The sequence below is a fragment of the Trichosurus vulpecula genome, chromosome 2, assembly GCF_011100635.1.
Source record: "Trichosurus vulpecula isolate mTriVul1 chromosome 2, mTriVul1.pri, whole genome shotgun sequence".
In the NCBI taxonomy this organism is placed as follows: Eukaryota; Metazoa; Chordata; class Mammalia; order Diprotodontia; family Phalangeridae; genus Trichosurus; species Trichosurus vulpecula.
The window spans coordinates 300,926,768-301,048,663 of NC_050574.1; the positions used below are offsets into that span (position 1 = coordinate 300,926,768).

A 121,896-nucleotide genomic window follows, 5' to 3' on the forward strand; every position below is an offset into this window, starting at 1 on the left:
ATAAAACTCCCCTGTTTGGCATTTAAAATCCTTCACAATCTGGCTTCAACCTATTGGTCCAGGTTGACTCTTCATTTTTGTTATTCTTGTTCAGTAGATTCAGTCTTGTCCAACCCTTCGTGGCTCCAATTGGGGACGGGAGGAAGGAGGAAGGAATAACCATGAGAAGCAATGTGTTCTAGTGGCAAAAACCCTGGATCTGGAATTGACTTTGGAATTAGGGGATATGGGTCCAAATTCCAGCCCTGCCACTTACTAAGGAGTAAGTAACCTTGGGCAAGCCTCCTGTGAGCTTTCCTTCCCTGGGTCTCAGTTTCTCCTACCTGTAAAATGAGGGGCTGCGGATGACCTAGACACGTCTAAGGTCCTGCCTTGCTATAAAGCCTATTAAAATTGCTCTGGGTAACCAGAAGCTTTTGGGTTTGGGGAGTCCATCCATCCAGCCCCAAATTCAGCTCTTTCCATTCTGTTCCCTCTCCCTTGGCCCTGTGAATATTTATTCAGCTTGTTGGTTTGGTTTTTTTTTTTTTTTACTTCTGTTCAAAAGACAAAGCCTCTTTTACATTCAACAGTAATTTTAGGTTCTTTTCAACAGGAGTTTTTCATCGCCTGTCTCTCTCTCAATTTCCATTTTCCCCAGCCCTTACCCATTACTCAGAAGAAGGGAGCACACAACAATGGCACCCGGAACAACTCCCCATCTTCCCAGCAGGAATCCATTTTCCAATTATTTCTTTATGCCATTTGCTTAATGACCAAATCCACTGCTCTTCCACACTTCTCAGCAAATGGGAACAGACACACTCTGTGGGGAAATGACTTCATCCTGATGCTTTCAATGGGGAAAGGTGGCAGTTGCCTTTATCACAGACCAAGTGTGGTAATAGAAAGAGTGCTGAGTTCAGAGTCGGAGGACCTGGGTTCAAATCCCTGCTCTCCCACTTTTTACCTATGTGAGCTACGACAAGTCACTTAACCAATCTGGGACTCAGTATCCTCATTTGTAAAATGACAGGGTTAGATTATATGGCTTCTGAGAGCCGTCTTGTAGCTCTAATTCTAGAACCCAACTCCTTGGGTTAGAGAGCCTCTCAGAAGTAATTTCATCCATTTCCCTTTCCTTTAGAAGGGACTGTGTAATCATTGTGGAAGCAGATCCCCACATGCTTTACCACAGTAAATAGAACCCTAGGCTTGAAGTCAGGAAGACCTAAGTTCCAATCCAGACTCAGACACTTACTAGCTGTATGACCTTGAGAAAGAAAGAAGAGCTGAGAAAAAGAAGAAGAACTCCCCCACTGGGGCTCCAACTAGAAGTGGACAGTTGGGCAACACAGCTCTTTTCTTTTTTTTTTTCTTTCCCTCTGTCCACATAGGGTATTGATGGCGTTATGGGACCTGGACCCCTAAAAGGAGAAGACCATGTCTCTAGAAACAATCCATTTCCTAAATTTTCCCATGCATTCCAGCAACCCAAGATCATTGGCCCATCAAAGACTACAGGATCAACTGATTAGCTCACTTGACATTCCTTTCACTGTTGCCCTTGGCTATTTGCATATACTGACCATTCCTCCATCTCACCTAGATTTCACTAGACATTTCTTTCATTCAGTCCTACTTGGCCCACCCCAGACCACTTTCACTCCTTCATTCCACCTAGATCATCTAATTAGCCTACTTAATATTCCTTTCACTGTTTCACCTGGCCTACCCCAGACTTTCCTTTTAGGGGTCCAGGTCCCATAACCCCATCAATACCCTATGTGAACAGAGGGAAAGAAAAAAGTAAAGAGCTGTGTTGCCCAACTGGCCAGTTCTAGTTGGATCCCCAATGGGGTATCTCCTCTTTCTTTTTTTCAGCTTTTCTTTCTTTTTCTCAGACTCATACAACTAATAAGTATCTGAGTCTGGACCCAGATGGCTCTGGAGGAAACAGTGAGACTGGTGATCTTGCACAGCCCTCACTCACTTAAATTCAATTCACTTGCATGTCCTGGCATCACCTCCCCTCAAGTCATGGTCCTCTTCGAGAATGAAGCACAAACATCAACCCTGGGCAAGTCACTTAAACTCTTCAGTTTCCTCAACTGTAAATAAACATAATATGATGACTAAAAAAGAGAGTGAGGCTGATGACTTTGAGTAGCTCTGCCTCACTTAAATCCAATTCCAAAGGAAGTCAACACATCACCCTTGTGATGTCATTGGTACTCTTTGAGATAGAAGGACAAACAACAATTGTAAATGGGCAGGATAACAGCACCTACCTCCCAGAGTCACTGTGAGGATCAAATGAGATAATATTTTTAAAGTGCTTAACAGTGCCTGGCACTTAATAGGTGCTTAATAAATGCTTGTTTCCTTCTTTTCTCCTTTCCTTCCTTCCTTTCTTCCTTCCTTCCTTCCTTCCTTCCTTCCTTCCTTCCAGGGCCTAGTAGCCAATCCAGACCTCGGGCAAAGTATTTCACAATTCATCACTTTATTACTTCCTTCCTTCCTTCCTTCCTTCCAGGGCCTAGTAGCCAATCCAGACCTCGGGCAAAGTAGTTCACTAATTCATCACTTTATTGGCTCAAACATTGAATGCTTAGAGCAATTCTGAGCTAAAAGCACCTGACCTAAACTTTCAAAAGTTTCTTTTATGAATACAATCCCTGGCCAAATGGTTAGGCATCTGTGGTTTGGGAAAGCAATAGAAAAGCAACTGTTCTCCAGATGTGGAGTTCACCACTGGTGATAGAAACAAGGAAGGCATGCAAACTTCTGAGAATGAAAGACAGGAGCTTTTAGCTCAGGACTGCTCCAAATGATTGATCCTTTATCTAGCAGACTCAAGGGCCAGTGGTACAATTTTCTCCAGGCCCAGATCGGATGCAAAGATATAAAGCAAAGGTTTTTAAGTTTAGTTTTACGAAGGAAACCAATTAAAATGAAAATATAGATTTTTTGCCCAATCCAAGCTCAGGGACCCCAGGTAAAGAGCCGTTGACAAAGAGGCTCTTAGTTCATAGTGCTAAAAGTAGGTTGAGGAAGAGGAAGGGGCCCTTTGGGGATGGGACGGGAAGGGATAGTCTGCCATCATATATACCTCTTCCCCCCAAAGATCCCCAAACTACTTTTATTTACATCTTCCAGAATCCAATACCACCTCCCCAAAAAGAATTACTTTTGGGGCAGCTAGGTGGCACAGTGAGTACAGCACTGGCCCTGAAGTTAGGAGGACTTGAGTTCAAATCTGGCTTCAGACACTTGACACATTTACTAGCTCTGTGACCTTGGGAGAGTCACTTGCCCTGCCTTCCTCCCTCCAAAGGAAAAAAAAAGAATTATTTTCTGTCTAATCTAGATCCATCATGCTTTAGGTTATAATGTATTTCTCCTCTCCTTTTTAGACTTAAGAATCATTGGATATATCACCACTGTATAAGAACCCTTCAGGAACTTAATGATCCCTGAAACTTCATGTCTCACCCTCCTTAATAAGACCTATAAATAAGGGATATTTTGAGTCATTAAAGGAAAAAAAAGACGTTGAGAAAGTTAGGAATTATATAAGATTAGGAGGTTCTCCTTCAAATCACTCCCCCTCCCCACCACAAATATCACTAGGAATGGTTCCCTGGGGGCTGAACTTCCAGGAACTAGGGACTCAGGATCACAGGATTTAGAAGTAGGAAGGCCCTTTTACAGATATGGAAACTGAGGCCCAGAAACATTAAGTGACTTGGCCCAAATCACACACTGAGATCTGAATCCAGGTCCTCTGACTCTCAACCTGGTGCTCTTTCTTCTGTACCCACACTGCCTACTCAGGGGATGTCATTAGAGATGCAGGTAATGAGGAAGGAAGACGTGGTATTCAATAATCCAACATTACCTCTTCCTCCTGTGTCTGGAAATGGATGGGTAACTCCATGGCATATAAATTCCTAGACTGAGGCCAGAAAGAGGGGCTTAAGGAGATGACACAGGATGCTACGTGTGCAGACAAGTTTTCAACGGTCCTGCCTCACGTCAGCTTTTGGTCTCCTCTTCTCTATTCTGCTCTCCCACATTTGCTCTCTTAGTAAATTAAACTAATCCTGAGCTACGCTAAAGTTCTAAAAGTGTGACCCTCTAGAGCATTTTGTTTTTGTTTGTTTTGTTTTGTTTTCAATTTAATTACAGCTTTTAGAGACTGAAACAACCTCAGAACCTAGTGGAATTTCAGGCACCATAATAGAAAGTAGGGGACATATTCTGGATAAGGGGTGCCCTTCCTAGAACCCCTTGAATCACATAAGGGAGGCAAACACTGCCTCTGCTTAAGCATAATGTGGCCCTGCCAGTTGGCATTGCTTTTAGCTTGGGTAAGCTCTGAGAGCAGACTGAGCCATAGGAAAAATCCACCATGAGGCTTGCGTTCACTGTGGGAACTCTGATATCTCTCATCGGCCCTCTCCACATCCTCAGTCTTGCTGGCCCAAGCAGCCCAGGCACCTGGATGGGAAGAAAAACCTTTTTGGTCCTCAGATTTTTCTTTCTCATTTCTCTTTTCCCCATCTCCCAGTCAAAGCCTACCTGCCTCTTTCTCATGCAGACAAGCCCTGGTATGCAAGTCTCATATGATTTAATCTCCTTTTTCAATTAAATTCCCTCTCCCTTGAGTTTCCTCACCCACCCTGCTTGGTAACTGTCTGCTTTGCTTCCACTCGCTCTAGAGATTTCTTTCCCCTATCAGGTTTCTGTTCTAATGTCTCTCAGTAAAACCAACAGGCCACTCTATACTCCTTAAAGAGCAGGGTAAAGCTTTGGAAGGTGAAGGAGATGATTGATGGGCAGAGCCTCAGTCCAGGGCTCAGCAAACCCTGGTCTCTGGTTCTTCTTCTGCCAATGACAAGCTAAGCAATCTCCAGCAAGTCACAGCTCTATATGGGTGGCGTAGTGATGGCTGATACCTAGCAGTCTGGGAAGATCAGAGTTCAAATCCTGCCTTAGAGATTTGTTAGTCATGTGATCTTGGCCAAGTCACTTAACTTCTCAGAGCCTCATTTTCCTCATCTGTAAAATGGAGATAATAATAGCCCCTCCCTTGAGGATTGTGAGGATCAACTTAGATAGGTAAAGTGCTTTGCAAACCTTAAAGTTCTATGTAAATGCTAGCTATCATTCTTTGTTATGATTATCATCACTGTTATTACGATTAGGCAGGGGCCTAGACTCACTGGGGCGTTTAGAGGTTTTATTGCATTGGAGAATGCTCAGTTTAACATAGTGCTTAGCACATGGTGGTGACACAGTGGATAGAGGGCCAGGCCTGGAGTCAGGAAGACTCATGTTCCTGAGTTCAAATCTAGCCTTGGACGCTTAGTAGCTGGGTGACCCTGGGCAAGTTACTTCACACTGTCTGCCTCAGTTTCCTCATCTGAAAAGTGAGCTGGAGAAGGAATTGGCAAATCGCTTCAGTATCTCTGCCAAGAGAACCCCAAATGGGGTCACGAAGAGTTGAACATGACTGGACAACAGCACACCATATGCCAAGCCCTTTGACAGATACTGGGGATACAAAGCCTTGAGTCGAATTCATTCGAGCAGGACCTGGTGTGTCGGTATTCTGGGGTCTCAAGCACCCCTAAAAACACATGGTTCCCAAACCTCATCAGCAAAACCACTCCAGTGTCTTTGCCAAGAAAACCCCAAATGGGGTCATGAAGAGTCAGACAGGACTGAATAGCAACTAGCTTAACTTAGCTCACTGACTTATTACATCTCCACATTGGTGAAGATGCTTCTCTCTCTCTCTCTCTCTCTCTCTCTCTCTCTCTCTCTCTCTCTCTCTCTCCCTCTCTCTCTCTTTACCTCCACCTCTTGCAATCTCTAGATACCTTCCAGTCTCAGTTCAAAGGCTAAAAGAGGCCTTTTCTGATTCTCCAACTGTCTCACACACACACACACACACACACACAGGCACTCACACGCATGCACACACAGGCATGCATGCACAGTGAAAATATGTTGTATTTAATTTTTGCAGGTTTTTGCTTATTCCTCATTAGAATCTAATCTTCCTGAGGGCAGGGACGATTTTCTTTTTGTCTTTGTGTCTAGGATGCATAGTACATTACACCTAGTAAGTGCTTAATAGGTTTGTCAAATTAAATTGAGTTGAAAGCAGTGGAAAGGGCCCGGGATTTGAAGTCCAAAGAGCTGGATTTCAAGCCCAGCTTGTTACTTGTTACCCATGCAACCTTTATTTTCCCTGATCTTTATTTCTTCATTTGTAAAATAAAAGGGGTTAGACATTATGATCTCTAAGGTTTCTTAGGCAGCTAGGTAATTCAATGGATAGACCACTGGCCTGGATTCAAGAAGATCTGAATTCAAATGTGACCTCAGACATTTATTAGTTGTGTGACCCTGGACAAGTCACTTAACCTATGTTTGCCTTAATCCACTGGAAAAGAAAATGCAAACCACCCTAATATCTTTGCCGAGAAAACCCCATGGGCAGTATGATCCATGAAGTCATGAAGATCACTTGTCCAACCTCCTCATTTCATAAATAAGAAAACTGAGGCCAAGAGGAGAATGACTTGACCAAGATCATACAGATAAGTGAGCAGCAAAAGGAAGACTGAAACCCAAGGATCTCCACTCCTAATTCACTGAGCAATTAAACGTGAAGGAGTCAACATCCCTCCAAGGTGAGGGCAGGATTCAATAGGACAAGGATGGGCAGATTAACCAGGGGGACAAAGTTCCAAAGGTTGAAGGTGAAATTTAGCGTGTCGGGTAAAGAGCAACAACAATCCTCTTACAGGCACCCCCCATCTCAGTATTAAGGCACTGCGCCAAAATGGGCTCTCCTTATTGCTTGTTGGTCACAGTGCCCCCGCGGGTCTCAAATCATAATACTATATTCAGTCTTTCAAAGGACATACTACTATATGTAATCACAATAGCAGGGCAATTCATGGCATTACTTCTTTTTTTTTTTTGCTTCATACAGACCTATGGATTAATCTCTGCAGGCTCTGGTGTGGCTTTAGGACAGAGGTTTAACTACTCCTTGGATAGAAGAAGCATTGGCGAGAGACATCTGGCCAGTGAAGCTAAGAAGATGAATGGAACAGGACCAGATCTAGGATTTCATTGGCTTAAGGAAACTCCCATTAGCACACTCCCTTTTTCAATGCAGATTAGAAATTTTTTTGCAATTTAGTATGTAAGAGTTACCTAGACCACCAAGAGGTTAAGTGATTTGGTGAAAAGTTAACAGTTTTAAACTAAGAATTCCTTCATAGGGTTTGCTGTTAGGAAGGACTCTGAATATCGGCTAGCCCAATATCCTCATTTTACAGATGTGGACAGTGAAGACCAGAGAAGCTGTGATTTTCCCAAGGTCACTCAGAGTTGGGGTGTTATTATCACGTCACTTCAGTTTACTCGGGGAATTAGCCATTGTTTTAGGTCCCATGGTCAGGAGGCTTCCTGGGTTTCTCACTTTTCTCCTGGTTGGTTGGGTGCCATGAAGGGGAAAATTTTTATATATATATATGTATACATATATATATGTATACATGTATGTGTGTATGTGTATTATATAAAAATAAGCACACATACATATATACACACACATAAGCATGAACACACATAGGTGTATATATATATATGTATATATACATACATGTCAGGCTTCCTGTGCCAAAGCTTTCCATTTCTCTAAAGAAGGGGTAAACAAATTCTTTTTAATTTAAAAAAAAAGTCTGAGGTATTTTCTTCCCCTCAAACAAAATGTTACCCTACTGTTCCTGGCACTTGCTTGATGACAACTATCAGAGGCTGAATAGCTTGTAAAATGGTAAGCAGATGTCTTCTTTTCTCTCCCTTTTATGCTTTCTATTCCATTCATAGACACCAAGAAAATACTGGGGTTTCTACAAACTCTGATTTTAGTGAAACTGAAAGTTTCACTCAATTCAATTCCTTAAGTAAAGAAGAGATACAACCTTAGGCAAAGGACTTGTATGGGGGTCAGGTAAAAAAAAATTAGAAAGTCACCAAGGGAGAGCCATGAATTCAAAATCAAAGAATTGGTACTTGATGAAGGAAGCAACCAGGAGATGAGGTTCTTGATCAAGAGGAGATTAATACAATGAAAATATTTGTAATAGCACTGTCTTCTGAATCCTGCTGAGAGACAGGAGGCAGGAGGCTGGCAATCACCCACCATTCTACCTCTCACTGCCATGGCTTTGGACCTGCATAGAGGAGTGAGTGTCAATCACAATGTGTCCCTCAAATGACTCTACGCACAAATTGGGATGTTGAAGATGTGTGGGCAGCATAGTGGGTAGGGAAATGGACTTGGAGTCAGCTGTGTGACCCCAAGCTCTTAGGCTCTTAGCTCTAACTCTATGATATTATGACCCCTTTCTTTCTAGACTCAGGATGTTATTTTCACTCACTCAGCTCCAGTCAAGGTTGTAGATGAACAAATGGTTTAATTAATTAGGTCATTATATAAAGGCACAGTCCACTTTAAAATGATAGACACATGAATGCCAAAGCATCTCATTCTAATCCTTCCCATTTCCCATGCTCCAAGAAACAAACAAATGAACAACCAAATGCCAAAAACCCCAAACCTTCTCTGGCTAGGATGCAGTTGCCCCCTCTTCAGCTTCCTAAATGTAGCATGGGAGCCATTTAGAATCAACCCTGAGGTTTAGCATGTTGCGTTGGACAATAAAAAGGGAATGAGACCCATGGAGTCATTCACAACAGGTGGTCTACATCAGCATTGGGAGGGCATTGCATAAAATGGTCAGGATGATCATGGTCCCAGCTCCTCAGGTAAACAGAATGATGAATGCTCTCTAGGGTCTCTGTCTCCGTTTTGCATCATCTTGTCTCCTGTTCCTATCTGTCCTTGCAGCCCTCCTTCACTGGAAAGGAGCCAGGCTGTGAGGCACCTAGGATGAGAGAGGACTCAGTGTGGCTGTACAGCTGGCCCCCGATGGCATCAGTCAAAGTCTGTAGCCTTTAGCTCCAAGCTCTGCATTCCAGTCCTGTGCCGGATACCAGCCTCCTCCGCCCGCACTAAGCCAAAGAGCAACTGGGCCATATTAAGACATATCAGAATGCTGATTCAATTCGATAAGCATTTATTAAGTACCTACTAGGTGCCAGGCATAGCACTGAGCACTAAGAAAACAAGGAAAAAACCAAAAAGTCCTTACCCTCAAGAGTTCTATATAGATAACTAAATGTAATATATTTTTAAAAGTAAATACAAAGCAATTGGGAGGAGGAAGAATCAACAGTGGGAAAATCAGGGAAGGCCTCTTACAGGAGGAGGTGCATGAGCTGAGCCATGAAGGAAGCCAAGGGTTCCAAGAAAGTGAAGGTGAAGAGGGAGACCACTCTGGCCATCAGGGACAAGCTACTGTGCATGGAAATCAAAGATGAAATGTCCATCATGTAATGAGAACAAGGAGGACAGTTTGGCTGAAGTACAGAGTGTAAGAAAGGGTAACATGCAAGGAGCCTGCAAAGATAAGCTGGAGCCAGGTTGGGAAGGGCTTTAAATGCAGATAAGCAGGGAACAGGCGGGCAGCAAACATTTATTAAGCTCTTATTATGTGCCAAGCACTGTGCTAAGTGTTGGGGATAAAAATACAAGCAGAAAAAAAGATAGTCCCTGCCCTCAAGGAGCTTGCCATCTAAAGGGGGAAAATAATACATAGAAGGGAGCTGAAAATGGGTGGGAAAGGTGAAGTCTAGAGAGAATGGAAGCATAACCAAAGGAGAATTGAAACATGGCCAGGCTGGGCCTGTTCCCAAAATGAAGGTCCCAGAAAGGAATTTACCAATGGGATAAAGGGGATAGCATGGCAGAGGAATTTTCCAGGGTGAGAAGGTCCCAAATGGTAAGGGACATTCCAGTGCGAGAAGTCAGCTGAGTCTTAGCAGTGAAGTTCAGAGAGATTCGGAATCCTAGCTGGGAAAGGAATGCCAATAATCTGTCCTACATACAAAAAAAAACAATTATAGTTGCTTCATTAGGAGGGACTAGAATGTTCCTTTAACATCCTCCCCCAAATAAGAGATTTACAGCCCCTGCAATACATGGAATACACTGGGACATCTGAAATATACTTCACAAAGGATCGTACATTCACATATAACAAAGGTGATTCTCCTAATTCTGAAATTTACTATATAGCTCTGTACATGTGAATGCCATTCAGAAAGAATTGTATGTGGCAAGCAGAAACATGAAAAAACAGAATCAGCAGCACACAAAGCTTTAGATATAGTTGACCAGCAACTTAAGTCTTATGCAATAACAGATGATTGGCATCTCAGGGTTGCATGAAGTAATTAGTTGTCTTGGTCACGTGAAGAAACATAATCCAGGCAATACAGTATTTGCATGTCAAACAAAGCAGAGCAATGCAGTGCAGCAGATGAGGGACCTGGAGTTGAGAAAACATGGGTTCAAGTTCTTCCCCAGACTGCAACTGGCTACGTGACCCTGGACAAATTGTTCTACCTCTCCTATCCTCAGATTCTGCATTTATAAAATGGGGATAACAATCACGCTGTGGGCAGCTCAGTGGCTCACTGGATGGAGCACCAAGCCTGAAGTTAGGAAGACATGAGTTCAAATCTAGCCTCAGACACTTACTAGCTGTGTGACCGTGGGCAAGTCACTTAACCCTGTTTTCCTCAGTTTCCTTATCTGTAAAATGAGCTGGAGAAAGAAATGGCAAACCACTTCAGTATCTCTGTCAAGAAAACTCCAAATGAAGTCATGAAGAATAGGACACAACTGAACAACAAAGGGTGAGAAGTGGGTATATCTCCTTCTTCAATTTTCTCATAGTATTTTGCCTGAATTCCTCTGTACTTATCTGACTCTCCCTTGTATTGTGGTTTTTGTTTTTATTTTTGTGTGTGCACCTCTTTTCCCTCCTCCTTGAAAGAGATTAGTCAGTATGACAAAACTGAGCCAATCAGCAAGATAGAGCCTTTATTTGTAAATTATGCTTACCCTACACTCCCTGGACAAGACAGTAAGAACAGGATGCCTTAGTTGTTCATCTTTTTCATAAAGAAAATTTCCACTATGATCCTTCTTTATAATGTTAGAGTTGGGGCTGGGCACCTGTTATTGGGCTAATGATGCTACTGCATGGAGTTGATAGGTTCCGTGGAGCAGCTATATTATGTTTCTTCATGTGACCAATATAGCTAGTTACCGCATGCAACCCTGAGATGCCATGCTATCATCTGTGTATTGCATAAGACTTAGGATGCTGGTCAATAATATCCAATGCTTTGTATTGTACATGTTATGATAAGTCACATGATAACAGCTTTATTGCTCCTTCTAATAGATCATGCACAAGATAGTAATCTTTTTCAAACAGAGGAATTGTATTGGTTACCCATGTACCTGTTTTGTAGTGTGTCATGTATATTTTCTTTGAAACTGAAACATATTGTGTTATCTGTTGCATTTTTGTAGCATGATGATGATGATACTAATAATAATTTGCATTTATATAGTTATGCAAAATGCTTTATATACATCATTTCCTTTGATCTTCACAACCTTGTGACGCTGTTTGTTGTTTAGTTGTTTTCAGTCATGTCCAGTTCTTTGGTGACCCCATTTGGTGTTTTCTTGGCAGAGATACTGGAATGATTTGCCATTTCTTTCTCCAGCTCATTTTACAGATGAGGAAACTGGGGCAAACAGGGTTAGGTGACTTGCCCAGGGTCACACAGCTAGTAAATGTCTGAGGTGGAATTTGAACTCAGGTCTTCCTGACCCCAGGTCTGATGCTTTATCCACTACGAAACCTAGCTGCTCTAGTTTTCGCCCTACTCCTTCCCTTTTCTGTGGGAAATATTCCCAACTGGCTGGAAGATAGAAGATAAGAAAGAATCACATGAAAAAAACCAGGCTGTAGTGGGGCCTTGGATCCTGGGAATAGAAGTCTACATTCTATTTAATAGTCAAAAGGAAGTCAAGGTTTTGGAGCGAAGTGGTAGGGTGATTAGGGTAGCCTAAATGTCTGTTTCCTGGGGTCTCATCAAAGACTTTTCTTTCACACAGGGATTTGCATTTTGGCAAAAAGCCTTTGACAAGACCCTGAGAAATAGACATTTAAGGCAACTCTGATTTCCTAACTCCTTAACTCAAAAAGCTTCCTGCCCAATGAGCAATGTAAGTCATTGGTAATTGGGACTAAGCCCTGCAAGTTTAAAGGTGCAATGGAAGGGACCCATTAAGCTGCTTTTTCCCCTCACTGACTACTTGCCATCAGTTACAGCAGGAAGGAAGGAAAGAAGGAAGGAAGGAAGGGAGGGAGGGAGGAAAGAGGGAAGGAGGGAGGGAGGAAAGAGAGAAGGAGGGAGGGAGGAAAGAGGGAAGGAGGAAGGGAAGGAGGAAGAAAGGAAAGAAGGAAGAAAGGAAAGAAGGAAGGAAGGAAGGAAGGAAGGAAGGAAGGAAGGAAGGAAGGAAGGAAGGAGGGAAGAAGGAAGGAAGGAAGGAAGGAAGGAAGGAAGGAAGGAAGGAAGGAAGGAAGGAAGGAAGGAGGGAAGGAGGAAGGAAGGAAGGAAGGAAAGAAGGAGGGAGGGAGGGAAGGAGGGAGGGAAGGAAGGAAGGAGTGCCCTCCTAATAAACTGTGCTTCAGAAAGGAAAAATCTTGGCAAAGCAGGGAGCTGCCCAAATCCTTTGCATTTTCTGAGGAAAAAATTAACAATTGTAATATAGGCAGTGAAATGTGAAAATATCTCCCTGTACAACCCCAAGATCCTCCTTATGAGTTCCATCTAAGGAGAAAGAGCTTTGCAGCTGATTCCCAAAGAGAAAGCCTTATATATAGTAAGTGTAGAAAGTACTTGCCTACATAGGATGATTTTACAAATGAAGCTTCTCCTCCCGCAAATAATGCTTCCCCACCTAGGAGTGTGCTGGTGAATGTGTAACAACCTGCTCTCCAAAAAAAATTTCAAAATTGTACAAATGACACACCTTCAAGCTTAATCTATATTATTAACATTTTCCCATCATTTTCTAGTCTAGTAGCATTTGCAATTTCTGAGTTATAAATTCTCACACTGAAAATTTAACAATTGTTTTTCAAAAGCTTGTTGAATTTTGGCCCAGCATATCTCTGTCCCTACTCCACGCCACCTCAGCCAGGTGACTTTAATTTCTCAGTTCATTTCTCTTTTAAAATATAGATCTCTGGGGCAATTCGGTGATACAGTGGATAGAGCACTGGCTGTGGAGTCAGGAGGACCTGAGTTCAAATCCAGCCTCAGATACTTACTGTGTGACCCTGGGCAAGTCACTTAACTCCAATTGCCTCCAAAAAAAAGAAAAAGAAGAAGAAATTTCGTGTGTGTGTGTGTGTGTGTGTGTGTGTGTGTGTGTGTGTGTGTAAATGAATAACCAGTTTAGAGGCAGGACTGTGGGTAGGTAATGTCTGCTACCATTCAGGGTACAACACACAAGAGGGTACGCAACAAGTTGTATTTGAAATATGACTTTCTACAATTGTATGTATTAACAGAGATTTTTCTTTTGTTATGTCCAGTCATATGCACTACGTATAGTAAAAGCTCAAAGGCTCAAGTGGACAGTAACACGCAGGGGGGCCCAATTTTCAAGTATTACCTAAATCACACCAACGCTTTGTTCCTCTCTGCAAACACTTTGGTGTGAATGATGGAGCAGACGGCTAAGTACTAGAGAAAAGGGACTCAGAGCCTGGAGGGAGGCTGAAAAGAGGGAGAAAGGAGGAGGAAAAAAAAAGTCAGTTGGGAGGCAGGGATCACAGAAAACATACTTTGCAAACTTCACAACTTTGCCAAGGGCTGGAGCTGGAAATAGACAAAATGAACATGGCTTGGCCTCCACCCACCCACAATTCCAGGTCACACTAATTTCTCTCCTTCTTGAACCTCCGTAGGACTCTTGGTACCCTAAGATAATGTGTTGTAGAGCTCAAAGAGGTCTTTTGCTCCAACATCCAAATTTGACAAATACAGAAACAGAGGCCCGATGAGATCAAGGGTCTTGTTCAATGGTACACAGACAGACTGAGGAACAGGATAGGGGTGGAGAGGAATTATTTACATTGTAAAATAACACCTTTAATGCAGTTTTTTTTTAATAGAACTTCTTCCAAAGAGCAAAACAGGACTGATAGGGGCATATAGTCAAAAGGCACCATAAAGAGGTAGTTTGGAGTTGTAGATAGAACACTGGGATCTAAATCAGGAAGGGAAGGGAAGAAAAGAGGGAAAACATTTATTAAGTGCCTAGCATGTGCTATCAGCACTATTCTAAACACTAGATGGTTGTAGTACATAGAATACATAGAGCATCAGGCCTAGAGTCAGGAAGATATGAGTTCAAATATGGCCTCAGGTACTTACTACCTGTGTGACCCTGGGCAAGTCACTTAACCCCTATTTGACTCACTTCCTCTTCTGTAAAATGGGGACACAGCAGTGAAGACACACTAGAGAAAGGGTGGGGAACCTGGGACCTCAAGGTCACGTGTGGCCTTCTATGTCCTTGGGTACGGCCTTTGGACTGAGTACAAGTTTTACAGAACAAATCCTTTTATTAAGGGGATTTGTTCTGTGAAGTTCAGATTCAGTCAAAGGGCTGCACTTGAGGACCTAGAGGGCTACATGTGACCTTGAGGATGCAGGTGTCCCACCCCTGGCAAGCCGCTCCAGTATTTTTGCCAAGAAAACTCCACGGACAGAGTAGAACATGACTGAACAACAACCAAAAACCACTTTACAAACATTATCTCATTGGACCCCCACAACATACCTGTGATGTAGGCGATTTCCATTTTGCTGTTGAGGAAACTGAAGCAGACAGAGGTTAAATACCTTGCCCAGGGTCATACAACTAGGTAGTGTCTGAGGCTGGATTGAAACTCAAGTCTTCCTGATTACAGGCCCAGTGCTCTATCCACGATCCTGCTTGGCTGCCTGGGTTCAAATTCAGCCTCTGATACTTATTAACTATGGGACAGTAGGCAAAGTAGTTTTATTGTCGTTCCTCAGTAGGGTCCAACCCTTTGTGACCTCATTTGACGTTTTCTTGGCAAAGACACTGGAGCGGTTTGTCAAGACCAAAGCAGAGGGAGCGCTGGTGCATGATTTTCTATTTCAGATAATTGTGCGCTCAGTGCAGCCTCTGAAGCTGAGATGCAGCAAAGTATGGATCGATTCTCTGCTTCTTGTGCTACTTTTGGCCTAACAATGAACACCAAGAAAACACAGGTGCTCCATCAGCTACCACCACACCACCCATAAGTGGAACCATCGGTTACAGCAAATGGAGAGGTTTTGAATATTGCAAATAAGTGCACTTACCTTGGTAGTGTACTTTCCAGGGATGTACACATTGATAATGATGTTGACACATGCATTGCCAGAGCTAGCTCAGTGTTTGGAAGGCTCCAAAGCAAAGTGTGGGAGAGGAGAGGTATTAGGCTGACTACCAAACTGAAGGTCTGCAGAGCCATTATGCTGATCTCATTGGTTTTTTGTCTGTGAAACCTGGACAGTCTACCAATGCCATCCCAGGAAACTGAATAGCTTCCATCTGAATTGTCTTAGGAAGATTCTAAAGATCACCTGATAAGATACCAGACAGCATAAGATACCAGACGCTAAGGTCCTTTCTCAAACTAAACTGCCAATCATTCGAACTCTACTTCAGAGAGCACAACTCGGATGGGCTGGCCATGTTATTTGAATGCCAAACATACACCTGCCAAAAAGATGACCTTATGGAGCACTTACACAGGGCAAGCACTCATGTGGTGGTCAGAAAAAGTGATACAAGGACACTCTCAAGATCTCTCTTAAGAACTTTGGAATTGATGGTGTGACATGGGAGACATTGGCTCAGGGCCACCCAGCATGACCCGCCCTCATCAGAGGTGCTGTGCTCTATAAGCAAAGCAGAATTGAAGTAGCTCAAAAGAAACACAAGATGTGCGAATTTAGAGAATCCACTCCAAATGACCACATGGACTATCTGTCTCCAACCTGTGGTAGAGCATTCCGAGCTCATATATAACTTGACTCTAACATAATGATGTCATTTTGGTCCTGTTCAAGAACAAAGGACAACAGCCACCATATTGGAATGGTTAGCCATTTTCTCCCCCAGCTCATTTTACATATGAGAAAATTGAAGCCAACAGGGTTGAGTGACTCGCCCAGGGTCACACACCTAATATTTGTCTGAGGCTACCTTTGAACTCAGGAAGATGAATCTTCCTAACTCCAGGCCCAGCATTCTATCAACCTAGATGCCCAGGCAAATCACTACCGTTCTCTGAACCTGAATTTCCTCATTTGTAAAATATGGACAATAATACCTGGAACACCTACATTCCAGTGTTGGTATGAGGCTTAAATGAGGTAATGGATGCATAAAGCTTTGCAAACTTTAGAGTGCTATATAAATGTCAGTCATTATTAAATTTTTAAAGATCTTATTTACATGCAACATTTCAATCGCTCTTCTGTTGTGTACATGGAGGCACACCTATAGTAGGCATCCAACTGAGAACTTGTTTGGTGGGTTGAAAGTGAAAAGAGATTCTTAATTCTTTATTGACAAATTCCAGGTTTCATCTGCCGGGTGCAGGTGGATTAACATCCTGCTCTTAGCAAACTATAACCACTCAGAGAAATTTCCTAAGACAAACAGATGGCTTATTCCCAGTCAGTTGCAAAATTATATTCAAATTAATCTGTAAAAATTTTCATGGCCCAGACCAAATGCTCAAAGGAAAGACTCAGGAAAATTCATAGCTGAAAGATGCTTAACATAGCCTCAGAAATGGAAGAACATCAGATGGTCATCTAGTCTAGGGTATACACCAAGATTCTCTTCTTGAACACATTGACAAGGATCTTCAAGCCTTTCCTTACAGACCCCTGATAGAGGAAACCCATTCCCATGCAAGGTAGACGATTCTGCTTTTGAAGCACATCATTGTTGGAAAGCTTTTTCTTAGATCAGACCTACTCCCGCCTCCATGCAGCTTGATGCTTGTTCCACTCACCAGGGCCAAATGGGACAAGTCTACTTCCTCTTCCAAGAGACAGCGTTTCAAACACATAAAAGAGCTGTCATATCCTATTGAAGTCTTCTTTTTTCCTGACTAAAAATCCTCAATCCTCATATGAAAAGATCTCAAAGTTATTTGCCAGCCTGTTCATCTTCTAAATTATCAATGCCCTTCCTTAGATGTGGTCCCCAGCAGTAAGAACAATACTCCAAGTGTGGTAGGACCAAGGCAAAATATAACAAAAGTATCACCTCCCTAGTCCTGGACACTGTGAAGTCTCTTTTACTATAAGCTAAGATCAAATTAACTACCCAAGTTGTCATAGTACATGGCTGACTCATAGATAACCCCAAATCTCTTTTTGGACATTTCTGCCCAACCATATGCTTTTTTTATTTTTTGTCATTTCAGACAGGCAGATTTATTTAGGCTTTACATAAAAATAAAAACCTGTTAACAATTAGAAGGATTACTCTTTGAGCTATGACCAATGTTCAAATACTAGAATTTAAGTATCATATCCTACTTTGATCTTTTCCATAATAAATATTCCTAGTCCCGTTAACTCTTCCTCATTCAGCATTATCTTTTTTTTATTTTTTTAATTATTAATTAATTAATTAATTTTTAGTTTTCAACATTCACTTTTATAAGATTTTTGAGTTCTAGATTTTTCCCCCTTCCCTCCACTCTTCCTTCCCCCAGCCAGTATGAAGTCTGATATAGGCTATATATGTATGATCATATTAAACATATTTTCACATTAGTCATGTTGTAAAAGAAGAATCGGAACAAAAGAGAAAAACTATGAGAAAGAAAAAACAAAAAAGAGAAAATAGTGTGCTTCAATCTGCATTCAGACTCCGTAGTTCTTTCTCGAGATGTGGATAGTATTTTCCATTGTGAGTCTTTTGGAATTGTCTTAGATCATTGCATTGCTCAGAAGTAGGTCATCACACAATGTTGCTGTTACTGTGTGCATTTTTCTTCTGGTTCTGTTCACTTCACCCAGCATCGGGTCATGTAAATCTTTCCAGATTTTTCTGAAGTCCACCTGCTCATCATTTCTTATGGAACAATAATATTCCATTACATTGCTATACCACAATTGAGTGGGCCATTCCCCAACTGATGGGCATCCCTTCAATTTCCAATTCTGTGCCACCACAATAAGAGCTGCTATAAATAGTTTTGTACATGTGGGTCCTTTTCCCATTTTTATAATCTCTTTGGGATACAGACTTAGTAGCCTACCATATGCTTTTGAAGTTCAATTTTTTAACTCAAGGGTTAAGAGTTTATATTTAAATGTATTACATGTCATCACATTAGAGATGACCTGTTAAGAACACTGCACAGAACCAAGGACATATCCCTGGGCCACTCCACCAAATAGCTCTGTCCAAACTGATATTGAATCATTAAGTCTTGCCATTCAATCAATTCCAAATAGATTACTTACTTACTTACATATCTAACCTACATCTCTCCATCTTGCTCATGAGGATGGTATGAGAAACTTGGCCCAATACCTCACCAAAATCTAATCTAATAAACATTATTAAGTGAGCACTGGGGACACAATTAATAAAAAGAAAGACAGTCCCTGCCCTCAAGAAGCTTATAATCTAAAGGGGAGACAATACACAAAAGGAGGCAGAGTAGCAGGCTGGGGGTGGGGAAACAAGATACTACAGGGTACCCAGTGTGGGGGCATCTTATTCCCTGGAGTTGAAACCACGTAGAGCAGAAGATGCAAACAAAGTAGAATGAGCTGAAAGTCCAGTTTCCAACCTCTCTAATGGAAGGCATTGGGAAGAGTTTAGCACTCTGACCTCCAGCCTCCAATTAAAGAGAAGAGAAGGCTAAGGGAAGTAGTGTCGATCAAGATTTGAGTAAGCAGTATGGTGGTGAGTTTAGAAGTGATGAGCTTATCCTGGGAGGAGCATTGTTCTAAGTAAACTGTATCATTCTCTTTACCAAATACTGGAGGGATCTGTAATTTTGTCAACACATAAACTCTAAGTGCGGAAAACCTCCCCAAGGTAGATCATAACCCATATATGATAAACCCTATAAAGTTTATCAAAGCGGGGCAACGAGGTGGCGCAGTGAGTAGAGCACCGGCCCTGGGGTCAGGAGGACCTGAGTTCAAATCTGGCCTCAGACACTTGACTCACTTACTAGATGTGTGACCTTGGGCAAGTCACTTAACCCCAATTGTCCTGCCTTCCCGCCTCCAAAAAAAATAAAGTTTATCAAAGGTTTGCCTAGAACCACACAGTTATTAAGTGTCAGAGAAGGTCTTCCTGTTTCCAAGCTCAGTACTCTATCCACTATCCCTACACTCCTGCTAGATCAGTATAGTTGTTAGTGTTCATCCTTCATTTTCAAAGAGAACCAGTGACATCTCAGGTGATGTCTTGACTGGTGGGTGAATTATATTTAAGTGAGGTAGAGTTGCACAAAGTCATCAGCCTTATTCTGTCTTCAAGAGTTATCAAGGTCCAGTGGCAAGACAAAAGTCAAGACAACAGGCAATGGCCTGGGATGTGGACATTTTCAATGTCTGACCAACCTCTATGCTCTCCAAAGCACCTGCTTCAGCTGCCTTCATGGCTGTTGGAACAAATAGTTCTCATTCACCCTTTCCACTAGGGAAACCCTTCACATGCTTGGTGTAGACATCCCCCTAACTCACCAATGGATTTAAGGCCCTCAACCTGGTTTGGCCCTTCTGCTACATGTTCACTGGAGAGTGGCTGCTGCAGATGCTACAGCTTCTTGGAGCCACAGGTGAGAGTTGGGTGAAGGTGGACACCAGAGGTGAATGAGCAGCCCAGCAAAGGGCTCAGCGAGCCCTCACACTGGAGGTGCTAGTCTTCCCTGACCACCCCATCCACCAATCAGTATAGTAACCCTGTCCAAAAAAAGAAGCAAGATTAGTCTGGCATGACCTATCCAGGATGAAGACCCACCGGCTCTTTGCAATCACTGCTTCCTTTTCTAAATGTTCTCAGACAATCTCCTTAACCTTCTAATGTTGTGCTAGGAATAAAAGTCAAGCTCATAGAATGATAATCTGTAAAATCTAGTCTTCCTTTAAAAAAAAACCACATTTGCCTTCTCTAGTCCTGCATAACTTCTCTGTGATCTTTCAAAACTCAGTAACCAGTGGCTCAGAAGTCACATCTGCTAGTTTATCCTATAGCTTGAAGGTGTGTAGTTCATCTGGACCTGATGACTAGAGTTCATCAAGGAAGCTAAGTGCTCTCTTGTTATCTATTTATTTAAGGTTTCAATTCTTCAACAATCCATTTTTGTCCTCCTGTTTTATTGTTGTTGCACACACATCCCAGCAATGCTTCTCCTCTATCTTCAATTTTCTTCTATTCTCCAATATCACTTTTTTAAAGTGATTTTTTTTTGGTTATTGTTGACCCTAGCATTCTTTTCCAGACTCAGCTCATTCTGACCCTTAGCTTAGAGACTCCTGACATCAGCCTTTCAGAACCATGGCGAGTTTCTGTAGTCATCTGCCATCCCAGCTCTGCTCCTTGCTACCTCTATAACCTTAGGCCAATTATTCAACCTCTCTTGGCTTCAGTTTTCTCATCTGTAAAATGAGAGAGTTGAACTAGTTCACTTCTAAGGTTTCTTACACCTCTAAATTGTGGGAAATTCTTTATTATATTGTTTGGAAAACATTCATTATTATACTGTTTAAATCTAACTAGAGACTATTTGACCCCAGAATAACACTTTGGCCTCAGTAACTCTCTGGAGTGCCAGAGATGGCGACAAAGAATTTGAGGTCCCCCAGGTCCTAGATCCACCCAAAATATTCTCGTTCTGAGTCCCCACACCCAGGTCTTGTTTTGGGTCCCCTCAAACTTGTGTTTGGGTTCCCTCGTGTTTTGGCTTCACCCAAATTTTATTGAATGTTTACAGTTATTCATATTCATCTCAATCTACTGTGCTTTCAATTTACTCTCTCAGCAAAATCACATAATTATGTATGTGTGGTTCATGCATGAGTATCTTTGTCTAAGTCCTACGTGATGCAAATCTTCCATAGCCTGAACAAGAGGGAGCTAAACCTCCTTTCTGACTTCTACCAAATGACCTAATAAATTTCTTTCTAAAACTATTTCATATTTGGGGGTTTGTTCTCACAAACAACAAAATATAAGATACTTGCCTGCCCTTGTTCCCTTCTTATGACTTTGTATCCCCAGTACCTGGAATGGTACCTATCTCATAGTAAGTTTTTAATAAATACTTGTTGATTGATTGTACATGTGACTTTTAAAAATCTAAAGTGGTTGATATAAAGCCACACTGGTCTTAATTTAAACAGCTTTTCCTTTTCTTCCTTGTTGGGAGTGTTTCTGTTGGTATGTTCCAAGTTTCATCTTGAGATATTCCTACCTATGCTTGGCAGGTTTCCCCAGTAGAAAGTGAAGCCATGGGATCCGACATCTCCTCTCTTTAAGCTCTCAAAAATCTTTTCACCCCAGTTCTAGGAAGTGTGTCAAGCTATGCTGAACTTTCCTCTGCTCTATCAAAAATTCTAGAGAGTTTTCAGAGGAAGAAATTAAAGGCATCTATAGTCATATGAAAAAATGTTCTAAATCACTATTGATTAGAGAAATGCAAATCAAAACAACTCTTAGGTACCACATCTCTCCTGTCAGATTGGCTAACATGACAAAACAGGAAAATGATAAATGCTAGAGAGGATGTGGGAAAATTGGAACACTGTTAGATTGTTGGTGGAGCTGTGAACTGATCCAGCCATTCTGGAGAACAATTTGAAACTTTGCCCAAAGGGCTATAAAAATGTGCATACCCTTTGACCCAGAAATACCACTACTGGTCCCTATCCCAAAGAGATCACATGAGTAGGAAATGGACCCATATGTGCAAAAATATTTATAGCATCTCTTTTTGAGGTGGCAAAGAATTGGAAATCAAGGGGATGCTCATCAATTGGGGAACGGCTGAACAAGTTGTGGTATATGAAGGTAATGGAATACTATTGTGCTATAAGAAATTAGGAGCAGATGGACGTCATAATATCCTGGAAAGACTTACATGATCTGATGGTGAGTGAGGGGAACAGAACCAAGAGAACATTATGCATGATTACAGACACAAAGTTATCTGTGATGACTAGCTTTGATAGACTTGGCTCTTCTCAGCAAAGCAAGATTCTAAGACAGGTCTAAAGGACTCATGATGGAAAAAGCTATCCACATCCAGAGAAAGAATTACAGAGTCTGAATGCAGATTGAGGCAAACTATTTGCTCTCTTTTTTTTTCCTTCTTCTTTTTTGGTTTTGTTTCTTTTTTCTCATAGTTCATTCCATTAGTTATAATTCTGCTTTACAACTTGACTATTGTGTAAATGGGTTTAGTGTGAAGGTATATGTAGAGCCTATATCGGATTGCATGCTGTCTTGGGGGACAAGGGGGAGGAGAGGGAGGAGTAGAAAATTTAGAACTCAAAAATTTGTGGAACTGAGTGTTGTAAACTAAAAATAAAAAAATAAAAAATTCTAGAGAGACAGCACAATACATCCACCTCCAGATAGTTCAGAATCCCCTAGTTCAAATCCTTCCTTATACTTGTGTGAACATGGGTAAATCATAACCTCTCCGAGTCTCAGATAAATCTCTTTAAGTTATAGACTGATTGTGATCTTCATTCATGGAGGGACTTTCCATACTAGGAGATTCCACACTGGTCAAAATTACAAATGTTCAGCATACATCCTCCTCCCACTCCTGCCTCTCATACCCAGATCTAATTCCCATAATTCCTACTTCAGCAACCAGTTCCTCCATAATGGCCCAGAAAAGGAACGAATTGACATGTGCACAATGCAGCGGCGTAGTAGCTCATCCATTCAACCCTTTTTCCAGTGCCCCCTATGAGGCTTTCCATTTGACTCTTTTAATTCACACATCTCACCTCTCTTCTTCCATCCTAGAGCACATAGTCTGTACCACACTTGGGTATTACTCCCAGTTCTGCCACTAATTCTGTGTGACTCAAAGCAAGTTTCCTCCCCTTTCTAGTCTTCAGTTTTATCACCTTGAAATGCACAGCTTAAACTAGATTATTTCTAAAGTCCCTTCTAGCTCTAATATTCTGATTTGATATGAAGCATAGGTAGTCCACCCTCCTCAAATATGAAATCCTGAAGGTATGCATCCATGTTCTAGGCATACTTGAGCCATCATTTATTCAAAACTACAGATCACAGCCCCCATTCTGATGATGCTCTTTTACCTGACCTAACCAAAGAAATATTAACTCAAAGAAAAGCATCTAATTAAACAGATTATCAAAGTAAATAACAAGGAAAATCTTCCCCCATACACAGATTCCTATACTACCTATAGGAAGGCAAACAGCCTTGGGAGAGGAACCTTAGGTAGACTAAACAACTCATACTTGTAGGGCTGGATCCCAGTGAAATATCTTTCTATCTCCAAAACTTCCTTTTTGTTGCTTCCTTGCAGATCTGCTGATGTCATCTATTTAACCTCTTTCTCTGCTTTGCTACTGTTGAGAATAAATCTCAGAATTTTATTTATGACACTACTCTCTGTTGGCTTCTGCTGAGCTTACTCCTGACATTTGCTGGTTCTACTGGTTCTCCACTATTTTATAACTATAAATTGGCCTCATCTCCATAGGATAGTGGTTACAGATCTTTGGTGATTTAGCCTATAACCTTGGGGCTATTTTAGATCTTTTGAGTCAGACCAACAGCCATACCCAGCCAGCATGACTAGATTACCTTAAGTAGAAACTATAGCAATATTTACTCAGACCTGCCTGGTATTTGGGTTAATATAAGTAAATTATTTTAAACTCCTGTCATGTCCCTGATATCTAACATTAGCACCATGTAGATTACCCTGGACCTTTGTTTAGCAAGACTAGAGGGTGAAAAACAAAATTAGGAACCTTTATCCTACAGCTAAATTGCTAGTCTCTATACCTCAGCTTATGAGAATTTTTAAAAATTAATTATATTTTGCCTTTTATTGTCATTTAATTGTTCCATGTTTATCAGGCTTCTTTTTCACTTTATAGATGGTGAGCTCCTTGGAAGCACAGGTTTTGTCTATTACTTCTTCATCTCCCTACAACACTGAGAATAGCACCATAGGGACTCGAGAAATAATAGGTAATTGGTCATTGGTACCATCTTCACAAACAAGTAAAATAGGATCCTAGTTTTAGAGCTGAGAGAGATCTAGAGATCAACTACTACATTTTATAGATTATACAAGGTCAAAAGATCAGGACTGAAACCCAGGTCCTCTGACTCCAAATCCAGCATTTTCCCCGTTTCACAAAGTCACACATTTTGTTGGTTTAAAAAAGGAAAGAAAAGGGAAAGCCCTTCCCTATAAAAATGACTAAATGCAAGAGCTTCTCCTAGACAGGTTCCAAAATAGTATGGTCATTAAGACATATTTGAACATCAAAATACTCCCAGTTAGTTCATCTTGGTTCCATCATCCCTTCATGTTCTTCTACTCCAGAAGGGTGCAGTTGTGGAAACTCCCACCAATTTCAAATGAGGGACCCAGGAGCTGGCCATCTCTTAACATACCAGGCTGCCTCCAAAGCTGGAAAGGTCCACCTCAAGATCACAACTGTACCTCACTGGCCAACTATCAGTTTAAAAATGCTCTTGAATTTAGTCATTTTTACAGGGAAATGGGCTTTTTTCCTTTCCTTTTCTTTTTTTCACCCATCCAAATGTGTGGCTTTGTGTGTTGGATCTGGAGTCAGAGGGCCTTGGCTTAAATCCTGATCCTGTGACCTCGGATGATCTATAAAATGCAGTAAGTGATCTCTAAGGGCCCTCCCTGCTTTAAATATGACCAAAACCTTATCCATGGGAATGAGTATAACTTGGTATAGGGTATACTACTTTACAGAGCACACGCTTTGGAGGGAGCGGTGACTTTCCTTTGTGTGTCATCAGTGTGTGCGTGCGTGTGTGTGTGTGTGTGTGTGTGTGTGTGTGTGTGTGTGTGTGTGTCCTGAGTGTGTGTACCCTGACCGGTCTTTCAGAGGGTAGGTAGCATGTTTCATCAAGAGTCCTAGGAAGCTGACACTTAAAACACTAAAACCCCTGAGCCTTTAGTCAGATTGCTAAACAAGCATTTCACCTTCACCTCAGTTCTGTCCTGTCCAAACAACTCCCTCAAAGTCCATGCTTTCTAGCCTGCCAGGCCAGGACTTGAGTCTATCAGCCCTTCATGGCCTTCCCCTCGAGAAGAGTGTAGTTGCAGAAACTCTCACCAGTCAGTTCCAAACGAGGGACCCAGGAGCCAGCAACCTCTTAGCACACCAGGTCACCTCCAAAGCTACAAAGGTTCACCTTAGGATCACAATTGTACTTGTACTCAAGGAAAGAGATGTGAGAAGACAAGGAAGTCAGAGGCCCCAGACCCAGGCAAAACATGCTCTAGTAGCAATATGTAAGCCTGCCACCACAGTGTCCAGTGGGACAAAGTGACTCTCTCCCCATATTATAGGAAATCCTAAATAGAGACCTCCATAAGACACAATCCAGGGATAAGAAGAAGAGGGTGAGAAGAGAAGCTGTCTCTTCCTTTAAAGTCTACTGAATGGGCAGCTCTTCCTGGCTCGGTGGCCAGTGATCTTTCGACACATGTCCCTCCTCCTGACCTCATCAGATGGACCAAAGAGCTGCTATATAATCCTCAAAGAACAATCCCTACATCACTGAGAACCCATGTTAGCCCCCAAAGGTACTTTAGGATTCTGTGAAACTTGTTTACTCCCATTACAAAAGCAGGGAAAGGGAAAGAAAATCTGAGTTTATCTTATAGGTGCTACCCCCTCCCACTCCCCGGCAGCCCCCTGTAGTTTTGTGGCTCTGGTCTCCCTCTGGAGGCTACAGAAGATTTCGGGGGAAGAAGGAAAGTCAGAGAGCAGGAAAGATAGTAGCAAATACTGTTTAACAATCTGCAAAATGCTAAATGCAAGGCCATCAAATTTTACCCCTTACTTTACAGATGAGGAAACCAGGGGCCAGAGAAGGGTAGTGGCTTGCCTAGGGTCCCAGGTAAGAAAGTTTGCCTTTTTTTATTCTTCCTCCAGAGTTTTTATTGCATAGACTTCAGCCTTGGAAGGATTGAGGGAGAAACAAGCACTGTTAGAAATCCCTCACATATTTTATAGCACTAGATCTTTCTTTCATCTGGTCATCATAATGACCCAGTGAGTCAGGGCAGATATCACTGTCTATATTTGGCAAATCAATCAACAAGTTTCACAAATATAAATATGTGTTTATTGGAAGACAGAAACTGAGAGGCTTAGAAAAGTTAAGTCACCTTGCCCCCAAGGTCAGGGTCACCCAGCTGATTCTTGACAGAACTAGTTAGATTTAAAATTATGTTTCTTGTGTCTCCTAGTCCAATGCTTTTCCCACTATGGCAGGAACTTTGGCTAGTGAATGTTCTTTGCTGAAATAAAGTCATCTGCCTTCATAAGGACCCTTTAGTTCAGAAGAGTCTTATGTGAGCCTGGCTTTCAGGCTGTGAAATTCAAGTTTATGAATGCCATACAATATCTTCAGACTCTTTCTATGTATAAGCATTGTAAGAGGTCACTGTGATGAAGTGGTCCATATCAAGAGGGTTGGTCAGGATGGGCTTCCTGGAGATGGTGAGTTTCCAAGCCAGAAGTCTGAATTGGGAAGCCCTGAGAGACTGCAGCATTTCCCCAGGCTCTACAGACTCCCTCCTATTGCCCACCCCACACACACCCCTCCCTCCAGGGACACTGCACAAAGGACAGCATCTGTGCCAGTTTTGTATTCTGCCTGTATCCCACAACTTGTCTTTCTCTTTTTTTTCTCTCTGAAAGATAAACATCTCCCCCTCTTCCCCCTCATCAGCCTCCTCAGGTCTGCAGCTCGCTATTTGTGTACCTGATGGTGCTATCCACTCTAAAATGCATTACTGCAGGCCCATGGTTAATTTTTCAGCAGCCTCCCACCACATTAATAGTAATGGGGCTCTGGCCCATCCAGTCACAGCCTAAGTGAGTTTAACTCTCCCTCTTTCAACTTCAAGCCCTCTACAGGGATGCTAACAAGTGAAACCTGATTTGGCTTTCCCCACCTGGGACCCAACCTCCTTTATGGTCCAGTCTCTCTCTCTCTCTCTCTCTCTCTCTCTCTCTCTCTCTCTCTCTCTCTCTCTCTCCCTCTCTACCTCTCTCTCTCTCTCTCTCTCTCTCTCTCTCTCTCTTTCTCTCTGTCCCTCTGACTGTCTCTCTGTCTGTCTCTGTGTGTGCATGTATGTCTCTCTCTGTCTCTCTCTCCTAACAATATCATGGGGTTTTTAAATCCCTGGTTCACCTAAGCTATACTGTTTAATTTGTTGATGGGTCTGGGCCCCAAAGAGATGGCATCTTGTTCCACTTTTGGCTCCAATAAAATTCTCTAGCAAATACTGAGCTGAGATGACTTCATGGGATTTTTAGTGGTGGGTTTGGGAGGAGAGTAGCTACTATATCCCCAAAGGAATATCATTTGTAATCCTAGCTCCTTGTTTTGGTTTGTAGGAAAACATCTGATCCAGAGAAGGTAGGAGCCATGAGCCTCTTCCTCCTGAGGCCCTCCGGGTTACAGCTGCTATTTACCCAAGTTTGGAGGAGATTGCTTTGGGCTCTTTCCTACTTCCTTCTGTGAACTACTCTTATCTCTTAGGAATCTTTCCAGCACCTCTAGGCATTTCCTAGTCCTCTTTACCAAGCTATAGTAATACTCCCCTTCAAAATACCTCTAAAAATCACTCCCTGAAAAGAGAGGCCTCTTCTTAATAATCAATAGCACACTACTTGTATCTGAAATATGCAGTGAGGACCAGTAAACGATATTTTTTTAATCTGAGCAACCAACACAGAAAATGACAACTGAATTCGTGCTTTTTCCACAACAATTATCTAATTTGATCCTGAAAGCAACTTTGTGGAATAGATGGTAAAAGTGTGATTATAGCCGTTTTACAAATAAAGAAGTGGATATTCCAATCCTACAGGAGAAGTCAAATGATTTACCCAAGGTCACAGCAAGGACAAAGGCAACATTTGAACCCAAGTCTTTTGACCTCAAATTCTAAGCCTTTTTCATGATGTCATGCTATTTCTTAAATGGACATCACAAAGCTCTTTAGCCTTACTAATAGGAAAGTCCTTTGAGACCTCATTCAGAGCCTATTGATTTTGGGGTCACACACTGTTCTAGAAAGGTTGATTATCTGTTTTCCAAACCCACAACAAATTGAATACAATAACTTAGGAGGAGGAGAGAGAATTTAGAGACAAAATTTATTGACAATAGCAAGAAGAGATGATTGACAACCTTGACAGAGGGGCAGGAGTAAGGTTGGGGGGCGGGGCTGAGTTCGAGGACAGAAAAATAACAAAGCACATCCAAGAATCCAAAAAGCACAGTAGTCTGGGACCACTGAGTATAGATAGAAGTCAATAGTCTCACACACCAGAGTAGACCCAGAGGGTTTCACTGTATTATGGCACAGGCTAATCACTGCTGTTCATAATGATGATCTTTAATCAATCAAAAAAGGTTGGAATTGTTATATTTTATTATTGTTTATTATACTATCACGATATCTTTTGTTTAGGTAGATGTGGAAATTTTTAGAAAGATTTCTCTTAAACATAATTAAAGTGGACCTTAAATGTTTGGTCTTCACTGACTCAGAAAACTCACCTTTCTAGAATGAGATTTATTCACAAGAATTCTAGGTGATCCTAGTTTTTATTAATTGATTCAAAAATATTTATTGTCTAAAATTTGAGAGACAGTATGGCATAGGGGAGTTTAATATGTATAATTCAAGAGACAGCAAGCGCATTAGGGAATTAAGTCTTCCTTCTGATACATACTGGTTATATGACCATAAGCAAGTAGTTAGTGTCTCTAGCAACTGCCCATCTACACCAGAAGAGACAGTGCTTATGTAAACCAGGATGAAATCACAGATCCAGACCCCCAAACCCATCTGCACATATACACACAAAGAGAAAAATACAATGCATTGCGCTAGGCACTGGGAGAATTACTGTACATTATTGTATTTGTATATAAGGGAAGGGGACAGGACCTGTGATTTCAGTGCTATTGGGAATTTCCAGGTGAAGGAAACCCCCCCCTCCCCCATATCATTATACTTCTTCTGCAACTTACAGTCCTAGAGAGCTGCCTTGAATACCTAGAGGTTAAGTGACTTGCCTAGGATCACACACAAGAATGTGTTAGTAAATGTTTAACAACCAGCTTTCAAAAAAAACCCTGCACCAAAAACCATGCTGGCACAACACTCTTTTAAGTTTAATCTGCATTATTAATATTTTCACCATCATGTTCCTAAGTCTAACAACCAACAAAACAATAAATCAAGCCCTGATTTGTAGTGTTTGCCAATTTCCTGGGTGTAAGAGTTCATACTGAAAATTTAACAATAAGCTCTACATTGGAGCTGGTTCCAACACTCCCCCGGTCACTCTACTGTGTTAGAGCTGGGGCTTGAAGCCAGATCCTCTTGGCTTCTAGACCAATTCTGTATAGACACTATAACCATAGACAAAAATGGCTGCATAGATATGGGTGTATTTTCCAATTGTCCTATGGCCTCTACTCACTCTTAAAGGTCATCTCATGTGTGAGTTTGCCTTGTCCCTTCAATGAGATTGTAAGTTTCTCTAGGACTGAAGCCAGTTATTCGCTTTTATTCCTCCTATTTCCCAGAACTCCTGGACAGGGGACAGAGCAGATAATAACTCTGCTGCTGTTGACTACCTACCTACATCCTACAGCCAGACAAAGGTCTGCTGAGGAGTTTGCAGCAGCTGAGAAACCCATGAGCTTCTCCTTGGAAATTCCTCCCAGACCTCCGGGCAGAGGAGAGGTGGGAGGGCAGGAGTGTCCCCACCAGCTGTCTTCCATCCTAAGGTGAGTTCCTTTGCATATCATTTGCATAAATTTACATTCCACTTTCAGGAGACCCTAAAATCCAAATATGTACAACAAGATGAAATTATTTCATTCATGCTGCCTCTCATAACTCCATTCCCAGCATATGTAAAATCAACAGATTTCCCCCAAAAGCAAGACAGATGAGGGGGCAGCACCAGCCCTATATGTAGGCAGAATAGGGGTTCTCCTATGCAGTGTAAAGTCAAGGTGAGCAAACCTGCCATTCTCTAAAATTTTCCACTAGCCTGCTACTAGTACTACTCTCTCCTTTGACTTGGCCTACAGTTCCTCATCTAGTGGTCACCCCTTTGGGTTATACAACAAAAACGGCAGGTCATTTTCTCTAAAAGGTATATTAAGAAGGAAGGAGGGGCAGCTAGGTGCACTGCCCCTGGAGTCAAAAGGGCCTGAGTTCAAATCCAGCCCCGACACTTGACACTTACTAGCTGTGTGACCTTGGGCAAGTCACTTAACCCCAGTTGCCTTGCCTTCCCCCCTCAAAAAAAAAGGAAGGAAATAGGCACCTATCAAGCACCTATTGTGTTTCAGAAATTGTGCTAAGCACTATATAAATCTTATTTGATCCTCACAAACCTGGGAGGTAGGTGCTATTATTATCCCCATCTTACAGCTGAGGAAAATGAGGCAAACAGAGGCTCAGCGCCTCACCCAGGATCACACAGCTAGTAAGAGTCTGAGGCTGGATTCGAACTTGGATCTTCAGCCTAGCACTCTATCCACTGCACCCATTAGCAACCCAATCATGGGAAGTCCCCAAGAGAGATGTCCTCTCCTCCTCTCTCATCAATTAATGTATTTCCAAGAATCAGCTATGTGTCACCGTAGAAGGCAAAGAGAATCCAATCCTAAGACCCTGAGGCACAGGAAGAGACCATTATGATGGATTTGCAGGAGAGGGTGAAACGAAGCTTAGCAGCAAGGTCTGAGTCTGGTCTGACGCTGATCTGAGGGTGGTTTCAGTGCAGTAGGAGGTTTGAGGGCAGATATCTGTGACTGTCGAAAAGAGGCAGTAGCTTGCCTTGAATGGGCTAAAACTGAGCCTGGGGTAGGGCTGATGAAGAGGTGTGGGCAGAATCAGGGATGTAGGGATGCGATGATCTGGAGCCACTAGCCACAGGGAAGGGGAAGATGGAGGAACCACAGTACCATCCCCAGTCCTGCCCCACTGAATGATGCTTGTCAGTCTCCTTGATTCCCCGTGTCTGTCTTATTTGTTCTGCCCTCCCTTTGTCTCACCCCCACTTTCTCTTCATTTGTCTTTGAAGGGTTTTTTGTCTTTTTTTATTTTTGCTTTTATAGAGAGGGGTGAAGAAGCTTCTACTTCATTATTAATGCTGTTGCATTAATAATGTATAAATTATACATTGTACCTTCCACCAGCCTCACCTGAATGAGTGCTGAGGGTTAACAACTTGCTATTTTAAAAATGTTTTGAGGACCTTGTGAGAAAAGTGAACGCATCCCCAGCCCTCCAGTCTGAGGAAAGCTTCTGTCTCTAAAGGGATAAGTGCCCACTTCTCTCTCTGACAAGGTGAGGCAGTCTCCCAAATGGGACTGGATTCCATGAGTTAGATCATAGAATTTAGACATAAGAGATATTAGATCTCACCTAGTCCAACTTACACATGAGAAAATTGAGGCCCCGAAAAACATCCCAGAAAGGATTTTCCAGTTCCAGTACAAGTCCTCAGATTTCCAAATGTGCATTCCAGAGATTGTTGCAAGGAAAAGGAAGTTCCCTGCAAGGGAAAAGGAAGGGGAATGGGATCTTTTAAGTTTGGACACACATTTTTGCAGTTTTCTTCTTATCCTGCTTTGAAAGATGTGTTATATGTTAACTATCCAGGCAAGAGGCAAGACCTTTCCCACAGCTAGCTTTCTCAGGAGGAGCAGAGAGGTGACTTATTTGGTGTGACAAATGTTTCTGATTGTTTAAAATATTTTTATAAATGCCCAGCACCTGATACAATGAGGTTGCATGAAGTAAGTTTTAGGATTTTTTAAAATATGAATAGCATGGGTCCCACTGGAGCAACGAGGTTGCAGAGTGAATAAAGCACCGGGCCTGGAGTCAGGAAGACCTGAGTTCAAATTTGACCTCGGACACTTAATAGGTATGTGACCCTGGGCAAGTCACTTAACTTCTGTTTGCCTCAACTTTCTCATCTTTAAAATGAGAACAATACTAGCACATATCTCGCAGGGTTGTTGTGAGGATAGAATGAGATAATAATTGGAAAGTCCCTGGCACAGTGCCCGCCGCACAGTACACACCATATAAATGCTATCATTGTTGTTGGTGGTGGTGGTGGTGGTGGTGTTGGTGTCATCAGAACCCCTTACTACCTCAGATCCAATGCGAGATGTTTTAGAGAATCATAACTATGCAAATTATAGGTACAATTCCACCACAATATATCATGGACAAGCTAGAAATCACATATCCAATAGTAAAGTATTTAATTAAGACATAAAGGAAGGTATATAACAAGGGAAGATGACCAAACAATAGAACCGTATTCAGAGCCTCTATACACAACCTTTGGAGGCTCTTAAGGGATTATAATCAGATCCCCTCTTTATCTCCATTAATCCCTAGTGAAAGGGGGAAGGGATGGGGTCATTCCTAAAATTATGCCTCCAGTGGTAAAAAGCCTTAATCCCGGCCGCCCACTGAAGCTGAACTTCCAGTTTGCTTTTTGTTGTCTTTACCAAAAACCTCCCATACCTTTCAAACCTCCTAGTTCCCAGAAGGTTCCCCACTGATCAGAATTCCTACCTCAAGATGGAAACACTCAATAACCCAGACACATAACCTAGGATTTACTTCAAAGAACAGTGTTTTCTGTGCTTCAGACATTATACGAGATGTAATTGGGGACAAATGCACATACATATGACGGTATGAAAATATAGTTGGCCTGCATTAATTCAGGTTTCATTAATTTGGAATCGGTGATAATTGAAGAAGAATATATGAAACAAGATTTAATTTAATACTGATTCCTTATTTGTCCTCATGTGTGTTGGTCTTCTCTCATTAACTGCAGTTTAATCTCTTTGAGAGCATGGTCTTCTCCTGTCTCCCCCAAAGGGTCTAGCATGCTGCTGAGCACATAGTAAACACTTGGTGGATCATAATACATTTGTTATTCCAAGATGAAGCTCAATCTGTCACTTCTTCCTCTGCATTCTAATGGGTACTCAGCCTTAGAACTAAGAGTATCTTTATGGCACAGGGATTTGGACATAACTCTTGCTATAGCGTTTGGAACTCAGGGAGAAGAAGGGGGAGGTATTGAGGGTGGTGCTGTGGCCATGTGATTGGAGCCTGATGTGAGATCAACATCCATCATCCCTGTAGGATGCCCTCCTTACCCTGCCCTTTGGTAGACTGCCTAAACTGCTATTTGCACATCTAGATATCACTGTTGACTCTGCCTCTCCCTTTAGAAAGTATCTCCCAGGTTCTAGGTTCAAACTGAACCTTCTGACTTTGCTGTTGCCCAGCTAGACCATAATGAAATATTTGAAGTTAGTCATCTTTGCCCCCTTTCCTTTTCGATAACGCTTCCTCTCTCTCCATCCCCCACTGAGGCAAGTCTGCCTCCTACTTATGGGGTTTGTCTCTGCTCTGCCATTATTCCCTCTACCATGATTTCCTTCTCTTCAGAAATCTCATTGAAACTGCCTCTTTCCTGTGCCTCATGCTTCAGGCTCCTACTTATTATACAATTCATTCAAAATATTTATTAAGCACCAGCTATATACAGCTCTAGGCACTGGGTGAGAAAAAAAGTTTAGATAAGAAGTGGCCCAGATCCTTAGGGAGTTTATAATCTGATTGGAAGATAAGGAATAAATGCAGACAACTAAACTATGCAACAATGTTGAGGTTTAGGGGTTCTGGGACCCTGAAATAGTGAAACATGGATCCTGCTCAAATGAATTCAACCCAAGCCTTCTTTCAGTCAAAGAAAAACAAGGTTTATTAAGTATCCACCATATCGCATAGACTTAAGGAATCTGAGCATTTGTGACACTTGTATTAATGAGCCGGCCAGAATGAATCTGAGCCAGATTGAGTCTGAGCACCTTCATGGAGGCAAGATGGATCTTATCTACAGAAAGACTGTGGGAGGGATCTAGGGGTGGCCAAGTAGTCTGGGGTGATGGGAGGAGGGGTCCAGGGAGGATCTTGAAGAAGAGTCTTGGGAGGATCTTGATGGGACTGGGGTGACTAGAGGTGGATGCCAAGAACTAAGAGAAAGGGATTTAGGGTGGGAGGTAGCTGAAGCTACCTGGAGATAACAGACCAGAGGGCTAGGCTAAATTGAGGGTAACAGAGTTTTGGACCTAGCAATAATGGAAGGCTTATGGCCTCAGGGGAGCACCAGATCAAGTAGGAAGATTCAAGGAGAATTTCAAGGGGGTTCTCAGAGCCTATACCCTATCAACATTACCTGGAGGTATTTTAAACCCCTCTAAGGTCAAATCACTCACCAGGGAACGTCCACATATCAGCATAAGGTTTTCAATGAATGAATATGAAACTTAAGGGGAGGGGGCAGGGCTCATAGAGCAAAAGACTTTAATGGATAGCTTCAGGAGCCAGAAGAACTAGAATCTAATCCTGACTCTTCTCCTGATTCGGGAACTGCAGTCAAGTAACTGAGCCCCAAGTCCCCTCATCTGTAAAATGGGGATGATTACTCCCTAACTAGATCACAGGGTTGTTGTGAAGAAATTGCTTTGTAAGCCTTAAGGTGGTATAGAAATGTAATCAATATTTATAGTGAGTGAATGATCCCGTACTCAGCCAACTAAGTCCCACGGGTGGATTTGGAAAAGAACCAAAAGCTGAGAACGGCAAGAATGGAGACAAAGAGATGGTCCATCCCTTTTCTCCACTTGCACATGTGAATCTCAGTTCCCTTGCTTAGTGGTATAATGGGACTGAGTATGCCTCTGCCTGGGTAGAGGAAACTCCTCACTACCTCAGTAAAAAAAATTAAAGAACAAACAAATAAATATTGAGCATTACTGTATACCTATACAGCACATAGGCTAAATAGTATAAAGCTGTATTTTAAAAATTTCCTTAGATAGGGCAATAAATGATTATTCAGTCAATCTGGAAAGAGTCTAATTAATGGTCAGCCAGCAAACATTTATTATGCACCTACTATGTGCCAGGCTGTTGTTGTTGTGTTCGTCCTTCGTTTTCGAAAAGGACCATGACATCAGGGAAATGATGCCATGACTTGCAGTTGGCTTTGATTTGAGTGAGGGAGGGCTGTGCAAGGTCACCAGCCTCACTTTCTCCTCCAGAGCCATCTGGGTCTAGTGGCCTGATATTCACCAGGATGACTGGAGATGGCCAGGATACATTGGGAGACCCTGGCTCTTTCAAGCTAAGGTCTTTTCAGGTTCTCACTTTGAGTGAGATAAGGCCCATTCAGTGAATAGGCCTTTTTAAGAAGTTAATCAAAGGATGGCCCCTTTAATCAAAACTCAAAAAAAAAAAATCAAACTGGGCCCTCAGGGTTCCTGGCCAAAAAAGAAACAGTTACTACTTAGTATTTACATTTACTCTGTGCTAGGAATATAAAGAAAGGCAAAAGACAGTCCCTACTCTCTAGGGGCTCACAGCCTAATAGGAGAAACGACACACAAACCACTCTGTACTCTATTCAGAAAAAAAAATGGAGTTAACCAACATTGGGAAGGAACTAGCGCTAAGAGGAATCAGGATGGTGTGGACTACAGGTCGCTGGCATTATCTACTTGGGAAATTGACGGGGTTGGGAAGAATAAGGACAGCAAAGACATCAGCCTTAAATGGTTGAGAGGAGCTAATGAGTGGAGTAGTTGGTGCACGTAAAGAAAGAATATTCTCTGAAGGCAAGATGTCAGGGCCAAATGGTAGCCGATCCAAAGAGCGCTTATGATATTTGGTGCTTAGGATATGTCCCCTACTCTGTACTAGAAACTGAAGCTATAAAAACAAAGAGAAAAGTGTCTGCCTTAAAGGAAATCACATTCTACTGGACGAGGGGGAAGGGGAAGGGAAGGGGGCTACAACACGCAAACAGATAAACAGAGTATAGACTTAGAAGTGGAAGGGACTTCGAAGGTCATCTAGTCCAACTTACTCATTTTACTGATGGGAAACTGAGATCCAGAAGGTCACGTGATTTAAGGATGTAGTGGGTAGCACAGCTGGAATTGAAACCCAGGAACTCTAGCTCTAAATCCATCATTCTTTATGCAATAACATGAGGAAGAATATATGCACAGGAAAAGCATTGCCTCCCTTGACAGAATGGAAACTCCTTGAGGACAAGGAGTGTTTGGCTTTTGTCTTTTCTCTTTGTTGAACAACCAGCTAGGACTGTGGCTGGAGCAAAGTAGGCACTTTAAAAATGATTGTGGATTTATTGAGAAAGAATGGATTAGAACACATGAAAGAAATAGAAACTTATATTAGTTTCAGTGACTAATATTTAAGGAAAAGATTCCCAAACTTTAATTCCACGTATCTGAACTCTATAAATATATATCATTTTACCAATCTTTCCCTTTTGGCTCCTAGTAATACCCTTTTAACCTGGGGTGGGGGTTGGGGGAGAACCCCAGCCCTTCTCTTTGGTTTGAGCTAAGGGTCAAGAGGGAAGTACAATGCCAGGTTAGGAATAAGATGGTAGCAGCAATACAGACATCTACACTAGACGATGATGAGTATATAGAGATTTTCTTTTAAGTGCCTTTCTAACAACTCTATGAGGCAATGTAGTGGATAGAGTGTTGAACTTGGATCCAGAAAGAACTGAGATCAAATCTTATACCAAACACTCACTAGCTGTGTGACTCTAGACAAGTCACTTACCTTCTCTTGGCCTCAGTTTCTTCACCTATAGATAAAGAGAAAGTAAAGAATAATAAGCAACAGTACCTATATCATAGCATTGCTTCGAGGATCAAATGAGACTAGATAGATATGGATAGATGGACATATGTGTGCATATATGTACAAAGCTGTACACCTTAAAGTGTAGCATAAATGCAAAATATTGTACAGAAGGAGAAACTGAGGCTCAGAGGAATGTTGTTCATTGTCTCATAAAGAATAAGTGGATAAGCAAGGACTTGCACTCAGATCTCAGTTCCCCTACACCATTACTGCCATACCCCCAACAACCTGAAGGTGCCGTCAAATAGAATTTGAATAGGGAAGACAGAATAAAAGATGACTAGAAGCCCAGGTTGGATGTTAAACTGGCTGGTCCTTTTCTAATCCTGGGTCATGTTTTCTGAAAGCACGCTTCCCCACTATTAACCTTACTTTGTGCTAGACAGAGATGAGGAAAATATAAAGTCAAGTCCCTCCTCCTCTTAAGGAATATACAGTGTATTTAAAGCTATATCATACACACATGAAACAAACTGCCATCAGAGTTTTGTCTCAGGTCTTTCACTCCCACCAGACTTTGGATTTTGAGCCCCAAGTCTCTCCCCCAAATTGAATTTATCTTAAAAAGTCAATTTGAAGTGCTTCTTTTTTTTTTTGCATTATTTGTTACAGCTCTATAATTAAAGAACTGTTCAAGCCATATAAGGAAATACTCAATTAGGCAGCTCTATAATTAAGGAACTGTTCAAGCCATATAAGGAAACATTCAATTAGTGGCAGATTATAAGATAATCAGGAAAAGGGAGGACTTCATGAGAGCCAATGGAAGCAGGCTTCATAACCCTTGACAAACAAGGAGAATTGGAATCAATATACCACGGTAAGAAGAGCATTCCAAACAGGGAAAACAGTCAAAGCAAACATGAAAAGGCAGAACTGATTATTAACAATTTGGCTGTCTGTGTATAGGGGAGTAGCAGAAGATAAGGCTAGAGAATGAGAACTTCTTACTTTGGGCACTGGGGAACTACTGAAGGTTTCTAATGGGGGAGAGCAAAAGCTAAAGCTCTTAGAGCACAGGAGGGATTCCTCAGAGCTGCAAGGTCCTCTTGGAACTCCCTCTGACCTCCTGGAATCAGCAGGTCCTAACACCTAGACAGGAGACAGCTAAGCCCTGGGAGAGGTGTCATGGTATGATGGAAAGCAACAATAACAACGAGCATTTGGATAGCTTTGAGGTTTGCAAAGTACTTCCTTTACAAATATTACCTCATTTTATCCTCACAACCGTCCTAGGAGGTAGGGAATAATTATTCCCATTTTACAGATAAGAAAACTGGTTGATGGGGCTGGGAAGAATAAGGACAGCAAAGATATCAGCCTCAAATGGTTGCGAGGAGCTAATGAGTGGAGTAGTTGGTGCATGTAAAGGAAGGATTTTCTCTTAGGCAGGGATACAATAAAAGACTGCAGTGCGCTGTGTAGATAATATCTCATTTGATTCTCACAAGTCTGTGATAGAAGCATTATTATTATCTCCATTTTGCAGATGATGAAACTGAGGTCTGGAGAAGAGAAATAACCTACCTACGTTCACACAGCTAATAAATGTAAAGGTTAAAATTGAAACCAAGGCCTTCTTGACTTTGAGGCTGGTATTCTGTCCACCAGGCCAGTGATGTCCAAATTTTTCTGATCACTTACCCCCTAAGAGAAAAAATTTTGAGCATACACAAACATATATATATTAGATATATTTATATATTAGATAAATATACATTAGATATACAAATATTTATACATATATTAGATATAGATATATTTCTACTTTAGATATACATGCTAGTGTTCTAATACAGTATGTAAATTACAAAACATGCACAAAAAATAAAATTTTTAAGAGGATGACAATGATTAAATGAATAACACTTTAATTTTTATTTTACATGTTAACCGAGAAAAAAATATTTTGCTTTCAAGAGCAATGTTATTGGATATGTTTTATGATGTATACATATATTTCCATCATACATTCTGGGGAACAGAACAGGCTGACAAGTTTTTATTTTAATTTTTTTAGCAATTATTTGGGTAATTTCATCAATGTAGATGCGCAAACAGGTAAATTTCTTTTTTAAGAGATTTTTATTAAAAAATATAAACTATAACAATCAATTAATAGGTAATGATGGTCAGAAAACATAACACCTTTTCAGCAGGAGTCATATTTCTGTGCATGTAGATATTCATCATACACAGTGCCAGACCAAGCAAAAATAAATTGTAGCTGATTTCAGCTCAGCAGAAAATTTTCAGTATAATTTTATTCTTCTTTCTTTACATGGATCTGCTTAGTGGGGGTAATCATACCTTAATTTTCTATTCATGTCTGGATATTTTTGTTGTGCTTTTCTACAATTGTAACAGATAGTGAGAAGACCACAATGATCCAGTTTGGCTGAACTAACGTGCAGGAACGGGGCGATGGGTAATAAGACTAGAAAGGTAGGTTGAGGCCAGGAACTGAACCTGTGATTTCATTGGCATAGGAACTTCATCTGCCAAAGCAGACTGGCATCTTCTCTGAAATTTATAAACTTAAAATGGTGCTTCGAGAATAGAGAGAGGACAATAAAGGAAGGGAACAAACATTTAAGTGTCTACTATGTGCCAGGCTATGTGCTAGCTAAGTGCTCTGCATTTGTAAAGCATTTGTCTCATTTGGTCTTTACAACAGCCCTATGAAATAGGTGCTTTTATGATTCTCCCATTTTACAGTTGAGGAAACTGAGCCAGACTGAAGTTAAGTAATTTGCTTGGGATCACACAGACAGTATTTGTCAAAGGTGACACTTGAGATTGGTCTTCCTGCAGCTCTTTGTTCATTACACCACAGTCAGTGTGAGGCCAGTGGTGGCCAGGCTATGAAGGGCTTTAAATGCCAGAGAAGGTATATTTGATTCTGAAGGTAATAGGGAGTCACTGAAGTTTATTGAGTGATGGGAATGAAGTGTTTAGACCTACACTTTAGGAAAATCTCTTTGAAAGTTGAATTGAGAATGAAATAGAATAGAGAGACATGAAAATGGAGTGAACAATTAAGAGGCCTTTGAAATAATATGGGTGAGACATGATGAGGGACTGAATAAGGAAGATAGTGGAGAAAAGGGGATGGATCTTAGAGATGTCATAGAGATAGGAACATCCCGATTTGTCAGCCTCTTGGATATATGGAGTGAGTGAAAGTGAGGAATCAAGGATAGCTTAAAAGTCGTTTACCTATGTGACTGGAAGAATGGTGATGCCCACGATAAAAACAGGCAAAGTTTAAAAACGTGGGTTTGGTGGAAAGACTTACATGAACTGATGCAAAGTGAAGTGAGCAGAACCAGGAGAACATTTCCCAGCAAACCCCAAACCACATCACTTGGGGGTTTTTTGGTCCATTTTCTTTCACAACATGATGAATATGGAAATATGTTTTACATGACTCTACATGTTTAATCTATATCAAATTGCTCTCTTTCTCAATGAAGGGTAAGGAGAGGGAGGGAGGAAGAGAATTTGGAACTCAAATTGTTAAAAATGAATATCAAAAATTTTTACATATAATTGGAAAAAGAATATTTAAAAAAGAAAACTGGATTTGGGAAAAATAAAGTACAATAAGATTTGTGATGCAGATTGCCCTTTATCCATGCCTGCTTGTCTTGTGCAGCTCTGTCCTATATAAAACAAAAATGGTGGGGTGAACCTTACTGATCACTATGTGGGAGCACAGGGATGCCCACCACAGCCACAATATGGTGTGGGGAGGGGGAGCAGGAGGTGCCCGTGCTGGTGCCTGAGTGGTTGCACCACTGGCAACTGTGCAGCTGCTGCTGTCAATGCCCAGGTCAGAGTTAGGTTATAACTGCCTGAGGTGTCCATGACCAGTATAAAAGGAGGAAGGGGAGAGCTTGCTTCACAGCAGGAGGGCTTGGAATGTTGGGCTTTTATGTGAAAAGGGTACTAGTGGTTGTGCTGGAGATAAGCCCAATGATTGACTATTGTGGGGAGGGTGAGATGCAGATTGGTTCCTCCCGCATCTCTCAGGGTCAAGTTACAACCCCCACTTTGGAGATCACTGTACTACCCCCATGCTACCTCTCCAAGGGTCCTTCTGGCTCTACATCTACAATACTCTGAAGCTGCTACAGGGGTATTTCGGGGATTTGAAGCTGATGCATGCTACACAAAATGAGACAAACATATGGAGCTATTTCTAGGAAGAAAAGAAAAATAAAGCAAAACAAAGTAAAAACTGAGCTGCTCCACAAGCAACAACATCTCTCACTCCTACTTCAATTTTCCAACTCCCTAGCCCTACTCTTACCTCTCCCTTTCCCTCCCGTTCCCCTGAGGGCCTTAGACCATTTGTCCAGATCTCTTTGGAGATAGGAATTCTTTTTTTCAATTTATTTTTTAGTTTTCAACACTCATTTCCACAAGATTTTGAGATACAAATTTTCTTCCCATCTCTACCCTCCCCCCCACCCCAAGACAGTATGTATTCTGATGACCCCTTTCCCCACTCTGCCCTCCTTTCTATCACCCCACTCCCTCCCCCCCCCCCCCGCTTTCCCCTTACTTTCTTGTATGGCAAGATAGATTTCTATATCCCATTGCCTGTATATCTTATTTTCCAGTTGCATATAAAAACAATTTTTTTAACATTTGTTTTAAGAACTTTGAGTTCCAAATTCTCTCTCTTCTTCCCTCCCCACCCACCCTCCTTGAAAAGGCAAGCAATTCAATATAGGTTATACATGTATCGTTATGCAAAATACTTCCATAATAGTCATGTTGTGAAAGACTATGTTTCCCTCCATCCTATCCTGTGCCCCTTTATTCAGTTTTCTCCTTTGACCCTGCACCTTTTCAAAAGTGTTTGCTTTTGACTACCTCCCCACCAATCTGCCCTCCGTTCTATCATTCCTCCTCCCCCATCCCCTTCTCCTCTACTTTCCTGTAGAGTAAAATATCCAATTGAGTGTATGCGTTATTCCTTCCTTAAGCCAAACCCATTGAAAGCAAGATTCACTCATTCTCTTTCACCTACCCTCTCTTCCCTTCCCTTATAACAGCTTTTCTTGCCACTTTTATGTGAGATAATTTACCTCATTCTATCTCTCCCTTTCTCCTTCTCCCAATATATTCCTCTCACTCCCTAATTTTATTTTTTTTAGATATCATCCCTTCATATTTAACTCACCCTGTGCCCTGTCTATATATTTATGTATATTACCTTCAACTACCCTAATACTGAGAAAGGTCTCATGAGTTACAAATATCAGGAGATATGAATTCTTTCTGAAAAGCCCCAAGTAACTAACCAACTGTCAAATTCTTTCCCTCCCCTATCTCCCAAGATCCTAATTCGATTCAACAAATGCTTGTTTTTAGGTACTTAAAAATTTGAAACCTACTTGTACTTAGCACTTAGACACAAAGACAAGAAAGGAACAAACCCTGCCCTCGGGGAGCTTATATTCTGCTGGGGAGTAAGGTATAGCACCTACATAAATAACTATAGAACAAAGATAAAAGTGAAAGGAGAGAGTGCTAACTTAAATAAAAAGCTTCTGGGAGGAGGTGGGAACCTGTGACAACTCTGAAAGAGACAGAATTTCCAAGAGACAAAGGAAGGGAGAATGCATTCCAGGAATGTAGGAAAGCTTTTGAAATTAATAGCAATTGTTTGTGTTCTGGCCAGATGGTCTTCCCCTCCCAGACTGATTTTTTTTTTTGACTGAGTAAAATAGGCCATTTTTTTCTTTTGCCTCATTTCTTACCTAGCCTTAATAACTGAATGGACATTGTCTCAAGCAAACTGAGACCTGGGAAAGACTTTAGCTTAAAAAGGCTACTCCCCACTCTCCTACTGCATCCAGCGCCATCTCCAACCATACTGATCTATATCTCACCACTAGACCCAAATGGCTTTGGAGGACAGAGTGAGACTGGTGACTTTGCACCATCCTCCCTCGTTGAAATCCAATTCACTTGCACGTCATGGCATCACCTTCCTGATGTCGTTGGTCTTCCTTGAGAACAAAGAACAAACAACAACAATAATAAAAATAATAAACATGTATAGGATATTTTAAGATTTGCAATGGACTTCACAAAGTAGAGGGAAAAGTCATAGGTAATCCAAGATTGTAAACCTAGGTAACTGGAAAGACAGCTGTACCCTCAAAAGAAACAGAGAAGTTTAAAAACGTAGTTTGACAGGAGATAAGCTCTGTTTTGGACATCATGAAACAACTAGAAGGAGCTATCCAGCAGGCAGTTAACGTGTTTAAATGGAATTCAGGGCAGAAGACAAAAAGTTGGAAGTTAGCATCAGAGAGATGGTAATTAAACCCGTGGAAACTGATGAGGTCTCCAAGGGAGAGAATAGGGAGATGGAAGAGAAGCATATTTTAGAGTACTTAACCTTGGAAAACATCCATGGTAATGAAGCAGGTGATGGATGGTGGTTTACCAAAGAAAACTGAGGAGGGTCAGCCAAATAGAAGAGAACTGGGAAAAGCAGGCAAAGTCAAGAGAGGAGAACTATATCCAGTATGCTTTTCTTTCACTCTTCTTTTTCCTCTCCCTCTCCCCCCTTCTCTTCTTCCCTCCCACTCCTTTTAGTACTGGCAATTATGGGGCTGGTTTGAAGAAAGAGCCAGAAATGTTCCTTTGTTCTTTGGATAACACTGGATAACTGTGGTCCCTCCCATGTAGAAGTAGCAGAAGTACATATGTACTTCCCAGATTAGCAACCAAGCTGGCTACTTTCCCCACCCATGCAAGATACTTATCTCATATAAGTATACTTGTACTTATCCTTGCTTGCCCCATTGATGCCAGCAGATTTGGATCTCTTAATTCCTAGTCCAGTGGCCACTGCACTACTGAGTGCCTAAATGGCACTGGCACTTGTAACACTAATTCACAAAGTGGAAGATGTAGGCACACCTTCCTGGAGTAAACACAATCAGAAGCTGAACAATCAGCTAAAGACAGAAGCACTTAGATGTCAGAAGCTCAGAACATGGCTGCAGTGTCAGAAGGGGGAAAGGAAGGGAGCCATTCATTTTGGCCATGCTCTTCCTGCCCAGGAAACTCTAACTAGGAACCTGATTTATTTGAGTTGAATATTATCTCTCTGCCTCCTCTCATTCATCTCCTCAAGCTATTTCACTGACCACAGGATAAGATATGCCTTTATTTCTACCCAAAGTCAGGACTTGAAAGTCCTTAATTTTCAGGCCACAAAGGTTTTTTCTTCCCAGATTGACCCCTAGTCCATTTTAAAGTTATCTTTTAAACATTTTTATTGGTACTGTTTGTCTTTATATCACTTTCTTTTCAAAATTTCTCCTTCCCATTCTACTACCCAGACAACCCATCCCTTAGAACAAAGAAAAAAAGGAAGAAAGAATAGGGAGGGGAAAGCAATTTAGCGAAACTCACCAACACATCAACTGAATCTAAGAGTCTGTGTAATGTTCTATATCTATAGTCCCTCACCTCTCCAGAGAAGAGAGGGATATGCATATTCTCATCCCCTCTTTGGGGCCAAGTTTAATCATAATTATACAATGTTAAGTTCATGGTTTTGTTGTTCTTTCCATTTACAATGTTGTCTTGTGTATGTTGTTTCCCTGGTTCTTAACTTCACTTGGTATCTGTTCATACAAGTCATCCTAAGCTTCTCTGTGTTCTACATATTATTATTTCTTACAGTTCAGTAATATTCTATTACACTTATATACCATAATTTGTTCAGTAATTCATCAATCAATGGCATGTACATTTCCTGGTTCTACTCCTAAAGCACAGAAAAACTGGCACCAGTATTGACTGGGGTGAAGGAATCTTGGAACAAATTATATTTCTTAACAGCTTGCATAGTCTTATCCAGGTGGACAATTTCTGTACTTGAATATGGTCATCTTTGTCACTATCATCAACAAAACATATTGAGAATCTATTACTGTTCCAAGTCTAGGACAACTAAGTATAAGATACAGGCCCTGTCCAAAGGGTCCTTACATTGCACTGCAGTTGGAGAGACCGCCACATGTTGTCTTCCATTGGTAGTAAAGTCCAAAGGAATGGCACACACTGCTGCTGAAACATAGAAATGGGTGACATTGCTGTGGGTTTGGGTGATCAAAAAGGATTCATGAAGAGGATTGGAATGTTATGACTGAGGAGGATTCAATTAAAGGAAGTTAAATTCAGTTAATGTAGTGGAAATTCCAGGCTAAACATTCACCAAGTGACCTTTTGCTCTTTTTTTTCCCCACCTATTGATGGACTGATGCAAATATTTGTCTGCTTGGCACTTATAATTTTTATTCTTCTCTGTGGAATTGGCCCTGTTCCTCTTCCCTGAAATATTTTACCCACTCCTTTCTGCTTACCTAAATTCTGCTCATTTTTCATGGCCAAATGCAAGACCCAGTTTCTCCAAACAACCACTCCAGCACAGTAATATCTCTCTCTCTCTCTCTTCTCTTCCTTCTCTCTCTCTCTCTCTCTCTCTCTCTCTCTCTCTCTCTCTCTCTCTCTCTCTCTCTCTCTCCCCCCCCCCCCCCGCTCTCTCTTCTCTCTCTCTCTGAGTCTTTCTCTGTCTCTCTGGTTTTTTTCTCTGTCTTTGCCTGTCTCTATCTCTCTTTCTGCCTCTGTCTCTCTGTCTTTGTCTGTCTTTGTCTCTCTCCCAAGTTACTAGAACTTTATTCTCTGTTCCACTCAGTGAATGGCTCATTTGGCACTTGAGATATATTATATCATCATTTCTCATGGGTATAGTTTTTATCTTTATGCAAACCTCCTTATCTTAATATCTAGCTCTAATCTCTCTCTCTCCCTCTCTCTCTCTCTCTCTCTCTCTCTCTCTCTCTCTCTCTCTCTCTCTCCCCCCCCTCTTTCTCTCTTTCTTTGGAAGTCTAATTTCATATTAAAACTGCCTGTTGGGAAAATGATAAATGCTGGAGAAGATATGAGAAAATTGGAACACTAATGCATTATTGGTGGAGTTGTGAACTGATCCAATCATCCTGGAGAGCAATTTGTAACTATGCCCAAAGGCCTATCAAACTGTGCATACCCTTCGATCCAGCAATACTACTGATCAGAGTTGGAGGTCAGAGTTGGGAGAGCTGGTTCATCAAATGTGAAAGAATTCACTTAGAACTCCTCTGTAGCCATTGGGAGCTTTATTGACGCAAAAGCAGTGGGCCTGAGATTTGGCAAGGAGCTAAACAAAGGCACTGATGTAGGGAAGGGACAAGACTTATATAGACAAAAAGCTATATAGCCTGTAGGATGATTTTAGGGTTTCTTATGGGGATTGGAGATTTAGGGATAGGATAAGGACACAGGTAGAGGACAACAATATGACACAAGATAAGGGAGACAGGAAATTTTATGACCCAGGATGGGGCAGGAGACAAGGAATTCCATGGTCCAGGATAAGAGGGAAGTTATGTGGTACCTCAAGATAAGAGGAGAGACTCTAGGATGCCCTCAGGCTCAGGAGGGGCCTCACAAGGTACCAAATAAGCAACCCTTAATATTATTTTTAATCCTTAGGGATCCACATCACTACTACCAGGTCTGTATCTCAAAGAGATCATAAAAAAGGGAAAAGGACCCACATGTACAAAAATATTTATAGTAGCTCTTCTTGTAGTGGCCAAGAATTGGAAACTGAGGGGATGCCTATCAATTGGGGAAACTATTGTTCCATAAGAAATGATGAGCAAGCAGATTTCAGAAAAACCTGGAAAGACTTACATGACCTGATGCTGAGTGAAGTGAGCAGAACCAGGAGAACATCATACACAGTAACAGCAACATTGTGTGATGACCAACTTTGATAGACTTAGCTCTTCTCAACAATGCAATGATCTAAGACAATCCCAAAAGACTCATGGAGGAAAATGCTATCCACATCCAGAGAAACAACTATGGATACTGAATGCAGGTTGGAGCAAATTATTTTCTTTCTCTTTTTTTTTCTTTCTTATGGTTTTCCATCTTTGCTCTGATTCTCCTTTCATAACATAACTAATGTGGAAATATGTTTAATACAATTGTACATGTATATCAGATTGTATGGTGTCTTGCGGAGGGGGAAAGATAAGAATTCAAAAATTTATAAAACTGAATGTTGAAAACTAAAAATAAATAAATTTAATTTTAAAACTGCCTGTTGGACATCTTATTTCGTCATAGCCGGAAGAGACCTTAAAGGCTTCATATTATAGATGAAGAAAATGGAAAACCACAGATGTTAAGTAATTGTCCAAGGTCACACAGTTAGTGAGTGACATAGTAGGGATCTGAACCTAGGTTCTCTGAATTTAGAACTTACAGCTCTTTCTATGATAGAATGGATGGATGGATGGATGGATGGAAGGATGGATGATGAATGGTTGGAGGATGGAGGATGGATGGATGGACAGTAACAATAGTAAGGACAAAGGAATTAGAGAAGAGGAAGATCATTATAAGCTGGAGTAGTCTAGAATGGCCTGAAAATTGGGCTTACTTTTAATGAATGAATAGGACTTGGACAAAAGTCCTATTTTGAGCTCCTGAATCTCACTGATCACCCTGGAGTTGAAACAACCAGGAAAAGTAGAGACAGAGAGGATAGAGGTGGGAACAGAGGTGGTGTCAAGATTCCAGTAGCTTCTCTTTGGCTGCCCTCTGTTTGCACAAAGTTCTTATCTCCTTACCCCACCTACATATTTGCAGATGACCCTATGGACAATGACACTGCCGCTAGTAACTTGTAAGGTTGCCAGCTATTCTATTGTCTTTGCTGCCCTGAAGTCAGGCAGAATCTAGCCACCCTCTGTCCAGAGAAACTGGGGCCCACAACCCTGTGTCCCTCCCTGGTTCCAACCACTGTGGCTCAGCAGGGTTGCTTACGGAATTGGACTTCCCACTGTCCCCAGACTCCTGCTTGAGTTAGTCCCCACCCCAAGAGCCGTGTGAACTCAACACCTTTTTCCCTGGAGATGAAGTCGATGGGACCTCCTGACACGGAAAATGGAACCCAGCTGAGAGAAAAGTGCTGCCCCACTGGCAAGAGTAGTGACAGCAGGGGTGAAGCGTCTGAAGCTAACGTCTGCCCCTCTCAGCAGAAATCAGGTGACTAATGGTCAACATGGGTGCAGGGTCTCAGCAGGAATTACTCTCCTCTCTGCTGTACTGGTGGGATAATGGAGGGAGGCCAAGGGTGACACTGAATGGGAGTCAGGGTCACTACTTTGCAGACCTTAGATCTTCCTAGAAATGTCAGCTCTCCATTTAATTAGTGTTACTTGCTGTGAAACCTTTCTCATCATTTTCCTTTTCTTACTACCACCATACAGTATCCAAGATGGAGCTTTCTTTCCACCACTGTCCCCAACACCCCGATTCCGCATCTCTTTTTCTTCCTTCACCCTGTTTGCTAAGCCTGAACAATTTGGCAAAGGTGGTTAGTAGGCCTACTCTGGCTATGAAAGGGAGACAAGCTTTGAGCAAAAGAAAACATGTGCTGGTATAACTTATATAACTTATATAACAGGTTAAAGATATGAGGATTTGTCCAGTTAGAGAATCAGGTCAGTTCATTGGTTGACATCTTCTATCTTAATTAGTCTTATTCTCACAAAAGCCACTCTTTTGGTTTTCATATTCAGCCTACTTGGCTTACATTATCAAGTTACCGGGGCAAGTCATTTGACATCTATGGGACTCAGTTTCTTCATCTATAAATAATCATGGGAGCTTTCCAATGACCACAACCTTTTACTAGGTATTTAGGTTGCTAGTCCTAGAGACTGGGGTAAAAGGTCCAGGAACTTAAGGTTCGCTCTTTAAATTTAATTTTACTTTATTCTTGTCTTTGTTGGGCTTTGTTGCCAGGGACTGGGGAATTATACAACCTAGGGCAAACCTAGTCATCCATTTCTGGGGGGAATCGAACCTAACACCCATCTTTTTCCCCCTTTTTTACCCCCCATCTTAGCTTTGTTATCTGTCTACCCCCAAGCAACCTGTCATGTACTCCTATTAACAAGTGGCATTATCACTCCCTAACTCCTTCAAAAATATCCCAGGCACAGCTGCCCCTTTACCCTAAATCTTTTGGAGTTGTACCCCCAATTGCAATGTGAGAAGCATCAGGGGAGCACAAGACTGGCAGAGAGGGACATAGAACCTCTTTGTCTGGGGTGGAAGTAATCACTCTTCTTCTAGGTTTCTCTAGTATCCACCATGATTAATGGAGTAGCTAGGCTATGGTTCCATGCAGAACTCAACTGTTCTGTCCATTAAGATTTGATCCTACAATTATTCTCTCCTCCTACTCCCCTGGTCTCATTTTTAGTCTTCAGGAGGAAGAAACCAGAGAAGAATGGGGAGCAGGGAAGAACAATTTATTTCCCCTCCCTCATATCCTATTTCCCGGAATATAGTTGAACTTACTCCCAACTCCTGCCTTTCCCCAATGTAATGTAATAAGACTTGTGATACCAACAAATGCTTTTCTCTAGAAATGGGTTTTCTGATTCTAGTCATTTCATTATGGGTACTGTGTGGGCCTTTGTTGTATTCCTCCCACCTTTTCTTAGGAAATGTAATTTTGAATTTCATTCCTTACTGTCTCAATATATAAATCAATTACTAAACCTGAAAAAAAAGAGCTAAGAGGAAAAAGTTGACATATTATTTTATTTAAGCCCCACAACAACCCTATGAGGTAGGTACTATAAGTATCTCCATTTTACAGAGGGGACAGGCTCAGAAAGGTTAGGTCACTTGCCCACAGTCACACGGATGAGATGTCTGACGTGGGATCTGAACCCGGGTCATCTTAAATCTAGGTTAAGTACTCTTTTGATTCTACCACAGTGAGAAGATTGGTCTAAAGTTAAAAAAAAAAAGCTGTAATATTCTACCTGCTATGATGATCTTTTCCCATGTCCTGTGTATCTCCCCTTTTTGCCTCTTGCCAAATCAAGTATGTCTCTCAACCCTGGCCACCACCAGAACCTGGGCCAAACCTATTAGTCCTCTGGATATAATCAATCTTCCTTGAACTTAAGACTCTACAAAATCAGACTCTACCATACTCTAAGGTATCCTTTTTAAGCTCTGCATTTATACTTTAAAACACAAAGCTGTTCTAGTTGGCATCTTATTCTGGATACTACATTTTGAGAAGTACATTATGAAGCTATAGGTCATCCAGAGGAGGGTGACTGTTGATAATGAGGGAGTAGAGACCATGCCACACAATGTTTTGTTGAAGGAACTTGATGTGTGAAACCTGGAAAAGAGAAGATGGGGGAAGGAGCGTGGGGGTAGGATGGGGAAAACATGATATTTGTCTTCAAGTATTTAAAGGGCTGTTGGGTGGAAGAGAGATTAATTAAATGTATTCTTCTTGGCTACAGGGAATAGAAGTAGGAACATTAGGCAAAAGTTACAGGGAGGGAGATTTCAGGTTGCCATAAGGAAGAACTTTATAGTGGTCAGAGGGACCACACATTTAGAGCTGGAAGAGATCCTTATTATTGCTTGTTTCATTCCTGTGTGTCTCTTTGTGACCCCATTTGGGGTTTTTTTGGTAATGATATTGAAGTGGTTTGCCATTTCCTTCTCCAGCTCATTTTACAGATAAGGAAACTGAGGCAAACAGGTTAAGTGACTTGCACAGGGTCACACAGCTGGTAAATGCCTGAGGCCAGAATTGAACTCTGCAAGATGAGCCTTCCTGACTCCAGGCTGGACATTCTAACCACTGCACCTCCTAGCTTCCCTATAGAAAGAGATCCTACAGATCATCTACTCCAACACATGAAGAAATTGAGGCCCAGAGAGATTAAATAATTTTTCCAAATGGCAGAACCACCATTGAAAACAGACTCCCTAGCTTAAATCAAAGATTCTTTTCATTGCTCTATGCCACATAAAAAATGAATTAACTGCCATGGAAGGTATTATATTCTCTATTACTCAAAGTCTTCAAACAGGGGCCAGATGACCCCTGAAAAGCATTGCACACTAGGATTTTGTTGATGATTCTATTATGTGTGTGCCCCTAATCTCCCCTTATATCAGCTCCTTGGATGTCTGGTTTATCTTTCTATTTTCCATAGCACTAAAAAAGTACTTTGCATACAGCATGTTTTCAATAAGTTTTTGTTCAATGAATGACTGAATGAATAGGGGGAAAAAATCCTATCTCAGAGAGAGAACATGTGGTCACACCCACCACCCTCCTCTGGGTCTTTCATTGGAAGTCAGCCTAGAATGGACTCCCCCTTTGAGCTGAACACAGTAAGATGGGGTAGGAAAGGAGTGGATAGATGGAAATATAAAAGAAAGAGAAGACCTCTGAGGCCTTAACTTCTAGGTTGGTTGACAGCTGAGGACATGCACGGTAGCTACTCCCTCTTCTTTCCATGACATTTTCTATCGCATCACAATCCTCTTTACTCTCCTGCTACCTGGATGTCAGTCATTCCCAACACTACAAAAAAATGATCTGTTGTACTAATTCACGTTTGCTAAGAGATTTGAGGAAAAGGCAAAGCTTAATCCAAAACTAAGGTGGGAATGGCAGACTTTCTGACAGAATCCTCAGACCACACCACATAGGAAACTACCTATTCTACCTCTACATAAGACCAGATCTATTCAAAAGAACACCTACAGCTACAAGTTTAAATTACAGGTCCCAAGAAAAAACTAACAAAGTTTGCGCCACACCACTCCAACCTAGGCACCCAGAAATGTTCTCAGAATATGCCATAGTGTGTGTGTGTGTGTGTGTGTGTGTGTGTGTGTGTGTGTGTGTGTGTGTGTGTTGGGGAATCTCTTCTTTCAAGAAAATCCTGAAGGAAGGTTCATTTCATCTGTACCCTCTGGCTTCATTCAACCAGAGGAAGCTCTCCTTCCCACACCCGTCAAAGCCCCAAAGTAAGCTCATGACAAATGGGCAGCTCCCTAGGCCTCTTTAGGCATATGCAGTATTACCAGGTATATTCAATCAAAGGATACAAGGAGAGGGCCGGAGAAACAAAATGACTTTCTTAAGGTCACATAGCAAATTAGTAGCAAAGGCAGGAATAAAGCCAAGGCCTCTTGGCTGCTGGCCGATGAAGGCAGATCATATTGCTTCTCCTTATTCTGTCCTTTTTAATTCTTAATTAAAACATTTATTTTGCATCCCTTAAAGTGGATCCTATATGTCTCAGCCTATAAAAGTTCAGCCAATCTGAATAGCTGAAAATGAACATCACCCCTTTTCTACTGGGCCTAATCTTTTGCTGACTAAAGGCAAACTGATGATAGTATTATCCTTTATATTCAAGTCTTCTCAACAAAGGGGCTGAGTTCTATATGGGGAAAAAAGACATCCCCATAGTCCGACATCCTCTGAAATCCTATACAGAATACTCAGATACCACCCACCTAATCCTAACAGAAAAAAGGGGGGGAAAAGCATCTCTATGTTAGGTCAACAAATAAAGCTAAGAAATATTTACTGTTTACCTAGGATTGTGCTGGACCCTGTAGGGGAAACTAGAGATATTTTTAAAACCTGGTTCACTTTGTTCAAGGAGACTAAAACTTAGTTGGGTGAGCACCTGGCTTTTCACAGATATTTGTTGAATAAATGAACAAAGGAACTCAGGCATGAATGAATGAATGAAATATTGAGGGAGACCCACAATAATTATATAAAACGGCTAGAGAATGAATTAAGACAGTGCCACTAACTAGCACTGTCCATGGACGAGTCACCTTCCCTTTCTGAGCCTCATTTCCCTCATCTGTAAAGTCAGAGGGTTGGAGTAGATGATCTTTTTTAAAAAAATGGGCTTTACTGACCTTTTTTCTTTACTTATTGGTCATTTTTCTTTATATCATAGTTGTTTCTCAGACCCACTCCCTCAAACTCTGTCTTGTGACACAGGACAAAATGAAGCACACAATCTGATACAGAAAGCTTGTCTGACAATATATACAACAGTCTATCCTAGTATCCTCCACCCCTTTGCTGTAGGGGAGGAGGTATGTTTCCTTCTCTCTTCTCCAGGATTTTTCATTGGTTTTTCCATTACTCAGAGTTCAACTTTTCTAGCGACCTTTAAACCAATTTGTATTGACATCTTTTTGCTATTTATATCACCTGAACTTCCTATCTTATCTCTCCCCATCTAGAAAGCCATGCCTTATAACAAAGAATTTTTAAAATGAGATAAGGAAAAAAGTTTGGTAAAATTAACCAAAGTATTAAATGAATCCGATTGGATATAGTAGTTTCTCTAACCCAGTTCCGTCTCCACACCTCTACAAAGAAGGGTGGGCAGGGTATTTCCTTATGCTGCCTAGTAAGTGAGGCAGCTAGGTAGGGTGCAACGGGTAGAGTGCTGAGCCTGGAGACATGAAAACCTGAGTTGAAATCCTGGCCTCAGACACTTCCTAGCTGAGTGATACTGGGCAAGTCACTTAACCCTGTTGGCCTCAGTTTCCTCATCTGTCAAATGAGCTGGAGAAGGAAATCTATATCGCTAGGATCTTGGCCAGGAAACCCCCAAATAGGCTCCAAACTGAACAACAGCCTAATACTCAGTTTCTGTTTTACTTGTTGTGGTAATTGGGCTTACCATTTCCATGGTTCTACTTTGTACCAATTGTGTAAGCTTTTCACATAGACTTTTGTAGCCATCGTACATGTGGTTTTCTCAGTTCTGTTTCATTTGCTTGGTGTGGACCAGGTGATGGTGAAGCTCTTTTCCAATCCTGATAGTCTATGATCCCAAAGGCTGGATTATGTTGTACCAATTCCAAGCCAGAGAGGAGGCCTCTGGGACTCAGTTTCCTTGTTTGTAAAGGTGGGAGTTGTATCAGGTGATCGCTTCAGTTCCTAGTCCTGTGATTGTTGTTGGCTGTAGGAATCTCAGCTTCAAAGAGCTGAGACTGGAGCTGGGCCTTGGAACGTATGAAAGAAGCCACTCTTTCTTCCCACCCTTGGCCTAGCAAAGAGAACCAGTCCCAGTTCTTAATGGAAGAGATAGTCTAATACTGGTGAATGGTGAACTGCCGATTCTCAGGAATGTGAAGACGGTCACGGATGCTCTTCTTTCCAATCCCTTTTTCCATGACCACCTCCCCCAGTTAAATGTTTTAATAAGCAATTCTCTGAAAAACACAACACATTTTTAAGTTTAATTGTTTAATTATTAAAAACTTCTCCATTGCTTTCTTAAATCTGGACCAGGGGTGGGGAACGTGCAGCCTCAAGGTCACATATGGCCTTCTAGGTCCTCAAGTATGGCCCTTAGACTGAATCCAAACTTCACAGAACAAATTTCCTTAATAAAAGGATTTGTCCTGTAAAACTTGGATTCAATCAAAAGGCCACACCCTAGACCTAGAAGGTCACATGTGGCCTTCAGGCTGCAGGTTTCCTACCCCTGATAGACAATCAATAAAACAATGAATCAAGCCCTGATTTGTAGCTTTGGTTTTTTTCCAAGGTGTAAATGATCACACTGAAAAAATCCAGCTTTCCCTGCTTAGAGCTGGCTCCAGCACACCTCTGACCCCTACCCATCACTGATCTATACCTTTCATTAGGCTCTTCTCAGTCTTTTCTCCCCTAGACTCACCAGTCCACAATCCTTAGCAGATTTTTTTTCAGGGGGCTCATTTTTCCTAGCCATTTACTATTTATCATCCCTTTGCTCCAAACTCTCTTCCCTCCCTACCCCTAAAAGATAGGGTCTCACAAGGGATATGGTGAGCTGAGCACATGGAGAATATAACCTAAGGATCCATTTCCCAGGTTTCATTTATTAATGATGGTGCAGACTTGCTGACTCATGCTAAAGACATGGAGAGAAAGCCAAAGAATTTTCATCAACATAACAAATGTTTATTCAGAGAATCCTAGAATCTGAGTTGGCAAAGCCCTTAGATATGATCTAGCCCAAATTCCATCCAGTGGAGTGCCCCAGTCCACAAGAGTGCCCTGGCCAGGATTTACAGAGCATTCTTTGCAGGGAGCACTGTGCTAGAAGCTGTAGAGGGATCAGACACAGCAGCTGCCTGCCCTCCAAAGACTTCCAATCTAGTTCAACCCAGGACTTATGCGTACAAAGATAAACAATTTTAGGCCAAGTGACTACTGAGTGGCGCAGGCAGTAGTTGCTACTAAAGATGAGGAGAAGGTTATGGGCTGAGACAGTCAGGGCTTCTTAGAGGAGTTGAAACTTGATCCAGGTCTTGAAAGATGGATAGGATGGAAACAAGCAGAGACTGTGAAGTAGAGTATTTGAGATGTGGAAAATGGTGTGATCTAAGGTTAGGAGATGGGGTTAACTCTGAGAACAAGATGGCTGAAATAGTGGAGTAGGAGAAGAGTTAGAGACAAGATTGGAGAGGTCCCTTCAGGAGTCTACGTGGGGTGCCACACCTTCTCTTCTCCCTTTAAGTGACAACTCTTCCAGTGTCGAATGGAACACAAGCCCAAAGGGGAGCCTCTCCTGTTTGTCCTTTCTTGGGTGGGGTGTTGAGGGCTTAACACAACATGAGTTATTGGATACTGCCAGATACCTCAATTCCCTGAAATCTGACTGATCTGGAGAGGTCAACCTGCTCTGTCACACAACTTCCAAAATGTTCAGATAAAGCCTTTCTAGCTCAACTAGCTTATCTCCCTGACACAGGTTGACCTCCCATCTCATATGTGGTTTTTGGGTTTTGACTTAGAAAAAGAGGCCCATGGAAGTAACCTAGGGTCCTTTTCCGCCAAGAGAAAAGTGCATTGAAGGGGGAATAAGGGGGGAGGTCCTGATCTATGATTCTGTCAAAGCTGGGAAATCCTGATATAGAAACCCCATATACCAACACAGATGGCAACTCTTTCAACTTAGTCTTAGAGATTGACCCAGGGTACTGAGGGTCAACATAGCTAGGTAGAGGTAGTAGTTACACCCCTGATGATAATGCGAAGGAGCCTTGGATTCCTCGATGTCTGGGGGTTCCTTCACTAATGCAGATGGCCCTTCCATGCCTTTGCAAACACTTTTGTGAGTTTCTGTGGCCAAAAATACTAATCTGAAGACCAATCCTCCAGCGAACCTCTCCAGACATATTTAAGGTGGTTCTTAGAGGAGACATAGCTCATTGCTGGGTCTGTACTCAAAGTCCTCCCAAGTCCTAGCATAGATAGCATAGACACAGGGATTCTGCGTCAGTGTAGGATTTATCAGTGTAGTTGATAGGAATAATTAAATCCAAGCCTGGGCCGTAGGCACCTGAGGCCTACTGCTACTCAGGGGTTTTCAAGAGACCTCTTTCAGAGTACCTGAATTCATTTAAGGAGGTGAGGAGGGTCTGGGACTGGGCAGTGGAAGATAGCAAGGAGGTGGGTTCAGCTCTTCAGGTGAACAATGCAGTACAGATATTGAAAGGGTCTGGAGCACATTTCCTTCCCTCCTGGTACTAAAGACTCTAAGGAAAACAGGAACATCTCCAGAAAACCTGGTGGGGGAGGGGGGGAGGGAGTAGTAGTTTGCTCCAAGGAAAATTCTGGAGTGAAGGTATGAGGTTCCACCTACAACCCTGGGAGAATTGAGACTCGAAACACACTTGGCTGTTACAGGCTCAGAACCAAAACGATCTTCGTCTGTAAAAGGAAGGGATTGAATTAGATGGCCTCTAACAGCTGCGGCATCAGTCTGGTAGCATCAGCATCACAGAACGGTGGAGCTGGAAGGGACCTTAGATAGGGACCATCTAGTTCTAGACCAACCCTTTCATTTTCCAAATGAGGAAACTGAGGCTGGGGGAAGGTATGTGAGCTTTCCCGGGTTGGGAGATGGGGCAGACTGCTTCCAAGGCCCGTGCTTTTCCCATTAGCCCATCTCCATCAGGAAAGAAGGGGGCACTCCGCCTCCCCCCCCCCCCCCCCGTCCCCATCCTGCCCCTTCATGTGGAGTGGAGCCCTAACTCCCGGTTCCTGGTGCTTGGGCTTGTAGACACCCGCGCTCTTGCTGTCACTCCGCCAAATGTGACCTCATCCCGGCAGCATTAAAGGGCTCCCCTCGCCCATTATCCCTTCCCCCGCCCCTACCCCCGGCTGTAATCTTTTAGGAGGGTCGGCTTGCCACTAGGCCGGGCGGCGGTGCAGCGAACAGGTGGGGGCGGGCGCTCCCTCGGTCCAGGGCGACGCCCCCCACCCCAGGCCGGGCTGCGGGGACCGAGGAGGTGGGCGCTGCTCCCGGGCCAGCCCAGGTCCTGGCGCGCCCCGATTGCGGTCTCAGATAAGAGCGGGGCGGCCTCAGCCCCGCCCGCCCTCCTCTCCTCCCACGCTCCGCGCGGGGCGGGGAAGACAGCGGGAGGAGGAGGCAGAGGAGGAGGAGGCAGAGGAGGAGCAGCCCGGCACGCCGCAGACTCACAGCCACCGCCGCGCCAAGGGGCCCGGGCCTCAGGGAAAAGTGAGTGACAGCCCGCGGCTGCTCCGGCTCCGCCGCGCCCGGGGCGCAGTCTGAACCCGGGAACCCGGCGGCCGGCTCCGCCGCGCCCCGCACCGTCACACCCCCGCGCAAGGACTCCGCCGGGAGTCGGGGCCGGGGCCGGGGGCCGGTGGGTGAGGGGTTCAAAGGGTCGGGGGAGCGGGGCTGGGTATCAGTCCGCGAGCCCCCTCCCTCCGTCTCCGCCTCTCGCTTCTGCTGAAGCCACGTGCGCCCTACCGCAAGTAAGGGGTAGGGGGCGGGCTTTGGGTCTCCCTGGAAGTGAGAAGCTTTCGGAAAGCTGGCCCTTGACCTTAAGGATCCTGGAAGGGTGTCACAAGATACTCTAGGTCCTAGATGCCCCTCTGCTGCAGACCACTGAAAGCCCTGGGACTGGGCAGGGAAGCCGGGGTTCGCTGGCCCTCTCCCGGGCCCGAGAGCCTTGCCCTAGTCTGTCTGCTTGTCCTAATTCCCCACCCCCCCATCCAGCCCACCCCGGCTTGTGTGTGTGTGTGTTGCTCTGGAGTGGGCAGGGGGCTGAGAGGGAGGGGCCTTCCCATCACTGATGGCCCTCCCAGCCCCGAGTAGCTGCAGGCTACTTGAGGAAGTGGGGGGGGGGGGGGGCATCGCTGCCTGGTTGTCTCCTAGCACAACTGTGGGTTCAGCCCCAGCAGACAAGGGTTTCCTTCCCACCCCTTTCCCTGAAGTTTGGGAGGAAGGCACCCAAAGGGGAAGGGTGTTGACTTTGGCTTCCCAGTGGAGTTCGGGGCTTTGAAGGGAGAAGGCTCTTTTGAGGGCCTGTGGGGTGAGAGCCAACAAGGAAATGCGGGCTCTTCCCGGCAGACATAAGGAAAACACTCATACCCACCAAAGTATCGAGACCTTCCAGCCCCTCCTTGGGAAAACCAAAGAGACGTTTGTTGTGATCCTGGGCACGCAAACCTTCATTAAGAAACGATTTTCAGTCCCTACTATTTATTGAATACCTACAATGGGACAACCTGTGGTCATGGAGATGGGGGTACAAAGAGTCTGCAATGCCACCTCTGCCCTCAGGGAGTTTACAGTTGAGGAGAGGATACACAAGTGAGACGGCATATAATGCCGGTGTACGTAAGCTAAATACCAGAGGAGGGATGCAGGTTTCAAATTCTTGGAGGTTGGAGGGACAGCACTGGGTGTTCTAGGAAATTCATTACTAAACCTGTCTGTGACAGGAGCAGAAGAATTTAAATGGGGGAGAAGCGGGAAGAGATAAGGCTGGATGGGTAGGTTGAGGCTAGTTTGTGGAGGCCCTTGAATGCCGGACCAGAGGTTTTGAATTTGAACCTGCAGTTTTGGTGCTTGGCCAGGGACTTGGGTTTCCTATATTTCCGCTTCATTTCTATCCCTTCTCTGGATCATCTTTTAGAGTTAGCCTCTAAGTACCTCCAGAGTGGGAGTTTCTTAGCGGAGGTTGAATGGGTTTCTAAGAACCAATGGCTAGGGGAAAAAAAAAAACAAGCAGTTTGCAAACTTTTGGAAAGGGCCCCAGAACTTAATATGGTCTACTGAAGAGTTGGTGTTGGCAGCCTTCATACATGCTCCCTGCAGTCCCTAACCTTCCATCTCTCTTTCCCTGGCTGCCAATGCTAAGGAAAATCAGTTAATCATAAAATATTAGATGGGAAGCACTGTGCTAATAAGGACCAAAGGGCCACAAAGATCTGTAACAACAAACATTAATCACCTACTGTGTGCAGAACATTGACCTACGTGTTGACTGGGAGATTTAAACTTTAAACATAGTCCTTGCCCTCATAAAGTTTATTAGGAGGAATAAACACAAATACAGATAACTGTAATAAGCACTATCGCATAAGTACATCAGAAAAGTCCACAATAAAACGATAAAAGTTTGAGATGGGTAGAAATTACTGAAGGGAAGGAGAGGAAGTATAGAGGAAGTTTTCATGATGTAGGTGTCCTAAGGATGGTATCTGATTTGGTCTTTAAGGAATGGATCAGAATTCCAAAGGCAAAGTGGAAGAGTGAGGGCAAGGAAGGCATAGGGAAGAGTGTGAAGAAAGCAAATGGTGTTGGGACCAGCTTGACTGGATCATAGAGTGAGTTGAGGGGAGTAATGAGATAGGGCTGGAAAGGTGGAATATCACCAGATCATTGGAGGACTTTGAATGGCAGGCAAAGAAAGAACTTTGAACTTTATGAGTCAGCAGGACACCTTTGAAGAGAGGAGTGATGTGGTGGGATCCTTACATGAGAAAGATTATCCTGAAGGCATAAAGAATGAATTAGAGAAAAGAGAAAGGGAAACTAGGAAGATCTGTTAGGAGGACGTTGCAACAGGGCAGTTAGGGGGTAGTAACAAAGGCCTGGGTGGTGATATCAAGAATAGAAATAATATATTCCCTCTTTTCAAGGATCTTACAATGTAGTTGGGAAAAAATAGTTTGGGTGATTTTTTTCCCTCACTTAATAGTATTTTATTTTTGCCAATTACATGTAAAGATAGTTTTCAGCATTAACTTTTATAAGATTTTGAGTTCCAATTTTTTTTCCTTCAGCTATATGCTCCACAAGAGGGCAAGCAATCTGATATAGGCTATACATGTACAATCATATTAAATATGTTTCCACATTAGTCATGTTGTGAAAGAAGAATCAGAACAAAAGGGAAAAACCATGAGAAAGAAAAAGAGAGGGAAAACAGTATGCTTTGATCTGCATTCAGGCTCCATAGTTCTTTCTGTAGACGTGGATTGCATTTTCCATCGTTGAGTCCCTTGGAATTGTCTTAGGTCATTGCATTGCTGAGAAGAGCTAATTCTATCGAGGCTGATCATCGCACAATGTTGCTCTAACTATGTACAATGTTTTCCTGGTTCTGCTCACTTCACTCAGCATCAGTTCGTGTAAGTCTTTCTAGGTTTTTCTGAAATCCACCTGCTCATCAAAAAATAGAACTCTGCGAGTAAAAGATGCCTAGAGAAGTCAGTAAAATTTAAGTAAAGTAGGTAGACAAATATAGTGCATTGTATAGCAGAGGTGTTAAACACTGGGCCAGGGTCTGAGTGCAGCCCACAACATTCCCAAGTGCTGCTCTGACCAGATTAAAATGTAATTTAGAAATATTTAACAAAAAAAAAGAAAATACAGATAATATTATATTTTAAAACTAGTCAATATGTGGCCCATAAGGATCCTTGTGTATGGATTAGTGGCCCTGGTTTCTATTTGTATAGTGTGGTGCAGATAGTAAATTTGACAAGAGTTCACAAAAGGAAGAGCTCATTTATAGGCAGTAATGACCAGTAATGACCTCATGAAGGGAGTGGGTGGTCTTTGGGTTGGGCCTCTAAGTATGGGTAAGAAAATGAATAGAGCTCCCCTCTTAGATACCAGTAAGTTATTTTGACTATTATAAATACCCAAATTAACTATAAAAGACATAAGAAGAAAGATTATCTGCATCCAGAGAAAGAACTGATAAATAGATGTAAAGAATAATTTTACATATATGTGTGTGTGTGTATATATATGTATGTATATATGTTATATATATATATATGTATATATAAAATCTGTCTAATGGTAGCTATTTCTTGAGGGGGAGAAAAAAATCTACACGATAATTTTGTTGTATATTTGAAAGGAATAGCAAATTGTGCATAGTAGATTTGAAGTTCCATGTGCAATAAGCTTTTTTATTATACTATGTTATAGAAATGCTTGTTTTGTTCCATAAATTAAAAATAAAATCAGCTTTAAATAAAAGGTCCCCAAAAGCTTGGGTACGCCCTGGCCTGGAAACCTCTTAGGGAGGGGATAGGGCTTCCTACTGAAGTGTGCATAGGATAATCCATTCTGGGTATTAACAAGACTTTTGCAATGTTGACCGTAGAATGAACTGCCTTCCCTGACACCTGGCCAGACCATGCCAGCTGCAAAGAGGAACTTGGAACTTGTGCTGGAGAAGGGCATCCTGAACCTTCGGGACCATGGGAGCTGCCTATGGCAGAAACCCCCAAGCTAGCTGGCAGCAGCAGGGAAAGGGAGGGAACAATTAACCGTGGCTCAAACCTGAAGCCGGTAGGACTTGAACAGCAGGTTTGATATTCAGCTCAACATAGAATTTGGGTCCCTGGGGCGCATTCAGTAAAAGGCAGAACAGCTTCCCTCCAGTAGCCTGAGCCTGAGCCTGTTCTAAGGAGGCCAGTCTGGGCAGAATGTGCCAAGGGTAGGGCCATTGCCATGCCCCTCCCCAACCCAAAAGAGTTCAAACAAGTTTCCTCTTCTAGTGCTTATCAGAGTCCAGCTCCTCATTTACTAAAACCTGTGAGATCAAAGGCAAGTTTCCCGGCAGTTAGGAAGTAAAAGTGTCTTTTTGAAATCCAAGGGCCTAGTCTTGAGCAGTATATAGGAGTGGTTGTTCGGTTGTGTCCAACTCCTCCATGACCCCATTGGGGGTTTTCTTGGCAAAAATACTGGGGTGGTTTGCCATTTCCTTTTCCAGTTCATTTTACAGAGGAGGAAACCAAGGCAAACAGGGTTAAGTGACTTGCCTAGGGTCACACAGCAAGTAAGTGTCCTGAGGCTGGATTTGAACTCAGGTCTTTCTGACTCCAGACCCGATCACCATCTAGCTGCCCCCAGTATTTGGAGGTAGCCAGGCTTAGTGGATTTAGAGTCAGGAAGAATAGGATGGGAATTCATCCACTATGTGTGGTACAGTGAATGTCTCTTAGTAGAGACCATGGGATAGCATGGCTTTCACTTCTCTTGTGAACTGAGGCTGCCCAATCTGTAGACCCCTAAGTCATTTAATCTCTTTGAAATCTGTTTCCTCCTTTGTAAAATGAGGTACCCTGAAAGACATACCTCAAAGGGTCCTTGTAACCTTCAAAAGAGGTAATGTATGCAAAGTGCTTTACAGAACTTAAATAAAGCCTATGGAGGTGGTGATGGTGATGATGATAACCTTATGGGAGCTCACTGCATGATCCTGTAGGGATTTGATATGAAATCCACAGGGTTCTTTTTGAAGCCTCTGTGCTAAACTCATAGATTCGGAGAATATCTGAATTGGTAGAACCCCAGAAATTGCCTCGTCTGTAGATCAAGGGTTCTTAATCTGATGACTGCAGAGCTCTGGGGAGTCTGAGGATAGATTTCAGGGGATCTCTCATCTTGGGTGGGGGGGAAATATGCCTTTATTTTCACTAATTTCTAAACTGAAATTTGACATTTCTTTTAATTATGATTAGAAAAAACCCAACATTCTAAGAAAGAATCCATTCATAGATTTCACCAGACTGTCAAAAGGATCTGAGAGAGAGAGAGAGAGAGAATGAAACCTCTTCTTTCATCTTGCAAAGGAAGCCCAGAAAGAGGATGCAATTTTCCTAATGCCTCAGCAAATCAGTGACAGAGTCAGGATTAGAAGCCATCTCTTATTCCCCCTGAAGTGTGTTTTCCCTTAATATAGACTAAACTCCCATGCCACCCCTCAGTCTGGGACCTGCATACTATTTTGGTAGTACTGTATGACTCTACCATGTGTGTGTAATTTCCTGGCAGAGAAGAGCGAATGAGAAGAGCTTAGCAGGTTGGCATGAATTTTCAGGCATCTGAGAAGCCCTGGTGGTGGGGATGTGGTAGAGGAGGAAGAAGAGAGGGAGGGTTTGGCTGAATCAGTTCATAGGGGTAGTGGAAGCTATGCTCTTCTACAGTCCCCATTAAGAGACCCTCCCTGTGCTGTCCTGAGAAGGTACAAATAAAACCTGGGGTGGAGGGGCATTGGAACCAGGGAAGGGACAGCTGGCATATTAAAGTGTCTCCTTGTCTCTGACCGGAGGAGGCTTCCAGGGGACAAGATTTCTAAAAATAAGACTGCTACCTTACATGGATTTGTCATAGGTACCAAAGGCTTTCCTTGCAGGAATCCTTGGAGGTTAACGGACCCAAGTATTGTTATCCTCAATTTACAAACAAGGAAACTACAGCCAATAGAATGGATCACTGCAGTGGCCCATCTGGGGACCAGAACCTGGCCCTTCTGTCTCTGATCCCAGGGTACCCCACCCCATCCTCCTCTCCAAAACAAACAATGGCTTCCCAGAGGCAGTGGCCTGGGCAGTACGCATAGAATGGTGGGAGGGAAATGGAGCCCCATTGGTCCAGTCAGTGGCTATAGAGGAAAGCTGATTAAGTTAAGCACTTAGTGAAATTGCTTTCTAGTATCTGAACAAGGAATGAGATTCTTTATTTAAACTGAGACAGCTGCCGGCCTAAGTGGTTATTAAAAGCTAAGGTCAAGGCTCATTGTGTATTGGGGCAGGAAAAGCATTTCTTTCTTTTTTTTTTCCTTCACACTGAAGGATTGTGGGAATTACAGAATTGGGGGAGGGGGCCCAAAGAATAGGAGAAGAGGCTTGAAATAAGAAAAAAAATTGGACTGGAAATTTTATATCTGCCATATCAAATCTCAACCCCTCTTGTTGGCCATCAGGGCCCCTCCTAATCTGACCACAGGCTTCTCTCTCACTAATCCCCAATACCTATTTTCTAATCCAGCTCAAATCTTTTTGTCTGATTGAGTGCACCTCCAAGATTTCCAGGGGTCACCTTCCAGATGCCTAGAAGGCTCTCTTCTCTTTTCATTGCCCCCAAATCCCACCTAGATTTCAGGGCCTAGCTACATTTCCACCTCCTCCATGAAGCCTTACCTGATGACTCCAACCCCCTCATTGAACTCCTGCTGCCCTAAATATGCACTCATGGTCACTACTCCTTACTTTAGCATATAAAATAATGTTGACCAAGCACATTCAGTAACCCCAGACACCCCAATTTCCTCAGGATGCTCTTATCAATTTAATCTAATCAATTCTTGCTCTCTGGGGGCTACGAATGAATCCCTTAAAGTCCTAAGATATTCAAGGACAATTAACTGGTTGTTGAAGGCATCACATTTTAGAAAGAACCATTTCCACACTGAATAAGATACAGGGGAAGATGACCAGGATAGTAAGAGGGCTGAAGGAAGTTGTGAAGAGGACATGATGTACAATGATTATTTGAAAACAAAAAACAAGAAAACGGGTTGGCCTGCAGAAGGGACAGTTTTGGGGATGAGGGATGGGGATGCTCACTGACTTCAAATGAATTGAACAGAGCATTGGATTTCCAAGGAGATTTAGATAGACCTCATTCCGAAAGCCTGGGCTCAATCTGGCTGTTACTGTTTAAGGCATGTCCCTTCCGATTCAGTTTCTTCATTTGTAAAATAAGGGAGGTGGAATTAAATGAAAAGCGTTTCTTCCTGCTCTAAATCCTGTGGTCCTGCGGTCATTATATTCGGTCCTGTATTTTCTAATTACAAGCTTCTTATTAATTGATTGATTAATTCAGTAGGAAGTGTTGAGTGTGTGGTTTTTGTGTTTGTGGCCCCATTACCTAGTACGGTACCTGGTATAGAATAGGGAATTAATAAATGCTTGTTGAATCGAATTAAGCCCCTACCGTGCTAGGCTTGGGGGATACAAAGAAAACCCAAAACACTCTCTGCCCTCAAGAAGCCAACGTTCTTATAAGTCTGTGTGAAGCACAGGGCGTGGCACTCAGTAAAAGGTTGGAACAAACTTTTCTCTGTATTTCTTCAGTTCAAGTGTGGCACAGGGAAATGACCACTGGGGCAGGCGACCAAAGGGCGGCCGGATGTCGCAGTGGATGAAGGGTCAGGCCCAGAGCAGTCAGGAAGTCTCGTTTTCCTGAATTCAACTCTGCCCTCAGATACTTACTGCCTGTGAGACCCTGGGCAAGTCACTTAAAACCCTGTTGGCCTCAGTTTCTTCATCTGTAAAATGGAAGAAGGAAATGGCAAACCACCCCAGCTTCTTTGCCAAGAAGACCCCAAAGGGGATCACGAAGGTTGGACACAACTGAAAACTACTAAACAATAACACCTCAGCAATCAAAAGACACGGGTTCAAATTCTACTTCTGATACTTCCTGTTATGTGTAAATTTGTTCCAATTTCCTCATCTGCAACTAGAGAGACTGTGGGTGACCTCTCGAGGGTCCTTTGAGTTGTGCATCTGTGATCTATGTATGCATGTGAGCTAAGGGCACATTAATATATTATATTTTAATTATATTGAATAATTATATCGTTGTATTATACTATATTAATATAATATATATACAAGGGCTTTTTCTTCTTAAATTTGGCTGACTCCCTACAAAGACCTTCCAAGAGGAAGAGGATACTTGTTTCTGTAGAAATGAAACAGCCCATTTAAGAATAACCAAACACCTAACTCTTACTTATTAATTTGTCATCAGAAACAATGGCAGTCCGCCCCCCCCCCGACACACACACACACACACGCACACGCACACGCACACGCACACGCACACACACACGCACACGCACACGCACACGCAGGCGCGCGCCAACAAGTGCTGATAGCTTTCCAAACTCCCTGGCTGACTCCAGTTGCCTTCCTTTTGGTCTTTTGCTAATGAGGGGCCAGTGAGTTCTTAAATTGTAGAAAAACAGCCACAAAGCCCCTGCTGACTTCAAGCCAATGTTATGGAGCCGATAGGTTATGAACATCATGTTGTGAAAGATGTCCCAAGACCATGAACCTTATTCCAGGGTGTACAAAGCTGGGGTCAGCAAGGCTAGCTCTTTTTCTTAGGTGTTCTTAAGTGTTCAAAAGTGCCGTAATAGAAACAAGGCAAAAGACCACAGTTTAAATCCTGATTCTGACACTGGCCGTTTGTGCGGTCCTGGGAAAGTCTTTGCACCTCTCTTTTCTCGTCTGTAAAGTGGGGATAGGGATACTTGCGCTACTTTCCTAACAGAGTTATTGTATGAGGTAGGCCTGGAAGCTCTGTATTCAATTCAGCACATTCAGTAAACATTTACTAAGCACCTACTGTGTTCCAGGCACCCATTCTAGGTCATTGGAAATGAAAATGAAACAGCCCCTAACCTCAAGGAGCTTTTATTCCGTAGGTGAATACTTATTAGTAGGTTCCCCGTTTCCCTATTTACTAGATGTGCTTATAAATAAAAACCAGTCTGTGGCCTTTGGGAATGAGGTGTATCTGTGGCACAGATCTTCAGGGAGGGAGTGGCACAAACATTCCCCACTTTACTCATGACAAGCAAGGCTTTTTTCTCACAGCGTGGGGAAACATCACTGTCTAAGGATATTAAGGATGAGAGCAGCATATTAGATATTAGGGATGTAGGGATAAGACTAGCCTTCCAGGGACAGCTAGCATTTATACAGGGCGTCCCCAGAGCCTTAGACCAGTTTGCACTAAGGCTTCTGGGACACTCTGTATTGATTTAAAGTTTCCAGATCACTCTGTACACATTATATCATCTGACCCTACCCTGTTAAGTGGGTATCATCATCATTATTATTATTGTTATAATTATTAATATTATTACCCTGTTAAAGTGGGTATTATCATCATCATTATTATTATGAATATTATATATTATTACCCTGTTAAAGTGGGTACTATCATCATTATTATTATTGTTATTATTATTAATATTATGTATTATTACTCGGTTAAAGTGGGTACTATCATTATCCCCAATTTACAGATGAAAAACCTAAGACTGGAAAAAGCTGCATGCCTTCTTCATGGTCACATAGCCAGTAACGTCAGAGGTGACTTCCAGGTACAGCACCCCCTCTACTGTGCCTGGGGTAGGGGTGGATTGTCCATAGGAATCAGGAGGTCTAAGTTTGTTTCTCTTTCCTATTACCATCTCGCCAAACCTAGCCACAGCTATCTGTGGTAGCTTTAGTATGAGTAAATCCCATCCATCCCTCTGCCTCAAGGCAGCACTACATCCATAAGTTTGTCTATTTTGTTCTCTTCGAAACCTGGAATTGGTTATTTTCCCTGGTCATTTTTCTCCCAGGTTGGCTGTTTGGATGATTTGAGCCCCACTCCCTTTACTTTTCCATCTGCCACTGTGTTGACATTCACTACCTGGTAAATCCAAAGGGGTGTTATAAGGATTCACTCATTCATTCAGTGAGTATCTTTGTTCATTTGTTTTCCCGGTTGTGTCCAACACTTCCTGACCGCATTTGAGGTTTTCGTGGCAAAGATTGGAGTGGTTTAGCATTCTTTCTCTAGGTCATGTTACAAGTGAGGGAACTGAAACCAGCAGTGTTAAATGACTCGCCCAGGGTCCCACAGCTAGTAAGTGTCGGAGGCTGGATTTGAACTCAGGAAGATGAGTCTTGATTCCAGGCCAGGCATTCTATCCATTGAGCCGCCTAGCTGTATCTCTTTTCTATTAGGACTAGCACGGTGACTTTGGACTGTGAGGTGTTGTTCTTCTCTATGAGACAGTGGATATAAAGTACTCTTCAAACCTTAAAATGCTATATAAATGCCAGTTATTATGAGCCTCTAGTCTGGTGATGACTTTATCCCCTGAGCCTCCTACCGTGGACCTGCTGAGATCAAGCGATGTTTATAGAGGGTTTATACCAGGGTGTGCTGGTAAATGTTTAACAATTGGGCTGAGAGTGTGTGTGTTAGAATGTCTACGTGCAGATACTAACACTTTCTTTTAGACTAGGCAATCAACAAAACAATAAACAGAAACCGGATTGCTGATTTCTGAGGTGTAAATACCCTGACAATTTAACTATGGCCTCTTTAGAGTCCTTGGAGCTGAGTCTAGTATGCCTATGGGTGTGTAAAACATAAACTGGCCCCTCTGGGAGTGTAAAGCTTTGCTATAGAAAAGCTCTTTCCCGGGAGAGACTGCTTTTTGCATCCCTGGAGCCTAGCAGGATGTGAGGGAGTTAGTACAGTCACATGTTGTTTTATTTGCATGGCGCTTTTTACAAAGGGAAGTTTTGTGGCAACCTTTCGGCAAGCAAGTCTATGGGTGCCATTTTCCCAAAAGCATGTGCTCATATAGTGTCCCTATGTCACGTTTTGATAATTCTCGAAATATTTCAGACGTTTCCGTTATTATTATATCTGCTATGGTGATCTGTGATCAGTGACTTTTGATGTAACTATTGTAACTGTGTTGGGGCCATGAACTGTTCCCATATAAGACAACTAGAAACGTTGTGTGGGTTCCCAGTACTCCACTGACAATATTGAAATTAGGCCAGTTAGTAACCCTAAACCAATGTGGCATGCTTCACTGTTGTCTTATTTTTAGAAACTGCCACAGCCACCCAACCTTCTGGCAACCACCAACCCATCCACATCGAGACGAGATCAGCAAAAAGATTACAACTTGATGACTGCTTAGAAGATGGTTAACATTTTTTAACAATAGTTTTTATTAAAGAATGTACATTTTTTAAACATGATACTGTTGAACACTTAATAGATTACAGCATAGTGTAAAAATAACTTTTATATGCACTGGGAAACCAAAAAATTCATGTGACTTGCTATATAGAAATACTCGCTTTACTGCAGCGGTCTGGAACCAAATCTTCAATGAGGTATGCCTGTTGATGCTTAATAAATTCTTGTTAACTCATTAATTGATTGATAAATGCATAAAACAGTTAAATGACAGGAATCGATATAGAATGTGTACTGCTACATGCATATGACTAAGTGTCAAATGAGTGGAACAGGAAACAGGTACAGTGAGTTCAAAGGAGCAAGAGGTTGCTAGGGTTAGAGACGGCGGGAAAGAATCTGTGGATGCGGTGCTATTTGGATTAGGCCTGGAGAGACGGGAAAAGAGGTGTGATTGGATAGAGAGAGAGGAAGACATTTCAGATGGGGAAATTGCATGGGCAAAGGCAAGAGGTAGGAATTACTCTGTTTTAGGGTTTGGGGTTTTGTTGTTGTCTTTCCAGATATAACAAATAGACCTCTTGAATACTTATATTTCTAGAATGCTTTTCTATCTTGTCTCTGTCATTTACTAGCTGTGTGCTCTCGGGAAAACTGCTTTCTGTCCGTAGGCCTCAGGTTCCTCATCTATAAAATACAGAGGTTATATCGTACGACTTCGAAGGGTCCTTTCTGTTCTACACCTGTAATCTTATGGACTAATTAGTGAAACTATTGTTATTGTTCCTGTCTTTACGAATGAATTAGTTGACAGGTCTTATGGTAGCTTTATTATGTGTCCAATCCTATGCTGGGGGCTAGGAGGAGGAGACAGGAGAAGGAGAGTCAGACAAGGCGTATGCATGCCCTTTGCCAACCTTGGAAATTTTGCTGCACTCCCACCCATGTTGTGTTTGAAAATTGTACACTGAAGGGTTCATTGTGAGATGTGGCCTGAAGGCGCAGAATTTAAATACCATTAGAGAGTGGAATTTGTAGATATTCTTGCTTTCAAAACCAGAACTCTGTCATGACTTCTGCTGATAATACAGTAAGCTCATTTTAGTTCAGAATGGGTAAGGAATGGAATGGTCACTTTAAGCAGATCAAGTTACTTAATTATGTTGCACCCGTCAAATATGGATTCCTGAATTTCAAAGAATGAACACACTCATTTTTTCTTTTTGTATATTTAATATTTTATTTCCCCCAATTACATATAAAAATAATTTTTAACATTTGTTTTTTAAAATTTTGAGTTCCAAGTTCTCTCCTTCCCTACCCCTCCCCCATTGAGAAGGCAAGCAATTTGATATAGGTTATACATGTGCAGTCATGCAAAACATATGTAATCTTAGTCATGTTGGAACACTCATGAGAGCTCACAAACATGCTTCCCACTAAAACTGGAATCCATACAATGAGACTGTTCCTTGATCACTCAGGATGCACTTTGGGCCCCCCCCCCCCCCCCATAAAAATCTGTTACCACCAAACAGAATGGCGAAATAACTACTCTGGGTAACTGAACTTTGCTAGTTGGTTGGACTAGGGATAAATGGGTGCTTACTATAAGAGTGCCCAGAAGCCAGGTGCTTACAGATAGCCTTCTTTGACCCAAGCGCATTATAGCTAGCTGCCTGGTTGGAAGAGCAGAAAGTCTTGGTGGAAGCTAGGTTCTGTCTTCCTCCTGGGTCTGTCTTCCCCTGGCTGGAACTAGTAAATAGAGATGAATGAAGACACAAAAAGCTCCAGGAATAATCACCAGATGATGAAGGCTGGGGTGAGTGGACACATTGCCACTTTCAGCTGGGTCATTATACTTGGCTTTCTGTTCCAAAGATCAAACATAGGCTCTTGAAACATAGAGCTCGTTTCTTGGGTAGAAAAGTTGGAGGGCAGTGCATTGAGTGACTTATGAATTGTCTTTGTGTCAGGCTGTAGTGATGGTCCCTCAGCCCAGAGTCTCCTGTGGCTGAGCCTGTAATTAGCAGGAACGAGGTTTCCTCCCTGAACAGGAAATATCTGCCCAGAAACACACTGTCTACCAGTGCACTCTCTAACCGTGCATCATTCACCAGCCGACACTCCTCCACTGTGTGGTCTGACATCCGGAGCCCGGGCTGATGAGATACTTGGACCCCAGCCCTGCCCCCCTGCCTCCAGTGAGTGGCTCAGCTCTTGCTTGGAGTCCCAGTCTGGACCATCAGGCTCTTCTACTGGAATCATTTAAACTGGGCTTGAATAAACTTAGATTGGGCTCAAAAGAAATCAGGCTTTGGGCAGATCCGAACCCTGAAGGGAAATGGAAGGACCCCAGCCTGCTGAAAGATTAAAGGAGAATTAAGAGTTCTTCAGGATAGAGCAGCTGAAGCATCACTCAGTTGTTGGTAAGTGTGTAGAGGGGCCAGGGGGCATGGAAAAACACTTCCATTTGAAATTAGAGGGCCTCGGTTAAAATGCAGGCTCTGCTTCTTATTACCTGTGTGACCTTGGCAAAATCACTTCGTCTCTCTCTCTCTGGGCCTTACTTTTCTCACCTTCAAAATCGAACTCAATTATATCTAAGGTGCTCTCCACCTCTTAAATCTTATCTCTAATCCTACGACCCCTGAAATAGCATCACCTGATGGGTCTAGGCCCTTGTCAACTCATTCTGGCCCTCATTTATCTGTTGTACCTCAGTTTACCTCCTCTTACTGAACAGGCAACGTGTGTGTGTGTGTGTGTGTGTGTGTGTGTGTGTGTGTGTGTATCCTAGGAGTGTTCTGAGGACAAATTTGAGATCTCCCTCATAGGGGAGGTACCGTGACATGGTGATTATCGTGGAGGACTTGAGATCATCAAGACCTGGGTTTAACTCTTACCCCTAAGATTCATTAGCAGTGTTACCATGGGTCAGTGATATGACCTCTCTGACTCTCAGTTTCCTCGTCTGTAAAATGGGGATATCGTCTGTAACATCTGCCCCATGGGGTTGTTGTGATGCTAAAATGTGATAACCGATACAAGGCCTTTCGCAAACTTTAAAGCACTCTACAAAAGTTGCTTTTTATTGTTGCTGTACAGTGGTAGTAAGTCAATTTAGACCCTTTGCATTTGGAAGTGAGACATGTTGTATTCTGAGTTTTTGCCAAATAAAAAGGTAGGCATCATTTATACCTCTGAATCTTAGAAGCCCTCTTCACATGTGAGGGGAGTCTGATGAACAGTGGGTTTTTAATATCAGGACTTAACAAATGATAACCCTGCAGGTTATGGGTCCAGCATTTAGTATTATTATTATTAAAGGACATTTTTTATATTCCTGATGCTGTATTATATCATGCAGCCCAATTCAGAGTTTAAAAATTTGTATTAACTTTTTTCATTTCAGTTCTAAGTTTGTAAGCCATACCAGCCTTAAAAGTAATAAAACTGTACCTCTTTAGAAATAGTTTGGGATTCAGATTTTCTTCTCCCATCCCACCCTTCTGTTATTTCTTTTTTTAAGTAATATTTTCTTTTTCCCCCAATTATATGTTAAAACATTCTTTTCAAAGTTTCTGTGCTTGGCTACACAAAAGCCTATGAACCGTGTATTCATACAGTACCATTCTCATACCGAATGGTGGTATAACCATCTCCTCTTCCCTGTCTGACCAAATTTAGGATTTTCAGATAGACAAATGGATACCTCTGCCATTTGCGTTTTCTTTTTGTAGAAACCTTTCAGACATTGGAGAAAGGGGGGAGATAATGACTTAATTTTCATGATTTCTGCATAACAATTCCAGGCGGTATTACAACAGCCATGGCCCTGGAAAATGCTTATCAGAACCCCTTAGGAAGGTAGAAATGCACGTGGAGAAAATAGAAGTGCTGCAGTTAATGTGTTTGTGAAAAGAACACAGCTTTTAAAACCTGATTTGAGACCAGCTTCTTGCTTTCTCTGTTATTCTGAATCAGGTAGCCAGGATAATTGTGTGGGAGAGAGGGAGGGCAGCAGCCTGCCAGTGGGTAGATGGAGGAGAGTATGGCATAAATTGGGCCCCTCATTTTCTTGCAAGCCTTTGCCCTCTACTGGAGAGGGACAAAGGAAGAGTATGGAGGGATATGGGAATAGAGAAAGCAAAGTGTTAGCCCTTCTTGGGTTGGCATGCCTGGTAGGCCGAGCAAAGAACTGATACTTCCACATCTGGCTTAGAGATGAGAATCTGGTCTGGGTCAGAAACTGCCCCTAGACATGATAATAAGGAGTAGGAGAGGTCTGAGTAACTAGGATCCTTCTGCTTGGAATGGAAAAGACTGAGCGTGGGTGGGAAAAGTCAAGCTTCAGTTCTGACACACAGGATGATGACCAGCTGTTACTCATCACCCACCCAGACCTTCCCCTTTTCCTTTCCCCTTTCATCCCCCTGCCCTGGCATACAATTAAAATAGCACAATCTGGGGTGACCCGAAGGCAAGAAACATAGACAAGTCACATCTTTACTTTTAGAGGTATTGTGAAAACAGAGAATCTTAGTAGTTGAAGGGACCTCAAGCTATCCAGTCTAGCTGCCATCTAAAGCATGGATTACCCTCTACAGTATTGCCAATAAATAGTCATGGAGCGTTAACTTGAGGACCTCCATTGAGAGGGAATGGACTTTCTATTAAAGCAACCCATCTTTTTGGACAGCTCTAATTGTTGGAAATTACACTGAGCCAGCCATTAACCTCCATATAACTTCCCCTCATTGTAAGTTAGTAACTACTAAACACCTACTGTGTGTCAGGCACTGTGCTAAGCCTGGGAATACAAGAAAGGTGAAAGACAAGTCCTTACCCTTGAGGAGCTCACAATCTAAGGGGAGAGATGGGGAGATAACAAGCAAACAAATATGTATAAACAAGCTATTTACAGGATAAATGGGAAATAATTAAAAGAGGGATGGAACTGGAATTAAGAGGCATTAAGAAAGACTTCCTGCAGAAGGTAGGATTTTAGCTGGGACTTAAATGAAGCTGGGAGGCTGAGATGAGGAGGGAGCACATGCGGGACGGACAGAGGAAAATCCCTGGAGCTGAGAGATGAGTGTCTTGTTTTCCGAACAGCATGGAGGCCAGGGTCACTGGATCCAAGAGAACATGGGAGGGTATAAGGCGTAAGAAGGCCGGAAAAGAGTGGGATTCGGGGAGAAGCTAGGCTATAAAAGGCTTTGAATGTCAAGCAGGATTTTGTATTTGACCCTAGAGGTGATAGGGAGTCACAGGAATTTATTGAGAATGTGATTGACGTAATCAGACTGGCGCTTTTAGGAAAATCAGTTTGGTGACCCAATGGCGGATGGTCTGGAGTGGCAGAGACTTGTGGCTAGCAACTTGTGACAGACCAGCCAGCAGACCATTACAATAGCCCAGGCATGAGGTGATGGGAACCTGCAATAGGGGGGTGGGGGTGTGTTTGAGAGACCATGCAAAGGTAAATCAACAGGCCTTGGCAACAGATTGGACATAAGGGGTGAGAATAGTGAGGAGTAAAGGATGGCACCTAGATTTTCAGCCTGGGGGGACCAGGAAGATGGCGGTACCATAATAAAGAAGCTTGGAAGTGGGGGAGGTTTTAGAGGACTTCTGTTTTAGACATGTTGACTTTGAGATGTCTACTGGACATCTAGTCTGAATTGTCTGAAAGGCAGTTAAATGCCTTTGACCGAGAGGTCAGCAGGAGGTTAGGGGCAAATCAGTAGATTAGAGATTTAATCAAACAGATGATAATTAAATCCATGGAAGCTGATGCGATCACCAACCGAAGTAATATAGAGGGAGAAGAGGGCCCAGGACAGAGCCCTGTGGGATACTCATGGTTAGTAGGCATGACTTGGTTGAGGATAAGTCTTCTTTAGAAGAATGAGGAATGGTCAGATAGGTAGAAGGGGCAGGAGAGAATGGTGTCCCAAGAACCTAGAGACAAGAGAAAGAATATCAAGGAGAAGAGGATGATCAACAGTGTACTATAAGAGGAAAAAAATTAAATGCTTTGCAAAAGCCTTGATGATATTTATGTTTCCTATGAATCTGGTCTTGACTTAAAGTAACATTGACCAGGTATGTTCAGTAAGCCGTAGACACCCCCATCCAGGCAGGATGCCCTATCCTGTATCCCGTTGCTCTCAGTTGTCTACAAACTGATCTCTGCCAAGAAATTCCAGGTGTTAGTTGATAAGGCTGAAGGTATCACATTTTAGAAGGGATATTTACAAATTGAACCAGGTCCTGAGGAAAATAATGAGGATAGAAACCTAAAGACCATCTTATCTAATGAGCTATCAAAGAAACTGTCCCCTTTTAGCCTATAGAAGAGAAAACTTGAGGGTGAGGTGGGAGGCATGGTAAAAAAACATCAATACATTAAAAAAAAAAGAACTGACATACGCAGTGTTGCATAGCCATGGATCCTTCATCTCAGCAAAAGAGTAAAGAGAGGTCTCTCTTTATATTTCTTTTTTGAAGCTAATCTTGTTCTTTATAATTTCACTATATTCAACTTCTTTTCTAAAATAAATTTTGCTATCTTTTTACATTGCCTAAGTTTCCTTCTATAACCTTCCCAGAAAGCCATCCCATATAATAAAGAATATTTTTAAAGGAAAAAAAAGAGAAAAACAATAAAAAAAAACTATTGAGTTGAAAAAAATCTGAAAATATATGTATTGTTCCAGATCAGTGGACCTCCCTCCTTTTCTTCCCCACCCCCCCACATTGTATAAACCCTTAGATTTTCTTTATTCACTGGTCCAAAATATGTCTGAAATCATCCATAATAAAATTATCTACATTTCCAAAGGAGAGGGATTATTTCTGCCCCCAATACAGCTATTCACAGAGTACTTCCACTGCACAAAACATGACCAGCTACCAAAAAGTGGCCACTGTGTCTGCTAATTTGCTTAGGAAAGAAATGTGAAATCTAGATGTTTACAACAGTAGACTGTCTTTTCTTACAAGAGACAATAATTCTTTTTGGAAAACTTGAACTACATCTTGCCACGACAAATGGTTCATCAACCTTGCCTCTCTTACTGTTCGTTAATAAAGAGGAAACATGGTTTGAGAGAGGGGCAGTTGTATTAAGATGATTAACTGTACAGAAAGTGATGTGTTTGTTTTTAAAAATCACAGCTCGAAATTGCTTTTTGTAAAATTCACACACATTTACAAGTCTCAAGTTGCCTGAAGCAATTTACTTGGATTTCTTCATTTGGACAGAATCAAGCCGACTTTGGGCTCCTTTGAAGTGCTAGGGACTGATGCCAGCTGGGAGGAACGCTTGCACTGCCCCTTTTCCCCACTCTCTGGGGCAGTGGTGGGCTCCTTGGCTCTTGAGTTTCTCCAGCTTTGACCTTTAGACTTCTCCCCTGTCTCCTTGGCTGATTACTTTGACCAGAGACTACAGCAGCATTTGCTTCCAATTCTGGTCTATGTGCAGGTCCCTGAGGTGGTACAGCTGACACCTCCTTCTGGGCCAGATTTGGTAAAGGTGCTATATTCTACAGAAGCACTGGGTGGGTTCCTGCTTTCTCTTCTACTAGGCCAGTTCCAACCTGTTCAGTCACTGTGCCACCATGATTACTTTTAGTATTGGGGGTTGTGGAAGCAAGCTCTGAAATCACTGGGACATTTACCATGGATAGTGCACTGGCAGGAGAAGCGCTGCTCAGTAAACTTGGTGCCACTGATGCTGAGGAAGAAGAAAGAGCCACGGTGCTAACACTTGGGAGCGCTCATCTCTAGCAGAGTGGGTGCCAGGGGTGTGGTGGCCTTTTTGTCTGGTTCTGTAGTTATCTGCTCAGTTCCCACTTTGCACAGGGCTGGCATTTCTAGGCCTTGGCCTTCAGCGTCTCCATCCACAAAATACTGTTCCTCCCCTTTTTCAAGAGATCCTGTTAGCTTCTTGCATGCCTTGGTCAACAAAATCTGACCAATCTTGTCCACTTTCCCCTTGCCCTTACTAGATGAAACTGGGCTTCTTCGGTTGCCAGAGGAACATGGACTACTGGTAAGAAGAGGTGAAACCATCAGTGCTGATTGTGCAGCTGCTAGAGGGCACTGATCTGATGAAACACTAACTTAAGGACCAGCCTCATCTGGACTAAACTCTTTAACTTGCTGGACAGGGGTCTGTGTAGGAACAATTGAAGAAGCTGTGGATGGGGGAGAAGGAAGCCGAATGGGTGCTGCCCGTGAGTTAAGAACCAAAGACTTGTTGGTTGGTATGCTTGGGGCAGGACTGCTGGATAGTGCACTAGGAGGTGCAGAAGCAGAAGAAAACTTTATATTCTGGGTTACGTATAAAGGGGCAACCACTGCCACAGGCTGTGGCATTAAATTGGAGTTAGAAGTCAGTGGGCCTGGACCTGCCTCCTTTTCAAAGGAGTGAGGGGGAGGTGTCTTTTATGTCTTTTCTTTGGTGCCATGCTTGTTTGTTCTCATTTTGGAACATTCATTTTGATTGTTATCTGGTGGTGGTTCTTTCCATTTATGTTGTAGTTGCTGTGTATCTTGTTTTCCTGGTTCTGTATAATTTACTTTGCATAAGTTCGTGTAGATCTTTCCATGCTTCTCTGTTTTCACTTTCTTATGCAGACTTTTAGCTCACTAAAAGTCCATTACATTCATGTACTACAATTTGTTTAGCCATTCCTCAGTTGATAGGCATTTACTCTGTTCAGTTCTTTTCTACCACAAAAAGTACTGTTGTAAACATTTTGGTGTATATAGAATCTTTCTTTTTGTCATCAACCTCTTGGGGGCATATTCCCACAATGGAATCTTGGGTCAGAGATAAGTACATTTTAGGTGTTTTATTTGCATAATTCAAAGGTGATTGAAAATGAATTTATTAAGTACTTAGTATGTATCAAGCATTATGCTGAATACAGGAGATACAAATCAAAAAAAGCAGGACAGTCTTTGCTCTTAAGGAATTCATGCTTTAATTGGGGAAAATATTACGGGTGTGTGGATGGCAAGCCCATTGGTTTTGGGGATAGCTAAGCAGATGGTAAGGCCTGGTAGTCTGCTATCTCAACAGAACAGAGTTGGTGATTCCCATCTCATCTAGGTCTTCTGAAAGCAGAAAGGATGGATTCTGGGCAGCCTGAGGCAGGGGAATGGGATAAAAGGGTAAGAAAGAAGGATTCCCCAGGTGGTAATAGGTTTTCCCATAGCTCTGCCATCCTGGATGAGTTCTTGGTAACTTGGGTCTGAAAGAAAAGGTCCCAATTACTATAGAATACCTGTTACTCAGACCAAGTCACTTCGTCTTTTGGGGCCTCCATCTGTAAAATGAGGCAGTTTTTCTAGATCTGGGGTTCTTAACCAGGGGTCCACTTTTTTAAAACAAATCCCTTTATTTTTTTTGGCAGGGCAGTTGGGGTTAAGTGACTTGCCCAAGGTCACAAAGCTAGTACATGTGTCAAGTGTCTGAGGACAGATTTGAACTCAGGTCCTCCTGACTCCAGGGCCAGTGCTCTACTCACTGCGCCACCTAGCTGCCCCCAGGGGTCCACTTTTATAGATGTCAGGGGGTTCATGAACTTGGATGGGGAAAAATTACATCTTTATTTTAACTAACTACTAACTGAAACTTAGCATTTTCTTCAATTATGAATGTTGGCAATAAACCACAAAAGTATTAGACTTCATCAAAATGCCAAAGGGGTTTATGACACAAAAAGGTTAGGAATCCCAGGTCTGGATGATCTCTATGCCCCTTTCCAGCTGTAAGGACTATTATGTGAAAGAAGGGTTAGTCTCATTCAATTAAGTTGCACAGGGCAGACCTAGGGGCCTAGAATGGAAGTTACAGAGAGGCAGATTCCAGTACAATATAATGAAATTCTTCATAATGTAAGAGCTACTAAAAAATGAAACAGGCTGTATTGAGAGATAATGAGGTTCTCCATTCCTGGAGACCTTCAGGCAGAGGCTAGATGACCACTGGTTGGGGATTTGATGGAGTGGATTTCTACTCAAGGATGAGTTGGACTAGATGACCACTGAGGTCCTTTCTTACTCTGTGACTGTTTATTCTATAAAGGTAAAACCCATCCAGAAGCATTTTAATTTTTGAAGAAGCCTTTCTAATTTGAAAAAGTCTTTAGGACAGAAAAAAAAAGTGAAACTATAATGGACAAATGGCAGATGAACAGATTTGTTATGGGACTGCTTATCTCTGCTTAGGAAGGATGACCCTGAGCACAATGGCTAGGGTTGGAATAGAGAACTCCATGAGATGAGGATAGGGAGGGAAAGAGAGTGCTAACCCCTTCCTCATCTTTCCCTTTTTCATGATTGCCTTTTTGGTGACCAGAAGGCTAAAATTCAGAGAGCCTGGACTGTCCCCAATTGCAACTCTGCCAGGAGACTCCGTCAGATCTCCTTGTGTCACTGTGACTTCTCAGATACCTCTCTTTGTTCAATACTACGGTGCCAGTGGAAGAAGAAATAAATAATAGGACTTTTATGCCTCTGAAAGGCTTACAGTCTTTTGTCTAGTAGCGTCACCTTCTGAGTAGATACTAAAGCAAAACAGAGTCCCGGGTGCCTTAGATGAGTAACTAGGGTACATCAAGTCAATTCAGGCACCAAAGCCTGGCATCACACTAACATGTCTATACGAATAGCATTTTGAAGTTTGCAAAACACTCAAATGAGACAATGCATGTTTCACAAACCTCAGAGCACCACAAGAACATCTGCTATCATTGCATTGTCACACTCTATTCATTTGATCAAGCAGAAGGGAATCTGACCTGTCACACTTGTCATCGTATAGATAGGACATTTTTATTCAAATTTTTGGTCTGGACCTCTGATTTCATCAGGACTGGGAACCACAATGAAGAAACTCTTCCTTAACAATGTATGTCAGCACCTGGGCTATAACTTACAGTATTAGTTCTTTGGGGACACTGAGAGGTTCAGTGCCTCTTGTGTGGTCACAAAGGTAGTATATCAGAGACAGAACTTGAATCTTCATTCCAAAGATGGCCCTTTGTCCACTATGCTCTGTTGTCTTGTAGTGTATCAGGGGTTACTTCTTCTTGTTAGTGTCATGGTTACTAGGATTGGATGGGAGCCAAGTCTGTGTATCCAGGATAGCCCAGTTCTTTGCTACTCCTGGCATCATTAGACTTGGGATTGAATTCTGACTCTGCCACTTTGGGCAAATCACTTGCTCTCCGAGCCTTGGTTCCCTCATCTGGAAAATGGGATCAGACTAGACGATCTCTCAGGGCCCTTCTAGTTCTGAATTGATGAACTTATGATCCACATGGCCTAGGTAATGCGCCATTCTGTCTCCTAGAGTGAGCTTTCCAAGTCTCCTTGTGACTTTGAACAAATACTTAGGGCTTTTAAAGTATCTGATGCTATGCTGGGTGTTGTTGGGAATATAGGCACAGTATGAGGTATTTTCCCGCCCTTTGGGAGCTTTCTGGTAGGACAGACGAGAGACAGACACACATGAAACCAAAATGAGTGCTACCAGTTCTAAGTGCTGGAGTTGTTGGGGTTCAGAGGAGGGAAAGGTCATTGTGGTCAAGAGTGATCTGGGGAAGGCTTACTGGGGTAGGTGGAACTTGAGTTGGCCCACTAAAAACAAACAAACAAACCACTGGGAGCATGTGCCCCTGAGCTAATCATACTAAATCCAGGAATAGCAAGCACATGAGAAAAACCAGCTCCCTAGGGCTCCGTGTCACATTTGATCTTCTGCAAAAGTTCTCAGAATAGAGAATGCTTTGTTTCTCGTGTCTCAACCCCCTCTGTCCTTCTACCTGAGCCAGACAGCAAAAAGACTAAGCTGGTGCTGGGGTTCAACTGCCTTTGAAAATCCCAGTGTCATAGAAGAGGAGTTGGGGACAGCATTAGGGAGCAACCTTTAACCACTGTAAGACTTCATAATCCTAAAATTCCTAATCATTCTCTATAAAACAAGAAAGTACCTAGTGGAGAGGAGGTTGGGAAACTGGGGAGGGGGGAGAGGTGTGTGTGCGTGTATGGGGGAGGGGGGGGAGAGAGAGAGAGAAACGTTTGAAAGCAAGAGAATAAGTGGAGGGGTAAGGTGAAACATGAGTAAAATAGTTGGCTCAGTATAGTAGGGGACCTTTGAAGTATTCACCAATCAGGACCTCAGCAGCCCTAAGCATTTGGGGGGGGGGGGTCCAAGAAACTGAAAGGGTTAAGAAGGGTTAAGTCCTCCAGGGCATTTTTTCTGCCCTGGGTAGCGAGGAGGTTGTCTAGATGTTGGGGGGTGGGGGATGGCAGATGTCAACGGCGTTCAGGATTTCCTAGTAGGAAAGTAAATTCATGGGTTTTTAAGCTGATTGGGATCTTGGAGATCACATAGTCCATCTCAATTTATTTTACAGATTTAGGAAACCCAAAGCCCAGAGAGGTAAAGTAATTTCTCCAAGGTCACACAGTGCTAAATCTGGGACTCCAAACCCTCTTGCTTTTTCCATTACACGGGAACTGAAGAGTGTCTCAGCTCTATGATGCCTGAGTTTGACACCTGGTTGAAAAAGTGCCTCTTAAAGATTTTTGTCAACTCATGTTTCCAACTCTCTCCAGCCCCCAAACAGAAAAGCATTTTTGTTCATTGTCTGAGAGGGAAGTACACACTACCTCCAGGCCATTATCTTACAGCCCATTTTTAGAATTTTCAGTCTTTGCATTCGGCAGAGAACACAGTGTATTGATTTAGCCGTATCTATTTCTGCTTTTCACAGAAGAAAAGTAGGAAAAAAAGAAAAGAAAGAAAGAAAAAAATCGAGTTAGTCCCAGCCGACTGGTAATTAACTGGATAAGAGCAGTGGTGTCAGGGAGCGACCCCGAGAGAAGGCAGTAGCACCCACATGGTACTTAAGTACAGTCTTTCCTCCTCTTAGCAAAGATCTCTTTGAGCCTCTTGCAGAGACAGCAAAAACAGATTATTTGCCCTGGAAATCAGCTTCAATTTTTTTTTAAGTGGTGATGTGGAACAATGGGAAAAGAACTACTTTTGAAATCAGGAGACCTTTATTTGAGCCCTGATTCTGCTACTTAATAGCTTTGTAAACATGGTCAGACATTCTACCTTTCTGAGCCCAAGCTCACTTACTGAGTCTCAGTTTTCACTTCTATAAAATGGGAGGGTCAAAATAAGAAAACCTGCCTTTGGCATGAAAACACTGTGTTAACCACAAAGCGCTGTGTAAATCTGAGCTGTTGTCATTAGGAGGCAGAGAGACAGGGCACAGTGAATCATTTTTCAAGGGTTTACTAGGTTTTCTCTAATGCTGGGCTTAGTCCTTCCTTTCCTTTTTCTACTTATCAATTCTTCCCCTCTTAAACCCTAGGCCTTTTTAGTTCTCTGAAAGAGTCATTTTCCCAAACCCCTCAAGATCTGTATCCTTGGTAAAACCATCTCGAGGAAATCCTCTCAAGCTTGTCTGTCTCAATGCTAAGAAGAAAGGGCTTGAAACAAGCTGCTGAACCAGAAGGCACCAAACTCATTTACATAAACAAACCCAAACAATATTTTTTAACCAAGCCTTGAATTTATTGAAGTTTTTGCTTAAGCCACAACCAAAGTAATAAGTTTTCTAAAAATGACTGAACCAGAACAAGATATTTTCCAGATTTAACCAATGAGGTTCTTTCTAGTTCTCAGGCTTAAGATTCCAAACATGTAAACGATACATGTAGGAGAAGCCAGCTTTTGGGGAGAGGGAGACAGAAAGAGAGGCAGAGACAAAGAAGGAGGGAGGGAGGGGGAGAGACAGAAGGGGAGAGAGAAAGGAGGAGGGGAGAGAGAGAGAGAGAGAGAGAGAGAGAGAGAGAGAGAGAGAGAGAGAGAGAGAGAGAGAGAGTCAGTGAGTGAGTGTGTGTGTGTGTGTGTGTGTGTGTGTGTGTGTGTGTGTGTTTGGCAGGAAGGAGAAGACTAGGGAAGAACAGACGGACTAACAGATAGCAGGGACCTGCACATTCCTAAATTACTTGGGGAATTGCTTGTCATGATTTGGCAAGCATGAATACTCTTGCTTCTGACAGTGTAAAGTGATGGTAATCCCAGGATAATGGGAAAGGATTAGGAATGGGGAGGTAAAATGGGGAGAAGGGAAACTGAACAATAGCTAGAAGTAATTTTACAGATAAGGCTCCTGAGGCTTAGAAATGTAATCTGACTTGTTGAGGTCAAGTGAGATTAGAGCTCACAATTTATCTATGTGACCTTAGACAAGTTGCTTCCCCTCTTTGGGTCTCAGTTTCCTAATTTGTAAAAATAAGGGTATTGAACCGAATCAGGGGTTCTTAACTTGGGGTCTGTGAACATATACATGCTGTACCCCTGAGATTAATTTGTCTGTTTTCTAGGAGTTACTCAGTGTCCAGTGTATCTGCCTGGTAGGTAACTCATAGAAAACAGACATACTAATCTCAGGGGTACTTCCACAATATACACATACACATATATAGACATATACATATATACATATATAATTGGTTTCCTTTATAATTCTAAGTGTTTTACTTTATGCATTTAAAAATATTATTCTGAGGAGTCTGTAGCTTTTACCAAACTGCCAAGAGAGTCTATGACACAGAAAAGTCAGGCAACTAGCACTTATTAAGTGCCTACTGTATGCTGTGCTAAGTACTTGGGATAGAAGGAAAGGAAAAAAAAGCTCTGCCCTAGAGAATCCCTAAGCTGCTTTCTAACTCAAAAATCCTGTGAAACCACCTGTAAAGTCTCCTTGCCGATATGTTTCTGCAGGTTCCCATCTTTTATGAAAAGCCTTTCCTGATCTACCGTAATGCTAGTGTCTTCCCTGTATTGGTTTTCTCTAGTTTATCCTGTCTCTGTCTCTCTGTCTTTATGTGTGTGTGTGTGTATATATATATATATATATATACACACATACACACATATATGTGTGTGTGTGTGTGTGTGTATGTATGTACATATATATATTTGTACAGTTGTTTTTGTGTTCTCTTCTCTATGAGGCCATTAGCTTCTTGGGAGCATGGATTATCTTTTTGCCTTTTTTTTGTATTTCCACCACAGTGGCTGGTACATAGTAGGTGCTTAATAAATGCTTACTGACTGATTGGGTAGTTAACCTAAACTGTAATCCCTTCTCAGTAGGGTTTTGTGTTTCTTCTTATTAACTAACACATTTCTCTTTCCTGTACTTTCAGCCCCTTCTTTCGTCAATGATCTCTGGTTGGAGGAGAGGCCCAGATCCTTTGCAGGCTCTCTCTCTCCCCCATTTCACCTTCTATATGAAAAGGGAGGGCTGGATTACCACAATTCAGTGGGGAAGACCAAGGGGTGGGGTGGGTGGGAAGAGTTGGATGTAGAAGGACACAGCCTTAAGGAATGGATTTGGGAACTTGACAGATCTGATGTGCCAAAGCTGCCCCATTTACAAACTGGCAGACCAGGCTTGCCTGGAGAAAAGAAAAACCTCAGCTCTGGGCTTATGAATGCAGTCAATCACAAAAATACTTTTATTGAGATGTTATTATTTATTTAATTTAAGGTTTATGCCCTTCCTTCTCCCACATGACTTGAAGTTCTTAGGCCTGAATTGAGGTGAAAAACAATGAATTTTTTAAAAAAGCAGCATTGTTTTACCTTTGTTTTTATGGATACATTTTACTTCTGTCAAAAAAAAACACAAGCTTTCAAATATATAACAACCAAAGAAAGACAACTTAAGCAAAATCTTAAGCAAGAACAATAAAAAATAATCTTGCAATCCCTCCTTCACCAAAATGATTAAACATTTTTAAATGGTTAAAAATCATTACCCCATCTGCCTTTAGTTTAACAAGAAAGGTAGCACTAACACTGGTGTCGTGAGGTTTGTTGCTTTTTTGTTGTCTCACTACGCATTGTAGTCACAGCTCCTTTGGGGTCTGCTTTTTTCAGTCTTCATTACTTCATACAAGTCTCTCTATATCTGTTATTCCATAATTCAGTTCAATCCAATCATCATCCATTGTGTTCATGTATCATAGAACATTTAGCCAGTCTTTCATTGTTGGGCACGCATAGAGTTAGCTTATAGTTTTCTGCTTTGGCAAATAGTGCTGCCATGAGTATTTTTGTACAAATCTACCCTTTTCTTCCTTTTACTTGCCTCCTTAGGGCATAAACTTACAAGTGGGATTACCGAATCAAAGGGTCTGAGCATTTTTGTAACTTTTATTATGTGATTCCATATTGTTCTTCAAAATAGCTGAACTCAGACCCACCAGCTATCACTACATTTTTTTAAAATGTCAATGATTTCACTATTGGTTTTGTTAACTCAACGGAGGTAGGTCTTCCTTCTTTTTTTCCTTCCCTTCCTTCCATGCCTGTGTCTCCCATCTTACATGGAACCGTATCCCCTACCCAGTGTCAATCAGTTGAATGATAAATACAAGACATTGTATTTGTTTCTTTAGCCTTTTAAAAAAATCCTCAGTTTCAACTCATTTAATATTTATTGAGAGGTTTACTATGCACTTTGGTATTACGGGTGATACGACAATGAATCAAACCAGATCCCTGCTTTCATGGAACTCCCAGTCTGGTGAAGGAGAGAAGGCACGTAGGTGGATGTTGATGATCCAGGGTAGAATGTGATAAGGACAATATTGAGACAAAAACAAAATATTGTAAGAGATCAAACGAGAGATCACATCTGGCTGGGGAGAATCAGGAGGGTTTCAAGGAGGGGGTGGCACTTGGGCTGTGCCATGAATGACAAATGGGGTGCAGGGTGTACTCCAGTAGGGCAGAGTTCAAACAAACTGGGTGTTTGGAGAATAGGGAGCAATCCATTTGGCTAGCGCTATTCATTCTTCCAATTCATGGATGATTGATTTGTTTCTAGTTTTGGACTATATAAATGTGGCTATAAATATTTTGGTATCTTACAGACCTTTCTCTGGCTTTGACCTCCTTGAGACAAGTGGGACTGCTGGGTCAAAGGATATGCATATCCTTTGATATGAAGATTAACTTTCACATATAGTTTCATATTCATTCATAGGTCAGTTTACAATGTACCAATGGGGCCTGTCTTCCCCCCAGTCCCTCCAGCACTGACTCCTCTCTATCAGCTGTCATCTTTGCTGTTTAGATGGCTCTGCATGGAAACTTCAGAGTTTTGTTATTTTTGTTTTTAGTTTTCAATATTCACTTTTATAAGATTTTGAGTTCCAAATTTTTCCCCTCCTTCCCTTCCCCCACCATGGCATAAAATCTGATAAAGGTTACACATGTACAGTCATATTAAACATATTTATGTCCACATTAGTTATGTTATGAAAGAAGAATCAGTACAAAAGGGGAAAACCACAAGAAAGAAAAAAAAATAGTCTGCTTCGATCTGCATTCAGACTCCATAGTTCTTTCCATCACGTCTTTTGTCTTTGATCCTTGCATTGCTGGGAAGAGCTAAGTCTTATCAAAGTTGGTCATCGCACATTGTGGCTGTTACTGTGTACAGTGTTCTGGTTCTGCTCACTTCACTCAGCATCAGGTCACATAAGCCTTTGCAGGCTTTTCAGAGTTGTTTTAATTGACATTTCCCTCATTATTAGCAGTTTGAAGCATTTTTTAAAAACATGGTGATAGATTTATTTGCATTTCTTGTTCTGAAAACTGTTGTTCATATCCTTTAATCACTTATCTTTTGTGGAATGGTTCTAGGTCTTACATCAATTCCTTGTCTGTCTTAAATAACAAACTTTGGTTGGAGATTAGGTGTGAAGCTTTTTTCCCCAAATAACCTTCTATTTTTCCCCAGTCTTCTTATTCTAATTACATTGGTTTTGTCTGTACAAAAAGTTTTTAGTTTCATATAATCAAAATAGTCTGTTTTTTCCTTTTCTAACATCAAGAGCCTTCATTTTCTGAGGTGGTAGACACACTCCTCTGCCCTCCTCCTCCCCAGTATAAGTGCCTTCAGAAGCCTGTGTTCTCTGGCTCCACCTCCAAAGCAAACTTTCTGTTCTGTATAGAAGTCTTGGCCTGTCATACAGTTATAGACTTAGAGGTGAGATGTATCTTTGAGGTCACTTATTCAAACTCCCTTATTTTACAGATAAGAAACCAGGGAAGTTAAGTGATATGCCCAAGGTCATATAGGTAGTTAAGTGGCAGCACCAGGATTTGATTCCAGGCCCTTGGAGTCCAAACCCAGCTCTTTCCACTGTTCCACAGCGCACTCATTTCCACTGCCCCTCAGCTGCCTCAGCATAGCTTCACTCCCTTCCATCCCAACAGAGAGGAACTATCTGGCTGCTGTTGACATTTTTTCTGTAAGGATCATTTTAAAATAAAAATCAAATCAGGCAGCGAAAACATTCACAGTGAGCTCTGGTCTTCTCTCTTCCCCAAGGAGGGCCTGGTTTGTTTTTAATCTTCTTCCAGATTCTCATGATACACTTACATAATGTTTTTCTCTATTCTATGTGGTTAGGAAATTACTTCTTTTTTTTCTTCCATGACTTTCCTTCCATGCTCGCCTTGGTAACTGATTCCGAGGCCTTAACTCTGAAGGCAAAATCAGCCCCAGAATATTGGACTGCAAGTGCTACGAGAGATACAAAGGCATGTAAAACAAAGCCCGCTTTCCCCGGTCACCAGAGCACTTGTAGACTGGAGATCACTTAAACAGAACGGCATGAGGGAGGAAGGCTAGGTTGGCTAAAGGCCAAATGATGGGCACAGACGGTGAATGCTCCAGGTGTTCAGGGTAAGCAGATCACTTCCAGCTGGGGTGGTCAGAGTTTACAAAGTGCCTCCCTCACAGTAATCCCATGAGGTGGGTAGTACAAGTGTAACCCCAACCCCAGGGATGTTTGGCAGACCCCTGAAGGACCCCTGTGATGCTGTCCATTGAGCGTGGGGAGATAACCCTGGATTACAAGAGAGATTTCTAGGAGGAGGGGGAAAAGGCAGGGAGATCAAATTAGTAGGTTAGTGGCTTTCTTGAGTACATCAGTTCCAGTTTCAGGTACAGAATATGTGCAGGTGCTCTGAAGTGGAGAAAACAGACCTCTCCAATAAGCACGAATCAGGCACTTCCAAAAGATGGCTCACTAATCCTCCCCACCCCCACCCCAGGACATGGCCAGCTGACAGATCCTGTTTTGTCTGCTCCCAGAACTGGGTGTTCATTGGCCATTACACAGGTACTATCCCCATTTTACAGATGAGAAAATTGGGACTCAGTGATTTCCCCCAAATGACACAGCTAGTAAATGTCTGAGCTGGGATTTGAGTGTAGGTCTTTGGAATCCATGATCAGTGCTACTTGCCATTCTTCCATTCTACCTCAGAGAAAGTTAATGGGGGGGGGGGGAAGGATGTGGAAATTAAGCCAAACCTTTATGGATAGATAGGCTTTAGTTAGGCCGGAGGAGAGGCAAAGGATTAAAGAGGGAAAGCAGTCTGTGCTGTTTCCCAGAGATGGGAAACTGCAAGGTATAGTTTGGAGGACAGTGGGTCTTTTTAAAACAGAGGATTCATGTAGCAAAGTCATAGTAAACAAATCTAGAAGGAGCCAGAAGGCACCTCAAAATCATCTCATCCAACCCCTTTATTTTATAGATGAAGAAACTGAGGGCCACAGAGGTGGACCATGGGTACCAGTGAGCAAAGGCCATCTCCAAAGCCAATATACCACAACAGATAGATTGGGAGTATGTTGTAAAAGGTCTCAAATACCAGACTAAGTTTGCACCTCATCCTGACAGAGGTTTGGAAGGGAAGATAAACTATTGGTATATGTGGAAACAGGATACAGGCTAAGGATGTTACCTGGAAGGGAGCCGTTCAGCAGCAGAATCAGATTGAGGGGATTGTGACAGTAGATCTGAGTTTTACACATCACCTTTGGGTGACGTTCCTTGTTTCTCAAATGTCTCTTTCCCAGTGAAAATGACACAGTGTCATTGACACTTTAGAGCAGGGGGTTTTAACCTTGGGTCCAGGAACTTTTATATAAAATATTTTTAAATTATTAAATATTTTTAAATACGTTGATCACTATAATTGATTTTTTTGTAGTCCTATGTATTTTGTGTATACCATTCTGAGAAGGGGTCCATAGGTTTCTGCCAAAGGGGCCTAAGACACAAATAAGGTTAAGAACCCGAGCTTTTTATTGTGGCGGGGGAGGGTCCTCTGGCTCACAATCCTGGTAATTTGGCCCTAGTTTTCTGGGTTTCATGAAGAATTTAAATCTCAGGATCATCACCATATAACAATAGTAATAGCACCACATTCCTTCCACTATCTGGCAGCTTTGGCTATACAGCCCAAATACAAACAAACAAAAAAATAAGGTCTCTGCTCTAAGAAACCCAAAGTCCCTAGTGAAAGCTCATATTATCGACTCATAGGGGAACTGTGAAAGACTTCGCTAAAGGCTGTTTACTCTGCATTTACGCAGAATTCTAACAGGGGTGAAGATCTCATTTCTAATCTTCCTTAGATTAGCAGCAACAAATTAGAAGGAGAGGGGGAGCTGCTCAAGGCAGGGAGGCTGACAGATAACAGTGAAGGAAGAAACCATACCAAGAATGTCCAGTCAACAACCCCATATGCCTAGTGGTTCCCAAGAAGATTGCTTATTGCAGGATAGGGTGACCACTGCTGTTCATGACAGAGCTTTGTCAGTCCATCATCAAGAAAAGGTGACAGTATATTCCTCATGCTTTCTTTTAGGAGTGTGTAATATATTTTAGGCAAGGAAAGATGTCTTATGTCTGTTCAGAAGTTGTGAGCTGCTGTGGGTTGAAAGGCAGTTGGGTGTCTACACTAAGTCCAGCATGGATGGTGAGGCCTTTGGAGTAGAGGATTAGTTACTGGGATGGCTGGAAACTAGTCCAGGTCAGAAAAACAGCAGGTTAAACCTTCTGTGATGATCAGTATTAGGATTGAGCCCATGAATATTTTCAGTCTGAGAGACAGTGATATCCAGTGTGGAGGAGAGGAGGGAGGGGAAAAGAAGAGAGAGGGAGACAGGAGAGGAGAAGAGGGAAGGGGAGAGGAGGAGAAAGGAGAGGAAGGGAGATGGGAAAGGCGGGAGAAAATAGAGGGGGAGATGAGGGCAAGGGAAGGGAGAAGGAAGAAAATGTATTATGTTTTCAAAAAGATTTCCATCAAAAATGAATAAAATGAAACTTGATTGAATGCTTGAAGGAATGCTTTCATGTACTACAGTTACTTGGGGGAAAAAAATCACTTAGGTGGAACTCCAAAGAAGCCAGTTAAATTAAAGGTTATGTAATAATGCCATGTTCCTTTTAACTGCCTTGCTAACAGGAGGTAGGTAGAACAGTATGATTATCTCCATTTTATTAATGAGGAAACTGAACCAGAGAGAAGGCAAATTACTTGCCCAAGATCACAAGTCTAATAAGTGATTGTGTCTGTATTTCTAACACCTAGCCAAGTGTTTTGCACACAGAAGGCACCTGATAAACTTGTATTAGATGGGATAGGATTGAACTGAATCAAACAATCAACAAACATTTCTTAAATGCCTACTGTGTGCCAGCATTAGGGATACAAGGGATAAAATAATACCGCTCTCAAAAAGTTTACATCCTAATGGATGAGAAGAGATTATAAATTCTAAGGACAAGAACCATGTTTTGTTCATTTTTTGAAATTTTTTTGGTGCCTAACCCTACATTCACAGTAGGGTCACAATAAATGGTTACCGATTTGAACCAAAGTCTTTTGACTCCCAGCCTGGTGTTGTGTTTTGTTTTCCATTAGAACATGCCGCCCCCATGTTTTTTATGATGTGGATTTTTGTTGTAAATGTTATTGGTGCCTTTTACCTTTATATCATGATCTTTCATTACTGTTGACCTTTATGTTAGTATGGGCATCATACAACATGTTCCACTGATTTTGTTTACTTTTCTATACACCCAATTATATGAGTCTTACTAAGTTTCTTTCTGAATTTTTTCTATTTATCATTTCTTACAGTACAGTAATATTCCATTATATTCATGTATTCCAGTTTGTTCAGCCATTGTCCAATCAGCGGACACCCACTTTTGGTTAGTTTGCATTTTTGCATTGTTTTTTGTTAGTACGAACAGTGCTGTCATAAATATTTTGTTTCCCATGGGACCTTTCTGTTTTGTGCCTCCTTGGGGTATATGCTCAAAAGTAGGATCTCTGGGTCAAAATCTACATTGTATCTTAAAGTCTGTGTGGAAACACCTCCTTATAGGACTTTCTGTGCTTAGTCATTGGCCACAAAACCTAGAGTGGGGAGAGTAGCTTAAGACCTACTTGATTTAGTAGTGTATGCTCAAAAGAAGTTGCCTCTTCTGCAGCCCCATTGCTGACTTCCTGTAGTCAGTGTTACGCTGCTAGGCTATCTACTCACTACCCTTACCCTAACCCCTGGCTAGCTGCCGCTGACCCAGTTTAATCTGCAGGCTCTCAGAGGTCACAAATTCCTTTAAATTTTAGCGCAAGCCAAATAGAAATCAGACTATACGATCCCTGAAATCTCTTCCAACTCAGAGAGGGATTCTGTGAAATAATTTTTCGGATCATCTGTGGCTTTGGCTCATCCATTACCTGGCTCTTCAGTTAGTCCAGCTGATACAGAGTTGAGTGAATTGCAAAGTTGTGACACAGGCCAAAAGGGTGGGACCTAAATGGCATTTCAGGCCATCAGAAGAAATAGATATTGTGTCATCCATACCAGGAAATGTGGTTCATAATGGGTAGATCCATGCTTGCAACACGGTGAGTGTGGAATTAAATTACAACGTCAATCAGTTACCAGGCCCCTTAGCTGCCATGTGTTAACTGTCTGTACATAGTACTCATCCCCTAATAAGGAGGGAGTCTTCAGGTTTATATTCAGAATAGATACTCTCTGGCAGAGTATAAAATTGCATCCCCTCCCCCTGCCCTCATCCTGTGAATCTGTTTGTACATCATCCTATATCATGTGGAGTTCAAAATCCAGAAGTAGGTGTCCACATGTCAGAGGGGCTGGTACAGAGACCTTTACAAGTCATCAAATCGAACTCCTTGCCTTTATAGGTAATTTCAGGCAACAAGGAATAATAATATATTTATCTAGGTCTTCAAAGTTTGCAAAGTGCTTTACGTATATTTTCACAGTTAAGCCTCACAGCACCTCTGAGATAGGTGGTATGCCTGTTGTACAGATGTGTAAACTGAGGTTTAGTCATTTGCCTTTGGTCATATAGCTAGTGGGACAGGGTAGGGGGCAGGTGAATGAGGTTCAAACTGTACTCTTCCTGACTCCCAAATTCTACCCATGATGGCATAGTGTCTACTAGGAGCCCAGCTCTATGTTGGCATTGAGAAGTGGAAGGGGTAGGGAGAACAAGAAAAGTTTAAGACGTGGGCTCGACCCTCAGCTGGGGAAACAGAACGTTGGCACATACCACAGAAAACAACCAATTCTGAACCATCTGCTTGTGAAAGAGGCATTTAGAGAAGCAAGCATGGGCTGGAAGAGTCAGGGAAGGCCTCCAATTAAGAAGGCACCGTGAACTGGGCCAGGAGAAGTGTTCTACATCCCAGTAACTGACTGTGTTTATTCGTTCCTCTTGATGAGGCCAAACTCTTTCCCCAATAAAAACCACTGAATTTTCTTAGAATCATAAAATGTGGGCAGCTGAAAAGCAGGGACTAGCGTGAGCTCCCTGCCGAGTCCCTCCAAAAACCTATAAAAAATGGCTCTGAACCAATTCTAGAACTGCAGAACCCACAAAATAGCAGAGGGAAGCAGGGCTCCAGCCCAGGACAGCCTGGATGGTCTCTGGGTGAGGTCTGTCCTGCACGGAGCTGAGAGCGGAGTGGAGCAGAGCCCAGCATGGGCGGTGCAGAACAACCAGACCAGGAGCCGGGCGGAGCGTGCCCTAGCGCCCTGAATCAGTGAGCTGCAGCAGTTACCAGACTTCTTAACCCACAAACACCAAAGACAACAGAGAAGGTTAGTGGGAAAAGCTACAGGAGTGGAAGGAGTTTGTGGTTTGGCTACCGCCCTGGGAACAGTGGAGTTGAGGCAGCTACAGAACTACAGCTGCAGTTGCTTCCGGCCCCAGGCCTACCTGGTGGGAGGAATTAAGAGGTGGATCAGAGCAGGAGTGAAGAGCCTGCTGAAGATCTAAGTCCAGTCCGAGTTCTTGGGGAAGGAGGAGTGCCGGTGTGGCAGAGCTGGTGCATCCCCCCAAGCGTGGAACATAGAACTCTTTAGTTTACAAGCAGTCATACCCCGCTGAAAAACTCAAGGGTCAAGTTAGTTGGCTGGGAATATGTCCAGGCAGCGGAAATGCACCCAGATTCAGTCTCAGACTTTGGAATCTTACTTTGGTGACAAACAAGACCAAAACATACAGCCAGAAGTCAACAAAGTCAAAGAGCCTACAACAAAAGCCTCCAAGAAAAACATGAACTGGTCCCAGGCCATGGAAGAGCTCAAAAAGGATTTGGAAAAGCAAGTTAGAGAAGTAGAGGAAAAATTGGGAAGAGAAATGAGAAGGATGCAAGAAAACCATGAAAAACAAGTCAATGACTTGCTAAAGGAGACCCAGAAAAATGCTGAAAAATACACTGAAGAAAACAACACCTTAAAAAATAGACTAACTCAAGTGGCAAAAGAGCTCCAAAAAGCCAATGAGGAGAAAAATGCCTTGAAAGGCAGAATTAGCCAAATGGAAAAGGAGGTCCAAAAGACCACTGAAGAAAATACTACCTTAAAAATTAGACTGAAGCAAGTGGAAGCTACTGACTTTATGAGAAATCAAGATATTATAAAACAGAACCAAAGGAATGAAAAAATGGAAGACAATGTGAAATATCTCCTTGGAAAAACCACTGACCTGGAAAATAGATCCGGGAGAGATAATTTAAAAATTATTGGACTACCTGAAAGCCATGATCAACAAAAGAGCCTAGATATCATCTTTCAAGAAATTATCAAGGAGAACTGCCCTGATATTCTAGAGCCACAGGGCAAAATAGTAATTGAACAGAATCCATCGATCGCCTCCTCAAATAGATCCCAAAAAGAAATCTCTAGGAATATTGTTGCCAAATTCCAAAGCTCCCAGATCAAGGAGAAAATACTTCAAGCAGCCAGAAAGAAACAATTTGAGTATTGTGGAAACACAATCAGAATAATCCAAGATCTGGCAGTTTCTACATTAAGAGATCGAAGGGCTTGGAATACGATATTCCGGAGGTCAATGGAGCTAGGATTAAAACCTAGAATCATCTACCCAGCAAAACTGAGTATCATGCTCCAAGGCAAAATATGGATTTTCAATAAAATAGAGGACTTTCAAGCTTTCTCAGTGAAAAGACCAGAACTGAATAGAAAATTTGACTTTCAAACACAAGAATCAAGAGAAGCATGATAATGTAATCAAGAAAAAGAACAAGAAAAAGAAATTGCAAGGGACTTACTAAAGTTGAACTGTTTTGTTTACATTCCTACATGGAAAGATGATATGTATGATTCATGAGACCTCAGTATTAAGGTAGCTGAAGGGAATATGTGTGTGTGTGTGTATACATATGTATATGTGAATATGAATGTATGTATATATGTATGTGTATATATATATATAAACAGAGAGAGAGAGAGAGAGAGAGCAGACACAGGGTGAGTTGAAGATGAAGGGAAGATATCTAAAAGAAATCAAATTAAGCGATGAGAGAGGAATATATTGAGAGAGGGAGATAGGGAAGAATGGGGTAAATTATCTCGCATAAAAGTGGCAAGAAAAAGCAGTTCTGTAGGAAGAGAAAAGAAGGCAGGTGAGGGGGAATGAGTGAATCTTGCTCTCATCAGATTTGACCTGAGGAGGGAATACCATACATACTCAATTGGGTATCTTACCCCACAGGAAAAGAGGAGGAAGAAGATAAAAAAAGAGGGGGGATGATAGAAGGGAGGGCAGATGGGGGTGGAGGTAATCAAAAACAAACACTTTCGAAAGGGGACAGGGCCAAGGGAGAAAATTCAATAAAGGGGCATAGGTTAGGAAGGAGCAAAATATAGTTAGTCTTTCACAACATGAGTATTGAGGAAGGGTTTTACATAATGATACGCAGTGGCCTATGTTGAATTGCTTGACTTCTTAGGGAGGGTGGGTGGGAAGGGAAGAGGGGAGAGAATTTGGAACTCAAAGTTTTTAAAAACAGATGTTCAAAAACAAAAAAAAAGTTTTTGCATGCAACTAGAAAATAAGATACACAGGCAATGGGGCGTAGAAATTTATCTTGCCCTACAAGAAAGGAAGGGAAAAGGGGATGGGAGGGGAGTGGGGTGACAGAGGGGAGGGCTGACTGGGGAACAGGGCAACCAGAATATATGCCATCTTGGAGTGGGGGGGAGGGTAGAAATGGGGAGAAAATTTGTAATTCAAACTCTTGTGAAAATCAATGCTGAAAACTAAATATATTAAATAAAAAAATATTTTAAAAAAAGATAAAAAAAAAAGAGTCATAGAATGTGACGTATGGATGTAACTTGAAAGATCATCTCACCTACAGTTCCCCTTTTGCAGATGAGGAAGCTGCGGCCCACAGAGGTGAAGTCACTTACCCAACTAATTAAGGGCAGAGCCAGGACAATTACTCAGGCCTCCAGACTTCACATTTCTACCAGGTCACTCTGCCTTTTTCAGGAAGTCATTCTCTACATAAGAAGTGTTCAAAAACAGCCAGAATAATACCTCCTTGGGTTAGATTAGGACTTGTGATTTTATTCTTGCGGTTATATTTGTGTCAGATGAAAAGTCTTATTTTTTGTTTCATATAAGCTTTAAGGATTTGATTTGAAAGATACACACACTGTTTTTGGTTTACAGGATTATAGAATCTCCTGAGGCCATCTAGTCCAATTTATACCTGCACATGAATATTTTCTCTAACATCCCTAAGAAGTGACTCTCCAGCTTTTGTTAGAAGACCTCTAGTCAGAGAGAACCTAAAGGCAGCAAGCTGTTGTGGGAAAAATGCTGGCCTTGGAGTCGGGAAGCCCCGGGATCAAATCTTGCTTCAGATATTTACTAGCTGTGTAACTTGGGCAAGTCACCTAACTTTTTTGAACCTTGATTTCCTCATTGGACCAAAAAACCTTAACACTTCCTTTAGGCTCTAAATTTACGATCGTATAAATGTTTCCTTACATCGAAGCTAAATCCCTCTGAAACTTCCACCTACTGCTCCTGGTTCTGGCCTCTGAGGCTAGGCAAAACAGATCTTTTCCACATGAGGGATTAGACCCAGTGAGTCTTCATTAACGTTGTCTTGGAAGGTCCTCAGGGATCTGCCTGTGGCCCTGGTAATTTAATCTTTTTATCAGTGACTGGGAAATATAGTCTTAGATGGTATGCTTATCAGATTTGCAGGTAGCAACAAAACTGAGAGGCCTAACACTTGAGATGAGTGAATCCCAAAAGATCTTGACTGGCTAAGACACTGCGCTCAATCTAATGTGATGACATATGATATGGATAAATGTAAACTCTTGTGCTTGGGTTCAAAAGAATCAACTTTATGGGGCTCTTGCAAGATCCAAAGGAAATAATGCCTCCTTGAAGCTTTCTCCTAATTCCTCTAATTTAAAGCATCCCTTCTCAGAACTTATATAGAATTGTGTTTATTCCTTTCATGTGGCACTCTACCACATTCTTCTGATTTTGCTCTTCCAACTGTCTTTAAGTTCCTCTTAAGGTAAAGGGCTGTGGGCCATTCTTTGTCTTCTCTATACAGAATAAATTTATGTACAGTGTCTTGTGCATAATATATTCTTAGTTGTTCGTGATTGAATGGGAAGAGAACCTAGATCTGGATTAGAGTCAGAAGACCTCAGTTCAAATCCCACTTCTTCTGTTGCTGCCTCTGTCGCTTTGGGCAAGTCATTTGACCTCCCTTAGCCTTACTTTCTTCATCTGTAAAGTAGGGGGACTGGACTAGCTCCCCAAGAGCCCTTCTACCTGTAAGATGCCATGTGATTCTGCCTGTGGTGATCTTGCTACCTTCTATTCTTGGTGAAAACTGTAGAAAAGGGAAGCCACCATCAAGAGTGATAAGAACACTTCAGGTCAGCACTTCAGGGCCATCAATGATGGCCCCCTGGTTGAGTCACCCTGACAGGACCTTCAACCTAGTATTCTGTAATGACGAGTTAAGGGGAGGTTTGTGGGAAGGCATAGGAGTAAACCTCCATACATTTTATCTCATAGATCAGTGCTGTCCCTTGGACACCCTTAAGTTCTCCTTAATCCCCGTGCCAGAACCACTACCTAGATATTTACCTAAACTTTCTTGAATTTGTTGTTTTTTTTTAAATCAAAATCTGCCTTCTGAGCAGCTCTCTGGATTGTATACTTGTGTCTCTAGACACTGGGCAGGGCTGACCCTATGTATAAGACAGAAGATGGTTGCCTACCTGGTGGATTTTAAGAGAGCCAGAAAACTCCCAATATATCACAAAAATATTTCCCCCACTGGCCTACCACAGGGTTAGTAACTGATAAATTCTACCACTAGTAACTAAAGTCTCTGCAGAGAAGTATTGCCCTCAGACTTCTCCCATAAAATCCAAATGCTCTGGTGGAACTTTCTCAGTCATTCACACTCAAGTGTGAATAAATTAATTAAATTACTATCCTTGAGAATTTCCTCATCTGTAAAATGAGCTGGAGAAGGAGACGGCAAATCACTTCAAGTATCTTTGCCAAGAAAACTCCAAATGGGGTCACGAAGAGTTGGACAAAACCGAAAACGTCTATACAACAACAGCATCCCTATCGGAGAGATGAGGATAGTTTAAGGGGTTGGGGGTGAAGTGAAGGCCACTTAGAAAAGGGGAAAGCATGAAGAAAAGGGAGGTAAGGAGGGACTGAAGACAAACTTGGATAACCTCAGAGTTTTGCCAGTGGCTCGTCCCTACTTTGGGAGCTTTGAAGCTCCCAGTGAATTATTTAGGGTGGTAGAAGGATAGCTTTTTGGAGAAAAAGAACTCAGAGATAGGACAATCCTCACTGACTGGTCCCACCTTTCCTTGTAGTTGAAGAGCAGAGGCACAGACTGACTTCACAACTTTTTGCCTGGGAGGTGATCTTCACTCCTTCATTCTTCTCTCAGTGGGGCTCCCTCCTGACTCTCCAGACCTCCTTCTCCATCCATCTGCCTTAGCCTTCTCACCCTGGAAGATTCTTCCACACCTGAGGTCTCCTCCTCTGATTGGTTGTTTCCTCCTGGAACCTCCAGTTTAAGGGAAGGGTCCCAGGTCAGCCGAATTCACTCTTTCATTCCTGACTCTTCAGACTTTCTTTTCCAGCATACTCCCCTCCTCCAACTTACTTTTATGCGTTGTTGTCCCCTATTAGAATACAAGATTCTTGGTGGCGCAGTGAATAGAGCACTGGCCCTGGAGTCAGGAGGACCTGAGTTCAAATCCGGCCTCAGACACTTGACATTTACTAGCTGTGTGACCTTGGGCAAGTCATTTAACCCCAACTGCCCTGCCTTCCCCCCTCAAGAAAAAGGAAAAAAAAACTTTCCTGATTATTACTTCCTAATTTCCTAATACCATTCATAACTATCTAAAACCTCCTTGGTCCCAGTTATTATTGTAAGGCATTAGATTCTTATTTCCCTTAGTTTGCTCTCCAAACATAGAATCAGACTTCATTCAGCACTACCCCTAGACACACACACACACACACACACACACACACACACACACCCACCAGCACATCTTCAAGTTGGATGATGGAGTGTTGAGGAAGGGAGAGTTGGCTAAAGCTGCCTGTTTTCTCATTTCAGCTGAAGGGATGTCTGCAGACATGGACAAGCCCCTGATTTCCCATCAGTTTTTTGAGAGCAACCCCAACATCTCAGAGATGCCCAGCCAGGCCCAGACCGTGGGCATCCTGGGTAGTGGAGACTTTGCCCGTTCTTTGGCTACACGCATGGTGAGCTCAGGCTTTGGGGTTCTGGTTGGGAGCCGCAACCCAAAAAGAACAGCAGGGTTGTTTCCTGCTGCGGCCCAAGTAACCTTCCAAGCAGAGGCTGTGAGCACACCTGAAATAATCTTTGTGGCCATGTACCGGGAGCACTACTCTACGCTCTGTGGCTTGAGTGATCTGCTGGTGGGCAAGATCCTTGTGGATGTGAGCAACAGCACGGAACAGGAGCACCTCCAGCAGCAGGAGTCCAACGCCGAGCACCTTGCTTCCCTCTTTCCTGCCTGCACGGTTGTCAAGGCCTTCAATGTCATCTCTGCCTGGACCCTGCAGGCTGGCCCAAGAGATGGGAACAAACAGGTAGGTTTGTGGGAGAAAGAAAATGGAATGAAATACTTCTGGAGGAGGAGAGGGGGAGAGAGAGAAATACCTCTCAGAACCAAACACAAAATTCTAATTCCGAATAGTCACTAAACCAACAGGTAGAAGAAATGGTATAGTAAAAGGTATTTAATGGTATTTGGAGTTCAGGCTAGAGTAGAGAGTAGTTTCATGCAAAACAGCAGTCTGTTTGGTTGAGAAAGAAGATATAAGCCCACATACAAGCACAGAAATCAGTCATTAATACAAGTATTCATATGGTGCTTAATATCTACAAAGACCCTGAGGGATATAGAAACAGGAGATACAGGTTTTACCTTCAGGGAGGTTACACTGTAGTTGATGAGATAAGATTAACAATGACAGGCTAATGTGACAATAGATAATAAATTCCTAATTGAGAAAAGCAAGGAACAGAGAAGAAAGAAAAAGTACAGAAAGAAGTAATTAGAAAAAGTGAAGTTGCTTTGGGTAGAGTTAAGATTACTAGAGTAAGATTTGGACAGATAGAAGGGGAGAAGGGATAGCATTCCAAGGAGGGGGGAACGTTGGGAACAATAGTCAAGAAACCTTTATTAAGCATTTACTATGAGCCATGGGTACAAATATGAAAAAAGAAACAGTCCCTGTCCATGAGAAATTTACAGTCTTCATCGAGAAGGAAGCTAAAATCAGGGCAGTAGAGTCTCGGGGGAGGTACTCGATGGTGGGACATGATGGAGAACTTAGAGAAGTCCCAGAGTAGTGCAGCCAGGTGGGAGATGCAGTGTCTGTCCTGAGTCCTCTTCTTAGACGGAGGTTCTCCAATCAGAGACGCAGAGGGTAGTGACGAGCTGTGAGGACCAAGGCTGAGTGGAACTGAGGCTAGACGGTAGAATGCTCATGGTGTGTTTGGTGGAAAGTAAGCCCAATATAACTCAAAGTAAGTGTTCCTGTAGGAGAGTAATGAGGGGTCAGGCTTTTTAGGTAGGATGCCCTGCTGGAATCACTGACTTTTTTATGCCTTTATTCTTAAAAGTAAGGCAGAGTTTGAACTTGATTTGGTGGGCAGCAGGAAGCCAATGAAAGGGATCTTCCTGGCACTGTACGTAATTCAGAAAAGAAACTGAAAGTATAGAGTCCAAGTCGCAAGCAAGAAAGGAAGACACTTTCTATAGATAGTGGACTCCAGAAGCACTGTTGCCGAGCACCTGGGGCAGTGAAAGTGAGGGCCGAGGGGGGATAGAAGACACAGCATTCTTTCATGGACCCCTCAGTCTTAGAAAAACCATTTGGAAAGGTGTTATGTGTATGGTTGATGAAGTGATGGAACACTAGTCAAAACTAGTCCTGATTGCTAATGTCTGTATAACATGCTATATAGGGCAGCTAGGGGCTTAGTAGATAGGATGGAAGGAAGACTCATCCTCCTGAGTTCATATCCGGCCTCAGACAGTAGCTGGGTGACCCTGGGCAAGTCACTTAACCCTCTTTGCCTCAGTTTCCTCATCTGTAAAGTGAGTTGGAGAAGGAAATGGCCAATCACGCTAGTATCTTTGCCAAGAAAACCTTAAATGAGGTCACAAATGGTTGAACACAACTGAAAAATGACTTAACAACATACAGCAAGTATTCTGAAGTTGTAGTTCCCCGGTTTGATTCCTAGTGATTAGGGATAGAATCCCCAAAGGTCAATTCAAGTCCCCAAGAATTTATTAAGTACCTACTATGTGCCAGGCACTGTGCTAAGCACTGGGGATATGAGCAAAAAATGACAGTCCTTGAACCTCAAGGAACTAATTCTAATGAGAGAAGACAACGCATAAAAGGGAACTGAAAAGAAGGGGCAGGGCATGGGGAGAACTTACCTCCCCAGGGAGATGTTGGCGAAGTCTAGAGACTTAAGGATACCTGGTCTGTGCCCTTCTTCAGAAGGGTGGTTCTGAGAGGAATTCACCTGTGGTGGAGGTGGAGGGAGAAGACAGCTGAAGCCTGTTGGCAAGTGAAGAAGGTTCCACCTGTATAGCCAGAGGCCAGGAAGCAGTGTGGTGTGCAGGAAAGGATGCTAGTCTTAGACTCAGGAAAACAGAATTCCAGTCCTGACTCTGCCACTAACTCACTCTGTGGCTTTGACCTCTCAATTCATACAACAGGAGTAGTAATACCTGAGGTAATTAATGGATGTTGATGCCCTTTGAAAAGTATAACATTTTGTTCAAATGTAAGTGATGATCACCAAGATTCTCTCCTCTAAAGAATGCCATCACCATGGGGGTGAAAGCATATACCTGTCACAACTAGGAAGTAGCAGGGGTTGGTATGGAGCAGGGCTGGCATGCTAGACCAGATTGCTGGACTGGACTAAGTGATCTCTGAGATCCCTCCCGGCTCTAACTTTCTATGATTCAATGATCCTTTTATGAACTTTTTTCCTGGTATTAATTTTTCTTTAGGTGCTCATCTCTGGAGATCAGCAGGAAGCCAAACGTAAGGTCTCGGAGATAGCCCAAGCTATGGGCTTCAGCCCAGTAGACATGGGGTCGCTGGTGTCTGCCAGGGAGATTGAGGCCATCCCTTTGCGGCTCCTCCCTGAGTGGAAGGTTCCAACCATCTTGGCCCTGGGCCTCTTCATCTGCTTCTACACCTATAACTTCATCCGGGATGTGTTACATCCATATATCCAAGAGCACAAGAACCGCTTCTATAAACTCCCTGTCTCTGTGGTCAATACCACATTGCCCTGTGTGGCTTATGTCATGTTGTCATTGGTGTACCTACCCGGTGTCCTGGCCACCATCCTGCAGCTCCACCGGGGCACCAAATACCGCCGATTTCCTGACTGGCTTGACCACTGGCTCCAGCACCGCAAACAGATTGGCCTCATCAGTTTCTTCTGTGCCTCTCTGCATGCTGTCTACAGCTTCTGCCTGCCCCTGCGCCGTTCTCAACGCTACCAGATCATCAATGATGCTGTCAAGCAGGTATTCTCTCCTTGAGACCCAGGACACTCAGAATGCCACACGATAGCCCTAGGAGTGGGAGCAGATAAGTATCTGGGCCTAAAAACCAGAAACCTCCTTGGTTCTTAAGTCCTTAAGTTTCTGGGCCAGACCTATTGAAGTGTTGTATGGGGGGGGGGGGAAGAAAAACCGGCAAAACACTAAATATGGAATCAGGAGAACTATATTCTACCCCAGTTATATCCCTAACTGGTTGTTTGACCTCAGACAAAGCATTTCCCTTTTCTGGGCTTTGGTTTCCTTCTCTGTAAAAAATAGGGATTGGATTAGATTTTCTCTTAGGATCTTTCCAGCCCCAACGTTCTAGGCTTTAAATAGCAACATCAGCATGATCATTTTTCATTGAGATTTTACCTATTTGTCATTCATATTCAGTGGCCCAACATTAAATGGCCCGACACTGCTTCGCATAGCCATGGCTACCGGTAAACTCATTCACTCGATGCCATTTCTCTTCTCATTCCCCCAAACTCCCCTATAAGGATTTGGGTAACCTTATGCAAAGGCTCCCCAAACCTTTAGAGATGTCTTTCTATAGGATATGGGACACTAAGACGCTTTGTTGAGGGGCAGCATGGTATAATGGATACGGGGCCAGCCTTGGAGTCAGAAAGACTGGGGTTCCTATCCTATCTGACATATATTGGCTGTATGACCATGGGCAAGTCACTTGATTTCTCAGTGCCTCCAGCAACTACCTGAGGGTAAGTCTGCACCGGTGGGAGTTTACTATACCAATGGGATCCGAGTTTCAGGGACCTGCCCCCCCAAAAGGCAGCACAATAAATAAGGAAGACCTCTGGATCGGATGTCAGAAGCCCTGAATTCTAGCGTAGATGACATGATCTATGGTGATCACATTTTCCCTATTTATCTGGCAGAACTGTTGTGAAGATCAAATGAAATAATGTATGTGAATATGGTCTTAAAAGTATCACCCTAATAGAATCCCAGAATTTGATGTTGGATAGTACCTGAACAACATCTGGTTTAACTCATATCTGAAAGGCATCACCACCATGATATTTTGTCAGGTGGTCAGATCCACAAACACAGAGCTGGAACGGACCTTAGAGGTCATCTAGTCCAACCTTTTTCTTTTACAAATGAGGAAAGTGAGGCCTAGAGAAATGAAATGACTTACCCAAGGTCATACAGCAAAGAGCAGAGCAGGGACTTAAATTCAGGTCTCTCACTCAAGCCTTTGCTTAAAAACCTCCACAGACCCGGGGGACCTAATTTTTAGGAAATTTTCCCTGATGTCAAGACTAAATTTGCCTCCTTGCAACTTCTACCCATAGCTCCTGCTTCTGTCAGCAGGGACCTAACAGAACAGGTCTGATCCCTCTTCCCCATGAAAGCAGCTCTACAAATACCTGGAGAACGTCATGGTGTCTCCCATGAGTCTCCTCTGTAAGATAAACATCCCCAGTTCCTTCAGCTGATCCTCATACAACAAATAGTACATGTGGGGCACATCATACACGTATGAGACATTATTATCTCTTTAATCTCCTACACAATATTCAACCCCACATCTTCTAACTGGAAAGATTAGGTCTTGTGAAAGCTGGTCATTAGCCCTCAACACTAGCAGCCAAACCACCCGCCTCCCACCCCTAGGACAGTCACCCTAAGCAGAGGTTTTGACTTTGTCTTCTTTGCCCCCAGATTGCAGGGCAGATCCACCTTAATGAGTAGTCTTCACCAGGATGCCCCTAGAGGTCGCTGCTTCTCAAATTTCACCTGTATAGAGGTGTTGGGATGGGGGAGGTCAAAGAGCACACAGTGTAGGATTTCTCTTTGAGCCCTCTGGGGTTGACCTTGGTCACAGTCGCCAGTGCTTGGAATGTTATGGGTCCAGTAGGGTATTAGAGGAGTGGGGAAGGTACCACAGCCCATCCTGAACCTTGTAGCCTTTTCCATCCAAACCTACTTGACCCTCCTTACCTGCTCTGCATGTGTGGGACAACTCATATGAGGTGTTTTTTTCAATGCTCTGAAGTAGGAACCATTTTGCTAGCAGACATTTTTCTAAGGAAAATACACTTGGTTTTAGCTTCGACAAAAGATCAAACTGCTATGGGGTTGGTGAGGAGAGAAAAGGGAGGTAGTTGGCATTTATTTTACCCCTCTTCCCCAGGGATTCTAAACTTAAATTTTTGTGTCATAGACCACTTTGCTTTCTACTAAAACCTATGGATCCTTTCTCAAATAATGTTTTTTGAATGCATAAAACACATAGAATTTTAAAAATTACATTCAAATACAGATCAAAATATTTAAAAACAACACCCACCAAATGTGTGGATGCCGGGTTAAGAACACCTTGCCCAGATGCTGTCTACCATCCTAACTTGTTTCACACCTGCCCTCTTTAGGCTGCTGATGCATGCCATAGTGTACTTCTAGTCCCATGAAAAAACTATTCATGTATTAGCAGAATATACTGGAGCTTTTAAAAAAAAAAAGCTTGTTTTTTATGCTGAACTTAAAAAATAAAACAAGTGCTTCTATAACAAAGTGGAATAGAAAAAAAGAGGATTGCACCTGAAACTGCAGATCCGATATGTGCAACTTGCTATTCCTTTCAAATATACCCCAAAGCTATCATAGAACTTCCCTTTTGTTTCCTCCCTCCATCCTCATCTCCCACCATAGAGATGGCTACCATCAGACACAAATGTGTGTGCGTGTGTGTGTGTGTGTGTGCACGCGCACGCACATGTGTGTGTGTATGTCAGTTCTTTCTCTGGATAATGGGCCTTTTTATGCATTTTAGTCATGAACTAGGAAAAGAAGTCGAAAGGAGACTTTTTACCTTTCACTCCCTTGCAAATCATGTCTTCCCACCAGATGTATATATATCACCCAAAACAATATTTTGTTGTAAACATAAGAGCATTTCTGAAGAAATGGAGTTATGCTAGGAGTACTAGATTCTAATTAACTTTGCTGTTTAATTACTGTTTACTTCTGGATGTAACAGCGTTCTTTACTGAAATCAGGGGAGGAGGGAAGGAGACAGCTAAAAGCTCAAAGATTAATGAAGGTAACTAGTTGACTGGGACCCAGGTTCTCATATGCCTCTTCCCTTTCTGCCCACCCCAATTCTTCCTTTTAAAGTGAAAATATCAACAGAGAGAAAAAAAGGGAAATTGCACATGTGAATGTATGTCAAAGCTCCAGCTGGGTAGTTTTTTTCCTTTCTTTTTTTTTTCCTTTTTGGGGGGGAAGAGCCAGGCAATTGGGGTTAAGTGACTTGCCCAAGGTCACACAGCTAGTACATATCAAGTGTCCGATGGCAGATTTGAACTCAAGCCCCCGACTCCAGGGCCAGTGTTCTACTCACTGCGCCACCTAGCTGCCCCCAGCTGGGTAGTTTTAATATTATGCAGTTATGATTGCCTCTTAGACCTAGAAAAAAAAATTTCAACATGGATTAAATTAGCATCATTAAAGTCCAGTAGGTGTTAGCATGTTGAGTGTGGATGATACTTCTCTGTGTTTGACTAAGGAGAAAATTTGCACTATTCTTTGTGAGAGGTAGCATTTGCTACACCTTTCTAGCTAATGTTGATTTTTTTTAAACAATGATACATGTATACAATTCGAATTTAGGGTTGGATAGGATATTAGAGATAATTCACCCAGTCTCAGCAAACAAGGAAACTGAAACCCACAGAGTGAAAAATGTCTTGTTCAAGGTCATACAGCTAGTTAGTGACAGAATTGGGACTAGAATCTAGACCTCCTAACTCCTGACTCTGTAAACTTTTACATGTTTAAAGGGAATTACAGTTGATGGGAATGATTACCTACATATACAGATGTGAAAGAACAGATATACTCCCCTGGCATCTGCATAATTTCCTTTGGCTTATAACAGCAGGTGTCATCTGTCACTTATGGCTATCCCCGAGCTGTGGTTGGGAGAAGTATTCTCTCCTTCCCCTATTGCCAGTAGTCTATATAATTTATTAGGAACCACAAGAGTCCTAAGAAGTCATCTAGTTCAACCCCTTCAAGTTGACCACCATACTGGTCTTTCAGAACAAACTGAATGTGTATGAACTGTTGCACTGAAAGCATTTACAAAACTTTGAACGTTTTTTTTTTTAAGTCACAGAGCTACAATGGTTTCCCAGAAGTCTCAGTATCTAATCGCTTCTACCCTTACATTCTCCTAGATCCAAAAGAACCACTCAGATTCTTTCTCCACTCCAATCAATCATATTTGGAAAGATCTCCAAGGAAGAAGAGTTCACATCTCTCCTAGTGGTTAGCAACTTACGTAGTCTTCCTTAATGTGTGTTCTGAATTCTGCACCTGTGCCTCCCTCCCACCCCACCCCTCACTTCAAAGTGGCCTTTCAAGCCCACTTACTTCTAGGTCCTGAATGGAGAAACTGGATGTTAGTCACACTGTCCACCCTCTGCTGTTGATGACAGTATATTTCTTGATTTTGTTTTTGTCTGTGACAGGTCTTGGCAAACAAGAGTTATATATGGAATGAGGAGGAAGTCTGGAGACTGGAGATCTACATCTCACTGGGAATCCTGGCCCTAGGCATTCTGTCACTGCTGGCCATCACCTCACTGCCTTCCATCTCAAACTCTCTCAACTGGAGGGAGTTCAGTTTTGTTCAGGTAAAATAAACCCAGACATTTCCTAGAAAGCATAGACCTAGACTGTACAGTCTAAGCTCTTGCCTCTGATTGTCAAAAACACATCTGTTCCTGTTCTGTGACATGACTCCATTTTCCTAGTCTGTAAGGATGGGCTAGCAAATGGCAGCTAGGTGGCACAGCGGACAGACAGACCCCTGAGCCTGGAGTCAGGAAAAGCCGAGCTCAAATCCAGCCTCAGACACCTTACTGGTTGTGTCACCTTGGGCAAGTCACTTAACCTCTTCCAGTCTGTTTCCTTAACTGTAAAATGGGGATAATAATATTGTAATATCGTCTACCTCCTAGGGTTGTTGTGAGGATCAAATGAGATCACATTTGTCAAGCAGTTAGCACTGTGCAACTGTCCCTCTAACTTATTTACCATTTCTGTGTCGTAGACCTCTTTGGCAACCTGGCAAAAACTATGGACCCTTCCTGAGTCCAGGGCCGGTGCTGTACTCACTGTGCCACCTAGCTGCCCCCGAGAATTATTTTTAAATGGATAAAATGAAATACATAGGATAGGAAAGGAAAGCAATTATATTAAAATAACAATTATCAAAAAAAATTTTAAAAACAAATTCAGAGATTCCAGGCTAAAATCCCCTGCTCTTACTAATTAGAATATGTGATTAATAAGAACATCCTGTTCTCCAGCAAAATTTGATAAACAGGAACTTTCTGTACTATACTGAGGTAACGTGGCATGATTTGGAGTAGAATTGTTTGTGCTGTAAGGGATGTGGTGAACTACTATTCTGCAAAGTGTTGTGAGTTGCTCAGAGTAAAGAAATGACAAGGTCATAGATGGGGACCAAAAGTCAGTTGGGAAGACAAGACAAATGTAAACATGAAACAATTTGTGAAAAAAGGCAGCATTATGAATGACAGTATTATGTACTGATCGAATATAATGCTCGACACTCTGTGTAGCCGTTGTGGAAGGAATTGTATTTCACCCAAAATTCTTTGGAGTCATAGCCATACACTCTTAGTAGGGTGTAGGAGCATGGAGAAATGCCACTATTAGTGTTCTAACTGTCCATGAAATCGGGCTATACTTTATAGGAAAATCATTTCATAATGAGATCCTTTGAGTATCCCCCCATTAACATGCGCCCCCACCCCCTGCCTTCCTCCACAACGATGCCCCTGCTATTCAGCGCACACTGATCCCTCTCTTCCCAAACTCCCTTCTATATGGTCCTAGTTTCTAGTGGTCTCCACTGCACAATTAGAACCTTGCACTGCTGCCCCTTTTATGTTGGCTGAAGCTTTTTTGGTCTTTGTTGTGGCTTTTGGAGGAAATGGTGACAATCAGTCTGTCATTACTTTTATCCGCTTCTCACTTTTCAGAGTCAACAGTTTGTTTACATAGGTCAGGCTGGAGCTGTTGTGACGGCACAGTTCTCATTGCACCGTGGAACATTAAGGAGAATGCTGGATCTGGAGCCAGAGGATTTAGATTCAGATTTTAGCTCTACCACTTACTGCCACTGTGACCGTGGCCAAGTTGTTAGCCTCTCAGGACTTATGTAAAGTGAAGGGTTGGACAAGATAACTTCCCAGGTCTCTAAATCTTGGATCCTGTCATTTGGCATTGATCTTGACCTTTGCTCTAAGAAGCCACTGGTCAGCTTGTACACAGAGAGCTTCTTTAGGAATGGCATTCATGTTAGTGACATGATTTTGACTGATAAAGGGCCCAATTTAAATTTTTAAATGTTTGTCACTCATGACTTCTAGTGTGAAGCTTCTGAGTACTCTAGAGAGAGGCCAATTTGGTCTCTTGTTAATTTCAAACTGTACTTTCCAGCATATTTTCCATCATCCTCCCCTGTGTAAGATCAGGTTCATGTACCAGGGGCAGAGTTCACATTCTGGGGTATAAAGGACTGAGGAGGATGGCCAGATTACAAGAGACTGTGGTAATCTTTATGAGAATGATCTACACACATATGGAGGGTAGTGGCAGGTAGGTGGGGCAGTCAGTAGAGCACCAGCCCTGGAGTCAGGAGGACCTGAGTTGAAATCCAGCCTCAGCCACTTGACACATGTACTAGCTGTGTGACCTTGGGCAAGTCATTTAACCCCAACTGTCCTGTCTCTCCCCCCCCAAAAAAAACACGGAGGGTATATCTAATGAAGATTAAAAGAACTGAATGAATGAAAAAGCATTTAAGTTGTCAGGCTGAGTTTCAGAGTATATGTAGACTTGGTTTAGAGGCTCCTGTCTGTCAAGTTCATCATTGGATTTTTTTACCTCTTCATCATAAGGAACAAAAGTTGGCTTGTAAGCTATAAGTTATCTTTGTGATGGTATTTTTACTTATGATTATGAGACCTGCATAACAGGATGACCTAAAACTAATATTTCTTGTTATGTAGTGGCACATGATTAAACCCACTCCACCAACTTTTATTCAGTCTCCAAGCAAAGTATGTAAACTATACTTTAATTTACTGATAACTGCCTTGTGTTTTTGATATCATTTTTAGTGACAATATCAAGTGGTTTTACTTCTCAAGATCAAATTCACTGGTTACTGGGGAAAGCTCTTACACTAGGAATACCAGTAGTTAAATTAATATTTATAGATGATCTGAAAGCTGTCATTGTTAGCACCCTTTGCCCCCTTTCTCACTACCCCACCACCATCACTGCAGAAGCAGATGGGGATTACATAGCATCGAAGGCTATTTTGTGCTTTTCTTTGTTTCATGGGTTGTCACAGCCAAAGAATTCATCACCAATTGGGTGATGGATTCTTGGATCACAGGTGGTCTCTCACCAGGACCATACTCAGAGCCTTTCCAGCTTGCAAAAACCTGGCAGAGCTTATGCTTCCCTTACATAGCTTTCAAGAATTCAGGGTCACCTCTACACCACGATGAGGCTTCTGAGTAGAAATCTTGTGCACTTCAGAAACTGGCTGGGCCAGCAAACACTTGCTAACTTTGCTAAACGGAAAGACACAGTAACCAAGGGCAATGGAAGTTTTGAGTACAAGTACAATTACAAACCTTTATGGTTGCAAATGGTAGATGGGTGCATAGTACTGCCTCACTGAGGAGCAGGGGGAAAAGGAGCCTACAAATAGGGTTGATACTTTTAAAAGAAGGACAATAAACAAACTCAAAATGAGGGATTTGTCAGAATTTCTGCCATTACTTGTCTTTATCATTAGTGACAGTAAAATGATCACCTTTAATAATAGAAGTAATACTGATTTATGTGACAGGTTTACAGAGAATTTACATAGATTATCATGAGCCTGACAACAGTCCTGGATGAGAGACACTCACATTTTACAGATGAAGAAATAGAAGCTCAGAAAGTTTAAGTGACTTGCCTGGGGTCACATGGTTAGCCTTAGAGGTAGAATTCAAACTCACTTCTCTCTTGATTCCACATCCAGTGGTCTTTCCACTACACAGCGCTGGCATTCTGGCAGAAATTCGACAAAAACTTAAAACAGGTAAACATATGAGTGTAACCCTGGCCAAAGTATTGAAGACCCTCTTTGGGCCTCAGTTTTTTCATTTATAAAACAAAATAAGTTAGAAGAGATGATCTCTAAGATCCCTTCTAGTCCTACGAATCAATGTCTCTAAATGTTAAAATGGAGGAACACTACTGGCCTAGGACCCAGAAGTCCTGCAACGCAGTCCTAGCTCTACCACTAACAAGCTGTGGGACCAAGAGTGACTTTTTACCTACAAAGTGGGAGCAATAACATAGGACTGAATTCCAACACCTCAGAGGGACAGATTGCAACACGAGGAAATAAAAATGACACCTAAAAAGGTGAAGTCAAGAGCAACATCTCAACCTAACCAAGTACAAAAAGAAAAAAATTGTCAGAGGGTGACAGTTTGGGAAGAAGGGAACAAGCATTTATGTAGCGCCTACTGTGTGCCAGATAACATGCTAAGCACTTTACAAATGTTATCACATTTAATCCTCACAACAGCCATGGGAGGTAGGTGACAATATTACCATCTCCATTTTATAATTGAGGAAACTAAGGCAGACAGAGGTTAAGTGACTTGGCCTAGCTTAATACGTGTCTCAGGACAGATTTGAACTCAAGTTTTTTTTGACTCCAGGCCCAGGGTTCTGTCTACTCTGCCTCTGAAGGCACTAAAGAATCAGTTCTGAAATCTGCACCTTTAGGAGAGGAAGATGCCAAAATAATGGAAAAATAACAAATTAAATTCAACTCTATAAACGTATTCAATACCTACAATGTACGAAGTCATGAGCTAGGCACTGAAGGTAAAAAGATGTAATAGTTCCTGCCCTGAAGGAACTTATATTCTACTAGAGCAATAACTTTTACTCAAAAACAGAAGGCAATAGAGAAGACACCAGGAATTAGCAACTCATGTGAATACTTTCTTCTCTCTAAAATCTTTATGAGAGAGAGATAGAGAATTTACTAATCTAGACACTGTACTGAATACTGGGTATACAAATACAAGCAAATAAGACAGTCCCTGCCTGCTAATAGGCAAAGACAGCCCATGAAGGGGAGCTAGAAGGGAGGTGAGGTAGAATACATGTGGTTGTCTAGTTTGGAAACGGCCAGAAAGTGAGGTGGAGACCTGGTTCTGGGCAAGATCGGGTTTACTTGTCAAATACCAGGGGCCAGGTTCAGGTTCTGGGGCATAGGGGGATAAGGAGGATGGAGTATAGGAGGTATGGCTTAGAATTCTTTATGAGAATGATCTATATATCTACATAATGATCTGTATATGAGAATGATAAACACATATTGAGGGCATACTTAATGAAAATGAATTAAAAAGCATTTGTTTAGCACTTAATATGTGCCAAGAACTATGCATAAAATCCCAAAAGGTAGAGGAATTCCCTATAGATGGTGATGCCCTCCAGATGCTTCAATTCCTAATTGACATTGTGCTTGTTACATCAAGCCCTTTATGTAGCCTTCTCAGTGTGATCCATGGTTATTCCAAAGAAATCAGCCTAACAATCTACACAGAAAAAACTAAGTGGATGAAGAAAGCACATTGTCCAAATTATTATGTGCATTTGAGTGAACAGCCTGTTGACTTGGCCTGTAATCACATACATTTTAGACAGACACTGCAGATGGACAATGAGCTAATAAGACCAGGTTTAACCAAGAGAAGAGAATGGCTTAGATTGTATTGATAAAACACTGCTTTCAGTGACTTCAAGCTGTTCCTTGACATAAAAACTTATAATTTTTAATAAAAATATTCTCCCTGGGCTTTGAATCACCTCATAAGTTTAATTACTAATAATAACATGTATGTAAGAAGTGGCACTATCATCCAGAAACTATTTTTTTAAAAAAATAGGTGGGCTAGTCTTACTAGGAGGAACAAGGGATAACAAATAAATGGTGCCACAGTGGTACCCACAAAATATTGGAAGACTTAAAGGAAGGTCTTCAGCACATTGGGTAGATAATCTGCGGTAGATTTATGCCAGGGAGGTATATGAATCATACAAGATAGATTGCAACCTGCCCCATTACAGAGAAGCCTTCTATCTATGAGGTCCATCAAAAGCATGTTGCTCTATTCTCCAGTTGTCTGTAACATAAATCACTTTGAGGTTTACATAAAAGCTTTCCTCAACAATCCTGTGAAATAAGTAATGCAGGTATCAGTATCCCTGTTTCACCAATGAGAAGACTGGCCCACAGAAATTAGATGACTCATCCAAGATCCCATAGCCACCACGTGGTGAAAACAGCATTCGGACCCAGATCCCTTTACTTGTCCAGTGCTCTTCCTGTCACCCCATGTAGCACCCTATTACACCAGCATTTAAATGCTAGCTTCAGATGCTATATTTCTCTCTAATTGTTTCATTTGTTTCAGCGTACGCTGTCTCTCCGGCTAGCCTGTGAGGTTCCTTTGGCAGGGACCCTCTCTTTCTTTGGACGGCACCCAAAATGTACTTTTCCAGGAATGGAATCTGTTCTATCATGTCTTAGCAGGCCTGCAGTGGCACCACAAATAGAATCATCATCATGGTCCACAAATGCTGGCTGGGCACCTGCTGGGCTTTGTGCAGACCCAAGAGCGAACCAACTTATAGTATGCTAACAGAATCAAAATAAGCAGTGCCTAGTTAATGACTCTTAATAATAAAATAAATTCAGTGATTTAAAATTATTTCTACAACTTCTATACAGCAGGCAAACACCTCGCCTCCTCCAGCTTAGAATCTCTAGAGAGGCTCTCGGAGCTGTGATGTCTGCCAGTTTAAGAACTGAGGGGAAAAAAAGGAATTTTATTTATCTACCACTAATCCTTCCCTCTGGGACCTGACTCCAGGATTTTTCTGTTTCAGACCACAGTATCCCGTGGTACATGATTTATCCACAATTAAAATAGACTGCAGGTTCCTCCCCCAGCAGAAAGTTGTTCCTCTAAGCAGGCGTAGATGACATATCGTGGACTGGTGCTGCTGAAGAAAGCCAGAGGATTTGATTGTGTTAGCAACAACCGGCTGCGGCTTCCGAGTTCTGCCAGGTTGTACTCTACATGTTGAAAAGGGAGAATAATAAAATTTCAACACTGTAGCAGGGAGAGACACTTTTGTAAAGAGTGGGCATAAGAGCTTACCTTTTATTTTTAGGAACAAAACATGAACATCCTGCCTCTGCTGAATGTTGACCTGGGATATAGGATCTGTGAATCCCCCAGGCACTCCCAAATCACATAGTATTGTTAACCAAGAGCTAAACAAGTTGATTTGAGTTTCAATTCCATATATTTCCCCTGCCCACCCAATGGTGCCCTATAACACAATAAAATGTCCAGAAAGGGAGAGAATGCAAATCCCTCATGTCTAAAGCATATTTAGGTTTGCAAAGGAGTTTCCTCAAAACTTCCCACGAATTAAGCATTCCTGACAATTGAAGTCTAGCAGACCTGACTTCAAATCCCAACCTAGACAACTTATTAGCTGTGTGACTTTTTTTGTTCAGTCACGTCTGACTCTTTGTGACCCCATTTGGGGTTTTCTTGGCAAAGATACTGGAATAGTTTGTCATTTCCTTCTGATGAGGAAACTGAGGCAAAGAGGGTTTTAAGTGACTTGGCCAGGGTCATACAGCTAATATGTGTCTGAGGCTGGATTTGAACTGAGATTAGATTTGAACTCAGGAAGATGAGTCTTCCTGACTTCAGGCTCAGCACTCTATCCACCGCACCACCTAGCCGCCCATGACTCTTCCTGAAGTTTAAATTTGACCATCTCTGTGCCTGTCTCCTTATCTACAGAATGAGGAGCCTAGACTTGGTGGCCTCTGAGCAGTTAGTTCCCTTTCAGCTTCACATTTTATAATTCTCAGTTTCTATAATTTCTCAGAAGAAACTGAGGTGCAAAGAAACAGTAATTGGAGAAAAGGTTATAGGTTTAACATAAGTACCAGAGAGATATCCTGTCTCTGAAACCAGTGTTCTTTCCACTACACTAACTACATAAATACCTTATTTTCTATTCAATAAGCATTGTTGGAGACTTGCTACATGCCAGGGGTTAGGCTAAACATTGGAGGTATAAACACAGAAACAAATCAATCTCTTTCCTGAAGGAGCTTGCATTCGTGTGTGTGGGTATTGTAAGTGCATCCACATACATACAGAGTAAACACAAAGTGACTCGCGTGGGGCGGGGAGCCGAGGAAAAAGGACAGAACAGTTAAGGCCTCTTTCAGGAGGTGGCACCAAAGATGTGCTTTGAAGGAAGCAAAATTTTTGTTACTGATATCCATCAGTAACAAAAATCCAGATTGCTATCAGATATTTTATTTACCTGACAACTTTGTATTCTTTAGGAACTATTAAGATGTCAAAATATTGGGTTAAATTGAGATGATCTATGCTTATAATTGTCCTTTTGTTCCCAGGGTTATTTGACCTTTTAATTAGTGTTTAAGCAAACCACAAAGAGGAGTAGTTCAAATGGACAACATATGCGTTGTCCCAGCCTGTGACACAGAAGCATTTTCAGGGTTTTATTGTGGTCACCTCCCCAAAACTCAAGGAACTCCCACTGACCTTCACCCTTTGCAGCTACTAGGCTTCAGTGATGACAGATAATGACCATAAACGCAAGGGGTGTTTTTTGAGCAAATTGTGCCAAAGACTAGAGTAATTGAGTCAGCTTCATTGCCCAGGTGTTTCTTTTTTTTTGGTAACAAACTTAACAAAAATAGCCCGAGTAGGATCGTGTTATTGTCTTACAGCACACCTTCTCTTCTCTCAGTCTTCTTTGGCTGTTTTAGTACTTTTGCTTTGTTACAGGGAAGGAAACGAGCCCCACCCCCCATGCCCGCCAAAATAAGATCTGGAGAAACAAATTACCCAGGCCTTATGTTGGGATTTAAAAGTCAAGAGGCTACATGACTAATCTAAGGTATTATTACAGCCGGAGTATTATTACACACTTCCTAGTCATGCCCACCCCTTCCGTGAACAATGAGAAACAAACCAACATTTCCTGCCATTCTTCGCTGCTTGAGAGCTCATAGTAGACACCTGATATATGAACCAAGAGGACCTGACTGCTGCTGATAGGCAGTTCTTCTCCATACTATCCCAGAACAACTTTTCATTTTACAAATGAGGAACTCAGAATGGCTGCTTAACTTTAGACTCAGGAATGTAAATCAAAGGGCAGGGAACTAACAAAAGTGTTCAAAACAGGCGCACTGGGTTAGGCCTCGCCTACAGATTGCCTATGTATCCAAGCACACGAGCGTCCAGTGGGTTTTTTAAATGTATTTAATGTTAGTGACTACATCTAACATCTATATAGCACATTAAGGTTTGCAAAGCACTGTACCTGGTGTCTTGTTTGAGTCTAACAACATTGTGAAGTAGGTGCTGTTATCACACAGTCTAAGGAAGAAGGAATTGAACTCAAGCCTTCCTGACTCCAGGCCAGGACTCCCTCTACTGCACTACCTAGCCTTCTAGATAATGGTTGTCTTGATTGTTGGATCCCTGAAGTGGGAAAGGAGAAGTTGGAAAATTTTAATTTATTATGTCACCTGGACAAGGGCACCCCAAAATCCACTCCTTTGTATATAATAGTTTTAGATTTGTTTTTCTCCTAATGCCAAATCAGCTAAGACTTTAACCTACTTCTCAGGGACTGAGAATGTTTTTTGTAGTAAGCATCCTATTTCACTTGGGGCTAAAATGTTTTCTTTGATAACATCTCACAGTTATAATTATGTCAGAAGATTTGCTTCCCTCTGCAAAAAAAAAATGTTTTAAAAGCAACCTTTAGAGTAATCATGACTCACTAGGTGTGAGGCCCACCCATACTAGTAGTTACATTGGTGTAACTAGAAGGTCCTTCTAGCCTGAGTGAACTAAATGAGAATCCGATACAGAGAAACTCAGAAAACCTGGGAATTGTGAACCAAACCCAAGTCAAGAATGAATTGAAACAAGACCAAACAAATTTACAGGGCAAAAAAATGCCATTTCTAAAAAGATCAAAGGTATTCCCAAACCTTAAGATCCTGAAATTACAAATTCTGCCTCATGTGATATGACTCTTTATGACATTTTAAATTAAATACTAGGGTTATTTGAGAGAACATTTTAACTTGCACACTACTTTGTAAGTTATTATTCTTTTGCATTTCATACACTGTAATACCACCTTACACTTAGAGATGGTAGCTTTTCCTTTCAAAAACTCACTCACAAAAATTATCCCACTTGATCCTCACCAGTACCCCCATGAGGTATGTAGGACAGATGTCATCCTCATTTTGCAAAGGAAGATACTGAGGTCTAGAGAGATAAAGCAACTTGTTCAGGGTCATTGTTATTCTCAGTAGTAAAACTAGAACCCAGGTCTCTTAGGCCACTGATCACGTAGACTTCTTATAGGGACTAAGAAGATGGATAGTTAAACCTGGTTTTATAATAGCAATATATAACAACATTTCCCTGAAAATTTTAACTTTATAATGCTTCTCTCCAGTTGTTAGAATGAATTGAGTCCACATTCTCTGACCATCCTGTGAATCAATTCTGGGGTAAGGAGAGGATGAAAGATGGGCCTATAAGCAGGCCAGACCATGCAGGGATATCAGATTAAACAGAATAGTCATTCGTGTGGTTTATTGCTGCAAAGGATAGAAATATTTGAAACAGACATTTCCAGCTGATATGTCTTCTTTTTATTTCCCCCCAGTCCACTCTCGGCTTCCTGGCCCTGGTTATCACTACCTTTCACACGCTCACCTATGGCTGGACAAGGGCCTTTGAAGAGAGCCGCTATAAGTTCTATTTACCTCCCACCTTCACACTTACGCTGCTGGTGCCGTGCGCGGTTATTTTAGCCAAAGGACTGTTTCTCTTACCCTGTCTTAGATGTCGACTGGCACGGATCAGAAGAGGTTGGGAGAAGAAAACCACAGTCAAGTTTGTGTTGCCTGACTCCCCCAACACTGAAAAAACAAGCCACGTGTAAATTGTGTGTTCTCTGTGGGACATACCTGTGATACTTAATGCACTATGAATACTTTAGGGCTTTTTTTTCCTTAATTGTGCAATTTGATATAATTGTGGATAAATATGAATATTTGTTGATAAGTTTTGAATTCCTGGGAAGCTACTTTATGCAGTAATATTCAAGATATGCACATGTATGTATATATGGAATTTATTAGAATTATCATGTTTAGCAGAAAAAAAAGTAAAGTCACTGAGTTGTTGATATCTAGCTTTAAAAATTCCAGATGCTAGCAGAACAGATCACGATACTCTTATGACCACATCTGCAGAAAAGTACAAATGTAGGCATATTTTTCCCCCCACAGACAGGGAGGTAAAATGTATATACACATTTATTGCTCTGATAAATGTGGTTTATTCTATTCCCTGCTCCCAAAGGCTTTACCAGAATTGAGTCGTTAAAATAACATATACCTAAAGCACAGTTAAAATGGTATTGTTAGCAGCAGTTCTCCCTGGTATGGCTTCAAATATGTAGGGTCAAAATTATAAACCAGTTAATGAATGTCTCACAATGCAACTTTCCAGGCTCATGCAGCATTAGCCATCAGGAAAAAGTGCTATTGACTCTTCACAGTCCACTCCCCAGAAGATGGTCCCCAGCTAATAAAGGGATGCTGACAGGAGATGACTGTGGGTGAACAGGAGAGAACAGAAACATCATCCTTTGCTCCAGGGGGGTTTGGGACCAGAGCCTAATCCTTCCCCTGGCTGGGGAACATTTCTTCCTGAAAGTCAGAAATCACCACTGGCAGCTGCAAATTGATTATCATGCAGAAGTGTGAAGTCTCTTCCTTACCAGAGCAGCTAATGAACACAATCCTGAGTAGAAGCATCATTTCCTTTCCTTCCTTTCAGTTTCTGATGACCATCCTTTAAACCATTGTGCCTTCTCACCTTTGAAAACATTATTTTGATTCTTTCCCAAGAAGATGGAAAAACACTCATCTGAAAACTCAGGTCAAGGAGGGGAGAGAAGGTCGTGGATATGGAGTTAAGCCTTTTTCGAGACCCTTCTGCATTATATTGCTGTGAGATACATACACACGCACGCACACATACATGCACGCACGCACGCACGTTATGTATAGTCCCACAAAGTGATCTATGTCACAGCTGTGCAGAGTGGCTGCTGTATAAGAGAGTAACTGATCTAGGACAAGCCACTGGTAAACCACAACGTTGCTGATTTTCTCCTAATGGGAGAACTATTTTTTTTTAATTGCTAGAAGGGTGTTTTTTCTGCCAGGGCTCCAAATGTGAAGTGTTGCTGCCTAAAAGTACAAGAGCTGTGTGCAGGGTTTGGAACATTGCCCAGGGCTGTAGGATATTTACCATCAAATCATATGCCATCCCTTATGGGTTAGTATTAAAAAGCCTCTTCACATTCCCAATAGAGGAAAAGGGAGGGGAGGGAGGTGGGAGGAGGGGGTGATAAGAAGAGAAGTGTTCTTTTACAAGCCAAGCTCTCTCTCCTTTGACAGTTAACAGATTTCCCATCAGGAAAACATGATCTTTGAACAGAAAGGGAAAAAAATCTGTAGTATTGGAAGCAAAGGAATCAGTATTCCATCATGCTGAAGGGGAGTTATTTGGTCCCAAATTTATGGTTTCTCCATAGGAAAGGCCACAAGCACAGGAATGGCCAAAGTAGAGAAGAATCTGTCCAGTTGATTAGAACACTGCCATCTTGAGAATCAGCACCATTTCCCAGCTAGCCTGTGAAACAAGTAAGGCAGTGCCTTCTCTTACAGGGGTGTTCTATGATTTCATGCCTGTGTACTGCATTAGAATCCTCAGGATAATGGAAGTGCAAGGTGATCTGATCAGGACAATGACCATGATGAAAGAGGAAGCCTCGGCAAAGTCGCTCTCCACTTCTTGGCAAATAATTGGACATCTGCTAGTCCTGGGCCAAGCATTAGAAATCTGCCTCAAGATGACTTTCTCTCTGGTGGATGTGTCAGTGAAGGAAGAGGATGACTGACAAGTTTTATCATTTGCTTGGTGTAGTCAGGAACCATCAATTCCACACAAATAGAGTACAGGGAGAACATGGAAACGTGAAATCTACCAATAATCCAAAAACCTCATTAGACAGTGTTTTTACGTTCTTCACCTTAAAAAAGAAATTGCTGACAAGTAGAAAAACGATTTATACTTCTCCCTACCCCTACCACCTCTGCAATAGGTGCTAATGAGCAGTGAAATGCCTAAAAGGTAAGCAGTGGGAGGAAAACAAGAAGCAAAGAACCTGGAAAATCCACAATTTAGATAATCAGCTTTTGAACAATAGACTTGACTGTATGTTTATTCTTGGCCTCTGTCTACTGCTACTTTTCCCTACCTCACCAGGAAACTGATTGATTATATCATTGCCAAGACAGCAAGTCACCTCAGTTACAGCCTCATCTTTTCTATGTGCCTATAGGTAAAAATGTGCCTGAACAAGCTCTTGAAATCCTAAATGTCACAATATAAGGTTTACTTTTCAAATCTATGCTATTTAAAGTCTATGTACTTTGTTTTTACTTTGTAGAAAACATTTAAGAAGCAGTGACAATAAACAAAGATACTGATGAGTGTGGGCTCCTTGTGTCCTCTCTTTGTGAGAGGACTCGGATTGCATCTTCTTAAAAAAATTAGCAAGGGGTAACCTATGTCAAATTGCTTGCCTTCTCAGTGGGATGGGGTGGGGGTGGGGAGTGGATGTTAAAAATTGTTTTTACATGTAACTGGGGGAAAATAAAATACTAAATAAAAGCTTAAAAAAATCTGAAAAAACAAAAAAAATAATTAGCAGGGGGTTGGTTCCCCTATGTGATACAATAATATAAAAATGGTTTGTCCTGAAAACTATTTCTTGCAAAACTGGTACTAGGCAAAACTAATAGTTAAAAAGCAATAATGAAAGGGAGACTATCACTGTTACCAGCTTATAGAATTTGCTTTGGAAGGGAGCTCAAAAGAGGTCACCTAATCCAGGAGTCTCTGGAGAAAGGGTACCCTAGGGTACTGTGGACTGACCCCAGTGGGTGTGTGATCAATCAACTGGAGGGTAAGGTGGGAAAACAGTGGCTGCCCTACCCTTGCTGTGATAATGGAGCTTGTCCCCCAAGACTCCCTAATTCTGCTCCTCCTAGGCAAGCTCCCAACTTCCCCCCACCTCACCTAGATGTTGGGTCTCCTTAGCCCATCAATCTTTAAACTTTCCCTGTTGCTGTCCAGGGTACCACCAAGGTTCATCTTCAGTTCCTCATTACTCCTCACCCTGCCTCTGTCTACACATCTGGTTTGCTTCCAGCTATTGCCAGTTTTCCATCTCTGTCTCTCACATTGATCCTACTCAGTCTGCTCCCACAATCTAAGTTCAGGTAGTCATCACTGTGTATGGTCACTATAGTGCAACAGTCTCCTAACTGGTTTCCCAGCCTCAATTCTTTGCCTTTTCCAGTCTATCCTCTATACCAGTGGTATCAAGCTCAAACAGAAATGGGGCCATCAAACCCTATGTAAGGATACCTGCAGGAGCATCTTGATTTTTGTTGTTTTCAGTTGTGTCTGACTCTTCATTACCCCACTTGGGGTTTTCTTGGCAGAGGTACTGCAGTGGTCTGCCATTTTCTTCTCCATCTCATTTTACAGATAAGGAAACAGAGGTAAATAGAGGTTAAGTGACTTGCCCAGGGTCACACTACTAGTAAGTGTCAGAGGCCATATTTGAACTCGGGTCTTCCTGCCTCCACTGTTCCACCCAGTTGCCCATCCTGACTTAGAAAACCACATATTAACATTTCTGTGTTCTATTGTGGTTTTATTTTGTTAAATATTTCCCATTTGCATTTTAATCTTGTTTACCCATTTGGGAGTGTTGTCCACTGTTTTCTGCCTCTGCTCTACACAGTTGCCAAAATGAGGCCATACCTAAAGCACCACATTGCTCTTCTACTCAATAAGACTCAGCGATTCCCTATTGATTCTGGGATGATAGCTTATTGTGATGTCATTGGTCCTCTTTGAAAATGAAGGATGAACAACAGCAAATTTTATCCTTATGTATTCCTTTAAATGTTTCTGTTTGTGTGTTTCATATGTACATAATTATGACTAGTTATACATAGAATTTATAAATAAGTAAATGTACACGTTAGGGGCATATGCTTAAACATTTTACTAAGAGAGGTGTCAAATCCAAAAAGCTTGGAGAATGCTGATCTAATTC

The 121,896-nt window shown here is 42.2% G+C and overlaps 1 protein-coding gene across 4 annotated transcripts; it reads left to right on the forward strand.

The window, feature by feature from the left end:
• The first annotated feature begins 47,950 nt into the window (after window positions 1–47,950).
• Window positions 47,951–120,257, forward strand: STEAP3 (STEAP3 metalloreductase). 4 transcript variants are annotated; one of them, XM_036743413.1, is made up of 5 exons: window positions 47,951–48,326; window positions 98,934–99,433; window positions 101,887–102,414; window positions 106,938–107,102; window positions 117,352–120,257. In XM_036743413.1, the coding sequence occupies exons 1-5, from the start codon at window positions 48,194–48,196 to the stop codon at window positions 117,628–117,630; spliced, it is 1,605 nt and encodes a 534-aa protein (XP_036599308.1). In that variant the 5' UTR covers window positions 47,951–48,193; the 3' UTR covers window positions 117,631–120,257. The 4 variants fall into 4 exon arrangements, with proteins under 4 accessions (XP_036599308.1, XP_036599309.1, XP_036599310.1 ...); XM_036743414.1 differs by lacking the exon at window positions 47,951–48,326 and adding an exon at window positions 57,598–57,679; XM_036743415.1 differs by lacking the exon at window positions 47,951–48,326 and adding an exon at window positions 80,866–80,972.
• Window positions 120,258–121,896: the final 1,639 nt, after the last annotated feature.

Bases quoted from the DNA above. Each gene is read 5' to 3' on its own strand.
- STEAP3 (XM_036743413.1), top strand. From the start codon at position 48,194: ATGAAGTCGATGGGACCTCCTGACACGGAAAATGGAACCCAGCTGAGA. The intron at 99,434-101,886 runs GTAGGTTTGTGG...ATTTTTCTTTAG, and splicing joins CAAGAGATGGGAACAAACAG to GTGCTCATCTCTGGAGATCA. The intron at 102,415-106,937 runs GTATTCTCTCCT...TGTCTGTGACAG, and splicing joins TCAATGATGCTGTCAAGCAG to GTCTTGGCAAACAAGAGTTA.